A 129,887-nucleotide genomic window follows, 5' to 3' on the forward strand; every position below is an offset into this window, starting at 1 on the left:
TGTCGCCAGAAAAAATTGCATTATACGGTGATGTCAGTTGGAGATGCTCAATGCTAAAAGCTATTAAAAATGCAGTAAGTTTTCACATCTATTCCTTGGAACCACCTATACCAAAGGAATGTTTGTACATGTGCATTCATTAAGTGTGGTGTTCTTTAGAATTGGGCACTATGAACCTTAACTCCGACACTAACAATGAAACCTGTTCGGATGTTTGCAATTGATGCTGGTTATCATATCCTTGTTTGCTTTTGATGGACCGAAGCCATGTGCTTTCAGATTTTCCCTGCTTACTGATATGAATCGAAGCCAATGAAAACCTGCTCATAATTACAATCATGCATGTTATTATCTCTTAGAAATGGAACCGACTGCTTGTTTTGCTGTAGGGATCTAGTAGCTCAGTTGGTTGGCTACCTGAGCTTTCACCTTGTTGCTGAGTGTTCGAATCCCCACGTTGTAATCCCCTTCCCCTACCCCCTATCTAATAAAAGAACTTTAAAAAAAAACTGCTTGTTTTGCTATATTTAGTGATTTTATGTACAAATACTCAGTTGGAGTTAATTGTGCTTCTTTGCTCCTTACAGATGAAGCAGAAAATGCCCTCCTTGTGCATTGTTGTGGATGATAGCATATTTTTGGCTGTTGCTCTGGCCCATCTCGCAAAAGGGTCTCATGTGCTTTCACTGTTTCCAGGATTTCAAGAGAAAGGTGCGCAGTATTTGCAAGCTGTTGCAGCTTCAAATGGTTATTCGAAGGATCACATAGAAGTCCAAAAGATGAGTGAACTGTTGACCTCTCAAAATAGTAAGAAAAAGGTAGAAAATCCAAATGTACCACTTGTTCTCTTGAACCTCGACCTAGATCGCTTCTCGTTGTCTCTTCAAAGTTCAAACATATTTTGCCATGATATGTGACTTTGATGCTATACCATTTTCTTGCAAATGCTGATGATTTGTTGTTTCTCTGTAGATTGACTTGTTAGTTGGAGAACCTTTCTATTATGGAAACAGCAGTGTGCTTCCATGGCAAAATCTGCGATTTTGGTAAATATGATGTAATTTGATCCTCTGACTTTAGTATACTGAGTTGATATGTCTGAGTTGATTCTGTTCTGAGCTTGTATGGATAGATTATTCAGTATTGAATGTTGAATGCTTTAAACTTTTTGTCTGACAACAATCTTAGAATGCGGTCTCTTCAGGTCAATGATTGTGATGTTTTTCTTGCGTTTGCTTTTGTTAGTGATTTTCCAAGCTCTACTGTTTTGATAATCTCATCACTGCTGATCAGCAGTTATGTCTTATGTGAATACAGCTTAAGAGGACTGATATCATCAACACTAAGGATTTTTTATTCCAAGTTTTGTTTGTATATGTAATGAAAGTCTTAGCTAGTGCCTCAGCGAGCTCCAAATACCACCTGAATCTAATCAGAACGCGTAGGCACAACATGTCCTGCAAGCCACATGGGAATCACAATAGCACTAAAGCACCACCGAACCATATAGCTGTTTCTACTAGATGAGCATTAGTTTGTTTCTTGGAAGCTGTTGTGAGATAAACTCTGTACTTTTTACTTGATTTAAGCTGACAAGGGAGTGAAAGCTTAGTGTTAAAGAACCTTTACTTCCAACCATAAGGTTGGGGATACGAATCACCGAAAGAGTAAAGTGGGAAAAGGCCACTGTGGGCCTCTTGGTTACGGGTTTAGGGGAGTTGGTGAACTTAACCATATCAAGGAAATATGAAATATCAAGTCATACTGAGCTCTGCATTTATAGACCGGTTACCATTTGACCTCAAACAATCTCCAGATTTGGAGATACTGAAACTAGAAACAACCACTACTACATGCAACGGTGTGACCTGTTAACCGTTGCCATTTTCACTGGAGTAGCTACTTTTAGTCTTTTTTTTTTTTTTTTTTTTTTTTTTTTTTAACTTTTTCTTCTCTTGCTTTAATTCTTTTTCCAGTTGCTTCAATTCTATCTGCTGCTATTCTGGCTTGTTCTTCTTCTTTTTGTGGGGGTGGAGGTTATTAAAATACATGCGAGAAGTGTGAAACACTTTTCACGGGAATTTACTTATAACTATCTATTCTGATCTTGATGTCATTTGTAGGAAGGAAAGAAGCTTGTTGGATCCAATCCTATCAGAAGGCGCAGTAATTATGCCTCGCAAAGGATTGCTAAAGGCTTGTGCGATGTCTCTTCCTGTAAGCTCATAAATGCATTCTGTTCAATGCTTTAACCATGTAAAGACTTAAAATCATGTGATGGACATGTTAAACTGTTCTTGCAGGACCTTTGGAGAAGTCATCGATGCCTGCAAGATATTGAAGGTTTTGATCATTCAGTTGTCAATTCCACGTTAGGGGCATGTGGAGGTTTACCTCCTGGACAAGAGAATCCTACTCTGCCTTTTTCAGTCTGGCAATGTGGTGAGAGCAAGGTAGTTTACATCATTTCTGAGGCTGAACAATGCAACAAAGTTTAAATCTGTTGTTGATACAACTGAGATTGAAAATTGCAGAAAATGAGCGACATAGTTACCATCATGGAATTCAATTTCTTGAAACCGATAAGCCTATGTTCTGGAAAAGCTAAGGTACCAGGTCTTACATGGAAACTATCAAGATTCTGTTAACATTAAAGGCAGTTTGCCAACATTAGCTCACAAAACTAAGGGTTTTGCAGGTAGAATTTACTGCACGTGGAAAATGTCATGGATTTGTTCTTTGGATTGACTGGGTGATGGATACGGAAGAGTCCATTGTCTTGTCTGCAGGACCAGGTGTGTCTTTGAGAAGTCGCAGTCAAGACGATAATTGCTGACACATATTTTGTTTGGGCTGTCAAATGCTTGCTTCTTGTTTTCTTTTCAGAAAATTTTGCACTATCCCTTTATCCTTGACGTGAAGTTGCATTAACTTAATGATCTTCTGTCTGGTTCAGAACAAAGATACTGGAAGCAAGGCGTAAAGCTTCTGAAGGAGCCCGTGGCTGTCACAACTGATTGTCACTCAGCAGACATTAAAACATCTTTTGATCCATCAACTGGTGACCTCATTGTAGATTATGCTTTCTTATAACCAAGAGCGCATCAGTTGCCTTTCCCAATTTGACCTGATGTGAGTAATTTTCCGAATGTCATCCAGTCCAGAGCTTTGTAATTTTCCTCACTGTGTGGCATAAATACTTTTGCAATGAAGGTCTAGCCCTAATTCTAAGGCCACAGCTTCAAGGATGTTAGGGTTCTAGTGGTTTTCACTGTCGGCAGTACTTGCTTTGTTATATTGCAGAGTCTGCAACTCCTTGATTGCGAGTTACATTGTGATTTCATCCTTTTGCCACCAAGAAAGAAAGTTGTATCCAAATGTGGTCTTGCGTGCAGAAGTTCGTCTCTAGGTTTGTAATTTTGGTTGGATTGATCTAGCTTTCTAAAATTCATTGATTGACAATTTGATGTTCCTAAGCTTTTTACACATGTGGCCACTTTACAAGTCATCTTCATTACACTACTTGTAGTATGGTGAAAGAATTGCTGCACGCGGAGCTGCCAATATATGGGTGCCACCAGAAGCCAGAAGGTAAACATGAAGTAGTAGCCACTTCATATCGATAATTTACCGATACTCTTGAAGAGAGAGGTTTCTTTAAATTTCATGCTTCAGATATCCTAAATTTCAGGCATAATTACTCGCTCAAATCTATGTGGTTTGAGTATTACATGTCACTAGCCTATTTCATTGCAGAATACTCATCGAACGTGCATTAACATATCCATTTAAAGAAGGCGACAGCCTGATTTTAAACTTGGTGGTTTATTAACTCATAATCAAGTGAAAGAAACGTGAGTTTTAGGGAGGAAGATGAAGGCTCAACTTTCATGTTTCCATTTTCGTGCCAATGAAATGGTTAAGACTGTTGTCTACTTGATCGAGATGTAATCCATAAGGGGCCTACAGAACATAAACTGCAGGTTGAAGCACCAAATCAACCTAGAATTATTGATAAGAAGACATAGTGAATAAATAATTGTTAACGCTGTATTGCCGTCATTAGCGTCTCCCACACAGGACAAAATTCCCTAGGATATTTTAAAACTAGGCCCCAATATTTGTCCTAATCCAAGTCCTCGGCACATGACGTGAAATTTTTACTCAATAATTTCTGGGTATGGATTGAATCTTTTTTCCACTGTCAAAGCAGTTAGATGAGATATTTGTGGACTACAATTACCACTTATATTTCTAGTGGTACTGGATAATAACAGTTTAGTCAGATTGCCAACCTTTTTTTTTTTTTGCACGTCACTTCAATTTTCCTTCTTTTTTCTTCACCTTTTGGAGCATATGCTGCATATCATCATCACTAAGTTTCATTTTTCCTTTGGAAGTACGTATTCCTAAAAGATCGATTTTATAGCACGCTATAAAGAGCTAATATATAAACAAATTTATACGTAAACGTTAGAAACTGCAGACGTAGTCTAAAGTGGCTGTTGTTATCAAGTATTTATGTTTCTTAACATTTTAAATACGATATACAATTTCTATAATTTCATTCCTAGTGAGGTTTTTTCAAGACCATTCATAAGCGTACTAGAGGGTGTTTAACTGAATAGGTTTATAAAGTGGGCAAACTAACTTATAAATTTATCCTTTTAGCTTATTTATGTGTTAGGTAAAAATCATAAGATTCATAAGCACATTACTCAATAATCAAAACCAACAAGTCATAAGTTGGTTATCCCAAACTTGTGGCTTTTCAGTTTATAAACACTTTTGGTTCATCTTAGGTTTTATTATTTTATCTCTAATATATTTTGTTATTTTTGAAATAACCTTCCCAGAAGCAAACTTCTTAATTCTATCGACATTCTGTTTTCATCCTTCATACTTCTAAAAATTATTTTTTGGTAATTAAAAATTAGTAGTATTTTATCGAACACATTAACTACTCATCGCTTTTATTTAAGAAAGTAATTGTTTACTTATAAAATCAAATACAACACTTATATTTTTTGTAATATTTAATGTATATAAGTTATTTTTAATCAGTTAAGCCAAAGGGATTCTACGAGGAAAGACAAAAAGTTGGCTTGATGTTGCCTTCCCATCCACTAAATGTACACCGTGCGATATTGACTTATAAAATACTTGGTCTCCACCTACATTGGCAGTCTTGTTATAAAAGTGTATGAAATTTTTTATCATGTATGAGGTATGCCTCGTAATACTTGGGTGAGGGACTTATCGTCTGACAAGTGAACCGTGGGCCCTAGAATATCCAAACAATTTCATCCACCAATTAGAGAGATATTGTCAGGTGGGACCACCAACCAGGCCCTTTGTCAAAAAATAACACAGTCTTATGCAACTTGACAAAAGTTGTATGAGAAATGCATTATAATATTTCGTGCTATATTCTCTTCTCTTGATTAAAAAACTATTTTTCATCTTCAAAGCCACTCCATAAATCTTTCTTCAATTCTTCACACTTAACAATATTATCCATTAGACATAACTAACAGTTGATGGGTTTACATTTATTGATTGTTTTAAAGTTGAATTTGATTGCGTCTTCTAGGAGTTTAAATACTCCTTTAATTGTAAGCTTGTTATGCCCTTATCTGATAAGGTTAGCAGCTTGTAGTTTCAAACCTCTTCACCAAATTTACTCTAATTTGATCCACTCTGTGAGACTTTTTTTCTTCCAAATGAGCCAAATTACACTTAATTCTCAACCCCCTGCTCGTCGGAGCACTACGCGATGGGAAAGAGCGGTTCGGCTTGTGTACGAGAGATCGACACGTGTAAGGCACTCACAGTTCTGGGAGACAGATGAAGAAAGCTTGCGTGCTCTTTCCATGATTACTCTTTGAATTACTCGTAGGATTCTTCCTTTGTCTTTAATTGTTTCCATGTAGTAGGAGTTGGTATTACTTAAGTAATTATCACCATGATTATATATACTCTTTCTCAAACTATTTCTTTTCTTTACCATTCTTCTTCAATTCATGTTCCATTATTTCTGCTTCAAAACACTTGGGACACGGGCCCTAGTAGTTCGGATGTGAAGAAACAGATCCAAAATTTAAATTTGATGAATTCAGGTTCTTGTTGTTGAACTCATATATTTTTAAAATTATGAGTTTGGAATCTAGTTTTTATTTCGTTGATTACATATACATCTTCCACTGGGTGTAGGGATTTAGTAGCTCAGTTGGTTGGCTACCTGAACTTTCACCTTGTTGGTGAGGGTTCGAATCCCCACGTTGTAATCACCTTCCCCTACCTCCTATGTAATAAGTTTTTTTTTTAAAAAAAAAAAAAAATCTTCCACTGGGTTGTGGTACATTTCCCGGCTTCAACCGGGCAATTTGCACTTCTGATTGGTTCGAGTTACAACTATAGGAATTTGCTTTTTTCAAGTCATTCCAATAGTGGCACAGATTTGGTCATTCAAAGGATTATAAATAAAATTTATAATCCTAGAAATAAATCAGAGTACTTGTTGGCTTGTTGCAGACTTGCAGTAGATAAATGTGACCTAATAATACGCATTTTTTTATACTAACAGCATGTGTATAACTTAAACTCTTCTTTTTTAGTCATGTTCCATTTGTGCTTCAAAACTCAAGTCTTAGTAGTTGCGCTGTTTAGAGACAGATTCAAAAGTTACATATGATATAGGTTCAGGTATTTGTCTTTGAATTCATTGTAACTTTTAAGTTATGAAATCAAAATTAATTATTTTTTAAAATTTCAGTGACTTTTTTACCTACTCTTTCGGACTTTGCTTGACGATTTGTATTTCTGATTGGTTCTGAGTTACAGCCATTGGTAATTTGCGTTGTTCAATCATTTGAATAGTTGCACGGATCAACAAGTTGGTAGGTTCTTTTTGAGGGAAGTGTGAGTCTTTTTTCATAAAGTTGCTAAGCAGATTAGCTTAAAATATGGAGATTTCTTGTGTTAGTTTCTATGCATCTTTTAACTAATTTATTGACTTTTCTTTTAGTGCAATCGCCTAACTTCCAAAAATTCAAACAGTTTCATTGAGGAGTAATCCACATAATAAGTAAAAGCCAGCAAATAGTTAGGGCCTAGGAGTTGTGACAGTGTTGGATGAAGAGTACTTCAATATGGCCGCGGTTTAAAGCTGATAGCAAAATAGAGCTGCAGATTTTATGGCAAAAGAAGGGGCACGTCTAAAGCTTTTTGAAAGAATCAAATTTTGGTAATTCCTTCAGTGTTTTCTGCCGAAGTTGTTTGGACAGACATTTTAGGAATTACATTTCAAAGTAATACTTCGGCTTGTAATGTTATTAGAAACGACAACAACAGCCTTGGGCTGAATGGGACTTGTGCCCCAGATTGATTTGTTGTATTATGCTAAGTATTATATATAATATCTTGAATTACGCAAAAAAAAAAAAATGATAATTAAGCTAATAAAAGTGTTATTTTTTCAACAATTTAAACGTGACAATTTATATTTTTTTAACATTTGCTGCATTTTTAACTACATAGTTATGTGACACTTAGAAGAGGTAAACTTAGCTCATAAAAACATGACTCGTCCAATTCACTCAGATTTGTGACCCGCATATTTATTTGCTTAGACCATTCTAGCCCTCCTAAAAATTGGGTTGCTACGTAACCTAAATTGGTATGTAGGCCAAATTGAGCACCCCTGAAAACTTTGTCAAAATATTTTTAATTTTTTTTTTGTTTGATATGCTATATATAGCCATAATAAAGAAAAGAAATAGTTTATTAGGTACTTAAAAATTATAAAAGAACAAACAAAGAAATCGAAACTTAGTAAGAATTGGACGGGTTGGACTATGACCCACTTTTTAGTTCAATTTAGCTCAATTCATTTCAGCTTAAGTAACTTTTGGAAACATCATTTATTCATTCACCCATTTAATCCGCTCAAATCCGATCACTTAATTCATGCGACACCCTTGTTGCCATGAGTAGAAGGAACCTACGGAAGTAGCCTTACTTTAGAGGGCAGAAATTTTTGTTGTTATAAGTTATTACGATTACTCATTCGGCATTAAAGTTTTGATAAGACTAATAATCAGAAAACAAATTTTGCAAAAGCAAATAGACATTTTATTGAAGAAAACAGAAAACTACAAGTGAAATTAATTAGTTCGATGTAACATGACATGTTACGTAGCAAGTTGGAAAGCTTGAATTAATTTGTGGAACCACACGACAGGGATCTAGAGAGAACATCTGGGGAAGGTATAAATGGAGCATACACTTGTGGTCAAATTAAACTTGAACTTCTCGTATAAATTTTTGTTCCAGATTTAATTTTATCTTGTGAGGAAACTAAATCCTCTTTGTTTTTCATCCATTTAATAGATAGGTTTCTTTTTCCTCTTGTCCAAGATTATTATAACAGTCAATAAGAATTCTATGCTTGCACTTCTTGCGGTAACAAAGTGTGATTCAAAAAACAAAGAATAAGCTGATGCTTTTATGATCGTGTCGATATATCATTCATGTGGACAATACTTGAAATTAATATATTACCATTCTACTTCAGTTCACATAGCAAGATCAGGGTCATTTTTTCTTTATATGAGATTTTCTTTGACTCATCAACTAATCTCCTGAAATAATTACTACCAATTATCACAACCATGTATGTCTTTTTGAGGTTTTAGAAAATCATCAAATCATATTTGGAGCTAGCATTATGTAATGTTACTCTTTCCAATTTCAAAATCTGATTTTATAGCCTATTAACAACCATTATCATCACAATTTTACTTAGCTTACTAACGATCAATGATCAAAAGACATTGACTGTTTATCAATAACTAGTTTCCTTTCATAGATTGCATTATTGTCGTCTTGTGATATACGTATTCTGCATGTTTGAGTATATTCGAATGATAAGAAATTTGATAACTCATAATTTATACACGAGCTTAATTAACGGCTTTGTAAAGATGAAATTCTTATAAAAGGTTGTTATTAGCCTACAGACATTGCACATTTAAGAATCAGTTCGAAGTAACAAGAAGCAGATTCAAAGCTTAAAGGTAAAATGCTCTCTTTCAAAAGTTAAGAACATAATCCACCTATTACCCAAGATATATAATTTGGACGTACTTCTAGGAAACACTAGAATTACTCGATCAGTATGGAAAAAGCATAAGTCTGCTCGCAGGGATGGATATTGTGTTTCGATATCAAATTCATCCGAGTCCAGTATCTTTTGACACAGAATATAGCTTTTTATGTGAAAACCATAGTTTTTCATTTAAAAGTACATTAAATTCGGCTTTCAAAAATTTAAAGGTCAAATCTATCATGTTAAAATTTAAAATTTACCTATCTGCTTGGGGTAACAATCAATTCGGTAAAATGAATAGAAAAATAGAAGTGTATAGTCTGGGAGCATCAGAGTCCTGAAAAGGTAAAGTGGCTCATGTTAATTACTGACTAGATATCAGAAGTTAAGGGATACTGTCGAATGCAAGTAATTGGTAAGGGCATATACACAAGGGAAGAGCAATTTGGGAATCTTTTGTTGTGGACAGACTTGAAAAGGAGGACCGAAAATTAAGGCCGTGGCAGAAAATGGGCTTTGGAAGCTACTGCAATAGTGCAGTGTCACTCGCAAGCAAAAGGTAATGGAGAGGATATATTTAGGAGAAAGGGACATAAATAGTCATTCAACCCAAACTATTGACAACCAGATAGCACAAAAAGTTTAAAAGATAGTTTTTTAGCTTTTTTAAAATAATTATATTTCGTATTCTTTTTTCAACTAATTCCAAAGAATGTATAGAAACTGTATCATTATTGTATATAATATGTATAACTATTGTATATGTACGTATAGAAACTGGATCATTATTATATAGAATATGTATCTCTACAGTATGTGTATAGAGAATATATAATTGTTGTATAATTTGTGTATACTGAATGTATAATTAATATGCACTTACTAATTATACACATATTATACAATTATTTTACACATAGTATACATGTTATGTGATATTTCTTGAAGACTCAATTTCCTCCACCACCGCTTCTTCTTTCTGCTTCATTTCTCTCGTTTGTGAATCTCTTTTCGTCGCATATTTGTTTTCTTATTGTGGCAAGTTTAGTCGCCACAAAATGTGTAGTTCTTGGAGTTGTGACGACTCTCTAGAGTCATCACAAGAAATCTTTAGCAACAACAGTACATGCAACGACCTTTTGCGGCGACTTTGTGATCTTTTGCATCAATTTTGATCGCTACAAAAATGTCTGATCTCTTGTAGTGATTGGACCGGGCGGGCTATTTCGCGCCTACAGTTTGGGCCGAAAGTCTATTTCGCTGCATTAACATGAAACTTGGGTCATTTTCTAATGGCCACACAATATCCTTTTCCCTATATTTAGTACTCCCTCCATCCCATATTACTTGGATACCTTACTAAAAATGTATATCTCAAATTACTTGTTCATTTACAAAACCAAGATAAAATTAATTAAATCTTTCTTATCTTACCCTTAGTATTAAATATTCTTGAAAATAGTCACTATTGATTAGAATGTATTTATTGGAGATAGATAGGGGTAAGATAGTAAAATATATTTTTTATTTATAATTTTTTAAGTGGCTTGCAAAAGAAAAAGTAGCCAGTTAATATGGGACGGAGGGAGTACATGAATCATGATATAACTGACTCAAATTGAAACAGCTCGAGCAGCCCAATGAAGTGGATGACGTGAGAATCCAGCCCAACGAGGCATAAGCAGCCCACTAGATCACCTCCCAGTGGTCAATTGCATGCACCCCATATGTCAAAGACCAAGATCACCAGCTTCTACAATTTGTCAAAACATGTTAGCAATAACCGGACAAGTTTTTTGTAGGACATAAGTTTATATTTTCGCATCATAATATTTTATTTTTTCCGTTTCAATTTATGTGATATAGTTTAACTAGGTACGAAGTTAAAGAAAGAAAGGAAGACTTTTGAAACTTGTGGTTTAAAACAAATCATAAAAATTTGTGTGATTGTAAATTATTTCATTAAGGTAAAATGAGAAGTTTTAAGTTAAATTATTTCTAAATATAAAAAAGTATCATTCCTTTTGGGGAAGACAAAAAAAGGAAGTTTATCACATAAATTGAGACAGAAAGAATATAAGTTATGGCCCGCATGACTTTTAACCTTAAAGAACGCACGTCCGCTGAGTATAAATTCGATTGCTAAAGGGCTAAAATTAATGATCCACATTTGAAGGGAAAAACATGCAATTTCTTCCTCTGTAACATCAGCTATCAACCCATAAAAATTTCACATGCACACTATCGACTTCTCTCGATTTGAACCCCATCCCCCAAGCCACTTGTCGACAAATATTTTACTAGTAATTTTTTCCTAATTTTGAAGTTTTATTTATAGCTTATCGCCACCAGTGAAAATTATTACTTATAATTTTAAAATAGCTAACTCAACAACAACAACAACAACAACATACTCAGTGTAATTTCATAAGCGGTGCGGAGAGGTTGTTTTCAGTAGACCCTAGCAAAACAGTTAACTCAACTATTACTACTAAAATTTGGAAAGGATCAGTTTAATTGGTGGGCAGGGAATAGAGATATTTTAATCCTTCATTAAGATTTGATCATCTCAAAGGCGAACACGGTGTAGCTTAATACCCTTGACTTGAAATGTTCCTATTTTGTTTTTCTCCGTCTAAGGGCCTTTCCCTTAGGATTGTTTGAAGCTTGAAAGGGTCGATTTCAGCTAAATTCATAAGTGAAACCGTGTGTCTCTAACATTATTACGATGAAAAGAACAATTAATCATTTACTAGATTAAGCATTTACTAGTTTTAACTGCACTACGATAACGATGGTCGTGCATATATGCTGTCACACTTGCGTCCACTTTATCAATGAGTAGGATAATAGGAACTAGGAAGAGTTTATTAGTTCAACGGTAGTGGTTACTATTTCAAGATTTAGTTTTAACGAGTATGTGACAATCTGAATTTTAGTTCTTGTGAAAGCTTTTAAAAATTAATTACAATTTAAATGTTATCCTGAACTGGAATAAAATATTCTGGAATAGTATTTCTTCTTTCTTTATTCGGCTTCTTCTAATTTGTTTATTAAACTAATATTTTGAATTCGAAACAATTTTTTTTTTCTTTTGTATTTACTATGTTCACATGCTATTTCAAAAATCAGAACTCAATGAAGGAAAAGGAAACAAAAGGTACCTAATTAATGTAACATGTTCAAGCAACCACTATCGCAATACTTAATTCAAACAAACCAACAATGGTAAAACGTAATGGCCATCAATTACATAATATCATGTGACAATTTTTCAGCCAAAAAAATAAATTCCAGTAATGAAATGGCTAAATCCGAAGATTAATATTAAACCCAAACAAAATAAAAAATAAAGGACTTTATTATATATGTACATGTATGTATTTTTTTATTTATTGGCATTCATACACATGAAAAGATCAAAGATCGATACTCTATAATTAATAGTTCGATGATTTGTTCATAGTTTTGAGAACTAAAAAAAACTCCCATTCGTCATATTTGTTGAGGTAAAGAAGATGCCTTCTGAGTTCTGATCATTATCCTCATGCAAGCAATAATCGAATATCCTCATTAAACCATGATGTTAATATATATTCCTACGTACCTTAATTTATTCAGAATAATTACTTAACATCTTCAAGAAACTAAGGAGAAATAAGCATAATCTGTCTGGTAACGTGCAGCTTGCGCTACACAAGCTGAAGCTTTAGTGATTCGATGACAGCTACGAATTCAGACACCTTATTTTGTTTAATTTCGCTTTTATTTGCCTTAAAATTTTAACAAAAATTACTAGTTGAGGACAAAACTAAAACTTTTATAGATTACTCAAATACTCTTTTCATTACCGGTATAAAATCTTTCATATGTGTTGTGTCAATGAGTAGATAATGATAAAAATAAACAAGTTGCTACATCCTATAAAATTCACCTGTAACCTAATTTTGTCACGCGTAAACTTGAATGGAGAGACTAATTAAGAGAGAGATTTTTTTTAACTCTCGTCTCTTGTAAAAGAATATACACATCTAACACAAAATCTTACGATTGACTTGACTCAATATTAAGATCTTTGTAAACCTCTTTAGCTGTTTTTATGATTCAGGTAAGACAACTTCAACCCAAACAACCTCCTGTTTTTGGTAACTAATCACTAAATTGTCAATGTCGTGTACTTTCCAAATTTGTTACTATGGGCATACCTTTTTGGTAACTAATCACTGAATTGCCAATGTCCGTGTACTTTCCAAATTTGTTACTATGGGCATACCTGAATGTCTGGAGGCGGATCTATATATAGTGTAAGTTCTAGGTTTACATGAATTTAATAATTTCTTTCTGACTCAATATATTTGATTGCGATTTTAGTTACTATTGTATATCAACTCGAGATTGCTTTACGAATTCATAAATTTCATATTTTAAATCCGTCTTTATAATTATGCTTTGTAAAAACATTATGACGGATATTAACTCTTCTCACCTATTGAATAATATCCGAAAGGTATTCTTACGTTAAAATACAATAATTAAGTTTTAAATAAAATGATGTAATTACCCAAATGTCAAACAAGTAGTTTGGCCGAGTCAAACAACACACACAATTGCTGCGTCCATTTGCGTCTTCGCAATTTGTCTTTTCAGAAATATTCAAAAGTCCACTATCTATAAATAGTCAATTGGTCATTGGAGAAATGATCTTAGTTGAATCCACTTGCAATATTACTAATAGAACTTCCAATTCAAGATTATAAGAATCCTTATTAATTTATTAATTTGTACTACATATATTAAAGAATTGCAACTTGGCCATGATACTTTAAATTCGTGGATTCCAACATCTGTCTTCTTTTCTTAAAAAATAAATAATAAAACGGTTCATTATTGTCTATGATAATATATTAAATGCGTCTTACCATGAAGATTAAGGTTTAAAAACGTAGCAGGACTAAGTCAAAGTATTCAAGACAAAATCACAGAAAATTAATGGAATGGTTCAAAAATGAATCCTTTGAATGTCCTCTTTAATTTTTTTTTTCCCCTTGTTATAGTGACGAAAAATGAAAAGAATATTCTTTTTAAAGTAAAAAATAAAAATGAAATATGTGTCCTGAAAGCGTTTATTCCGTTACATGTCTGATGGCTCTGTTCTTCAAAAAGTAGAAACAATAGCGGGTCCATTTCCATTGCAGGAGAAGAAATCTTCTGGCGATAAACCATTTCTTAAAGTAAAGTATTTCCTTAATTATAATTACTTACTCCTTAATATTCACCCGGTTCAAAATAAGTGTCAACTAAGCCTTTAACACACTCTTTAAGAAAATAGTAGTTACTCCTAAAAAAATATGTATTTTGATTAAACCCTTTAATTAATAAGAAACTTGGTCATTTATTGTCTTGAGTAAATAAAGGTAAATCTGGAAAAGAAAAAAAAATCATTCTTAATAGGTAATTGAATCAAAATAAGTGAACACTTAGGACAAAAATATCTTTGCCACGTAGTATTAGCCATTACATTCACGCCATCTAGTCAACGTAGAGAAACCAGCCCATCTTTCAACATGCACAGCCTCACATATATCGCAAACACACGTCGATACAACAAATAAAAAGCTTAAAAAATTAATACTCCTACAACACACACAGTAGAAAATTTTAAATTCTATAAAAAGCCGTTTCATTTCCATATAGCACTTGAACCATTATCCACCAGCCCCTAGATCTTGTTCTTTTTTGTTGTTAATATTCACTAAAGATTGGTCATTAAGCAATTTGATCAAAGCTAAGGGACTGATATTGCAGCCATTTTTCACCGGAATCTGGGTTTTTATTTTCCGGTGGTAATTTAAACAGAAATGCCATATGAAAACCATCATTTTTTTTTCAAAGATTTGTTAATGTCTTGAGCTTGTTGAAGTTTCTATAGATTTGATTAAGGAATGATGGGGAGGGTAAGCTTATTGTTAGTATGGGGATTTTGGATATTAATGATAGCAACAACGGCGACTATTGGGACACAAACGACGTCGTTAAGAAGGGTACATAGAAATGCGTATGCTACAATGATGTATATGGGAACACCAAGGGATTATGAGTTCTACGTAGCGACACGTGTAATGCTCAGATCACTTTCACGGTTGGGAGTTGAAGCTGATCTTGTTGTCATTGCTTCACTTGATGTTCCTCTTCGTTGGGTTCGAACACTGTAAGTCTCTCTTTTTTTTCCATTGTTTTTTTTTTTTGTGTTGTTTCTGCTAAAATGCGCTGTCACCTTGGCGTGTATTAGTGTTTCTTCGGTTTTGATATTTTGGGTATTTTTTTTCGAGAAAAGGCCATAAATAGTCCCTGAACTATGGGAGTAGGTCTAAAATGGTCGCAGGCTTGTACACTTCTGGTTTTAGTCCTTAACTATTCAAAAACTTATCAAATTTGATGTAAAATGCATTTTTTTATACAAACATTGTCTATTTCATAAACCATCGTGAGATTAATCGTTAAACCATTCCTCAAACCATTCCTCGGACATATTTCTCTCTCTCTTTTCCCTTTTCCTCAAGTTTGTTCTCTAACCTCAACTTTTTTCCTCAAGATCTCTCGTTTCGTAGAAGACGGCTATTGTTGGTTAAAACGGACGGAAACCACCTAGTAGGTCGGTTTTGTTAAAAAAAAAAAAATTAAAAAATCGACGGTCTCATTTTAAAAAGCGAACGGTCTCATAAACTCACGAAGGTTTATGAGTTTGTTCATTTGTATAAAAAAATAGACGGAGGCAAATTTGATAAGTTTTTGAATAGTTAAAGGACTAAAACCGGTAAATGTATAGTTCAGGGACCATTTTAGACCTACTCCCATAGTTCAGGGACTATTTATGGCCTTTTCTCCCATTTTTTTTCCCGTGCTATAGTAGAGTCTGTAGTGGCTGTAGATAGATACTTAAGGACCCGTTTGACCATAGAAATTACTATTCACTTTATTTGACAATTGGTGTAATTTGGTCATGGAAATTAATCTCAAATTCAAACTTTGAAGTTAGGTGCCGTTTAGACATGGTTTGGAATCATGATTTGATTTGGATGTTTCATCCCATGGTTTGATAAGATGAAATCGCATATCCAAACGCTGATTTCATCTCATGATTTCAAATTGCATGTCCAAATGCCTACTTAGATTCTACATTTAAAAAAACATCTTGTTACCTGTTTTCTTACTTCATTTTCGTAATTTCAAATAAAATGTTCTCTTCTCTGATTGCAAAAAGTATAACCAAATACAATTCAATTTTTAGCTCCAACTTCAAAAATTTAAAATAAAATGAAAAATATTTGATTTTTATCGCCAAACGCTTGCTAAACATTAGTGCTAGAAAAATATAGTCCTCTTATTTTAATTGATATATTTTTTTTAAAAAAAAGTATGATGCTTTACATTTCTGATCATTAACACATCCTAAAGTTGGTGTGGCAATAAAAATTTTAAAACTTATAGTCATTACATTTGTGAATTATAATTTGTTTTGCTAAAAGTAAATTAGAAATAAAATTAATTATTTTCAAAATTAAAAATATATCAATTTTTTTGTGGGACTAACTAAAAATAAGAGTATATCACATAAATTAAAATGAACTAAGTGAGAGAAGAATAAGTTTTCACCGTGAAAAAGAAAAAACAAAAAACAAAATGGTGTCTACGTCATACTTGTTTGACAATATTTTTTTGTTTTATCGTTGCAAATGAATTGGTATTTGCATATATTTGTTGCGACTCTATAGATGTTGAGTCCCACATGGCTAAGGGATGGGGCTTGATCTCCTTTTACGGTTTCCGATAATTTTTCCATAAAATTAGCTTTTGGTATTGTGTTAAGTTTAAAGTCCACTTTTTAATTCATGATTTTTACTTTCTAAAAAACTCTTTATTATATTTACATTTTGGAAATCAGTAACATGCTTGTTGTGAACCTTCTTTGCTATTGTCTTCGTACTTTTTTTTTAAAACTCTTTATTATAATTTACATTTTGGAAATCAGTAACATGCTTGTTGTGAACCTTCATTACTATTGTCTTCGTCATTTTCTTAAAGTTGGCATACAGTCAAATAAACTAGAATTTGTCACCTTTATATTTTTTTCAACACTTCTTTCCGCTATTGGGTGTTGAATAAAATTAGCATTCTTGTTTGCCTCTTGGTTTTTGAGCTTGCGCTTGCGGGACTCACGCAAATAGACTTGATAAGGGATCAGACTTAGCTTTTGTTTGGTAATAATACTATAGTTTAATTGGGACGTGGAAGAATTAGATATTCTTTGAATTAGTTGGAATGGGACTATTCCTCTTTCCAGTTTATTTAATTTCCTAACTAAATATTTTTCATTAACTGATTAAATAATAAATTTGCATAATGGCTTTCATGCTCGTGAAAGGAGAGTAGTAAATTAGGGAACTACTTGGCAATTTAGCCATCTTGATCTTGCCAGCTAATACATACGTTGTCACGGCCAAGATATTTTTGTATAAACAAAAGTAGCTGTTGATTTACATGCTCTTACAATATTATCCATCATTTTCATAATGATGGTAGGAGGCGAAATGATTTTATTTTATGTGTTTCATGCTATGCGACGACAATCAAATTTAAAAGACAACTATGGTATGATTAGGATTAGGATATTGTTTCTTTTTTAGGAATACATTATTGACATGAAGGGATAAGACTAAGAAGAGAATTGTGAACCTTTTTTTCTTTCTTTCTGGATATGCCACATGAGCCACATCTTTTACTTACCAAAATATATTTGTCACGCAGAGAGCTGTAGTGATATTAATTACTCCATTTGTTTTAAAAAGAATTGCAGATCTCTACGGAAGTTAAGAAACTTGATAATTGGTGTAAAGTTGGATATTAGTTCTTTATTTTTGAAAATAAATTTATTAAGAAATTATATGAAAAAGTTATAGCATCATGATTCCTTTTTATAATTTAAGAATGTTTAGAAAATGTGTGATTACATTACCAAGGCTATTGGTTAAGTGTAAGAGTGTCACACGTGACGTGCAGTGGCGGAGCCAGAATTTTCACTAGGGGGTTTAAATATATGAAAAAATAAACACACGAAGAAGTCAAAAGAGGTTCAACGCCTACGATATACACATAAAAGTAAATTTAACTATGTGTAAATAGCGTAATTTTCTGCCGAAAAGGGTTCGGATGAACCCCCTTAGCCATTCCTCCCTCCGCCCCTGGTGACGTATGGGTTAGACACACATCACGAGTTTAAACCTTATCAAAAATACAAACTTGATACGTATTTAAGTAGAGAAGAATAAAGGGGCAGACTTATTATTCACCCTGTTTAATATAATATACATCACTTACTCTCCCGGATCTCCTGGTTGTAAAAGAAAAAAAGGTGATAACTTTGTAGTGAAAAAATTGGTTTACTTCAAAATTATAATGGTGCTATCTGACATGGGCAGAATAAAGATAAGCTTTTCTGGCACAAAGCCCAGTTTTGGTTGGATTGGTGTCTTCTAGGAAATGCACCTTGCCCTTTGTTCTTTCCACAGCTAATATAATATGGCCACTTCAATGCTTTTGGGAAGTCACTATTTCTAGGCATTGCTAGATTCATGTGCTTATAATCAGAGGCGGATCCAGGATTTGAAGTTTCCGGGTGCCATGCGCCATTCAATAAAATTTATATTCAACTCACAGTTATGAAGCACAGAAGCTGGAAGTAAATTTTCTCTGTAAACATGAAGGAATCACTTAAGTGCTAATTTTGTATTTCTATTTGCACACCTTAAGGAAAACTTACGCCTTATGGGGCATACTTTTAGTTATGTTTTATGGGACACACTTTTAGCTAAGGCATTACTAAAAGTTTCCCTTGAAAAGTTAAAAAAAATATATATATATCTTGATGAAAGTCTGCCCTCCGCGTACTTTTAGTTATGTTCAACTAAAAGTCCCCGAGGGGTACTTTTAGTTAAGTAAAAGTCATGAGGGCGACTTTTAGTTGTGTTTAAGTCCGCGCAAAAAAATGAATCCAAAATGGATAAAAAGTACTTTATGAACCTAAAACTCAAAGCAAGCCTTGATGGTTGATATCACTGATTCAATGTCACATTCAAATAAATGCATATTAGTTTCCTTCAAGTCCATTTGCACACAAATACCATTTTCACATTCTGCACCATAAATCTTCTTTTAATGTTTATTTCTTTCAAATTTCCAATAGACAAAAAACAAGTAAATAACTAAAAGAAACAAAGAAAGAGAGACAAACAGAGACATACAGCAATGGAATTTGGAGAAGGTACTGCAGTTATAATTGGGACTAGAGACATGATATTCTTCAAAGAGAAAAGAATATTTGATATTCCAGATATAAGTTTTATTTCTTGTTACATGATTAAGGGTAATCTACATGATATGCTAAACGTATAAGATTTAACTGAATTTGAATAAACGTACAAGTTCTAATGGTCTATGTCATGTGCTTTTTCTATACACTACGTTAATCTATTTTAGTGTATTTAATTTGTCGGATAGGGATGGAGTGTATTTGTTCAACAAAGGATATTCCTTTTTTATTCTTCTTTTAGGTACACTATTAGAAAGCAGAGCAGGCTACGTGTTACTCAAAAGTGCTACATCATTAGAATAGTTGTTTGCACTTTGTGTTTTACACAATGTTGCCTTTCGGTAATTTTTAAGTAAGCATATTTAGGTTCTCTATCATAGTGGGGACCTTAAGTGGTGTATTCTCAATTGAATTCCTTCTTTGCATGCTCCAATCTTCAAATAGAAGTGTTTTTTTAAAAAAAAATAAAATATATATATATATATATATCTTTGGTATATCTACACACAGTGTTTCCTAAATTTTGTTCACCTTAAGCCAAAGTAGTTGAGTAGTTGTTTGTTACGTTTCAGTTTAGCAAAGTTGCTTAATCAAAGATAATATTATTGCTCTTGGATTGAGACGGATATAAATGTTGCAATATGGACAATAAGGACTCATATAACGACTTAAAACTTACTTGAGATTGAGGCACATTAGTAATAGTAGTAGTTCTTGTTAGATGATGTACCAAAATTTTGCTTTAGAACCTATTATGTAGCACAAAAGGGGGGAAAATGTGTGATGGAAATGTCCATTTCATGCACAAAACAATGTGAACCTTGAAAACAAAGTAATCCTTCACGTTCTTGGTATGCAGAGAACAGGAAGATGGCGCAAAGGTGGTGAGAGTTAAAAATCTGAACAATCCATACTGTATCAACCCTAATTGGAGATTCAAGCTGACACTGAACAAACTTTACGCATGGAGCCTCGTAGATTATGACAGGGTTGTCATGCTTGATGCAGACAACCTTTTCCTCCAGAAAACTGATGAACTCTTCCAATGTGGCCAGTTCTGTGCTGTCTTCATTAATCCCTGCATCTTCCACACTGGTCTCTTTGTCCTGCAGGTAATCAGCTTATCCCATTTCAATAGTATCCTAGTCCTGATTAATTTGTTCGCTAACGTTGGCAATTCATCTGTATGTCTAGTAAATGGAATTCTACATTTTACTTACAAAAGCTGAATTGCAGCCATCGAAGAAGGTGTTCAATAACATGATTCATGAGATAGAGATCGGGAGGGAAAACCAAGACGGTGCAGACCAAGGTTTTATTGGAGGCCATTTCCCAGATTTACTTGATCAGCCAATGTTCTACCCTCCTTCTAATGGTACCAAGCTCCAGGGAAATTACAGGCTTCCTCTAGGTTACCAAATGGACGCGTCTTATTATTGTAAGTTTGACTCTTTAACTATGTTTACTGAACAAAGTTTGTCATAGTTCACAAGAAGTTATAACGATTGTCAACTTTTAATTCTTCAGATCTCAAGCTCCATTGGTCGGTACCTTGTGGACCTAATAGTGTCATTACATTCCCTGGTGCTCCATGGTTAAAACCATGGTACTGGTGGTCGTGGCCTGTTTTGCCTTTGGGCATCCAGTGGCATGAACAGCGACGTCTTACTCTTGGGTAAGACCTTTTTTGCTTTGTGTAACAGTAGAACTCTTTTTTGCTTTGTGTGACATAATACATTAACCTTTTTCCAAGATTGATCATCCTATTCCTCTGGAGATTGTTATCAATCAGTTTAAAAATCAGCTGAAAGAAAAACTCTTGTTTTCTTCGTCTCTCCTTGCTCAACATTTCTGTCTGCCTGAATTGCATGGTAACTGCAAGATTTATGCAACCCTGATGTTTTAGAAAAGAGCATAATATTGATTAATTCTTTCATCCCTGTTGGTGAACACTTTACCTTCTTCATGAAGTGCATGTATAACCCGAGATATTTGATGTTCATGACAATAACAATTAACCTGTTTGGTATTTGGTAGGTATGGTGCTGAGATGATAGCAGTGTTGATCCAAGCTATATTTTACCTAGGAATAATTGTAGTGACACGCCTAGCACGCCCAAATTTATCTAAGTTGTGCTATCGCCATGAGGATAGCAAGAGTATCTTCTTACTACGAACTGGCCTTAAATTGATTGCTATATGGTCCATTCTTGCTGCCTACACAGTTCCTTTCTTCGTCATTCCTCGTACAGTTCATCCACTAGTTGGCTGGAGTCTCTACTTACTCGGCGCTTTTGCACTATCCTGTATAACAGTGAATGCATTTCTTTTGCCAATGCTACCTGTTTTGGTGCCATGGGTTGGAATCCTTGGGGCCCTTTTGGTGATGGCGTACCCTTGGTACAACGACGGTGTTGTAAGAGCAATGTCTGTATTTGCATATGCCTTCTGTGCTTCCCCAGCATTATGGACGGCAATGGTTAAAATCAAGTCTTCTCTAAATGTTTCACTTGAGAGGGAAGGATTCTTGCCTAAGTTGAGCGAGTCTACAGCACCTGCGGGTTCTAACAAACTGTATTGAAATTCGGAAAGTTGAAGGAATCAACAGGAGATTAATACTTCAGAAACATCTCCAAATTCTTTGCTTAGGAGACTTGGAGTGTGCTTGTGCTATCCTAACTGCTTTAGTCTTTGGTCTTCGGTAGAAAGAATTCTGTGAGTGGGTACTGATGTGAATTACACAATTTAGGATTGGGGTGATGTATTGTTTTGTACATGGACTATCACAGGCCTATTATTCTCTTGAATGTTACTCCACGAGAAAAAGATTGTTTCCCACTTGATTATATCTTTTGCTAAGATGTTGGATAGGTTTTTTATTTATTCATGGATTTAAGTGATGTATGCTAACAATGTAAATATTTATTTGTCATTGTTTGAATTAATCTACTTAGATTTAGCTTAAGGACTGGTCAAGTTAACCTTTACTAAATGCAATGTTTCAAACAATTGGCACTGGTGGAGTATATGTTCTCTTTCCTTTTTTCCCCAGATGGGGTAGTTTTCTTTTTTATGTTTTCCAAATAGATCATAGTTCAACTCGATGTCTTTCCGTGTTTACCTGTCATCCTTAAAGAAGCGGCTCCTATTAATTTTTTGCAATCAGATAGCTGATATTATAAAAGAAAAGTAAGGAGTGAAAATTTTCTTTACTTTAATGTGGTTGGAGTAGGCTAGGCTTGGTGAAATAGTAGAACAAAGTCTCAGATTGTATGAAGCAACAATCTTAAGGATCATAAATTTTCTTCAATATGATCTGTTCGCACAATTTATTATTGTGACTCGTCTGCTGCATACCTTGAAATGATTGTAATCCATTAATATAGTTACTATTCATTTTCACCATCTCAAGAATTCCCAACTTCCAAGCATTTCATGTAAGCAAAGGTATGCCATATACGAAGACCAAAAAGAAAGAAAAGAATGCACGTCACGCCTGTTACCAGGGTGAGATAAGCAATAACCTCAAAATCAAATTCCATGCAAAAGATAACTTATATTCCATGCACATTGTTACAATGGTAAAAGAACAATTTAGGAGCAAGCTGGCCAGCAGGATAGTCGAACCAGTGTCTTCACATAATGCAGCAGTTCTGTTGGGACTCTAGCATATCCGGGGATCTGCAAAACCAGAAGTAAAATTGCTCAATCACAATCAAAAATACTGCTAAACATCAAAACAGTTAAGGGGTTCCATTTTCATGCTGATAGCAGTGATCTACATGAAACAAAAGCGTCTGCAAATAACTAAGGGGGCTCCTTTTCCAAGACACATGTGTGCGAGCGCTAAAGATTCAGATATCATCAGAACGATGGTGTACAGACTGGGAAAGTTTCCCCATCTAACATATGCCACACAAATTTTGCTCTTCCTTTCATATTATTAAGCATTTAATGCAGCACAAGGTTCTTTAGTTGACTGCTATCGCTTTTTAAGCTGGGACAGTTGTCACACAGGACATGATCCAGCAAACTTTTTGAGATTTATTAGTTCTCTAGGGGAAGAGAAAGGGTGGCGGAGGAAGAGTAAATGCTTGCCGTCCATAAGGTTAAAGAAAATCTGCAAAAATCCATACAAAACCGCAAGCTTTCATATCATTAACTTTTTACTGTTGAAGCTGAAAGTATTAACTAATACATCCTTTTAACATTCTAGTCATAAACTGCAACCATTGTCAAACTATCGAAATACTGTTTCTCCTGTCTGTATTGTTTCAATAACTTGCCTGAATGGGTTTTAACTGTAAATAGTAAGACTTAATATCTCCACCCCTAAGCATCAAGATTAACAGAAATCTTATGGCGATTTGATCTGAGAGTTGGTCACTGAAAGCGGTTTAACTTTTAACAGTATCACAGGTAAACAGGATATCTGGATCATACTGCAGTTGACTTTTGCAGGACCAGCTCCATTTAGTCACAAAGTTTGAAAGTGGAACTTTCAGGCCTTGATAGGATACTATCATAAGGGGACAAAGTCGATATAATCTACGTTTATATCCCGAATCTAGAATACAAAAGATAATTGCATACTTTTAGTCAATCATCCAAATGTAAGGCAAATATGCAAATGCCAAAAACCTTGAAGGAACTACAATCTCCAGGTAAAAAAGCCATGATTCCTGCCTTTACCTACTACCAATAAATCAACATACAGACAACTTAAATGAAATTCTGAAGATACTGGAGCACTTACAGTTGTCCAAGAGTTGATATATCAAAGTCTGGAGCAAGCTCTTGCACTATATCGTTTGGTGGTTGGCCACATTCTTGCATTTTCTGCATAAGCTCAACAATTTTGTTGAAGTTGCTTGGCTCAGTTTCGTAGACTTTGTTTAGATCTCTTATAAGTTCATACTGGTGTCTGTAACGTTCATATTCTTCACTGCTTAACTTGGCTTTATTGTCCTCCAACCACTTTGGATATCTTTCTCCGATTTCTCTCATGGGTTCATGAAGAATTTCCTTTGAAAGAAGCTGCTGCATCATGGTCTCTACAACAGACTCCATGTCCTAGCAATTAGTCAATCAAAATAGTTACAAATCCATTCCATAAAAGTGAGAAGAAGCTATATATAAGAAAAAGATATACACTAGAGAGTATGGCCTTCATGGACATTCTGGATGATTGCAGAAATGGAACAGAAAATAAAGGAATTGAAAATTTTAAGAGCTATTCACCGACTACATTTTGTTTGTACTTTCTGGTGCACAGAAGATATATCTTTATGTATTAGATAGTTCAACGGACTTTCTTAGAGGCTTAGTGCAGAGGCGCATCTAGGATTTCTATAACATGGGTGCACCACTAAGAAAAAGGAGAAAAAAGATTGTATTAAGTGGGAACTGATCCATGTTATTTTGGTAAATAACTCAGCACTCAACCAAGAGCACCATTTAGCCTTTTTGGAGCATGGGTGCCAACAGATAATATCAGATCAATTCTAGGAAATAGTTTGGCGGAAAGATCACAGGTTCACGTGCACCATAAACTAGACTATAAATTCGCCGTCTTAGTATAATAGTCATGTTGTGTAATTGAGGTACCATCGTGGTGCAATAGATAAAACAATTTTGACTTATTAAGAAAGAAAAGAGAATATAAAAAAGAGAATAAGGCGACCAGAATTGCTTTCAAACTATAGGTAACCAAAACTTCAAATGCAAATCCAAGTTGTGAACAACTTTCAGGGCTGATAAATATAGAAACCTATCTCGAGCCAATAGTGCAGATTTCTATCCATATAACACCTTAATCTACAATTGCACCACCTTAACCCTTTCTCGCCTCAATTCAATTAGAAAGTATCTATTGAGTTATTTTAATTTCTCATTCAACGCATTCAAATGTTTCATGTTCACTATAGTCGACCTCTATCTTTGAATGATTAATGTATTGGACATTTTGATGTTATCCCCAAATCCAGCCAATGGGAAATTTATCTCAGCACTTTGCTCTAAACAGTTCAATATTTTCCTTATTTGATCCATGACTGTATTTCATTCGCATTAACCAAGAAGATGAAACAGAGCTCAAACTGAATATTAATAGTCAAAACAGCTTCCTTATCAGGAAAAAATTTGTCAAAACAGTTAATGATTGAAATTAAGTAGTATTTAGATCAATGGTGAAATCCAAAATCCTAAGCAAAGAAATTCCAAAGTAGAGGAAAACAGGACCTAAGAATGTAACAGGCTTTGAAAGGGACACATATTGGATAGATTCCCCCAATTGTCTTTAGAAGGCTGACAGTTCTTTACTTTTGGAGGATTCAGTCAAGACCAAACAATTTAATGAAATTCAGTCCTTGGAACAAAAAGTTTCATTCAGCTTCCTTAGTCAATGGATCTACCATATGCCAAGTTGCTCGGACTCGGGTGCGGGTATCCGATAGGGGTACGGATTCGATTGTCGGATTCGGCAAAATATAAATTTTAAGATTCGGGGGTGCGGATCCGGGTATGGATACGGGTGCGGGGATTCGGCTAAGAAAATTCAAAATTATAAAAAGTCTGTTGAGAGATATTCTATGAAAAACTTACATGTATATTGTAGAATTCAATCTTTCATTCTCTGAAACATGAAGCAGCAAAAATGAGACTATAAGTACTATAATATTGAAGGCATGTCATTTCCCTTATATTAAATCTGTTTTATCTATAAGTTTGAGAAATCAAAATCTCAATATTCCCCCAAATTTATCGATGGACTCCGGTCGGAGTATTCAAACTTGGTTGATCGTATCCCAGACGTATCCCGCTCCCGACCCATGTCGAGGCTGGATCGGCACCAAAAACAGAGAGTCCGCGTAACTTATACCATATGCAATAAGCACAAATTTATACAGCATATACGTCGATCGAACTCAACAGGCCAACTTTAGACAAGACTACAACAGCTTTCACAATCTGCAGAACGTTTACAATCATTGGGAAATGTTGAGATCTCATATCAATTCATTACCAAAAGTTTTCCACGCATAAAAGCAACCATTTAGTCAGCTGAAAATGTTAATGATGTCTATAATGAAGCAAAATGCTTTCTCTTAACTACATCAATATATTAACACCTCTTTCCTCTCCATCCCCCTTCCCTTCCCAAATGTTAAGTATATAGGAGAACAAAATGTATCAATCATTTTGCAAATTTCCTGAAAAAGACTTCAAACTCAGCTATGAAGCCTCATAATATTTCACACTTTCAATATGTGCTGTTTGATAAAAATATACCTGAGAACCAGCAAGCTCTTCAAAGTGCTTCATCCAATCCTCCATCATTGGATCGCTTCCAAAATTCTCCACACCGGGTCTCGGCCCAGCAACTGATTCCAATCCCTTAACAGCTTCTCTAGTCTGCTCTCTAAGCTTATCAAGAGCTTCAGAGACATGTGAATCCTTTGCCTCCTTAGAAGCCGGTTGCTTACCCTTCTTCTTAGTTTTCAAATCGGGCAACGACATCCCAAGTCCTTGCACCTCACTAGGTGTACAAGAGCTACTCTCTTTTTTGTCCTCTCCATCCCCATTTCTACAATCAAAATCCACACTTTTAATCACAGCTCAAAACTCAAACCTCATTAGCTTAAAACGGAAGTAAAAATTAACATGTTACTCCCTTCGTCACTATACTAAAAATAGATATCCACTTTTACTTGTTCAGTTTGGAAAGCCAGGAAAAAAGTTATCACTTGGTTCCTAATTTACCTTCATTATTAACTATAATCATTTCCCAATGCAATTGCCCATAACAACAACAACAAGCCCAGTAAAATCCCACAATGTGGGGTCTGAGGAGGGTAGAGAGTACGCAGACCTAACCCCCACCTTGAAAGGTAGGGTGGCTGTTTCCGAAAGACCCTCAGCTCAAGAGAGGAAAACAAGACAAAAAGTCAGATAGGGACAAGCATATCAAAAGCGAGAAAGTCATGATAGAACAGTCCCGAAAGAAAGGAGCATTAGCTACCATAGATAAATAAGACAGTCAAATTACAAAGGGCCAACAAATATAAGTAGAAATCAAATGCAAAAAATCAAATGGCAATAAACGAATGAGCAAAACTACAACTACTAGGGTGAAAGGATAAGCAACCTATCCTTCTATCCTAATCTGAGTCCTCCACAACCTCCTATAACATTGAATTTATTATATTCAAAGGGTGACATAGTAAACTTATCATTTTATTAATTACTTCTTAAAGGGTGTGTCAAGTCAAACATTGACAAGTAAAAATGGACGGAGGGAGTACAAGTGAAAACAAAAAAGACCTTTGAGAAGCAGAAGTGAGATTGAGGCTCTGAAAATCATCCAAAGCACCTGAAAATTAACTCAAAAGGGTGAGTTTCCAATCCAATTCAATTTATTTCACTTACATCTTCTCCTTAAAATCTAACACGTCCCATAACCAATGCTTTCAGACCATGTATCTATTTTCTAAAGTATTCCTATTTAAGTGTCTTACTTTTCTATTTGGTATGTCCCAAGAGTGCCTCTTTCTATATTAGTAGGTTTTCCAATTCTAGCATTGTCCCTGACCGCACACATATTTAATTTAATTCAAGACCATAAAATTCAAAAATCTCCCTTTATTTCTCAAACTTCGTGCCCAGTTAAACCATAAGAAACTTAAATTGGGACGGAGGGAGTAAAATTATGGCTTGATATAATACACTGTGCTCATCCCAAATAAACTCACTCTATATGCAAGAAAACATAGAAATTGTATAAAGATGTGTTTACATGTAATGAATTATTGAAATGGGGCAAAAGGGGGGGTGGTGGCTACTTACTATCAAGAAGTTGGTCTAAATCATCAGAGTGCTCAGTAGCCATGGATACGTTATTTTTTTTAATTCCTGTTAGTCAATTGCCAATATATCTATAAAAATCCAATCTTTATGAATCAAAAAAAGTTTGGAAAAAATGAAGTGGTGACATTTATATATAGAGGGTATACGTAAGGTACAGTGACGGTTTTTTTTGGCGGAAAACCCGACAAAAGGGAGTAGGGTTTTGCTTAGCTGACGTTTGCTTCAGATTTTTGAAGAAAAAAAATCAACCGACCACGAAAGAGATCATTTTTTGGTGTCCGCATTAGAGTTCGACTTAATCTTAAATTTTGATTTTATTTCTGCAGGGAATTGAACCTGACATCTCAAGGTATTTAACCCACTTTATTGATTACTACACCACACTACGTGTATATTATTTTAAAATCATTATAAAAGTCATAAATTTTGAAGCCTGATTCAGCCTCTGCATAAATTACAATGGTGTCTCATAAATGTTTAAGAAAGCTTTCGGCATAAGAAATACCTCCAAGAAAGCTAATTTATTTCTCATGTTCATTTGATTGAGAATTGAGATTAATGTCACATGTAACATAATTCGGTCGACTAATGTCTAAGCACGTTTGGATGGGATTATGATTTTTGGCATATAAGCGAAAAGCCAAAAGTTAGGAATTCTAACTTATGATTTTTGACTTATTTTTGTCATTTTGACTTAAAAACAAGTGGTTAGAAGCATTTTTTTATTTTATCCAAACACTACAAAAGTACTTAAAAGCAATTTTGGCTTAAAAGCACCTAAAATAAGCCAATCCAAACAGGCTCAAAGTAATTTACGTTTTTCATCTATTCTTATTATCAAAGCGATAGTTGTTGTTCATCCGTGGGACGAACTAAGAACAAATATTTACTGAAATATTAAGCATAATACATGAACAGGCTCTTAAATTGGCAATTATGCTCTCCAATTTTGGGTGTGCACAAGTAGGCACATCAACTTATTTTTACTTTGTCAATTGAACACTCCAACTTACAAAATGAACGTCTAGACACCTCCAAATTTGATATGTCACGTTAATGCCACATCAACATTTATGTTTGCGTGTTCAACTATACAAGTTGAGATGCCTACTTGTGCAAACTCAAAGTTGGAGCACATACTTGCCAGCTGAAACCAAATTTAAGGTTCTGTTTATGTATTATGCCAAAATATTATTCAGCCCTGGATTGCACTTGAACTGAGAACTAAATGACTGCATAAACTTCTTTCTTGAGATTTTCACTTTTAAATTTTAGAATTGCCTTTTCGTTTTCTTTTTCGTCCGCTTTCTGAAAGTGCCCATACGTTCGACATAGAACTGTTCACTTATTTTCAAGAGGAGAAAGAGATTTTTCTTTTAGACGTCATATCTTAGGGAAATTCAACAGCTTGAAGTAATTATTACCTTAACTCATCAAAATAAGCAACACTTTCACTCCCAAGTCCAAAGGAGTCTAGCAATAACAGTAGGAGTAATTTTTATGTTCTCAGACATAGACGGAGGACAATTGGTTTAAAATTGTTTGCTGAAAATTGTTTTAGGCTTGTTTTCTGGATAAGTATCACCAACACGCTCAAACAGTTTAAGAAGCATTCCTTTTTTACAAATTATAAATTAAATCCAATTAACATCTACATTTGCTACTAACAGAATGAAAAGAAAAAGTTCAGGAAAAACATAAAAATTGATTCCATTCGAAAGAAAAAAACAAGGGGACTTCACAAGTTTGAACTTCTCTATTTTTCATCCCCAAATCATTTCATGTTTTTTTAATTATGGGGATGAAGACAGCAAAGAAATACAAAAAGAACAATTCCCCTTTACCTAGAAACCCAGAAATTAACTATTCAGCAAAAATAAGTTAAAGCTGGAATCCTTTGCGCCTTGACCTTGTCAACTTAGAAAAGCTAAGGGATAGGGGGATTACTCAGTTGCTCAGCAGTGAGCCATATATGTTCTCATATCAATTCAAACTGACTCCTGCAGAGATTTCAATAGATGCATTAGCAAGGTCAAAATTCAGGAACAGAATTTGGTACTCAAGGGTTGGAATTTTGCTAAGAGTCGGAAACCACACCTGTTGCAGAAGGCACAGCATTGCCATTCTGAGGAAGAACAGAAACACCAGCAATGGGATCTGAAACTTGTGCATCATTCGAAACTTGTTGAGCACCCTGTAAATTGCATAAGGAATTTGTGACGGGATTAGGAGGATAAAGTGCTTGAAGTCCTTGTTGTCCATATATAGGGTGGTGACCTTCAGTGCACTTGAGCTTTGACTTGTGATTTTTACCCAAAAGATGCAGTCTAAGAAGCTCCCGTGAACTACATTTCACATTGCATAGGTCACACGTTAAAGGAATTACGACCTTAGGATTGGAAGGTCCAATCGCCATCCTCTTTGCTTTAGAAGCTTTCTTTTTCTTCCCTCCACCAACCAGCATCTTGCGTTTCACACCACGCTTCTGATTTCCAGCTTGTTGTGCATTATTGATTTTCTGTTCAGTTTCTAATTTATTTTCGGAAGGTAGAGTGTCTAAGGGAATATTTTCTGGCAGCTTCTGCTTAGTCTCTTCTTCCCCAAGCAAGTTATCAGGCTTCAAGCTTGTTCCTGGTTCTAAATCACCAGAAGGTTTCAGTACATTCTGGGAATCGTTAACAGATCCGTTTTCATTTGCTTCCAATTTTGCCAAGTTCCTTTTGTGCCGCTTTCCAGTCTGGTGATGCTTAAGGATGCCTGCACTACCAGTATCAATATTGCACACTTCACATCTACCAATTCCAGCAGGCTTTCTTAATTTTTCCCTACCACCACCTTTGCGCTGACGACCACCCTTATCCAATGATCGACCAGCCTGCAGAAGTAACCTCGTGTGAACATTCAAGACTTCAACAGCCAGTTCCAACAAAATGGATTACTAAAAACAGAGGAGAAAATGGAAATGCAGAGAGATCTGGCAAAATTCAGCGATTATATCAAATCACACAAACCAGATTAACTTCACAGTTTCACCCCTGGCTTTCTCTGCATCGCTAAATAGTTACTCCCTCCCCACATTTAATCAAAATTTTGACAAGGTAAGACGAAATTAAGGGTTAGCATTATGGTCATGATGAGAAGAGTAAAGCAGATTCAAAATGCAAAAAAAGATTGGCCATTTGGTAGAATAGAGACCGGCTCAATGCATATGGATGGGTTAAAGTGAATGGAGAGCGTTGTTCTCATAATACTAAGCTTTAGCAGAATAGTATGATGAGAATAAAGTAGGATTCAAATGTGTGTAACAAAGATTTATTTCATTTCTATCCGAGCTAAGCCTGCCAAACATTTTTTACTTCCAGTAGTAAACTCTCTCCACATTCTTGGCCCTTCTTCTCCTTGCTCAATGTTAAATCTGAATTAACCTTTAACCGTACCCAGGCACAGCAAGAGCAGGCTACTCGAATAACAACTACTAGTTTTTATCTTCTTCTACCTCACAGGCACTCAAATTTTGCCATTTTGACAGGCATAATTTCAAAACAGCTTAATTCATAACATTGTTCAATTAGTGTATTTTCGAAGTATATAATTTCCACGGCCACTTCCACCTCCACAAGCACAGCCAACCATTATAGAAGATGTTGGGACATTGTCATATCACAACAAGTGATTAGGTGTTGCCACATCTATATGAATAGGGAAACGTTTTCTCCATTCTCAGACAAGGGATACCAAGTATCAGACCCATGAATCACAGGATATTCAATCATGAACCAAGGACGATGCCCAATCAAGTAGAAGGAAGCAAATCCAATAACACAACCAATAGCATTGGAGATGATGCAAGTATCAAGACGGCCGACTGGTCTACTTGAAACTTTAGTAAAAGAGATTTTGGGTTAAACTATTTCTTCCTGTGTGCCATAATCCCTTCAAATAATTCATTTAGCACCCTACTGTTTCATATCAACTAGAGCTCGACATGAAGTAACATATAAGAGATCACATGACTTTTGAACAAAAAGGCCACAAGTTCATGCTTGCGGACATGCCCACAGGGCTTAGTCCAAGTGGCAAAAGTTAAAGGACTTGTGAGTTAAGTCACGCATTCGGGCCCTGCCTTGAAGAGAACGGCAGCAAATAAAATCATTTTGCCTAATTGTAACTTTTCCAATTCTGATGTATACGTAATTATGATTTGGGTTTATAGTTATTTTTCTTGAACTAAATATATTCTTTTTATCTTTTTCTTCAATTGCACTTTTATTCGTCAAAGAGGTTTATAATAGCATTTTCCCTCTATCCCACCACAATCAACCTTGCACAATCACATCTAACAACTCCAGCAGAATTGCTAAATTTTGAATCGACTGGGCTTGGTTCTGGGTAGTTTTTAGTCATAAGCCTGTCTCTTTTGGTTTTACCCCTACCACCACCTCTGTGCTGACCACCCTTTCTACCACCGCCCCTATCCCATGATTGACCAGCCTGCAGAAGTAGCCTCATGTGAACATTCAAGACTTCAAAGGCCAGTTCCAACAAAATGGATTACTAAAAGTGGAGGAGAAAATTAAAAAAAGGTAATTTCTTCCCATCTGTCCTAGCCTTGGTGGATAGAGTTACATGGTACCTATCGCTGGTTGGAGGCCCGTGGAATTAGTCGAGGCGGGCCAGAGGCCTGGACACCACGGTTATCAAAAAAAAAAAAAAAAAAAAAGAGGAGAAGTGGGGGAGAAAATGGAAATGCAGAGAGATCTGCAAAAATTATAATGGCCGTGTAATTATACTTCAAATCACACAAACGAGATTAACTTTACAGCCTCACTGCTGGTTTTGTCTGCATCGCTTAATATTTTACTCCATCTCCACACAATTAATCAAAATTTTGACAAGACGAATTAATGATAGTATAATGGTCATGATGAGAAGAATAGAGCAGACTCAGAAATGGAAATAAGATTGGCTGTTTGGTAGAGTAGATAGCGGCTCAATATGGACTGGCACAGCTGAGTTCTCAAGGAGAGCATTGATAGCATGGGACAAGATGTGCTACCCTCAGGTAGCAGGGGGTCTTAATTTGGTTAGTGTGGAGCTGTGGAATAAAGCAGCTATCTGTAAGCGGCTATGCCATCTATGCATGGAGAAGGAACAACTCTGGGTGAGGTGGGTACACGCCTACCATACTAAAGGAGAAGTAGTCTGGGACACTTCTCCTAAATCAGCTTCTTGGGTTGTCCAGAAAATTCCCAAAGCCAAACAATACTTGGAGGAGGCAGGGTGTGATCTGGTTGAATTTCAACAAGTTGCAACTTTCTCAATCAGAAAAATTTATAAGAAGTTCCAGGGTGCTCTCCCTAAGGTGTTTTGGAGGAGGCTGGTCTGCAACAATCAAGGTTGTCCAAAATGCACTTTCATGTTGAGACTAGCTATTCTAGGGAGATTGGCAACTAAAGACAGGATAGCAAAAAGGGGGATGCCAACTGATCAGTGTGTGCTGTCTGTGTAACCAAGCTGAAGAGTCCTTACAACACCTGTTCTTTCATTGCAATGTATCTGGACAGGTTTGGAATAAACTTCTATATTGGCAAGGCATTCAGAGAAGGGCTATGGTATGAGAGGAGGATATCCAATAAGCTGCGAGGAGTTGCAAGGGTCACAGTAAAGGTTCAGGTGTTTATAGAATGGTTCAAGCTTCTACTGTCCATCATCTGTGGATGAAAGGAATACCAGAATTTTCCAGAACAAGACTAGAATTGTCCAAGTATTGACCAAACGTATCATCCAAGAGGTTCATTTGGGAGCTAGTTTAACTCCAAAGCTAGCAAGTTATATGCAGAGGCTGAACTTCTACCCTTAGAAGAAATGGACTGAACATTGAAAGATAGTTGTTTCTTGATAGTTTGGGCCTAGTCCGAGCACAACTGGGGTTTGTCCAGTTTGCTGCTCCTTTTTCCATTTTTCTTTGAGCTGTACATACTGCCCTTGTTAATAAATACAATGTTTATTTACCCCACCCCACCCCCACACCCACACCCCCCCCCCCCCCCCCAAAAAAAAAAGAGAGAGAGATAGCGGCTCAATGCATATGGATGGGGTTCTAGTCCCTTCTTCTACTAGCTCAAGGTTAAATCTGAACAAACCTTTTACCTTCCCAGCCACAGCAACAGTAGGCGGAGTAGGCTACTCGAATAAAAGTATTCTACCAGTTTTTATCTTCTTCTACCTCACAAACTGACAAATTTCACCATTTTGACAGGCATAATCTTAAAACAGCTAAATTCATGACATTGTTCAATAAGTGTACAAAGTATAAAGTTTCCATGGCGACTTCGACCTCCACAAGCACAGCCAACCATTATAACAGAGATTACAACATTGTCACATTTCAATAAATGATTAGGTGTTGCCATGTCTACATGAATAAGGAAAGATTTTCTCCGTTCTCATGTGGGATCACACTGGGTTGTTGTTGTTGTTGTTTCTCCGTTCTCAAACAAGGGTTAGCAGACCAATGAATCACAGAATATTCTATCACGAAACAAAGACGATGCCCAATCTTGTATAAGGGAGCAAATCCAATAGCATTGGAAATGCTGTAAGTATTGGAGTGGCCGACTGGTCTACTTGAAACTTTAGTTAAAGAGATTTTTGGCTAAACTAATCTCTAAAAGCAAATGGGCATGGTCTGCATGTAGCTTCTTCCTGTATACCATAATCCCCTCAAATGAATTGTCTTAGCACTCTATTCTTTTAGATCAACTAGAGCTCGACATGAAATAACATATAATAGATTGCCAACTAATAGAATGCTTCACATGACTTTTGAACAAAAAGGTCACAAGTTCATGATTGCAGAAATGCCCAAGGGCTTAGTTCAAGTGGCAAGGGTTGAGAGACTAGTGAGTTAGGTCACACGTTCGAGCCCTTCGCCATGCGAATTAGGCCTGGTATTTAAGTGGAGAAGGGGTAGAGGGGCGGACCCATTATCCCTGAGTTTCAAAAGATGCAGTTGGTCCTAATGGTTGACCCAAACGTATTTCTCGGTCACCAAAAAAGGAAATTCAAGATTGCAGACATAACAATATGTGTTAGAAAATTCAAACAACAGAAAGCAAAAACAACACATGATTATTCAACAGCTATACACCTGCTCACAAACACTTGACAGATACCCTCTCCTCCTTAAGAATATGGTCTGGCATATTATACTTGCAATAACATGGTTAGCTTTGGAATTGATGATCAAAACTCAAGTTCTCAATTATGAGTCATCATGAATTCAGAGAAATGAAATTTGACATATAACTCAGTATCGTCAAAGGCTCTCGCTCTCTTAAGCACGCTTAAGCCTCTGCCACCAAATAAAAAGATTTCACAAAATTGTAACTTTTTCAATTCTATTGTCTACATAATTATGGTTTCGGTTTATAGTTAGTTTTCTTGAACTACATATGTTCTATTTGTCTTTCCCTTCAATTGAGTCTTTATTCATTAAAGGCCACTCTTTATAGTAGCATTTTTTGCATAAAGCCCCAATAGATTCTAGCTTTGCAGTCTTGATCACACTGATATAAGTTACAACATACACCAAATCTTCAGAAAAAGGAAAAGCAAAACAAATACTTTTTACTTGACAGAAACAACTTACACGCGAACGCGATCTAGATTGCCTCGGGCCAAGTCTAGAAGATGCACCAGAACCCACACCCGGACCCTGACCCTGACCCGGACCCGTATAGGTACCCGGCCCTCCAATCACGGGTCGAAACCCTTGAGGCTGGGGATACCAATTTTGCCCTTGCAACTGTACCAACGGTGGCACAGCCACAACCCCATCTGTTCTTTGGGGCAACTGATGATAAGCATTCTGTGGTGGATGAATCAGGGGTTGTTGATGATGCCATTGTTGATGGGTTTGTGGGTGTTGTTGTTGTGGTGGTGGTGGATATGAATTTGGGTAATTAGGAGTGGTATAATATGATGAATATTGTTGTTGGGGTTGTTGATATTGTTGTTGAGGTTGTTGATATTGTTGTTGATGGTGTGGGTAATGTTGGTATTGATGATTGGAGTAGTAGGGTTGAAATTGAGGTGGGTTATAGGGTTGGGAAGGAGGAGGGTAATTAGGATATTGGTTTTGATGAGATGAATAATTCATTATAATTGTTGCTTAGAGGACAGGTGATTTCTTGAGGTTTAGGTTTCTCTACTCATATATCTGTATTCTGCATTCTACTCTCCACTGGAAAAGGCGATTTGGGTCTTCGCGATGTTGGAATTTTTTTGGTTTATTTGCTTCGGTTATTATAATAATCCTATGAAGCCAGAAAGGCAGTGTTTCTTTCATTTGGAAAAGGGCCAAATATACCCTAATTTTTAAGTTTTCTGTTCAAAAACACCCTTATTGTTAGTCAATTAGCTCAAAATACCCTGCAAGTAGCGAAAACACAAAATATCATTCTTATTGGACATTGCTCCAAAACAAGAAAAAATAGGTTACTTTTACCTTGAATTGTTCAAAAGGGGGATTTGCCCTTGATTTATTTATTTATTTGGAGGAGGAGGAGGGGGTATGGATGAGGGTTGAATGTGTGAGAAAATAAAATACATAACCACATAAGAAAGTAAGTGGTGTAGAGGCTCTCTTTTAACAAATATAAAATTATGAATACATATTAGATATGTGTTATTATTTCTGAACATAAAACCATATACCTTTCCTTTCTATTTGACAAATTATTTTTCTACAATAATATAATATACGGAAAAGGGCTAAATATACACTTGTATTATTAAAAGGGCCAAATATACCCTTCATTATACTTTAAGTTCAAATATACCCCTAAAGTTATATTATTGGCTCAAATATACCTCTCCACCATTAAGTTTGTCCAAGGTGGAACCCAATACCACATGTCACTCATATTTTAATGAGGTGGACACCATGTGGCATGCCATCTCACTAACCAAACCCAATTTTATCCCACCTCCCCCTCGTTCCATATCATCTTCCACCATTACCACCTCCCCCTCCACAATTGCCACACCCTTTTAAAATTAATTACGGATGGAAAAGTCTCAGTTAATTAAGAAAAAAGCTCAAATTTGAGAAAGAAAAATCCCAGTTAATTAAGATAGGACCTAATTGACTTTGCTTTCCAAAAAAGAAGAACTGGTTGTGAATTGGAAATTCCTAATTTTTCCGGTGACAATCAAATATCACCCTTTGAGTCTCTATTTATCACTTCCCTTCTTTACCAAAAATAAAACACAAAGACCCCACCACTTGTTCTTTATATTGTCCTTCATTCCTCATATGAAAAAGATGAACACCATACTCCCTCTCATTTGTCGTTTGATTTACTTTGATTTACACTTGAATTGGATTAGTCCAGTGCAAACTTCTAGTCTTTTTGCATAGTATAGTAGTATTCCCATTTTCCCACATAAATAACCAAAATGTCAAACAAATTCCCCATTGTTGAACCTCAACAATTCAGTGACTATGGCTTCGATCCTCAAATCTATTATTTTAAGGTATCTCAACACAACTCCTCTAAAATTAATCCTCAAATCTATTATTTTAAGGTATCTCAACGCAACTTCTCTAAAATTAATTTTAAAAGGGTGTTGCAATTGCAGAGGGAGAGGTGCTAATGGTGAAAGATGATATGGAAGGAGGGAGAGGTGAGGAAAAAGTGGTTTTGATTAGTGAGGTAGCATGCCACGTGGTGTCCACCTCATTAAAATATGAGTGACATGTGGTATTGGGCTTCACCTCGGACAAACTTAATAGTGGAGGGGTATATTTGAGCCAATAGTATAATGTTAGGAGTATATTTGGACTCAAAGTATAACAAAGGTTATATTTGGCCCTTTTACAATAATACAAGGGTATATTTAGCCCTTTTCCGTATATTATATTTATTTTACTTACTCTAAGAATGATATGATAAACAAAATTCAATTCAATTATACCTTGGTACGTTATATTACTCATGGACTTAGGGTAACTCTAAGTCATCACAGTCAATCGAGGGTATAAAAGTTTAGAAATGAATTGGTAGAATAAATGTTTAATTGAAAAGTGAATGTTGCTAGTTAAACTTTATATGAAAAAGGGCCTAAAATGCCCTCGAACTATAGGATTTGGTACAAAAATATCATCCGTTGACTTATTTATAAGGCACTATTACCCCCCTGAACTATACCCGAAGTTGCTACGATACACCTTACCTTTCCCTGTGTCCTATTACCCCCCTAAACTTATTTAAAACAGAATATTTACCCCTTTAAACGCTGATGCCCACTCTCATATGGGAGATGAAATACAGTCTCATTGCCACATGTGTATTTATTGCTTTTTGTTTCTTTTTTAATTTTTTCAGCTTACGTGTCAATTTTTTTTAAAAACTAAATTTTCTTTTAAAAAAATAATTTTTAAAACCCCTTTTAAAAAAAAAAAATTGAAAATTTGATTTTCTTAAAACCCATTTTATTAAAAGAAAAAACTGAAAACATGGATGAAAAAAAAATAAAAAACTGAATTTTCTTTAAAAAAAATAATTTTTAAAAACCCTTTTAAGAAAAAAAATTGAAAATTTGATTTTTTTTATTTTTATTTTTTTAAACAAAACTAAAAACACAATTTTTTTTAAAATATGGAAAAATGGATTTGTTAAAAATATGGAAAACTTGATTATTTTTTTAAGATGTTTTAAAAAATCTTGATTTTCATGATTTCATTTTCTTAGGACACTTTATTTTTCAAATAAAATCAGGAAAAAAAAATGTTTTTCTTGTCAAAATGTGAAAAAACTGAATTTTTATAAAATTTTGGAAAAATTAATTATTTTTTTAAAATGTGGAAAACTGGTTTTTTAAAACTAAATTTGGAAAACTAGATTTATTTTCATATATAGAAAAAAATAGGGATAAGGCACTGTTACCCCCCTATACTATACCGAAAATTGCTACGACACACATTACCTTTCCTAGGGTCCTATTACCCCCCTAAACTTATTTAAAACGGAATAATTACCCTCCTAAACGCTGATGCCTACTCTCATATGGGAGAGTGACATACACTCTCCTTGCCACATGTGTATTTATTTATTTTCTTCTTCTTTTTTTAATTTTTTCAGCTTACGTGTTAATTTTTTTAAAAATAAAAATAAAAGATTAAATTTTCATTAAAAAAAAATGAGTTTTAAACCCGTTTTTTTTTTTAATTTGAAAATTTAATTTTTTTTAAACCCATTTTAAAAAAAAAAAAAAACTAAAAACATGGATTAAAAAATTGAATTTTCTTTTTAAAAAATGATTTTTAAAACCCTTTTTTTTAAAAAAAATTGAAAATTTGTTTTTTTTTTAAAACCCGTTTTTGAAAAAGAAAAAAAAACTGAAAAATGATTATTTTTTTAAATATGGAAAAATGGATTTGTTAAAAATATGGAAAACTTGATTATTTTTTTAAAATGTCTTTAAAAATCTTGATTTTCATGATTTCATTTTCTTAGTACACTTGCATTTTTCAAATAAAATCCGGAAAAGTGTTTTTCTTGCCAAAATGTGAAAAAAACCGAATTTTTATAAAATTTTGAAAAAATTAATTATTTTCTTAACATGTGGAAAACCCGTTTTTTAAAACTAAATGTGGAAGACTAGATTTATTTTCAAATTTTAAGAAAATGCGCATTTTTAAGAAAAACAAAATTAAGTTTTCCCCTTTTTTATGTTTCTCACTCTCTCAAAGAGAGTGAAACACACTCTCCTTGCCACATCAGCGTTTAGGGGGGTAATTATTCCATTTTAAATAAGTTTAGGGGGGTAATAGGGCTCAAGAAAAGGTAAGGTATGTCGTAGCAATTTTTGGTATAGTACAAGGGGGTAACAGTGCCTTGTCCCAAAAAAATAATCAGTTTTCCACATTTAAAAAATGTCCAATTTTTTAATAAGAAGACTCAGTTTTCCAGATTTATTTTCTAAAAAATATTTTTCATATTTTTTAAAAAATAATTCAGTTTTTCATATTTTAAGAAAATACAGATTTTTAAGGAAAAAAATTAAGTTTTCCCGTTTTGTATGTTTCTCACTCTCCTTGCCACATCAACGCTTTGGGGGGTAAATATTCTATTTTAAATAAGTTTAGGGGGGTAAATATTCTGTTTTAAATAAGTTTAGGGGGGTAATAGGACCCAGGGAAAGGTAAGGTGTGTCGTAGCAACTTCGGGTATAGTTTAGGGGGATAATAGTGCCTTATCCCTTTCTCTAAAATACCCTCGACGTCAACCTACTGGCCATAGATTGCTCTTGTTTTTTAACGGCCCACTTAAAAAGTATAATTAAAAGTTTCATATATTACGTGACACATTCTAATTGGTTAATTTTATAATAAACCTAAGCAAATTAAATCTCAACTCATAACCCGAATCCACCTAATAATCCGTACCCCCAACTAAAATTCCCACCAAACCAAAGACAAAACCCCATTATGGGTCGGTTAGACAAAACCCCATTAATTAGAACTAGGGGTGTTCATGGGTCGGTTTTGGGTTAAAACCAAAACCAAATCAATCTAGTCGGTTTTTAAAATTATTAAAACCAAACCAAACCAAATACATATAATACATATCCATTGGTTTGTTGTAGTCGGTTTGGGTTGGTTTTTAGATTTTTAAGAAAATTAAGGGTATTTCTCTTTTTTCTACAATTAGGAGAGATTTTTCTACCATTTTCCAACTTATAATCCGTTATTACCCTTTTATTGAGGTAGCTATAGTTTCTTGCATTATGGAGAAAATGTCTTAGGATTTATGATTTTAATTAAGTGAATAAAGTTTATAAGAAATACAAAAACTAAATCTAGGTAAATCTCATATAGTTATTTCATTGAATGCATGAGCTTGAATTCATGGATTTCTTTTTTAAAATCGATTAAAGATATAAAATTCATTAGCTTATTAAAGATAAATACAATTTTGCTTAAAAAGTATATAATCATTTAAAAGTATTTTTAAAATAATATATTTTATGTATATATTTATGTATAAAATTTGTCGGTTCGATTCAGTTTTTTCTTCGGGTTGCTTTTAGTAAAACCAAGACAAAACCAAATATTATCGGTTTTTAAACCTTTGGAGTTTCGATGATGTCAGCCCAACAGTGTCCATAACCTAGTCATAACAATAAAGATTGAAAAAAATGGGCTATAACAAGCTTTAGTTAATCATGTTGTTAAATTGTTGCATATTTCGTTTTTCGATTTAGGAGAATGGGTTTTTGTAATCTTAATCAATTGTGTAAAACTATGTTTCTAGTTCATTACTCTATTTTATTTCCAATTCTAGTATTTTTTTTTTAAGCGTCCATGGGGTGGCCGGAGACGGAGCTGTTCGCCAGAGCAAGAAGAGGAAGAGGGATTCCGGCTTTAAACGGGGGTTTTCTCCTTGGTTGATTAGGCATTTAAGTCAGGCGCGGGTTAGGTGGATTGAGATTTAATTAGTTTAGGTTAATGATAAAACTAACCAATAAAAACGTGCCGCATAATAAGTGAAATTTTTAATCATATATTGAAAGGGTGTCGTTAAAAATAAGGGCAATTAAGGGCCAATAGGTTGACGACGGGAGATTTTAGAGTGAATAGGTAAACGGAGGGTAATTTTGTACCAAATCCGATAGCTCAGGGACATTTTAGGCCCTTTTCCGAACTTTATATTACATAAAATTGATGTTGTATAAAAATTATCATTTATAATAGTAAAAGTAATCTCATAATCTCTCATATAAATGTTTGCTCAAGTTTTTATAATTAAGAGCATTTATCCCGAACTTTAAATGGAAGGCGAAATTGTCCCATTTTAAATAGTTCTAAGGACAAAATTAACCTATTGTCCGTTATTTTGGAGTAACCGTTATTAAGAAGGATATTTTGAATTATTTAGCTAGTTGGAGGATATTTTTGAGCTAATTGACTAACGACAAAGGAATTTTTAAGCCGAAAAACATAACGGAGGACAAGTAGACTTATTTCGAAGAGTTTAGGATTTCAATATGCTGTTTTTTAATACTATCATGGATGTAATAATTAATTGTTATTTTACTTGAATTAATACAAACCATATGCATTTAGTTGCTGAAAGTGAAAACAACCAAATGACCTGTTTGGCCATAAGAATTATTCACTTTTTTCCTGATTTTTTTTTTTTCACTTTTTTCAAAAATTAGTGTTTGGCCATGAGAATTCCAAATACAACTTCAAGTTGTATTTGGAATTTGAAAAGCAAGAAAAACTTGTTTTTCACAACCAAAACAAGTACATTTCAACAAAAAATACTATTTGCAAAAACTATGGCTAAACAAAACTCCAACTCCAACTCCAAAATTTCACAAAAAGTGAAAAAGTTTTTGATTTCTATTGCCAAACGCCTACTAATTTATGCCATTTCAGATTTAGGAAATATAAATATGCATCAAAATTTCAAGAAGCATGTTTTGGAAAAGTTTTCAATTATAAAACATGACACTACGTACAGAACTAGGGTAGGGTGCCTAACTCAAGCATTAGATCATGCCAATTGCTAACCATAACAAAATATCTCTGGAATGCGGTGAGTGTGGTGGCTTCTAGGCATGTGCATCTTAGAAAACAGTTTTAACTTGTATTCAACAAGTTGTTACTCCACTAAGAGTGATTTAGGATGTAACTTGTATATTGTCGTTTAAGGGGAGAAGATAATATGAACGGAGCAGGAGAGTTTAAACTAAAATACTAATTTATTTGATGAAAAAACTTATTAAACTTTGTAATTACTGAGTAAATTGACTCATAACAGTCATCCTCGCTTGAGAACCAACAAACTCGTTGGTCACAGTTGGCACCATCTCTTGAATTCGGCGCTCTTAACACCTTATGGTTCAGTGCCACCCCCTTACACTGCTTCTAGTCGTTTACCATGCCACCACTCTAAATTGCAGCTTAAAGTATTGATCAATCTATACTGCTACCAACTGTTATAAACTGAATAAGAGAGTCCAATCCGAAAAACTAGCCTAGCTCTGACTATTAAGAGAGTTTATTCATCCTATAAACTTACTACTTTTCCTCTCTTTGCAAATCATAATTAATGAATTCGATTGACTCACAAGTCACGACAATGTTATTATAGACAGAACCGGAGAGTCCACTTAATAATGTTCTTTAACAAAATTTAGCTAGCGATCGATGAGTGTAGTTTACTGTCTAGTCATTCCTCGTAGTCATTGGGTAATGCAAGGAAAGGTGATGCCTATTCGTGAAAGGAACAATCTATACATTGAAAATTATTACTCCAAATTTGGTTATATATTGGAACAATTATATATAATATTATAAAGTTAGGCATAGACAAGGTAATTTGACACCTCTCTATGACCACCATTGTTATTTATCCTTTTTCTCATTTTTTTGCTATTTTCTCTTCTAAGTTTGCTAAAAAAAAACTCTAATAATCTTGGTTCTTTTCCTCTTTCCTATTTGAAGTCCATATTAATTTTATATATTAATTGTATGTCATTTGTGAAGAACCGATGGAAGTTTAAGGGTCAAGTTGTGACCCACGCTCTGTTGTCAATTTTTTTGACCTTTTATTCTTACATTTTTTCCTTAAATTATTTGCTAAGATTAAATTTATATAAGGGTATATTTCAAATATAGGGAGAAAAAAAAAGAGTGATGTGGCACCTCTCTTTGTCTAAAGATCCTATTTATCTTATTTTTCCTTTTTTGCCTTTTTCTTAATTTTTAAATTATTTTATTTTAAAAATTCATCTCCATAACTCACACCTCTTCATTTCCATAACTTCTACTCTTAATTAGTTAATTAATAATATTCATAATTCACATTAGTTTAACTTAATTATAAAAAAAGGTTACCTCCTTTCCTCTTCTTTGAGGCTATTAATCTGTACGGTTTAGACATTGAAAAGCAAGAAGCAAGGCAACGGCAACAACAAAGGGTCCGTGTGTTTTCTCTATTTTCTTGCCCGCCATGGAAAAACCAATGGTAATTCTCCACAATTGTCATTTCAAAACAGGCTTTTTGTTCTTGGTTTCATGCCCATTCCACAGTGAAGTTAAAAATAATTGACCAATTTCATGTCTCTCTTTCTTCTTTCCTTGCTCTTTTATGCTTTTATTTTCTTTTTGTCTTCATTTTCTTGTAGGATCTTTCTTAACTTGCATAACAAATTGCAGGATTGAGATGGATTCATTTTATTGAAGAAGCTCAAACAAATAGCTATCTCCGGGGCTTTTTTTTTTTTGGGTAAGTTCTATTTTTATTTGTTATTGGAGATTAAGATAATTTTTTGGACACACTATTGAGCATCTTTTTGTTGCATCATAATTCCATTATTTTGTACTTTAGCAATAGTTTGTACATTGTTGGAGGCCAAAGATATAAAGCGAGTCAATAACATGTGTTGAGGCTCGAAAGTCCTTCCTCCCTCATCAAAGTTTGCTTCTTTGCTAAGAAGTAATTCACTTTTTATAATTCATTTTCATAATAAATAATTTTGAAACTTGTAAGAGCACACAAACTTCATGCTGATCAAGATCGTTTTGATTTGTGTAGTCCGGTGATACCAATATTACATAGATATGATTATTTGATTCCAAAAATAAGATTACATATGCAACATTTAGCACTTTCAAGGAATTAAAGAAAACCTAAAGAAAAAGAATAAGAGAGAGTTTTGTGATATAATAAAATGTGTATGTTGACGTCAATAAGAATTGAAATTAACAATTAATTTGTTAACTGCGGATATAAACATGAAAAATAAAAACAAGGTGAAGAAGAGAGGAACGGCCAAAAGGTGCAGATATATTTATTTTGTAGTTCATTTTTCGTTTTTACCGGATACAGATGGTTAACAAAAAAAGATGCGAGCATATAATTACTTTATTTATTTATTTATCTTTTCTTATATTATGCTGCAGTTACACTACCTTTAGAGGAAGGATGATAATGAACTTGAAGAGCACATTTAACATGAAAGGAGGCCTTGATAAATCGCTACCATCCACTATTTTTTTTTAGCGTTTGACTCATCCCAGTACCTGCAACTTTTTTTCCTTTCTCCTACAAGACTGAATTCTAATATTATTGCAAGCCAGACTTTATATGAGCTTACATATTAAAATTTTATTGAACATAGACTTGGTTATTGATCTCTCTCTCTCTTTAAATATATTTATCTATATTATGGAGAGGCATGAAAACTAAAACAATTAGTAATATTCTTTATAGTTTATATTATTTAAAGAATGCTTAAAAGAACAATACTAGTAAGAATATGTTAGACTTTTTAAATACTAACAGTATATAAAATGAGCACTCACACTGCGCAGACAAATTCAGTAATTTCAAAGCTATACGCCACAAAAGTTTACCATCTTCGATCTTTTTAACAAGGATACCAAGCACTCTTCATTTGACAGCTCATCGCACCTATGCACCGATTTAATTATTCAAGAAGATACTAAAAATTGGATGAATAAATAAACTCGTCACGTGGATCATTGTCGAGCTACCATGAACAGTATCTTAAAATGCCAAGGTCATAAGTGATGACCAAGAAAAGCACTTTGAATACTTAATTAGGATCCAGAACGAAATGCAAATATTGCTTAAAAGTTTGGTCGAGCAAAAAGACTTCGCTAGCTTTATAGAATATATTGTAATTATTATTGACACGGTAAGCAAAAATTTACTGACTCAACTAATTTTAATTTAAATGAGAGAGCACACACTATTAAAAAATTTCTCCATTCATACCTAACGTAAGGCATATAGTTAAGGTGAATATATTACTTCCGTCGTACCAAACTCCCTGATATTGATTCTACTAGTCTAATCGTTAAGAAAGTGTTCGTCATAATCGATGTGGTTATAGTTCAATGAATTTATCCATGCTAATTGAACTACTCCTGGGCTTGTTTTACCATTGTTTTCACAATTTCCAACTTAAGAGGATGTGCCATAAATTTCGAGAACCTGTGAGACATTGAGTGGTTTGACGTGAATTAGTTGGGAGAAGGAAAAAATTGTTTTGTAGTCTCAATAATGTGGGTCTCATTGAACAGTTTTCATATTCTTTCAGTATTTGACGGCGCAATAACAAATAGATAATTTATTCAAGACAAGTGGGCATGTCTTAGAAAAAAGATAAGAAAATAACAAGAATTTAGGCTCACGCTATTGCCTTGGGGATTAGTGGTAAGCCAAAACGCAGAACTCTTTGAAACGCATACTAGTCTTTCAATAAAGTGCAAATCCACATTCCTATTATTGATAATGTTTTATTTTTATACGTAAGAGATTAAAAAAATAACACACAAGTAATTAGCATAATCATTTTCTTTTATTTAAATTGTAAAATGTTCATCCATTTCCTCTTCCGAAATATACTAAATTTAAATTTAAATTAGCTTAATAAAAAGAATTGAGTGATAATTTATGGATCTGTGATGCCGGTGGTTGGACATGAGCAAGTCAAATGTGAGATCGACATACGCGTGGCTTTGGCATGCAATTAAGCAAACATAATTTTGTCTATTTTGGCTTTTCGTGTTTTTCCTGTTTGCTTATTTTCCTTTTTTCTATCCTTGTCCTGTTGTGCTGCCTTTGAATAAATTACAGTAAAAAGTTTCTGTAAATTGAAGAAATTTCAACTAAACACTATTTGAGGAAGGTTCACTGCACATGCATTTTTTAACTTTTGAGAAAATTTTAGAAACTTCTTTCTAATAGAAGGATGCACGTAAATAAATTCCAAAGGTATTTCTCAAAAAAATAAAAAATCATATCATATAGTCCCGCTCGAGTTGCCAAGTCTGGGCGTCTGGATGCTAGAGTCTCATACCCATGTCAGATGGTGCAGTTGGACATTTTATATTTATGGTCCTGCACAATTATCACCTCATGAGCTAATTTTTGTGATTAAGTTAGCCACAACATTCATTTCTTTATCGTGATATTAGAATCGATCCATTCTGATTTTTAGTTTACTTGATGTTGAGACGCCCCATATTTTAGTTCACAGATCTGAGCGTGCAGGAGAGTGTTAGAAGCCCCATATCAGTGTAAGATAGTGCGCTTGAACTATTTATATAATCTTGAACAATACTCAAATCATGAGCCAATTTTAAGGTCAACTTAGACTCAATATTAATTTCTTGTCACAACTAATATCAGAAATTTGTTTGGCTGTACACAAACAAATAGTCTAAGACTTTACAAGTAAGATCTTTTTATAACTGCTATTATTAATTTCAATTTAATCTTGAAGGAGATGACAATTACTTGTATCATTATCATTCATTGTTGCTGGACCATTTCTTTCCTTTACTCCTATTCCTAACTCCTAACTCTGTATCTCCCAAAGAAAAAAAAAAAAAAAAAAAAAGGTCACAGAAAGTTAAAAGAAAAATCTTAAAGGATAGGACCATCAATTTCGCTTTTACCTTCATAAATCTCGTTTAGTTGATTTTCTTTTAGATTAAGCAATGTTTACTCCTGTAAGCTAGAAACCAGAAAAGTGAAGATAATTACTAATTAAACAGAGTTGACCAAGAAAATAAAAACAAAATTAAATGAAGTTGACCACCTTCAACGGAGCTTTAGCAATTACCGGTGGCTTTTCATGTGGTACAACAAATCAACGAGTAACAGTTTATTGACTAGCAGTCTTTATACAATGTTTTTTTATTCAAACAAAGTTCTTGAAAGTCGGATCCCATTATTTATAGGATAAACTCATGAATTGAATTGAAGTACCATTGAGGTAATCCTGTCCGTCCACTTTGTTTGACATGTTTAAGAGGCCAAAGTAATTTTAATGTAATTCTGAATAATAAATTACATATTTGGAAACGATATAGTAAAAAAGACTATTCTCTTTAAGTTAAAATAGTTAAAGATTTAATATAAAGATATTCTGAGATAAATATAAAATAGAAAAACTGACTCTTCAAATAGTAAAGGTACCAAAAGAGTTGTATTTTTTATTACTGTTATTATAAGAAGATGTCGTTAAACTCGAACCAAAAATAATTTTGAAAAGTTAGCGTACAAAAGGAGTGCTTAATGTACTTTTAGTTTGTTTAAGTAGGAAAAAATTCAAAGGAAAGATGCTGATGCAATGAAATTCTTAAAAGAGTTAACAACGATTTTCCTTTCCTTTTTCAAAACAGAGTTTGATTATGTATTGGATTGATTTTTTTAAAAAGTTTTTAAAATGAGTTTCAACTTTGAAAGTAATTTGCTTTGAAGTAATTTTTTTTACTCGCAAAATTTCAATTTTTTTTAATTAAAATGTATGCCAAAACACAATGTAAATTTTCAAATACATCTTTAAAACTTAACTTCAAATATTTTTTTCAAGTATCACCTTTTTATGTCCATTCACCTACTTAATCACTTGATTAAAACTTTTTCGAGGAAAAGGGTTGCCGCTTAATGATCGGCGACCTAATTAATAGTAGTACAGACTACAGTACAAACAGGCATAGGCCTGTAAAAAAACAATAAAAAGTAATTCTAGAATATTTCTTTATTACATTCTATTTAAAAATAAAGGGATCAAGCTGAGACGGCAAGAGTTGCATGTTCAGTTACTCCTCACGATCACGAGTAGTTGAATAGTATTTAATCTATTTTCGCCGTCCCATTCAAAATTAAATCATATTTTTAATACAATTTTTACAGCTATGTAAAAAATAGTTTAGTGAAAATTCTAAGCTCATGCCTCATAAAAGAGTTCAAATGTTATTCACTCAATGTAATATTTTTAGATTATTTACAAATTATTAATCAGAATGGGAGCCTTGGAATAATAATAAGTTGCATTCTTGTGACTTTACCTATATGTCACACGTTCAAAGTCGGGGAATCAATTATCGATGCTTGTGCTAGCATAAATTGTCCACATCACACCTCTTTTACGATGCAACCCTTTCCTGAACCATACACAAACGGTATGCTTCGTGCACATAGCTGCTCTTTTTAAAAAAAATGATTTTCCTTAAGTTTTGGGGGTGCAATTTTTTCTACAATTTTGAGGTAATCATATTACCTTTATTTACAATCATGTTAAGTAATTATGTAAATAACTTAAACACTCATATATACTACTCCCTCTATTAATTTGTCTTACTTTTCTATTTAATCCATTACAAAAAGAATGCCTATCTCATTTTATTTGACAACTCTTTAATTTTAAATTTTTCACATGACATATTTAAGAACACAAGATTCAAAAGTTTTCATTATTTTTTTAAATTTAGTGCTTAAAATCAGACAAACAATTGAAACGAAGGGAGTATAAATCTTTATTTGTAATTATGTTTCAAGTAACTTAATTATGTAGATATTTTTGGTATACTAAAATATACTTTAACTTATGGCTTGGTTAAGTAAAAAAAGAAAAGATTGTAAGTAGTAATAAATTAGCATTGAGAAAGCAAATCACATCACAAGTGTTTATGGTGGAAGAATGCTTGTTACCTACTTCTCCTCTTTAAAGCCCTTTTTATAAGTTCCCACTCCCACTCTGCTTCCTCAACTCTCTCCTTTCCATTCAACCTTCCTAGAGAGAGAGAGAGAGAAACAACCATCCATACATACACATCTACTTGTATCTATCTATATCTTGTTACTACTAACAGTGCTAAGCCTTAATCTTTGATCTGTTTTGTTTTGTTGAAAAAATCAATGAGTATGGAAAAGCATAAATGTAAGCTATGTTCAAGAAAATTCTCAAGTGGTAAAGCTATGGGTGGTCATATGAGGTCTCATTTAAGGTCTCTACCACTTCCACCAAAAACTCCACCACAAAATCAAGATTCTGGTGGTGGTCTTAGTGAATCAACTCTGTCACTCTATTCAGTTGAGGAAATTGAAGAAGAGAAACATTTGGGTAGTTATGTGTTAAGAGAAAATCCAAAAAAGAGTTCCAAGATTGTAGATCCTGAGTTTTTGGATGCTGGTTCAGTTGTACATGATAAAGATCAAAGTGAAACTGAGTCAACTAAGAAACCAACAAGGAGAAGATCTAAAAGAACTAGAAGAATGTTCATGTCTGAAGAAAAATCAGTTGATGATGTTAAAAAGGAGAAATCCTTAAGTTCATTTTCAGATACTTCACCTGAAGAAGATGTTGCTGTATGTTTAATGATGCTTTCTAAAGATGTATGGAGAAATTCACATGACCAAAAACAAGGCAAGTACTACCAATGTGAGATTTGTAACAAAGTGTTGAAATCTTCACAAGCTTTAGGAAGTCATAAAACAATTCACAAGAAAAACAACAGTTCTTGCATTGAAGAAGAGAACATTAAGGGGAAATCAAAAGAAAATTTGAGGCAATTGAGAGTGAAGAATGTGGATGATGAGAAAGTGCATGAATGTCCATTTTGTGGGAAAATATATGGGTCAGGTCAAGCACTTGGTGGACATAAAAGATCACATATATTGAGTTCATCAATAACTGGTTCTTCATCATCAAAAGTTGGTGATAGTTTAATGGATTCAAGTTCTGGTAAATTCCCATTTGGGTTTATAGATCTTAACATGCCAGCTCCAATGGAAGACGAAGATTTTAGTGTTTCTTGATTAATCAATCCATTAAAGCAGAGCCATTGGAGAGAAGAATATGGGAGGTCAAAATGGTCATTATCTCTCATTTTCTTTTCTTGTTGTGTTTTGTTTTTTCTTTCCATTATTCTTTAGTAATTTTGTTGAAATGGGTTCTGCTTTGTTATAGAAAAGTATTGAATTTTGTTCCAATTTTAGCTCCTCTATTTTAGCGTTAGTTGTAAGTCACATTTGCTTTGAAACCTTCACAAGCAATCTGAAAATCAGTTGAAGAAACAAACTACTGACAGAGATTGGCCTTTAGGGCCCTAGCCTCCCTGTGCTGGGTAGCATACGAGAAGACTTTCCGTACTTTTTAAATTTATTTTTATTTTATATAATTCGATTTTAGATGAGATTGAGCATGATTAGTGAGAATTCATATAATTAATCTCGATTTAAGATAGTAATCGTTATTGTAATGATGTTTGATCTAGGGGCAGAGTGGAAGCAAACAGTAGATTAATGTTAAGAAATTAATCAGTTATATACATATTAAATTTAGAACTCAGTGGTTAGCATGTAAAAACCGTTGTTTTAAATTTAGAATTCATAAAGCGAAAATTCTGATTTCCCCTCTGATTTGATCCAACTTACATGAAAATGAGGAAAAGTTATAGTAGTTGTTGTAATGTGATGTTGGGATTAATTTGCGCGTGTATTTGCTACATTTTAGGGATGTAGAAATACTCATTTGGATATGCAGTATAGCATATGAGTATTGCTTGTGATAACAGAACATTGAATCAGTTTTGGTCTGTGAACACAGCAAATATGCCTATGATAGTACTACTTTTGGTGCTAACAGCTGGGCCTTGTGCTCTTTGCGCTTTTTTGTTTGTTTTTGCTCTCTTTTAACAATAGTTTTTATTTTGTTATTGACCAAATATTGTGTATTTAAGAATTCGATTGGCTTTTTCCTCTCTCATCATTTTGCCTTTATGGATTAGTCAGTATTAGTAGTTCTTCTCCATCTGTGACAGATGTGACTGCCAGAAACTGCACGTAACTGACCACATCACGCCCTAGTATTTTTCTGTTTCTCTCTACTGTTTACTTTTTTTTTTTTTTTTTTTTTTGCATTTGTTTTTCTTAATTGTAACATCAATTGTTTAAAAAGCCTAGACAGTGTGTGTATATGGTGTAAAAAAGTTATATTATCAATAGTGTTTAACTAACTTTATAACACATCAGTTATCATGTATATTACGTTGTCAATTAATGCTTATGAGATAAACATTTACTTGTAATTATCGTATACAAGAATGATTATGTTAATATCTTTTACATAACAGTAACGAACTCGGATATTAGCCGTGGTGGATGGAGAGTGCTACTTGCGGATTCACGGAACTCAATAGCTTTTGTTTATACCCGGTGTATGTATCAAAATATTCGCTGAAAATTTCTAAATATTTGGCTATAATCCAATCATTATTACATATTAACTTGTGGTCGTTGTAGGAATTACAAACTTTAAATTTTGAGTCCGTATCTGAATATTAGTTATATGTACTAACAGTTTAAGAATATTATACACTTTAAAATGAAAATTCTAACGTGCAAATTAGATATTCTTTTTATTAAGTTATTAATTAATATTTATTACAGAGATCTATATATGGTTAACTTATCAAAAATTTGATTATGTAAATATGAAAAACTCCACAAACAAATTAACAAAATAGCAAAGCTAGTGGTAATGGCATGCAGTTGCTAAGGAATATGCCCGTCACATTTAATAAGAGATTAAGATTCATGAATTGAATGGCTGACTTTTTCTTTGATTTCCGTGATTGGCTTTGCCCTGTATATCTTGATGTGTTAGGCGATTGCAGATTACAAAAAATGAAGAGTACTTACTGTTCAGTCAGAAAAAGGATTCAAGTTTCTACTATCTTTATTGCATGTGATTGCTTGTTTAATACGGATATATATAAATGGCCCCTTAATTAGGGCCGAAAGATTCTATATTGAAATTTGAAACCCCCAAACCCCACAAGAAAAAAGGATTTCTTTTAATTTATATAGCTAAAGCTTAAACAGTGGTGTTTAAGTAATGTGAGGTCAAAATCTCTTTTTAACCTTTTTCCCAACTACACAAACTTTGTTCGGAAGGCAAAGTTTAAAATAACTCTTCGACATTATATGCACCTTGCGAATATGTGGTACGTCCACCATAAAAAGAGTGCGGCAAGATGATAAAGATCTCTTTCACTGTTTAAAGTCTTAATTCAAACCAAACGTTTTAGTTTTTAGTAAATTTATCCGACATAAATTTTGATTAGTCAAGCCTGTAAAATCAAATGTCTAAATCAAAATACAAGAAGATATAAAAAAAGATACTACCTCTAGTATTGAACATTCATGGCTTTCGACTTTGCTGTTCGATCACGTATTACTGCGCTTAGCAGGATTATTATCGAGGGAAAAAAAGGTTAAAAATATAATCCATTATAAATTTCGATAAATACTCCTCCCGTCATTAAAGTATTCAAATATACCTTTGTCTTAATGGAAATTCCCAAAATAACCCGATTTCATTTTTAAACCCGTTCCATTTAAACTCGACCCAATTAAATAGAAAATCCATATTTTGCAACAAATCAGTTTGAGCTCCCGTGCCTAGGTACCTGGCTCCAAATGTAGGACTAAATAATGTCAAAGTTTGTATTGAATATGAGTTTTTTATGTAGTTAGGTTTAAATGAAGAGAGTTTAAAAATGAAATCAGGTTATTTCAGGGGATTTGAGACTTTCCGTTAAGATAGGATATATTTGAAAATTTTAATGACATGAGGGATATTTTTTACCCAAATGTGTAACAAAGTATATTTTTAGCCCTTATCACCAAATGTTTATGTCTTGAAATTATTGGCTCTTAAGTTTTGATATATTCACACATATATAACATTTTTAAGCTATATTGTGAGCATTATTTTTTTTATACTAAAATACTATTAGAAGTATAAGTATTTCTATTCACTAAATTTTATACGAAAAAATCACCTAACTTTAATTTCTTGTGTCCCTGATAGTATTTGAACCCAAACTCTTATGATTCATTCCATTTTTATTGCCAACTAGGCAATATCCATGGATGTGATGGTAGAATATGTTTGGTCATGCTTCAAGGAACTACTATTCATTAAGTTTTGTCAAAATAGTTTTTTTTTTTTTTTTTAAAGTATTTTGGAGTCTATAGTTTTTTATAATTTGGCTAATTAATCGCGACTTCGAATATGCAATTAATTTTCAATTACAGGCTCTAAAATTGACTATTCGTTAACTTTATCCTTTTTTCATGAAAAAAGAAATGTTTTTAGCTTTCAACCATATGAAGCACGTGAATATCGGAAATTTGAAATTCATAATGTTGCTATTACTTTGTTTGAGGCATTATATTAATCACCCTCGCTTGTCATGTTTAGCAAGATTTCTTAAGCTCAAATTACACCCAAATAGAGACATTATATGAACCACTATTCTTTTAATAATAATATAAAATTGAAATTCTTGAGAATTTTTTTGACCCAAAATTTATCTTGGTCCTCCTAAAAGACGCACATCCGATGAAGATAATTTAGACTTAAAATCTCTGGCTGTAAACGTGTTGACCATTAATTAGCTCAACTCAATTTATACTAGTTCCTAAAGTTTGGCTTGAGATGAATTTTGGTCCACAAAGTGTCATTTACTACTAGTTGGTATCTAAGTGGTCCTCAAATCAACAGCTTTCAAAAATTTCGATCTCGTGCGAGAATCATATGATGAACCTGGAGGGTAAATGTGGAAGAAAATAACACCATAAGGAGAAAAAGAAAAAGTCAAAATAGCAAACAGAATTGTTGACCTGAAAAGATGATGGAGGGAGGGAAGAAGGAAAATATCATTTTAATACTGTCCAAACGCTGATTCAATATCCTCTATTAGTTAGTGTAGATTATGATTGCATTTATTTATTTTCGTGGCACAGAGTATAAATGTAATATAAAATATATTTCTAAAGAAAAATAGTAACATGAGAAAATATATAATTCGATATATAATTTTCAATTAACAACTGGCTCTGTAAAAAAATGATCTATTCGTTAACTTATATCCTTCACAACCTCACGTGAATATCTAACATAACAAAATCCCTCCTATTGAACTTCTCTTTAGTTCAAGTTATGAGTGTCAAATTGGATCTTGCTGCTGCACAAATTGGATTCCATGTAAGATATTTAACATGATCTAAAGTATGTCTAAAATATATACAGAGCAATATCACAACCAAAACAAAGATCAAACATTCTTCCGGCCGTTGTTATAGTGTCGTTATCGGAGTCAATTCTCAAATTAAATTAATCAATGTTAATTGGATCCATTGATATGTGTTTTTCTTTCTATCTGCTTAAACGATTGCTGTGAGTAAACTTATAGGAATAGTTAGATTTCACTTAGTTACTAGCAACAAAATAATAATGAAGAAATTATGGTAAAATTTAAGTACTCAAAAGCCTCTCTGTAGATGGTATGTAGTTCAAAATGAATAATTATGTACTCAAGAACCCTCGAACCAAATCAATACATGTATTATGTTTTCAGTTTTAGTAGTACGAGTAGCCAAATTTTAGGGTAGTGGGGTAAGTGATAAGTCCATGTCTTATGGTCCATTTCACCAAATGCTAACATCCGGAACTTGAGTTTAGGTCCTGGCCCTAATTAGTTATGATACATGATCACAAAATGAACTGACCCGCTGACCGTAGTGATATATTTAACTTGTCAATGGATCGAGTAGATGAAAAGATTTGTTTATTACAATAATTTGAACTCTCTGATTGTTATATATATCACATAGACTCGGACGCTCTTGTATATTATCCATAATAATTCCAATCGAGCTACCTGACGAGTGACGATTTCTCCTTGTCTTCTCTCCTCTTTAACTTCATACGGTTAAAAGAGGTGAAAATTTTGAATGAACAATAATGGCGTGAATCCTTCTAATTTTAATTAGACCTTTCAAGTGCAAATGTTGCTATGATTTTTTTAAAATTTTTTTTTTAGAGTGCTTGCCCTTTAATAGGTCTTGCTCGATGTGAATTCGGATAAATTAGCACACCAATGCCGAGATTGAACACCAGGTGAAAAAATGTGAAATTTCGGTAGAAAATCTATATATCTATATAATTGCAGAACATAGACCCGGTGAGGTGGCGCTCTCTAAGGCCAACATTAGCATTTATCTATTTTCTAAGAATTTTGTCTCTTTCTCTAATTTTTAAATTTAATTAATAATAATGAAAAGGTGTCTCGCCACATTAAATCAACATTACTTCCAACCGAAACGTCACTTCTTTTAGTTTCCTTACATACAGCTCCTTGCCTTCCTCTTTTTCATTCCCACGCCAAAGTCCATTCATTTTGTGCCCATAACAATCCCCAGGGGCTGCTCTCTCTCCTTTGTACTTTCTTCAACAAAATCATAGCATGATACCCTTAACCATTCTTTTTTCATTATTATGGTCCTCTCTCTTTCTCCTAATTTCTTCCCTTTCAATTTTTTCATATTTTCCCTTTTTCGCTTTATCAATGTGTTGTTTTTACTTTTATCCTTATTTTTTCATTTTTTCATTACTGTTGCTAATTTGTTTGTCATTTATCTTTTTCTTGAACAGTTACAACTTTTACTATAAGCAAAATAAAGAGATTACTTTTTAATTGTCCAACTCGAACCGGGAGAATAATTTTCACTCTACTAATAAACATTACGGGTATTTATATGAAATCATATTAATAACTTACCATGACTGTAATTTAATGAAATGAAAATACATTACTAAACCATAATCAAGTAAGAGTAATGGAACTTGAAATTAGAGTTAAACAAAAAAGAAAGTTACAAATATTGACATCCGAATAATTGTGTTTTGATTTTCTTTCCGAAGTAGTCTTACATTATATATTTGGTTTCACTTTTCGTATTATGATTTATTATTTAGCTCGACTAAGTTTATAAAAAGATCGAATTTGTCAGTTCAGATGTTGAAACTAGTTATATTAATGCCTCAAAAGGGTATTTATCAAATGTTTTGAAATATTGCCATTTAAACCATGAAGGTAATGTCATATTATACCCTTTTTCAGAATTTTAAAAAAGGGGTAATGTAATATTCGAAACCACGAAGGAACTGAATGTTATAAGGATAAACCTGAGGGGAGGTCTCTAAAATTATCCTTATTTAAATTATATACACGATATCAGTAATGGTATAATGTACTATATCATGTATGTTAGTGAATACATTTTAATTAAATGTATAATTTGATATGATACATTTTTATTTTTGAATATATAGTTTTTTTATTTCTGTTACTAAATCTGAATATATTAAGTATGATGATATATTAAAATCCTCTCATCCCTATAATCATTCCTGATCCAAATTTCACCAAAATCGTTCCTATTTTATTGCTCATTAAGAAGAATAATGATATTGTAATCATGAGAGAGAAACAGGATTGATAAGGATCAAAATTAATCCCCAATTATAAGGATAATTAATTACTTCTAAATGTATTTTCTATTACACACGAGCAATCTTGTGCTATAATAGTTAATTAAATATGTTATTTTTAAAATAAATCAAAAGTAATGTTATTTATTAAAATAATCCTTAATTGGTGACGTACAATGTAAAAATCTCAAATAAAGGAATTAAAATAGGTATAAAGTTTATGTACTTAAATTTACTTTATTCGCATATATGATATCAGTGATAAATAGGAGAGTAAAATATCATTTTTCCAGTTATATATGCAATTTCGGTAAAAAAAAGTATCAAAATGGCAAAATAATTTCTTTATAAATTTGAATTAAATTTGAGATATCATTATTTGTTTAATCCATGTAAAACATGTACCGGCACTCATTTTAGAGTATCAAAATAGGTTTGAAATTTATGTACTTGTTAGCTTATAAATGTGGAATGTACTTCCCTTTAAACGTCACTAGCTACCATTCACTTAATATAGCAAACCAAATAAAATCTCTTATGATGTTCGTAATTATCTACTAAGATTGTAAATAATGTCTAATGGTGTGTTTGGTATATATTTTCCAATTGTTCTGATGTTTGGTTAGTTAAGCTTTTTTTTTTTTTTTTTTTTTTTTACAAAATAATTTATCAAAAAAGAAGGGGAGCATCATGTGATCTATATATCACGGGTTCAAGCAAAAGGTGGAATGCTTTGTGCACCAAACTGCCATTTTTTTAATTTCTAAAAAAAACTTTTGATTTTTTGCAAAAACTCAACTTTTCAGTTTTTCTTTAATACTAATGATTTTGAAGCATTTTCATTAATCATAAAACTACTAGTCATAATGTTTCTTTATGTAGCTTTTTTTGTTTTTTGCGGAAAAAGAAAAATATAGGAACATCTGAGTAGAAAAGAGTATCATCCCTAACACTCTGTTTGGATGGTTGTTTCCCGTGGTTCATTAATGTACAGTATGGTGTTGTATTGTATTTTATTGTATTGTATTAATGAAGACAATGCTTGGATAGACTGTATGTTTGTTGTGGTTTAATAACATTTGTATTGTTTGGTTTGACTGTATGATACTGTATAATAACTTGTAAGTTTACTAAAATACTCTTAACTCTTAATTAGAAATTAGTTTATATATATTAACATAATTCAGGTAAAGGATAAAATAAAAACTTTAAAAAATAAGTAGGTGGTGAACGGGAGTGGTCATTGGACGTGAGGTGGGTGGTTGTGGGATGAGGGTGGGGGTAAGTGGTTATGGGGTGGGGTTAGGTGGTGGTGAAGGGTGGGTGGTGTGGGTGGGTAGTTGTGGGATGAAGGTGGGGGTAGTGAGTGGTAGGGTGGGGTTAGGTGGTGGTGAGGAGTGGTGGTGGGTGGTAGGATGGGGGTGGGAGGCAGATGGGTGGGGTAGTTGGGAGTGGGGGTAGGAGTAGGGGGTGTGTGATAGCGTGGGGTAGGGGTGAGTGGTAGAGCGGGGGTGGAGGGTGGAAGTATAATGAAGAAATGAAATATTAACCACATAAAAATCATCAAATCTGTTGTTACAAAAATTAAACATTTTTATGATTATATAACCACGCAATTACAACGGCTTACAACATATATCAATGAACCTCGGAAACAGCCATCCAAACAGGGGTAATAATTCCAACGTCCTCTGTTCCTTCCCGCATTCCTATTTCGATCCCAAGTAACAACACTGAAAGAAAGAGGCTATCCACACTCCACAATCTGCCAGATTTGTGAAACCCACTTTTCTACTTCTACTAGATAATCATTGGGCGGATTACATCAACAGAAGAGTAAAAGAGATTTTGGAGTTTTTTTTGTTGATCAGTCGACACCCAGATTTAAACTGGGGAAAAAAGGATTTCCAGAGAAGTGAAGACCCATTCAGTTATTTTAATAGCTCTCGAACGGGCAACATCATTTACATAGACATCCACAGTGATTGGCACTGCTTCTTTTTGTATGGGGTACTGATTTATTGTTATTCCCTGTTAATATGAGAATAAAAGGGTACCAGAAGATCAAAATCAAGTAGCTGTAAATATGGGTATGGCGAAATATAGTTGTGGGGTATTGGCTAATACTCAGAAACAGCATTTCTTGTTTAGCTGTTGGTCAAGGCGACCCATCTCATGTACCACACTTTGTGGGTTAATGTTGTTTGCCTTAGGATTGATATCTCTCTTTACCGGACACGTGGCGTCCAATCTTGAATTGTACTCTCACAGTTTCGGCAGAGGTGCTTGGTTCTACAAACAGGTAATCTATAATGTGGCCATAAATACAACAACTAACATACCTCATGTGGGGTCCTGGGATACTGTTTAAAAGTTAATTTCTGAATGCTGGCATAAATAAAATGGTTAATTAGCTTTGTTTTGACTATGTTTACAACAAAGTTTGACTTTTTATTCAACACCCTTCTTCAGTTTTCTTTCACATGTGGAAAATTTAATATTGATGTATTGCCTTTCTCTTCATGTTAACAATGTACTCCCTACATCCCATTTTATCTAATGGATTTTTAGTAGAAGAGGGTGTTTAAGATGTTAATTTGACTTACAAATTATATTAGTAGTTGTGGGAAAGATATTTAAGTGTAGAAAATGTTAAATTTGAAAGTATAGTTTTGATAGAGAAAACATCACATGGAGTTTAACTTTTGAATAGCTTGATGAATTTTAATTCTTGAAGATTGTGAATATAGAAATGGAATAGTGTCAAACATGTTGGGACATCCCTAAAATGAAAAAGTATAAGCACATAATATGGGATGGAGTAATATTTGGGCAGTTGGCGCGGTCGCACCCAAAGCTCTCGACTTGAACTCACAGTGAATGTTAAGCAGTATTGAAATACACCTCAAACATGTATAAATCTATTATAAGTTCTCACCTATCTTGTCAAAAGTAGTACTCAGTTACTGTTACAAAGTAGTAGTAGTTGTTGTTGTACATGCATTGCTTCTCTACACTCATCAGATTAAGATTATGCATTGCTATTTTGTGGGGTTCTATGGTCTCTTTCGCATATAGCTGTGTGAACTGAAGTTTTCATAGATACCTTTGTTGGATTTTGGCTACTATCAAGTTTATCTAGTATCTATTTTATCAGTTTAACAAGCAAGTCTTTTGGTTTTGGGATTTTTCTTTTTCTTGTGTGCCAAATTTGATGTTTAAGAATTTAAGTAAAGAGTGAAGTATATGTTACACTCCCTTGAACAGTTTATATTCACTTTCAACGCTTTTTTGCCTTTGGGAGTGGCTGGAATGCCAAAGGAAAGTTCAGAATATCATGTTATAAGTTTGCTGGTAGTGATGGAATGATTTTCTTCTGTTGGATGACACAGTAATAATGACTAATGGTTCCTTACAATCTGACAGAAGTTTATCGGAAAAGCTAAAGTTTCTGGCTGCAACAGTCGCAGCTATGAAGTTGAAAGATTAGTTTTTGTTTTGCCTATCCAGTTATTTTGAAGCATCACGTGTTCTGTTACTTGATATATTTTAGGATGGAGGTACGCCAATTGATATTTGGAAGTCAAGGTATTCAACTTCTTACTATGGATGCAGTGAGAGAGGCCCTCGTTTTGCTTGTACGTAAATGCTTTTGCATGGTTTCTTCAGATATTTTCTGTCCTAACTGTTTGTGATGTTGTCACTCTTATCATGTATTGTGTTTAGGCAATGTTATTTGGTTGGTCATAATCTGAAGGTGAGGGCCTAGAGATTTTCAATTTCGATGCTTTAGGTTTCTTGAGTGGGTTATGGAAATCAGTTACTTACATCTAACATTATGATCTCAGCTAAAATGTAATCATATGCTCTACAGACAACTAAAAGAAAGTAGAGTATGTCTGATTGAAACAATTGAGTGAGAAGAGGTAGTGGAGAAAATTGGCTCCTCCATGCCAAAAGTATATAGCCTTTGTTTTATTTGGAATGGAAGGAAGTGAAAGAGAGTTAGCTTGTCTGCATCCAACTTCTAAGGATTGATGGTTTTGTTTTTAAACATTTTCACTTTTGTTTCCCACGCTCTTTTATTCCCAAAAGGAACTTAGATAATCTTTTTTCGTCTTTGACCATCACTCATCTACCTTCCCCTTTAACTGCTGGCTAAAACATAAAGAGAAGTCCTGTTTCTTGAGTTGGTGAACTTGAACTGAAGGTTGCGTCTAATATTGGCTATTGAAGTGTAGATATAGAAGCCTGGTTAAGTTGGTGATCAAGATATCTAAACAAAACCATATGTAGAATGGAGTTAGCCTTAGCTAGTATTTTAGACAGTTTATGAGGGTCTAGGTGGTAGGTTTTGCTCTTTTGGCTACTACTTGTAATTACTACTGAAGTACACTTTTGGTGTATTTCTTTGTTTATAATAGATATGTTAACTGTTTCAAAAAAAAGAATAGAGCTAGGCCTTATTGTCATTTATAGCATCCTCATAGATATGTAGAAGTGAACAAATTATTGTTAAGGTCCGCCCTTGCATTGGATTCTGCTGTTTCTTGTTTGATATGTGACACAAATAGGAGTTAAATCATAGTTCTTCAGAAATTTGATGTGCACTTGCACTTGGTCATTTTGATAATTTCCAAAAGGCTTTCTCCTGCTTATTTAGCTTGAAAGTTCACTCTTATGCTTCTGCATCTCATAATTTCACTAGGCTTCAATTTTTACTGAGAATACCTTGGTCTATAACGTTTCCCAAATGAAATGTAGCTGCTGTGAGTGTGCGTTCTTCAAATGGATATCTACTTATTGCAACTAGCGGAGGACTCAACCAACAAAGGACTGGAGTAAGTATGCTGTTCTTGACTTGAATCATTCATCAACTAATCTTTGGTATCTCTCAAACAGTTTGTGTTTGCTCTTTTAATACTGTATCTTAATAGTCTAACATTTGGAACCTATCTCGTGCTTACCAGATAACCGATGCTGTAGTTGTTGCGCGAATTCTTAACGCCACTTTAGTTGTACCTGAGTTGGATCATAATTCATTTTGGAAGGATGATAGGTTGGTGGGCATCTTGTACTTATTTTGAGGAGCCTGTCTGTTGCATAAGCTTATAAAATGGATCGTAATAACAGAAGCAAATTTGACTCTCTCTCTCTCTCTTTTACTGAGATATCTTGTTAACCTGCAGTGATTTTGTCAACATCTTTGATGTTAAATGGTTCATCTCTTACCTTGCAAAGGATGTCACTGTTGTTAAAAGAGTTCCAGAGAAGGTCATGAGGTCAATGGGAAAACCTCCATATACCATGCGTGTTCCTAGAAAATCAGAACCTGAATATTACTTGGACCAAGTATTGCCAGTACTCTTAAGGAGGCGTGTAAGTAAAAGAAAATCAGAACAATTGATTCTGTTTTTTAATCATATTTGTGCAATCATTTACACACCTGTACTAGCTGCCTGCTATTTTCTATCTCAAACCTCATATTTCCCAGAAAACTATAAGTGAACTTTAAGGAAATGTAATCACTCTTCCTGATCTCTTCATTTAGCTGTTTAGACAGTCAACTTGCAGAAATCCTAAATTATGTTCTGTTTCAGGATGCACACATCTTCGTTTTTCTGGAATTTAACTTGAGCGTGGGACGTAGCTATTAACAATCTCAGAATGTAATATGGCACATATAAACCTGTATAAACAATTCATGGAACAACAATTAATCAATAATTCTCATGGAGTCTTTAAGTTAAAACTTGATAGTAAAAAGTGGATGGTTATGCTCAGTTTTTTTTTTTTTTTTGATGTTTGACCTCCATATTGTGTGCAGGTTCTTCAGTTGACAAAATTTGATTATCGGCTTGCTAATGACCTTGATGAAGAGCTACAAAAGTTACGTTGCCGTGTGAATTATCATGCTTTAAGATTCACTAAGCCCATAAGGAATTTTGGTCAGAAACTTGTAGTGCGTATGCGAAAGATGGCAAGACGTTTCATTGCAGTTCATTTGAGGTTTATTTGACTGACAGTGTTACGAAATTCAAATTTGGTTTATTTAACTCTGCATAGCAATTTTTCAAAAGTAAAGTCTGAATTTTGGAACTGAAAATTAATGCTGCAACTTTTAGGACAGGAAAGGGGGGCTGTATTGGCTAAATCTCCTTTTACCTAACCGAAAGAATGGACAAACCCATTCATTTACATTTGAAGCTTAGGAAAAAAAAAAAGAAATCTATTGGCTTTCCTATGGTTGCGGGTCTAATACTCCGAATAATCTTTCATAAGAAGAATTTCTAAATGCTATCCAGTTTCCTGCCATATATGATATGGATAATGTTTTCCTGGACCATGTAAGCGATCCTCCTATAGTTTTCTTCATAATATTAAGAAGTGCATATCAGCTTGAGGTAAAGTTTGTATGCTCTCGGGATCATAGACATTTAGGGATTAGGAGAAATCTTATTCACTGGTTTGGTAATGAGAACTTAGATAGATGCAGAATGAGCAGCAACATGCCAACATCCGTGTTTTCTTTTGTTAAAATGGAAAGATTGTATTTTGACCTTCATACTTCATAATAGTCAAATATCTGTATTACCTAAGTAAGCATTAGATGTGTGTCTAAATCACAATTTGTACCTTTTTTTTCCTTCGGAAACATAAAAGTTCTAATCTTTCTGATGTTATTTCTTATATATGTCCGTTACTCAGGATAACTCCTTTTACATTTATGCTTTTGTTGGCACTTAATGTTTGTCACTCTGATGTATATATATTTCAGGTTTGAACCTGATATGCTAGCATTTTCCGGGTGCTATTACGGCGGGGGTGATAAGGAAAGATACGAATTGGGTGAGATAAGAAAAAGATGGGCTACTTTACCTGTAGGATTTCTTTCCTTCAAGAATTATGACTTCGGTCTTTATTATTCGGCAATTTAGGCGACTTTATTAGTCGGAAACCTCTCCTTTCTCCCGCTTTTCCCTTATTAAAATGGACCTTGTATGATCTGTGTACCAAATCATAAAGATTTCCAAAGGTTTTGCTTTCTTTTTTTGATAACAAAGGCTATATTCACTTGTGGCTTCAGGAGCTGAGCCCCGATGAAGAGCGAACACGAGGAAGATGCCCCCTGACACCCCATGAAGTTGGGCTTATGCTGCGGGCACTTGGCTTCAAAAATGACACATACCTTTATGTTGCATCTGGTGAAGTATATGGTGGAGAAAAAACTCTGCAGCCTCTAAAAGAGCTGTTTCCAAACTTCTATACCAAAGAGATAGTTGCTGGTGATGAGCTGAAACCTTTTCTTCCCTACTCTTCTCGTCTTGCAGCAATTGACTACATTGTATGTGATGAAAGTGATGTCTTTGTCACCAACAATAATGGGAACATGGCTAAGATCCTTGCTGGTAGTAGGTGAGGATTTGCACATGTTTTTCTTCTTAGCACTTTTACACGTCTGATCTAATATTTGTTCATAGGGGACATGTTTTTCATGTTTAGCATGGTGCATGTGTCTACTTTATTGAACTACCACACTAAGTAAAAAAGAGAAGTGAATCAAGATCCTAGAGAGCATTGTACTATTGGTCCATGTTTAAAAAACTTGAGAAAATTGGATGGCCACTGTGTCAATGAAAGAATGAAATCATGTCAGTCTCTGGATGGTCAATGTGAAATCGGTTTATGATCAGTTGCTTCAAGATTTTATGGCGTAAACCAAAATGAGATGGATTGTTAATTGTGGAACTTGAAAGTTTTTCAGGCATTTAAATTTGGCAGCCTAAAGTTTGTTTGGGAGTTCTGTGACTTTTAAACTTAGGAACTAATATGGAGTTTAGTTAGCTGAGTCTTAGTGCCTTCAGATTAGGTGTGATTTAAACTCCGGCTTATTTCTTTGGAAATAGGTAAATAGTGGAACTGGAAGTGTTCAATTTCAGCGTCTGTTAGTATGCAATAATGGACTAGAAGTTAAGAGCTGGTCATTTCCCGATGATATATAGTGGTAACTCAGAAATTTGTACATTGAAATTTCATTACAAATAATTTTGATTCCTCTTCCTATCTTCTTTTTTTCACTATTGAGCTAATTTTTTTCCTGGTCATGTCAAAGGAGGTACATGGGGCACAAGAGGACCATCAGACCAAATGCCAAAAGACTCAGTGCTTTATTCATGGCTCGAAATAAGATGGACTGGGACACATTCTCTAGAAAGGTTAAATCATGCCAAAGTGGATTCATGGGAGAACCTGAGGAAATGAGACCGGGACGTGGAGAGTTTCATGAATTTCCATCCTCGTGTATCTGTAAGACACCATTCAATCATTCAAATTTCATAGACAAATAAAACAATCATACTTCCAGTGGGAATCCAACTCTCCCGGATTCAAGATATAGGTACATACACAATAGCAGTGACCTTGATGAGAAGAGCTTGCAAAAACTGTATTAGTAGAGGAAATTTGACAGGACATATGACTGTATTAGAAAGAGACCCCCTGGGCCCGGGGAATTGGTTCAGTGGTAAAGACGCAACACGTGATGTGTGGGTTAAATGCACGTCATGGACACGGACCATGCCATGCAAAAAACCTAGTATTTATATTGGGAGGAGGGTAGAGGGGAAGGGAGTATAAGACCTGTGCGCGAAGTGGAGTCAGGCCAGAATTTTTGTGTTAGAGAGACTGAGCATGATAATCCTTAATCTGACTATATGAGTTTCTCGGGGAAGTGTTGTACCATTGTCATATTGACATTGTATGCGGGTGCCTTCTTTTGGCAGAAGGGGCTGAAGCCCTGCACTTGACACTGTCAATTGTCAAGATATGTTTTCTGGTTCACCGCTGTTTTTTCTAGAAAGCGGATTCTGATGTGCTACAATTGTTAATATACTTTTCTGTAAGATATGTATACAGCAAAGAAGAGAAAGAAAAAGAAACTGTGATCTCCTCCATTTTAATAAATCTTATTCTCTGCAGTTACCACTGTTTTACCTTGTATTCAGGTTTTTTAAATCTCCTTCTCAGTACAGCATATGATCTTGACACTAATTTCGCAATTATTTAAAGGGTGTCTCAACATCTAATATACCCAATCAAGATAAGGACATTATTTTGTGCACTCCTGACCAGTGGCGGATTTATAACACGAGCGCGGATGATTTCGCCTTGGTAGGTTCAAAATATAAAAAAGTAAACGTACGAAAGAAAGCATATTAACAAAATAACGTTTCTTGGGATTCAACATCTATTATATATACATAAAAAATAATTTAATCTTGTAAAAACAGTATTTTTTTTCGCCGAGGGGGCTCGGATGAACACCCTCAGCTCTATGTAGCTCCGCCACTGCTCCTGACCTTCCCTTGATTGGATTGACAAATGCGTCTACATACATACGCCTGTATAAAACAACACATTAGTTGAATGGAAGGAGAAAAAACTTTAAGAAGTACAAACTTCAGTGACTGCTACACAAACTATTACTGCATTAGCTCAATAATAAAAATGGTAATACCCTTAGAGTGATTTATTTTAGGATTTGGATTTGCCTCTTATCTTGAAAAAGAAATTCTGAAGAAGTCATTTAACCTTAGTGAAAATGAAAAAGTTAATTTTTAAAATCTAAACTCTATCCCTATAAAGTATATAAAAAAGTGATCGGAAAAGAAAGATAATCTAGCCAGGAGCTTATCGGTAACTCTCACTTGCTTTCTCGGGACTAGCCTTGAATACTAGCCATTTTCTCATTGCATCAAGGGGGCTTTCAAAGAGGGCTACAACATTTTTTTTTTTTTCAAATGATTGCTTAAAAGAGTGAAAAAAATAAAAAGGTTGTTACATTTTGTGGCCATCTGGTTACTAAAACAAAATTGTGTGACTTTCGTGCAAAAAAAACATAGTAGTGTGACCATTTGTGAAATTTAGTTTGTGCAAAAAAAAAAAAAAAAAAACACTTATGGGGGTTTAATATAGTTTGTCTAAGGAAAAAAAAGTCCAAATAAATACCGAATTATAGCAGTACATGCTTGTACAACGAAATGTACAGGAGTACTATAAAACAAGGAGAAAAAAAGTACGTACGAAAAACCTCGTCATTGTGTTTTCCAAAATTAGTACTACCTTAATTCAAAAGTTATTTACTCTTTAACCCACCAAACGTTGCATCTATTAATATATCTTTTTAAAAATATATTATCTCAAATTATTAATTTTTACGGATCTTTTTAGATTTACCTTTTTCTCCTTTTCTTCATATTTAATTAGTTGAAGATTAAACATGCAACTTTTAGTATTAGGTATTAGCGGACAGTGGGAATGAAATACCAGGGTGATATTTTGGTGATAATTGTTAGTAAGAGTTGAAAGTAATTTTCTCCCGGTAAAAATTGGTAACATAAGAAAAAGTCATTTAATTCCATTGTTGTTGAATATTTTCCTTTAAGTATCATTTTCAACATTTTAAGATAATCAAACAGTAGGCAATAATTTAGTAAAGAGAATAATTGTTGGTTAAAGATTTGGCATTATTCCAAGATGCATACCCCTCGTTGTACTTTAATTAAATTATGATTATCATCAGCATAAACATTATCATGATTCTCTTGCGTCTTGGCACATCATTTTAGTTATTCTAAAGTGAACATAGTATTTTTTTTTTTTGCTCATGACAACATCTTAATACTTATACTATTCTGAAGTTTACCTTTTCTTCTCCTCTTTTTTTTCTTCTCTAAAAAAAGTGGAGCATCACTTTTTAAATTTTGTACTCCATTAGTTAAGCTTCTCTAAATAATATTTTGAATTCATTTCTTGAATACTATTACAATGTAATATATCATAATAGTCGTCTCCATGAAACCAGAAATATGTAGTATAAAACACCATTGGAAGTTCAGCTTGCAAGAATTTCTTGCACAAAATGTAATATTTTTTCCAACATTTTCACCCAACAACCTATATTTAACAAAATATGTGACTTATACTATTAGTGGTACTTTGGTAATAATTTTGAGTGGTTAAAGTCGAATATAATGTTTCCATGTACGTTAAAACTGGCAACAAGAAGCAAATCATTTTCTCTCAACCGACGTGAAATAATTTTTTCTGTAGAAAATATTTCCAACAATTTAAGACAATTAAAACGTAGAAAATAATTAAGTAAAAGAGAACAAATTATTAAATATTTTACGACCATACCAAACACAACATCATTATACATAAACTTAATTATCATTATCATCAACATTTTAATGATTCCTCTATGTGCTGGAACGTCATTTTAGTTATTCTAAACATGAAAGAAATTGCTCTTGACATCAGACATCTAGTATTATACGTTAGTGGAGCTTACTTTTTTTTTCCCTACTTAAGAAATTATCACTTTTTAAATGTTGTATTAGTTAAGCACTTAAGCTTATCTAAACAAACTTTTAAATTAATTTCTTGAAAGTCCATTACAATGAAATATAACTTATGATGTGTTTGGTATGAAATTTTCTCATATGTTTGGTTGGTCAAAAATTTTATATAACATTTTTTTTAGAAAACGAGGAAAATAACTTCTTTTGCGGAAATAGGAAAAGTAAATTTCCTGATTGGCATCCCACTCCTATCCATTCTCCAACACCCCCATCGCCCCACCTCTACCACCCTCACACGCCCACCCCTCATAGTATTTGCCTAAAGTGGCTGATCTAACACATATTATGCGTGTTCACGGAAATCAATAACCTTTGTATACGCCTTATATATATATATATATATATATATATATTTAAAAAGTCAACTAAATATCTATTACGATTTCATTATGAAATTACTATTGTATATTAACTTGAGATCGTTGTAAGAACTCATAAATTTCACATCATGAATCGACCGCTGTTCCCCCAAATTATATATGGATAATATTTTATGCTTATTTACCAAACACTAAAAAAAGTAAAAAAATTAGAAAATCATTTATTCTTCAAAAACATATTTTCTGTGAAGAACATTCTCCTCCGTGCCAAACACACCATTAGTCATCTCAACGAAACCATCAAACATGTGATTAATATAAATCAAAGAAAGGTATGGGCGGTGGGACGGCGCCAATCATTTGTCGAGTCTACTCAAATTAGGCCCCATGGTCGGCATAACCTAACCCAAAATGTCATTTTTGTGAGTCCACTATGGATATATAAAGGCAGTTTATGTGAGACTATGAGAACCATCAAATTTTAAGCAAAACCCAATTGGCAAGGGACTTAAATTGAGCTTCTTTAGGTACATTCTTTAGTGGGAGCCAAAAAAATGGTGAAGCTTGCCTTTGGTAGCATTGGTGACTCTTTTAGTGTTGGGTCATTAAAGGCCTACTTAGCTGAGTTTATTGCTACTTTGCTCTTTGTATTTGCTGGGGTTGGATCTGCTATTGCTTATAGTAAGTTACACTTCTCTAATTAAAACTTTCATACTGATCGCATAATCTTTTAAGGAATCTTTACCTAAATAGCCGCTCGGATTAGCATCCTAGCAGGTATACATAGATTATACGCAGCTATATACATATAATGTAGGGATCATACATTCCCCGATTATTTTTAGCTTAAACAATTGGGTGAACGGCTATTTAGCTGATTCTTCAAAAAAGTTAAATTGGGTCTAGCACTACACAACAAAAGTAGCAAATAATTCCGCTAAGCTCCTGTTATACGTGAGTTTTAGAAAAGGACCCCACCATGTTGAAGTTTGTGTTGTACATAATTCTATTTTGCATTTCTGTAAAAAGTTATTTTTACGAATTGAACATGTGACATACTGATCACATGGAGAAAATATTTGTCAAAATATATATAACGTAGATATTAATTTCTTTTTGCAGATAAGTTGACTTCAGATGCAGCTCTTGACCCAGCTGGTCTAGTAGCAGTGGCTGTGGCTCATGCATTTGCCTTGTTTGTTGGGGTATCCATTGCAGCCAATATCTCAGGTGGACATTTGAATCCAGCTGTTACTTTGGGATTGGCTGTTGGTGGAAACATCACCATCTTGACTGGATTTTTCTACTGGATTGCCCAATTGCTTGGCTCTACAGTTGCTTGCCTCCTCCTTAAATTCGTCACTAATGGTTTGGTATGTTGTTGACTATTAGCGTACTATTAAGCTAAATCCTATTGTTAACTTTAATTAGGTGTTGGACCTCACCTGGTGTTTTTGACTAAGTTTATAAATTGGTCAAACTAACTTTTAAACATTTTTTGGTTTATCTACGTGTTTGATAAATATCAAAAATGTTTATAAATCAAATGTTTATAAGCCAAAAACTGCCAAAAATCATTAGTTGATCACCTTTAACTTATTGTGTTATTGCTTATAAGTATTATTAATTTGACCAAGTCTTTTATGATATTATCTCTAATATCTTTTGTAATCTCCAAAATATAACAACATACCCAGTGAAATCTTCAATGTGGGGTCTAGGAAGGGTAAAGTGTATGCAGACCTTACCTACGTAACTTTTAATTTTCTATCTATTCTATTCTATTCCTGCCATCCATCCTTTTTATGTAAATATACTTTTGAATTTATATTATTCTATAATATAAATAACTTTAACGTCATTTCATGCATTAACAAAAAAAATGTTTATCAGCACCTTTTCACCGCACACAGTAATTGTTTATTATAAGTTTCATCATTTTTATCCAAATACATAACAACTTATTTATAAAATTAGTTTCAGCATCAAAAATACTTTTTAACATTAAATGTTTGTCAGCTATTTTAAAACGAGTAACCAGAACGGGTTCTGTGTTGGATTTTGGCAGGCTGTTCCAACTCATGGAGTTGCTGCTGGGCTCAGTGGAATTGAGGGAGTGGTAATGGAGATAATCATAACCTTTGCACTTGTCTACACTGTTTATGCCACTGCAGCAGACCCCAAAAAGGGCTCACTTGGAACCATTGCACCCATGGCAATTGGGTTCATTGTTGGGGCCAACATTTTGGCAGCTGGCCCATTCAGTGGTGGGTCAATGAACCCAGCTAGATCATTTGGGCCAGCTGTGGTTGCTGGTGACTTTTCACAGAACTGGATTTACTGGGTTGGCCCACTCATTGGTGGAGGATTGGCTGGGTTTATTTATGGAGATGTCTTTATTGGATCACACACCCCACTTCCAAACTCAGAAGACTATGCTTAAAAGAAGAAGTCTTCAACAATGTTTTCTTTGTGTGCTTTAAATGCAATGTCGATTTTAATTTAAGATTTGTATATTATGCTATGCAAGAAGTTTGTTTCCAATGAAATATCCTGTTTGGTTTATTTTGAGGACTGAGGGTACTTTAAAACCTATATGTGTGTTGTGCATTTATTTAGATAAAGCTAAATAACCCTAAAATCACAGTGATCACCTGAATATTTGTTCAGAAGAAGCCTATTTATGCAAGCGGAGAAACTAAATCAACACCTAAAGGATCATTTTATCCGGTTATACCAATCGTCATCTTACCATAGTTCAAAAAATTGAAGCATGAACCTAAATAGACGCCCACCAACTGCTTAAACTAAAAATAGAATGTCTAACATAGGTATAATATGTGTATAATCGGCATCTATGTATACTAGTTAGAAAAAGTAAACATTGAATTCAACTAGCTATTTGTGTAAAGATGTAAAAAGTTCTACACCAATTGAAGGCTTTGAAGCAAGTTTGATAATAAGATGAATCGGATGAAACCAGTTTTCTCTTTCCTCTTCTACAATTCATATTCTCATGTAGTATTGGTACAAACAACAAACCAGTCAACTCTTCAGTTTTTTGAATAGTGTGTGTACAAATTAGTCGTATACTAAAGTCACAACACTAATATACACATTTTCGTGTATGACAGACTAAACGCAGAGAGAATTATGCCCCTCAATTCCTCTTCGGTTATACTTAAAATACAACAGTCTTGTCTTTCTCATATGGTAAAACACGTAGCTCACAGTATGATTTAATTGCTTTTGTTAGACACTGTTTCTCAAGATCCTCAGACTTCTGAATAAAGCTTCGCAAATTATCCCTGTGGGAAACTCTTTCAACCTGAGAGAAGAAAGGTTACTTCTGTAAAATCCTGATGCTAAAACTCTACCATGATGGTAAACATCTAATATATGATGATGAAGTCGTTCTAATAAAATGATACGGTCAAGAGGATGCTAGTAAACGAAGTGCATTAAAAAAATTAAGAATATGAAGCAGCATTATGCAAATGAAAAACACCACAGTGACCAGTAAATAAAGAGAACGTGATAACAGGGAATAACTTTAATTACTACTTTACTAGAAGCAGCTATCACGTTACCAACCCAAGGCTTTAAGATTAAAAATGCAGGTCAAATCCTAAAACTAATTTGGAGTTCCAATGCACATAAGAATAATTACCATTTGCTCGATGATTGGGCCTGCATCGAGTACTTCACTAACAAAGTGACTTGTTGCACCAATCAACTTAACACCAGCCTCAAAAGCCTATCAAAAAGTTATTAAAGAAATAAATGATTTAAATTTGTAAAGCATCACATTAAAATTCCACAAAGAAGAGTGGAAAATGACATCTAAAGAAAGGGTCGGAAATAGAACCTGCTTAGATGGACTCCCACCCTTGAATGATGGCAAAAGCCCATGATGAATATTAATAATATCCTTCCCATAACTTTTTAAGAACTCTGCAGAGAATACCTGCAGAAACAAGTGCAACTTTAAATTACAAAAGCAACTAAAATAGTGAAGTGCAAGATTTATTAGGAGTTTTATAATGGTGAAGATCATAATGAATGATGTAAACGTAAAAGCCAGTTTAAATCATTTAATTTGAACCATCTAATACAAGCAAGAAAAAACAAGTTATTTATTTAACAAATAACTACCGTTGTGGACCAGCAAATAGTTGTTATAATCAAGAGAAAACACAAAAATTCGATGTCCCAAAATTTTGATTACCTGCATGTATCTTGCAAGTACCAAAAAATCAGTATCATGAACTAATTCCAAGATCTCGACTTCTCTATTCTTCCCTATAGTTGTTGGCAAACAATAGTATGGAATTCCATGCCTTTCAAGTAACCGAATCACATGAGCGTCTGGACCTCGATCATGGTTGCTGTTAAACATAGAAACACATTTTACATGATAACTAATTATTTTACATGATAACTAATTCTTTTAATAGAAAATAAATGGTATAATGAAGAAATTGCAAATGCTTAACCTTATTACAGAAGTTATCTCAACAGGAAGTCTACCATTCTGCCACCTGTGCAACAAATCTACAAGGCAGTGGTCCTGCACCAAATTGATGACAGTTTTTACATTAAAACATTAAGAAGGGTCTATATATTTCAGCACTATTCACACAATCAGCCGTTGACCAGTCTTGGAATCAGAACCTGCTTTGAAACAAGAACTGCGATCTTATATTTGGGATCTATTTCAGGAACCCGGACAACAGACTTCATTGCATTGAACATCTTTGATAGCTTAAAGAAGTCCTCATCCATTTCTCCTCGGGGCCATATAGCAGGGTCAAAAGTAAATTCACTGTAATTGAAGCAAGAATTACTTTGTATTCTCCATATGACTTGCCGAGAGAAGGCAAAAAACATAAAAAAAGCGCCTAAAGCATAGATGACTAATCACAGAATAAAAGATTGATATTCAAGATATCTGGAAAAATATTGCTGCTAATTCTGAATCGTATACCACATAGAATACCTTACAAAGGCACATAAGCACCATTGACTCATTACAACTTGCAAAATGAACATTTTGCCTCTTTAACCACACATAGGAAAAGGGCAAAAAAAAACAAAAAAACAAAAAAGAGCTCGTTTCAGTATGCTTCAAAAGATAGAAATTGACACTAATAGTTGGCAAGACATTAAGTTCTTCATATATAAGCAGATCAAATTCAAAAGGCAACTGCTCAATCTTCAGTATCTAGTGTCTTACTGATGATCTCTTGTGAGAAGGAGATACAGTTAATCTTAGACTGAATAGTGTAATTGCAATAGGTTAAGTTTTTTTGGCTCATGGAAGGTGTGCACATAGACCCACTGAGCTGAACAGGTTACTTCTGATCCCTTCCATTGATGAATCAATCACTACATATGGTGCTTAGATGTATCAACAGGAAAAAGGAAGCGGATTTATGCAGCTAGCTGAAGCAAGATTATCAAAATTAAGTAAGAATAGGGAACTCACAGAAGGTATATATTTTTTTAAGGAAGCACACGGATGGCTAATGGAACCATACGAGGTGCTAAAATATGTGCCTAACCTTACTGTTTGTGATGATCTAAGACTGTTGTCTCATACAAAAGGATTAATAGTCATAAAATGTAGAAGCTTTATACTTCTCAAATTTTTCATTAACCCAATTCATTTGAAAATTAAAGAGATCTGAAATTTGATATTGGTTGAGATAATGGTGACACTCCAAAACAAAGGAAAATGTTTCAAACTAACTTAAAGGTGAACCGAGGGGAGTGTACTCCCAATCATCTGAAAATTTTTGGTAAAAAAGTTATACTTTGTCTCCCTTAGGTACATGACACTATCACTTGGGGAACTTGGTAGAAGAAGCCAAGCACAGTACAGTTAGCATGTGGTTTTAAAGGTTTTTGTTGGAGGGTCGGAGTATGGAGAAGAATCGCCGGCTTTCTTTGACAGAAGCAAAGATATCCTGTAAGGTTAAGGAAGTAAGAGCACTGACAATTTCTTAAGGTTATTACTCAAACAGGTATGTCCTCTATATATGTCTTATACTCCAGTGCTCTATGTATTTCGACGCATGGTTATGAAATTTGTGCACGAACACGTGACATTAAATTTTCATCTAGTAGCACTTCTTTATACATGTTCACACAGCTTCTTCCAATGGTTTATAAGCTTTTAAGAAGATTGCAGGAGCAAGATATACGGTGATAGCTTAGTAATTAGAAGCTTTTAGTGCTGATGTCTGACTTCTGAGACTTACAGAAACTGCACAGAAGAACAAACACGTAAAGTAGTACATACATCTAAGATACCACTTTCCAGATTTCATATGCAAATCTGTTGGGATTAAAATAGTCCACAGATATAATATTCACGATAATAAAGGCGGAATAATAATGTAGCACCAAGATATTGAAATTAACAAAAGAACAATAATGACACCAAGATTTTTCTGTGGAAACCCTTCTGAATAAGGGAAAAAACCACAGGCCGAGAGGAGCAAAGAATCCACTATAGTAAAGAATTTTACATTGATAGTCCTGAGTACAGTACTCAAGCGACCACCACACACTCAAAAGAAAGAACCCTCTTTTGATTTTTCCACCTCACTGTAACACCACCCACACTATCTATTTTACCTCACAAACTAGATTGTCCATGAATATCTCTCTCTAACACTCAGATATGTTTCTTGGAGATTGGTGTGTAGAAATGAGAAGCGGAACATCTCCTGTTATATAGGAGTTTGAGACCTCCCTTCAACCAATCAAATTGGTTTCAACTTGCAAGGGATGCAAATTGCATTTGCCGCCCATAATGTGCAATTTGCAAGACTTTACATGGCCACCATTTCTTTTGGCCAATCAAAATTTTTGCCCACTTTTTTTTCTTGCTTATTCATTTATGTTGGGGATGGACCCCACAAATCTCCCTTTCCAGACCCAATTGCCTAAAGGAGGTAACACTGGGCTTCTGTTCAGAGTGCATGCCAACTAGTTCTTTGCACAACTCGAACTTGTCTCTTGGTATTACTTTGGTCAACACGTCTAATTGGGTCTGGAGGGGAGATTTCTGGGTTCCATCCCCAACATAAAAGTAAAAGAAAAAAAAAAAAAAGTGGGCAAAAGTTTTGATTGGCCAAAAGGAGTAGTAGCCATGTGAAGTCTTGCAACTTGCATCTGCAATTGCTGGCAGATGCAATTTGCATCACTTGCAAGTTGAGACAAACTTAATTGGTTGAAGGGGAGGCCTCTCACCCCTATAAAAGAAAATGTTCTGCTTCTCATTTGTACGCACCAATCTCAGAAAAACATCTCTGAGTGTTAGAAAGCAGTATGAGGTATTCACAGACATTGTAGTTTGTGCGGAAAAATAGAGAGTGTGAGCGGTGCTATAGTGAGGTGGAAAAATCATACGAGGGTTCTTTCTTTTGAGTGTGTAGTGGTCTCTTGAGTATGTACTCGGATTACCAGTGTAGGATTATTTGCTCTTCTTGGCCCATGGTATTTTTCCATATTCAGAAGGGGTTTCCACATAAAAATCTTGGTGACATTATTGTCCTTTTGTTGATTATCGTATCTCAATGCTATGTTATTATTCCGCCTTTATTACCATGATATTATTTTTGTGGACTATTTTTATTACCAACAACTGGTATCAGAGCCAGGTTGTGCTTTCACAGAAATATGTTTTGCGGTAGGTAGTAGTATACTCGGTGAAAAACAATGTCTTGAGTAAAGTACGAGGTAGCCAAATTCAATGTTGATAGCGGTTTCTCAACATGGCAAAAACGAATGAGGGGTCTGCTCATCCAACAAGGCACTAAGCGGCAAATCCAAGAAGCCCGAGTCCATAAGACTTGAAGATTAGGAAGAAATAGATGAAAAGGCAGCTAATGCAATCATGTTGCACTTATCAGATGATGTGGTCAATAACATCATTGATGAATGTGGCATTTGGACAAGGTTGAAAAATCTAACATGTACACAGATTAAAAAATTGTGCCTAAAGAAGCGATTATACGCCCTACATATGGGGAAGATATGAATTTTTGTCGTATTTAAATGTGCCTACTGGACTAATCATGTAGCTAGCCCACCTCGGAGTACAGATTGAGGAGGAAGATAAGCCATCGTGCTCCTGAACTCGTTGCCATCTTCCTACAACAATTTGACAACAATCATCTTGCATGGCGAGGACCCCGTTGAGCTGAAGGACGTCACATCAATTGTTCTACTCAATGAGAAGATGAGAAGAAGCTTGAAAGTCATGGGTAGGCTATCATTACGTAATGTAGAGGCAGGAGTCACCAAAGGAGTTCGAGTAACTATGGTAGATGCAGAGCTCAAGGGGAGTCTAAGAACCAATCCAAATCAAGAGCCAAAAATTGCTACAATTGCGATCAACTAGTCACTTTAAAAGAGATTGTCCAAATCTAAAAAGGGGCAAAGGTGAAAGCAGTGACAAGAAGAATGACGACAACAAAACTACCACAGTGCAAATCAATGATAATGTTGTTCTCTTGATAACGAGAAGAAGAATGCATGCACTTGCAGGTCCAGAGTCAGAATAAATGGTTGACACAACAGCATCTTACCATACCACACCGGTAAGGGATCTTTTCTGCAGATATGTCGCAGGGGAGTTTGGTACTGTGAGGATGGGTAGCATAAGTTATTCAAAGATTGCAGGGATTAGTGACATTTGTATCAAGACTAATGTCGGATGCACATTGGTTCTAAAAGACGTGCATCATGTACCTGATTTGCAAATGAACTTAATTTCGGCAATTGCTGTGGACCGAGCTGGATACGTGAACTATTTTGCAAATAAAAAATGGAGACTCTCCAAGAAATCATTGATGATTCCAAAGGGAGTTGCTCGTGGCACGTTGTACGAGACAAATGCAGAAATATGCCAAGGTGAATTGAACATGGCTCAAGATGAGATTTCTGCAGATTTGGGTTATAGAAGAATGAGTCATATGAGCAAGAAAGGACTACAGATTCTTGCCAAGAAATCACTCGTATCTTTTGCCAAAGGTACAACGGCAATACCTTGTGACTATTGTTTATTTGCTAAGCAGCATAGAGTCTCATTTCAGACATTGTCTGAAAGAAAATTAAATATACTTGATTTGGTATATTCTAATGTTTATGGTCCAATGGAGATAGCATCGATGGGTGGTAACAAATATGTTATTACTTTTATTGATGATGCTTCACAAAATAAACACTAGTCACATGTTTTTGCCATCATACCTTTGGCAAAAGATATGAGTGATTTCTTGGCAAGAATCTGCAAAATCTGCTTCAAAACTTCAAAAGTCCTTCCCTGAAGATGATATGCCTATTTTGGTTCAATTTTGCGCACCAGCCATCCAAAAAAGACTAAAAGGTGTCCCTACTCCCTAGAAGGGTCCATTATCGAAATCGTACAACATATAAATTTTTCGTTCATGCTAATACAGCATCTACTGGTACTCAAAAGTAAAAGCATAGTTGTAACTCAAAATGTTGCTCAAAATTAGTACTCATTTGACTACCTAGATAAATTGTATAAACTTGTGTTTCAATTGTTTGCCACTCTCCAAGAACTTGGAGTTACTTAATTCTCAAAATTACTCTCTACCGACAGAAACTTCTAGCTGCAAGATTACATAATGTGTCAATATAATGGTCCTTTAATATCCTTATCTGCTACAGCCTATAGGTACCTCTATTTTTTTACAAAAAAAAAAAACAGGTAACATATAAATAATCAATTATCTGCTATAGGTACGTACCTCTATTACTGCTTAGTGCTTATGTTACTACCAACTGACCAAATAATAATTTGTTTATCTGGTTTTAACTTGACGCGGAGTTTAAGAAAGTAAAGAACTCTTTTAAATCTTGTGGTCTTAAACTAAAGATAAGTAGAATGTACCAAATATTTTTTAATCTTGTGATCTTAAACATATCAGGTATAAAGTTAGAATTAAAGAGCTGCCAAAAAAGTAAACATACATTGTTTTGTAAACGACTAAAAAAGAAAGTAAAGCAAACAAATTGAAACAGAGGGAGTAACTGAAAATACCTTCTTGAGTAAAAGACATTGTTGTGTTCAGGAACAAAAACATCAGCACTAAGAATATTTCCACCTCTTGATGCTATGCAATCTGATAGCTTTGCAACGATTCCTACTTCATCCTATTCACAAAAACCAATTCAATTCTCATCTCAGTCTCCCCTATTTATATACTATTGACAAAAGACCAACATCGGATAGATCATTAATTACCCATGTTTATGTATATGCTGGTAGTGCTGTGCATACAACATATGAAGACTTACTGGGCAATGAAAGACATGAATGCCATGTAACAGGGAATTTGTGGACCCAAATGGGTATTTTACAGATTTCAGTGACCTTTTCGCAAAATTATAAACTTGAGGACCAAAGTTTGGGGATGCCAATCTCCAGAGGAGGTTCATGTCCTCTGAGATCCTACCCCTTTAAGTTCGCTTCTTTTAGACTTTACCAAAGTCTCACAAATACTTCCCATCTCTATTTATCAGTCAAATTATAGTCTTATCCATTTATTATTTTAAAGTATAGTCTACGCTGTTTCGGACATTTGTCCAACTTCCAACTTCTAAATGTGGGGTCCGACAACTCCACCAGGTCCACAATTTAACACGCACTTTAGTCACTATACTCCATCCATCCGTCCAACTTTTACTTAGTTCATTATATCTATTTTGTTCATATTATTAAATATTAATTATTTATCATTCAAAATTTTAAATACAAAAAAGTTATATTTGAAATTCGGAAAACAGCTAAATTTTTTTTTTCACTTTCAATATATTTAAACGACCAAATATTCTTTTGCAAAAACTATAACCAAACACATATATATGTCAACTCCAACTCCAAAATTTCAAATATATATATATATATATATATATATATATATATATATACAACTTTTACTTGTTCGCTGTGAAAAATTGAGAGATATTTTATCACTTTATACCTATTTTGTCCACATTATCAAATATTAATTATTTATTATTCCTTTTCCAACTAATGAGATGACTTATACTCCTAATTAGGAGTGATATAGTAAAATTATCAATTTATTTATTCTTCTTAAGGGATGTACCAAGCCATACATAAACAAGTAAATATGGACGGAGGGAGTACCAGATTATGAGCACATCTCAATTTGTTGATTACTAAAGTATTTGAAAGTTGAAGTTGTATTTATATATATCTAGCAATATTTGCCCGCGGATAATTCTATTCAAATTATTAAATTAAATTTACATGTTTAAGGTTTGTATTTTGAAAATGATTTTCTTTTAAAAATATTCTAATTATTCTTATATATAGCAACATATACAAAATGTATTTTATGTACTATCACTTTAGTTATAATTAGAAAATGGAGTTTAAAAATTAAAAACATATGATGGAATTAAGTTTTTGATTGGAAAGAGTTACTTTTTTCTCATTTGATCTAATAATGAAAGTTGTTCACGTTTATTAGAGTAAAAAAAAACTTAGTAAGAATATGAGGGAAAATTAATATTTTGATTATAAATTTTTTATATTTAAATTTTTAATATCAATAAATATCTGACATGATATCCATTTCAATTAAATATCTAGATTAGATCCAAACATAAGAACCATTGTTGTATATATTGGATTTTTTAAAAGCAAAACTAATAAAATATTTTTATTAAATTAATTAAAAAATATATTATAATTTTTTATATTAACAATTATAGATAAAAAAATTGTTACAAAGAAATCAAAATATTGAAAGATATATTTTATATATAAATCACCAAATTTTTTTTTTTGAAAATATAAAGTTTTACATTTTATAAATGTAAAAGAAACAAAATCTTTTTATGAGTTTGGAGTAAAATAAGTAAAAGTTTTTGAGTTTGGAAAACGGGGTAAAAGTCACTCCTTCCCCTTTTTTTAATATCCACGTTAACGTATCAAGAAAAGAAAAAAATTCTTCTTCTTTTTTTACTCTTCACATTAATTACTCATTTTCTCGATGCTTTATATAGAGACTATACACTATATATAAATATGGATGCTATGATAAAATATATACTTCATTTATTAATTGTTAAAGAACGTGAAAAGTCAAAATTGGACAAGTTATGTGTAGGAGAATTAAAATTGAAGTGCGTACGTATACATGAAAAAATTAATAAATTTTAAAAAAATGAAATGTCCAAAACACGATAAAATAACATAGTTGTTAAAGTGTATAATTTATATAACTTTTGGTACAAATTTGCATTGTATTGTTACGAATTCTCTTCACATTTAAAGTATTGACAGAGAAGAAAAATAGGGATAAAAGTCACTCCCTCCATTTACTTTTACTTGTCCACGTTAACATATCAAGAGAAAGAATTTTTCGTTCTTATTATTAATTTTACCCTTCACATTAATTACTCATTTTCAAATCATTTTCGAAGGCTATTGTGACTTACACCAATAAATATGAATATTATGATAAAATATATACTCTCTCCGTCCCATATTACTTGTCATTTTTCCTTTTACACGCCCCTTAAGAAATCATAAATAAAAGATATATTTTACTATTTTACCCCTATTTCTCCAATAAATACATTCTAATCAAAATTGACTATTTTCAAGAACATTTATTACTAAGGGTAAGATGAAAAAGATTTAATTAATTTTAACTTGATTTTGTAAATGAACAAGTAATTTGGACATATATTAAGTTTTTAAGTAATAATTATTTACCAAGTAATATGGGACATGGAGGATAAGATGGAAAGATTTAATTAATTTTATCTTGATTTTGTAAATGAACAATTAATTTGGACATATATTTTTAGTAATGTTGAGTACTTTTGTTTATGAACGAGTAAAAGTGCGCATTTGAGGAAATAAATATGTATCGAAAAATTAAAATTAAAGTGCATATGTGTATATGAGGAGAGAATAAATATTCGGTTGGTTTTACTATGGTCCACGTGGGATAAAAAAATAGTTTAGTATCTTGGTTACGAGTAATATGGGACGGAGGAGTACACTTTATTAATTCTTAAAAAAAAATCTTGGTTGAAAGTCGAAAAGTCCACACTTTTTTTTTTAGAAAATAAATGTGTCGAAAAATTAAATTTAAAATGCATACGTGTATACATGAGAAGAGATAAATATTCAGTAATATGACATATGTTCACGTGGGATAAAAAAGTAATTGATTAAAATGTATAATTTATATAGCTTGTGGTACAAATTTATATTGTTGTATTAGTCTTCTCTTCACACTTATATATATTGAAAATTTAATTTAATAGTGGTAAGAGCTTTAATGACTGAAGATGAAATCACTAGAAAACTGATCAAACCACTTTTTCAAACTTGATACTGATATTCATTTTTTATTTTCAAAAATCAATCCGATTGTAAACCAAACGCCATTTTGAATTTATGGCCTTGTTTTAGCTTCACCACACAACTAAGAACTAAAATTTTTATGGGCTCAGTTTGTGCACAATACTGTCTTCAGAAAATCCAGTGATTTTTTGTTGTTGCTTTATCCTCCGGTGTTTATCAAACCAATTCTATGATTTTGCATTTCTCGACAAATATCATTTGTTTCATTATTCTAAGCGGGTATTCAATTGTGGGTAAAGCCTAAATAAAGTGATTGAACTAAGAAATATACGACGAAGGAATGGATTTAAAAAAAGTGATTTTCTTTGTTCTTCCTATGGAGTGATAAATCTTCCCTCTTACAGGAACGCAGTTTTCCTTTGCATGAACTATTATGCCCCTTCCATTACAAACAAAATTTGGACAACTATTGGGAATTTTTATGATAGTATTCTGAAAAATCTTAAAGTGTAAAAAGAAAATGTATTCAAATACTAGTAATCCTTCGAAGATTTACAAGTATTTTGAGAGAATAACTTTATTTGAAAAAGAACCCTCAGACTGCTTAGGGAGACGGGTGTAAAAAGAAACTTTTTTCCAACACTTAGTTAAAAAATGTTAACCTCACCATTCACCAAGCTTATGTCTGCCTGCCATCATATCCGAAAGTTCAAATTTACTAGGTATAGTTTCTGAGCAAAAGAGAACCTGAGCTCCCATTTATATGACCCTTAAAATGGAGTTACCTACTACTACTGTAACAGAATGAAGACCTTTTCAGATCTGTACTCTTACCTAAAACAAAATTTTGTAACATGATTTTCCTGGGACTTGGGGAGGCTGTGGGAAAGCGTTTCCCTAGGCTTTTCTATAATACAAACTTACCACCCGTAATTCTGTAATTGAGATATTGTAACTAGGGATCATGCCACCTGCCCAGGGCCTCTCCCATGCGGACCCGGTCTCCCTTTTTAATACAAAAACTGAATTCTGCTGACGTGCTTTTATCTGCAGAAGGTTGTGAGATCGGAGCTTGGAAGACCATAACCACTGTCGAACCCATATTGAAAGCTGCTAGCTACAGAGTTCGAAGGTCAACGTTAGTATTTTATTGAATAGTGAATTAATTCTCATGAATGAAGAATAATTGCAAAATTTAGAATTTTGACAATAAGGGGCATATTATTATACACTAAATAATCTGTTTCCTCAGCATTAGACCTGAAAATTAATTATCTATCCCCTGTTATCATCACATTGGTCTATTGCTTGTCAATACTCATCGGATCAACAAATGAAAGGAAAGAATTGTAAGATGTTTACATACTAATTATTTTGACAATAAGCTATTAACATATTATTATGCACAGAATATCAAAATACTCTGATATTCCTGAATATCCACGTACAAATAGCAAACCTATGATGAGTGCTTCAAAATCAATTAAATTACTAAAAATTAACTCAGTGCCCCACAATGGCACTAGCTCCCAGCAAGACCCCCATACATTCCTCCAGAGAAGTTCAACTCCTCCTCATTTTCTAGTGAGTTAATTGTTCCTGTTTATATCACTTCCTGAAATTAACTACACACATACATGATATCTCAACCAAGAAAATGCTCGAAGAGAAAGTGGCAGTCAACTAGTCATGCATGATATATATAAATAATAAAACCTTATTAAAAAGGGGGAAAGAAAAGGTGAGGACATCATTAATCTATGATATAAAATAAAAGAAAAATTATACATACACATGGTGTCGATGTGGATAGGTAAGGGCTCCTACGTGGATCATTGACTAATTTTTTTGTGTTGTGGAGTTCAAGTCAAACTTCCATCCATATCCTTTATCATTACAAGGTGTGCTGATCCCAAACTTTGTACAAACTACAAACCATCATACTTGGAGGATAAATTTGATATAAAGAGAGAATAGCTTTTTGCTGTTCATTGCAAAAATGGGATATGTTTCTCGCACAAACACTGTCAAGTGGCCAAGTAATTTGATTTATCATTATGATATTTTGCATACTCAAAAGATACTGCAAAAACTGAAGTGTAGCATGCATTTTTCTGTTCCAAAATAACATCAAACTTAAGGATCATACCTCATCTCCTTTCTTCAGCAAAACACCAGCGCCTTTGGGTTCATATACCTGTTCTTCAGGAGGTTCTGGATGTAGCAGCTTTTTCCATGGCCTATTTGTTCGCAGAGTAGGTTCAATGAAAAGCTGAAACATCAGAAAACAGTTTGAGTCAACTAGAACCAAGTGAAGGCAGAAGGCTATGGTGGGATCTGCAAATGGGTATCTATGATGTATTTCATCCACACTGCTAGTGGATCCGCCTTCAATGACCTAATTGAGATCTCCTATGATTTGTCCACGCTCCTTATTATCTCTTGGTTGGTTAATTACATGTAACATGAAAGGCTTCACTAGTCGGGTTACTACCGGGGTTTCTAGAGGCAAGTTTGGTGACACTATATGACAAACAAAAGCTGATCCCTATTCTGTTGTCTTGGTCATCCAGCTCCATTTTTTTCTTTCTATTTCTACATTATATTAAGCTCAGGAAATTTTTGTCCTTGCTATTTTACATTTTAAAACTTCATAGCCATGATTCTTACAAAAAATCATATCCATGACAGTGCGCACTGTCACAGCTTGCTTAAATTCTTCAGGTCATTACTAGCCCGGAGGGAATTCTTATCTTGTGATTCATAATACAATATCATCACTATCTTTCTTTTCTTTTTTTTTTTTTTTTAATGAAACTACAAGGTAACATGTTCACTAAGGCACCTATCCAATTGTACCTACAGTGCAAAAGCCAAAAACACTGGTGACAAGTTTCTGCGCAAGTAATAAATGAAATAACCCCCCTTGCTAAGATTATCTTACCCAAATTGAGTAGCTTGATAATGAAAAAGCTCCAGTGGCCAGTCTTCCTAAGAACATAGTCTAGAGAGAAAAAATGCATACTTCTATTCAAACAGATAACTGACACTTCATTATACAAAATTAGTGTATTGCCAAGGGACAAGTATCTTAGCTAACCTCAATGGAGCCAATATTTGTTGCACCTACAGCTGCCATTGCCATAAAACCTTCTTGCCATTTACCTTCGAGCACAACCTGATAAAAGGTTCAAAAAACATTCCATGATATTATCGATTTATGCATAACTTGCTTCTGTTGCAAACAATAACAACAATAATAAGAACTACTACTACTACTTTGCAACCTCTTATAGAGAAGCCACCATCTCAAAAAGATCAAGACAAATCTGGGAATAGAACACAAATTTAGCATAAGGTGAGATCAGAATTTACCCTTTCATTCTCCACATATAGATTTCTTATTGTCCTTGTAGCTCGTTCATTCACGGGAAAGAGACGACCTATCAAACAAATGAATGGAATAAATAAACCGCAGGTAGGAAATTGAATAGGAAGACTTTACATGCATCAATTTTCTTTTGCAATGGGAGGAGATGGTGAATTTGGAAGTGCAGTGTTGCTTTGATACCAAGTTAAACTGAGCCCAAAGAGGTGTCTTGACAGATCTAAACAATTATTTGGCCAATTGGACATTCAGAATAACAAGTCACAAAATTCTGACATTACTTTTTGCAAATTGATAATATTTGAAACATTTTCCTAATCAAAGTATCACTGTATACAATCCACAATAAGTTTTGCAAATCGATAATATTTGATACATTTTGTCGGGAACAGGTATCTGACAGTATACAACCACAATGGTTATTATAGTAAAGTCCGCTATACTAGTTGAACTCCTCATGTGTTGAAGCCGCAAATTTTCATGTATCAACAATTTATAGTCCTCAAAAGAGCCTTTTTGAGTGTATCATTTCCGTATCTTTGAAATGTGACTTTTTTGGGCAGGGAGGGGTAGAGGGGGCAAGGTGAAGTGATTGGATATAGGAAAATAGAAATAAACACAAACAATGAAAGACTAATATTATGGATGAATTCTTTTTAACCAATGGATGCATATGTGATGACTTACCAGAGAAATGTCGACGACCAAGGACATTCCAATCAGCTGGTGAGTGAATGCGATGATAATCTCCAAGCCTCAAGTAAATCACACAGTAGAAGAGACCTTTCATTGGACTGCAATAAGTCAAATTTCAGTATTAGAATTTAAGTAGCATTCTCTCCTTTATCACCAAGCAATTACTTTCCAATCTGAACAAAAAGCAGAAAACCTAAAGAAGAGAAAAGATTAAAGGTTCAGCTGATGACCAACTACTACATGGTAGGCACCTGCTAACTAGACATAATTTGTCTAGTATAGATGCTCATTTTTTTTGTGGATAAATTCAAGTAGTATAGATGCTCATTTTCATTAAAATGTTTGATAAGTATGTCATCCAGATAGAGTAGATACAGTTTTCAAAGAGAACTAGGCATGGTTTTTTTTTTTTTTTTTTTTTTTGGGGGGGGGGGGGGAGGGGTGTGTGGAGGTGGGAGGGTGAAAATAAAGAGATGGAAGAAGGATCCTAGAGCAAATCAAGAAGTACCTTGGCAGTTAAAGATTCAAAATAGCCTATTCTGCCAACAAGCACTATGCATCAATGAGATGATTAATTATTAAGGAAACAGACATTTTGATAATTACGATGTTATAGTACATTTATAGATATCCCCACAGAACACAGTTAACATTCATGTGATTACCGTGCTGGTGCAGGATCTCGGACTTTAGGAGAAGCCAATGAAACTCTCCACCAGGATTTTTGATTCAAATCATCAGTAGAGCCTTCTGGCCAACCATCTTGATTTTTATTGTCATCAACCATGGTCATGGGAAGGAAGGAGCTGGCACCAAGAAGCGAAGAAACAGAATAAGAGAATCCTTTGACTTGCTCAATCATAGCCCCAGCTTCTTTCAACTCACCAAATTGTAGAACAGTACCGTCAACTGGACTAATCTACAACCATGAAGACCAACTCAGAAAGGTCAGAAAATTTGATAATCTGCAATATTTTGAAACATCAAAGAGAACCGACAGATAACTAGGAAGCTGGTTACCAGTTACCAGACAACAAGGATCGGAATCAATAGGTCTGATACCCTCTTTCAACCTTCTGACAAAGAACTCTCGTAAGGATGCATATTCTTCCAAAGGCAAAGCTACTTCTTCCAAGTCTGGATTCAAATACAAGTTCTCTAAATATTTCCATCATCAAAAGCTTATCTTTACATTTGCACTGTGCCATAGAAGAACTATAAATATCTAAAGCATCGTGATATAGAAGAATGCTCAGCGCATCGCGAAGTAGAAACTAGAAAAACTGCTTACTTGAATGAAATGCCCGAGCCCATCCTTTATACACATACGCACGCAGCCACATAGGAAGTTCCTGGTTGAACATAGCATGGACTTAGGTTGATCCAGGACTTTTGATGAATCTTCTGCTATTTAAAATTGATAAAGACTTACCACACTGGTCAAGGTACCCCAGAATCTAGAAATGGAGCGCAGTGGAAGCAATCCCATAAAAGTAGCCTAGAATTGAGAAGGCAAATTATTTCCATTAAGTTCAACATGAAAAAACACAAAGAATAATGTGGCAAGCTGAAAGACTAATAGCATAGGACATAGAAATGAATTCTTACCTTTACATCAGGCTGGAATTCTAAAGTTCCTTTCTCTCTCGCCTCTTCAACCTGCGACTCAAACAGGGTTAGGACGCTGCAGGGGAGAACAAATAATATCTCAATTCGACACCTGAGTTCGCACAAACAAAAAGAGAAACCCAACAGGCAATAGTTCACTAATTTCACTAGGTTTATGAGTTAGAACAAGACCTTCTGATCATCATAGAGACGTCGAGCGTGGAGAAGACCAAGCATAACTATAGTTGCGACCGTTGCACCAGGCAACAAGAGAGTGTTACCTGCAAACCAGTAGCCTCAAACTTCAGCTATTACGCCGCATGATAATAGTGGGGCAGATGAACATGCAATACTATTAAGCACTATTGAGTTATAACCTGACCGATGGAGCATTGAATATAGTTTTAAGAATGAAAGGCACCAAGAACCAGACTGAACTTTCAGCAGTTCACTATAACTGTTTAGGTAAATCTTTTATTTATTTTGTTATTTTGAGAAAGGTAACTAAAGTATTTTTGGCAGGTAAAATATTACCATGAAAAAGAACCATCAGACACAAGCTTTATGTAGGACTATCATCAATTCAAAAACTAAAAAGAAGAAAGAAAAATCAAGAGGACACCTCCAGTAGGCACAGCTGACTCCAGCTATCAACTCCGCCTTCACTAGATTTAGTATAGAAATTGCCACATAAGTCAATGCACTCTATTTTATTTGTCTTAATTCATGTGTCTATGGGAAGAAGCCACAGATAATATTTTATACTAGCTTTATTCCATTCCACTGAGTTTTCTTTAACACAACACTTCACATTGGTATTAATTACCTGCATCCAAATCGAATATTCAGTTGACTATTTTAGGATTCTTTACCTTCCACCAGAATCTAATTCCAACCTTTGAATGTTCACTTTGACCAAGAAGTGTACTCAAATGATAAATCATAAATCTACTAGTTGACACACAACAACTCTTAATACCATAAGCCTTATTCAAACAAAAAAAAAACTCTTAATACCATAAGTTCTGTTACCTGATAAAATGAAGAGCACAAATATGGAACAGTAAGATATCATCGTTTAGTCCGTCACACATGTTGCTCGTCCTTAAACAGGCACTTATTGTCCAAGTCATCTTTTATTCATATACATTGCAGTTCTAATATAAATAAATAACATGTATCCTCTATAACATTGTGGATCTAACAACCTCTCTATAAAATTTTGCACCTTTCACTTTGTTAGGCATCCTGATATGAGGTACAGTATCACATAGGCTCTCATAGTATTTCTCCATTTCAACCATCTTATTACCTATTCATCAATCACGCCATTCTCCTGAATAATATAACCTAGACATCTGAATTGTAGACAGCCTCCCTACCTTCCAAGGTAGGGGTAAGGTCTGCATACACTTTACCCTCCCCAGACCCCACATTGTGGGATTTCACTAGGTATGTTGTTGTAGCCATCTGAATTGTCTAAATTATTTTATTTTATTTATTTCCTTTTGTTGATATTTTTTTATAACGCGGTATCCAAGCAAGCTTGCATGCACCTCCACTATTCCGCTGGTACAACTTTGCTAACTTCCAGAGATAAATCAGAATCATAAATTCATCTATATAATTAGAATTTAGATATTCCGAATGAGAAGTAATAATAGTTGTAATATAAAAACTTAAGATTGAGGAGTATTTATAAGTTCTCACCATTACCAGTAGAAAAATAATTCTGAACTTTCACAATACATGACAGCTTGTTTCGATGATTGTTACCTATTGTATTATATTGTGAAGTTAGCTTAAATACAATGTTTGTTTTGCTTGTTACTTTAAATTTATTGTATCCTATCGTTAAATCCATCGTTACGTAATGACAAGAAGTCCCATTTTGTGTAACGACTGATTTGGTGTGATCGCGCTGTTACTTTATTACTTTTTCTCATTTTGTCTTTACTTATTATCTACTCCCTCCGTTCACTTTTACTTATCCACTTTGGACTTTTCACGCTGTTTAAGAAATAATAAATGAAGAGCATAATTTACCAATGTACCCATATTAATTGGTGCATATTTTTATTGGATTTGAAAAATGATTTGAAGTGAGTAATTAATAATATGGGTAAAACAGAAAAAAATAAATTGTCTTTCTTGATATGCTAAAAGTGACAAGTAAAAGTGAAAATTTATTTTTGAAATAGTGGACAAGTAAAAGTGAGCGGAGGGAGTAATAATCCTATTTTATCCTTTATCCGACCTTTTTATAGTAAGCTCTACCCCGTACCCTACTTTTTGGAGGTTTATCCTTCAAATTACCGACATTATATAACTACAGGAAACCATCTCTCCCAATTGAAAAAGATAATTACTGCATGAGATAGCACATAAGATAAAGGAAAGAATCTTTCTTTCTCTCTTTTCTTCTTTCTATATTATATAGATATGTACAACTTTTATGCCTATCGTCGTAGAAGCTGTTCCTAGGAAAGATTATGGGTCTCGGGTATCCAATCAATTAATCCCACAAAGCCCGAAGCTTAAGCGGAAATTGGGCTCTCGCTCGAATCGGAACCTTTATGCGTTGGTAGGCTTTCGACTCAATCTAATAGCCTACCTATCGGGCGCCAATAAAAGAGAAAGTTTTCGCATGGGCTCATCATCTGATGCAGAACCGAAGCTTGCTGCTGAAAAATGTTGCTAGGCTAGCGCGGCTCGCTTAGGTGGATCTATTGATCGGTCATGTCATATAGGCCCGAGTTGGACATCCAATTGCTTCGATTTGAATTATCCGGAGAATGCAATGCCTGATATATATCAAAAAGAAACGCTGGAGTAGATCCTAAAGAGATACCACTTCCTCATGAATTTATCTTGAATCGAGATCTTTTGGCTCAACTTTATCCCAGTTTTGCCGAGGGAGCAACCCTAAATATTTGTAATCAATCATTTATCACTTGGTGGAGGAATATATAGTATTTCATTGCTACAAGTATGGATTATTGAAAATAATAAGAAATGGATTTGGATATTTCCCTTTAATTATTCATGTCAACTAAACGGGGGATTGAAGGGAATTCTATGAAGAGAAAATGGATTATGGGAGTGTGTGACTTGAACTATTGATTGGTCTGTGTAGATATATGATTCCAGTTAGTAAGCGGGATCTTGAACTAAGAAATAGACCCTAGAAGCTAAAAAAGGCTATCCTGAGCAATTGCAATAATCGGGTTCATTGATATTGTTTGAATTTGTTCATTTGGAATCTGGGTTCTTCTACTTCATATTTATTTAATATGAATATTTTCCCTCTCTTTTTTTTATATCATTCCTTAAGTCCCATAGGTTTGATCCTGTAGAATTTGACCGATACAATCTATCCATTATTCATCAAAACAATACAATACATTATGAAACAATTTATAACAACCATCCAAACAGAGAAAATGCAACTCAAACTGAAGTTCCGTTCACAATTTTCAAACAGAGAGAGAGTTGTACCTTGAGAGCTACTGTTACTACTACTGCCGCCACTATTAAGCGAAGCTCGAGCTTCGGCGGCTTGTACATTACGAAAAAAGGTAGTGAAATGGAAACGCTGCGTATGTAGACGATTGAAGTGTCCATTGTAAGGAATTTTCTGATAAGCCCTAAATTTCATCTTCTTCTGTGGAACTGCGTCTTGATTTGGTCACAAGGATTACACTTATTAGGGTTGTTTTTTTGGCTAAGGGAATAGGATTTGACTGAGTTTGTCCCATTTTGACTGTCCTGCTCCTATAGGGTAAAAAATCTGGAAATCAAATTTTGATTAATTTTAATTTAAGAGAATCAATAACTAAAGCTAAACAAAAGTGATTTTTTTTTTTTATTTTTTTTTTTGTGTGTGTTTTTCTTTTCCGTCCCTAATAATCCTTTCTTGGGTGATTTGCACAAATAACATCATTTCGCGCTATTTAACTTTTGTTAATACTATTGTTTAAAAAAAATTATTTGAAAATAATGCCAGTGCTACATATTCGGAAGAATGGAAAGTTGTACTTGCACAACTCACGGCGGGCAAGTCATAGCTTTAAGGGGTCGTTTGGTAGGAGGATAAGTTATCCCACGTAGATGGGATTGGGTATGGATAATCATGGATTACTAATCCCCTTTTATGTGGGATTACTAATCCCACCTTATCCCACCTTTTATCCCATCCACATGGGATTGGGTGGGGTATCAAAAAAAATATCCTACTAACCAAACATAGGATTAATTCTAATCCTATTGGATTAATAATCCAGCTCATCCTATCCCTCCTACCAAACGACCCCTAAATACAATCTTTATTCTACTTATTTTAAAATTATTTACATATTATGTCGATTAGTCGAACTTGCCTTGTTCTCAAATCATGTCGGGCATGACATAAATTTAACTACAGTCTTTATTCTACTCATCTATAAATTGTTCATATGTCATGTCGGGCTAACAAGACTAGTCTGTGTTGTTTAATTGTTCACAAGTTTTAAGTGATTGACAAATTTGGTATTGTTTTCATTCTACCTATCTTGACAAATTATTCACAAATTTTGCATATCTTGTTAAGGGATTATTATTTAAAGAATGGAAGTGTAGTGTTAGAGGATCTCTGTGGCACTGAAGTAAGGGATGGAAGTGTAGTGTTAGAGATCAATAGCTAGAACGACCCCATCCCTTACTTAGCTGCCACGTAGACTGGCAGAGCAACAAAAATACTGGAGAGAAAATATAGCTCGACTAAGGCTATATGGTTAAGGGCTTCATTTGGACAACCGTCTTCATTTGAATTAGGTTCTTTCTCTTTACTATAGCGTGCACCGATATATGGCAGCTTTACTACTCGGATGAGCTATCCAAGAATGTTTGAGACTTATCGGTGTCGGCTAGAATTTGAAGAACCGGTTATGGTGTATGAATATGTTGAAGGTATATCTCTTAGTGATCTACTTTTCGATGGTAGTCATGATCAAACTAGAAAATCGTTATCTTGGGGAGATCAATTACAAATTCTTTGCAGGTCGCTACGCAAATATTTTTCTCTAGATAGAATTTACTACGCCCATCATCCACAGAGATATAAAGCCTCACAAAGTGATAATAGATCAGAATAGCGGTGTTGCCAAAATAGTGGACTTCTCATTTTCCATATCATTGCCTCCAGGGGAATTGGAGGTACAAGATGCGGTGTGCGGAACATTGTGGTATCTTAATCCAGAATATTCCTCTCTGGGTATTGTTACTCAAAAACTGACGTCTACAGCTTCGGGGTTCTTCTCTTTTAGCTACTAACTGGAAAGAAATGCTCAATAGTATGCAATCCAATATTGAAAAAGGTAATGTTATGGATAGAGTGGATTTTGCAACTTCGGTAGAGACAATATATTTTGAAGAAGATATCGAATCCAATATTGAAGAGGGTAATGCTCTGGATGGAGTGGATTCTGCCATTCCGGTAGAGACAATAGATTTTGAAGAAGACATCGAATCCAATATTGAAGAGGGTAATGTTATGGTCTTATCTCTTATGGATAGAGTAGATTTTGCAACTTCAGAAGAGACAATAGATTTTGAATAAGACCTCATGTATTTTCAAGGAAACGCGGAATCCAATACTGAAGAGGGTAATGTTATGGATAGAGTGGATTCTGTGACTTCAGAAGAGGCAATAGATTTTGAAAATCTTCGACTCAGCACCGCCCATCACTTTATTGGAAAGAGTGATGGAATGGATATAGCAGATCCTGCCCTTTTAGAAGAACATGCCATTGATATTCAACAACAATTGAAAGACTACGTGTATCTTGTTAAGAAATGCACTTCTTATAAGGGAAAAGATAAACCATACAAGATTGAAGTTGCAAAGGAATTACGTTGAATTCACAAGTGCTTTCGTGCCTTCACTCTTGGCCAGAACTAGTTACATAAGAATTAAGATGGCAAAAAAAAATTCAAGTGCACAAGAAATAAGCTTGGCTTTATTTGTAGTAGTTTCAATTTTGAAAGGAAATTCAGTTTGTTTGTGCGGTCATATTATGTTGGATAATAAAAAGAGATTCACAGATAATGAAATTGTCTGTTAGCGCAGAAATGATAAAAACACAGTAATTAACGTGGTTCTGATCGATGTGATCCGAGTCCACAGAGAACGGCCGGCACTTGTATTAATATCAAGGGAGAAAGTAAGTTACAAGATTGAATACTCTTAGATTCTATGTTCTGTCATACTTAATAAATCCTAACTAGCATGTATTTATACTACTAGGTCTAATCCTTTCTTAGAAAGGATCTAAATCCCAATCACACTCGAAAACCAAAAAAGAAAAAAGTTTCCTTTTATTTCTTTCCTTTTGAGTTGGAATTGGCTTGAATATCTTCTCAACTTCACAATCTCCACCTCGAGATGAATTTCGAGCTTCCATATGAACTTCATTCAGTCCAATGTCTCTAAGCCTACGTGAGCTAACTCCGTGTAGGAAACAAGAGACACTAACCGAAACCTTGTACATACTAGTAGCTCTACCTTGCCCTGTCGTTCTCCATCCTGATGCATCAGTTGATGCGTAACTCCTGCCAAATTCATACAATGACTGAACTTGACAAGAGGAACCACCTTGGCCAACATATCCGCTGTGTTGTCCTTTGTGTCAACCTTCAAGACCTTAACTGTGCCTTGTTAAAAAATATCACGAATAAAATGGAATCTGATATCAATGTGCTTGGTGCGATCATGAAATCTCTGATTTTTTATCAAGTGAATAGCACTCTGGCTATCACATTTTAGAGTTGGTTCATGTTGAACCCTACTCAATTCGGACACCAAACATTTCAACCATATAGCCTCGCTTTCTTCCCTTCGCCGCCATATATTCAAGGCTATGTTGTGGAATAGCAACTATAGATCGGAGAGGCCTTCCAACTTATGTAACTCGCAGAGTAAAGATATAGCCGTTGTTGATCTCCTTCGTCAAGATCACCCGCAAAATCGAATCCACGTGATCGTTGCGGTGATCTTGACAGTAAGAGATCAACAACGGGCTATATCTTTTACTCTTGCATGCCATAAGTTGGAAGGCAACTCTCCAGTCTATAGTTGCTTTGTCCACAACAGAAGCTGAATATATGGCAGCAGCAGAAGCAAGCCATTTATATATGCAAAATGTGTCCAACTCTCCACTTGGACACATATCAAGGACACTTGGAAGCAAGCCATTTATATATATTACACATAAATGATGTGGTGGCTAAGGTGATAAGTATCAAAAGGAGGTGGGACAAATGAATGCCACGTGTAAAATGGCAAAGTACAAATATATATCTGTTGGTCACTTCTTTGAGAATCCAATTGATGAAACATGAGCAACAACTCACGTTTTGCACTGTATGGGGACTACATATATATCCCCTCTAATTTTAGTATACCACAACCTATATAGCAGCCCTTTTGTGACGGCTATACACATATATTCTTTCTAATACATGTATGTGACGAAGACTATACATCAACTTTTAATTGTGGGAAGGCCATGCATGTACTTGTAATCATCTTAGTTGGAGAAATTCCATACAATGAAATTGGCAGTAACGTTGAGGAAGAAAAACAAAAATATCTTACGCTGAAGCAAAAAAAGGCGAAGAACGACATAAAGGTTAAACCCGCGTCGATTTTCTCCGGGTGATAGCAAATCAGAAATTTCTTCAAAGTGAAGTAAGAAGGACGAAGAGAAGTTCTAGGCAAATAAGGCAATAATTCTCCTCCACTGGATGAATTTGAGTTAATCTAGATCACATGAGAAAATACGAAAATTATACCGTAAATCGTATTGATGTTGGTATTGTGTGGGCTGATTTGAGGTATATTTTTGGGTTGCGTTGTGGCTAGAAATTGTTGGAGTAAATTAAGTATATTGTTGTTGTTGTCATTGATATGTATTTTGAAGGAAAGATAAATTAGAGAAGTGTGTTTGATAATCATATCCGGGCTTGTCGCTCGTCGTGAAATGGTTATGACTTGTTGTTGCTACATGGTATCTTGTTATTGATGTGTATACTTGCTGGATTGTTTTGGTTGTTGTTGTTGATATTCTAATTTTGGGAAAATAAGAAGAACGGGGGAGATGCTGCCCGTTTTGTTTTAGAATAAGTTAAATTTTCGTTATACGATTAAGAGAATCGTTTGTATAATTAACGATAGTATGGTTGTTGTTGATATAGATCGCGGAGCGTATACGGAGTCGAGTTCGAGTCGTTGAGCTAAGACCCCGGCATGTTAAGGCTATCCTTTCTTTCATTTTGGCATGATCCTTATGATATGAACGAACGAACGTATGAAAGACTTCCATATTACTCTACTCTGTAATATTATCAGAGTCACTTCCCATCTTTGATGTTCCCGTACTCCTTTATGATTATTCCTTCGTTCACTGGTCTTGAGAGTACGTATGTTGACGATGTTAGCTCAAAGATATTTATCGGAGAGATAGCACGACTTTCCGTCACCCGAGAGTTCTAGTTATTCATCTTATTTATGCATTGTATTTATTTATACCTACTGCACATCGACCCATGACCGTGGCGGGCGTTATATACGCGTATATTGTATGTATATGGGGTATGGGGGAAAGGGATAGGCGTTATATACGCATTACTACCGATGTTCGGTACACGACGGATTATGATGATATATGGATCGGGCCGTACGTTCTCGGCACTATTATATGACATATGGATCGGGCCGTACATTCCCAAGACTAACATATGGGATATGGATCGGGGCACATGCGTTCCGGAGCACCGATGATTCTATTATGACCTATGCGTATCGTAGCACCGGAGGCACCTCGCTTATACGGAGTTATGCAAGACATTTACGGATGTTAGTCACGGATGCGTTAGTATATTGATTGTTTCGTATTTGAGATGTCTCTCATATTTCTTATGTACTTAATGTTCTTATGTAATATACTCGGTACATTATTCTTCTTGACTCCCTATTGCCTCGGAGGGCTGCGTGCTTTCATGCCCGCGGTGTCTCCAGATACGGTGCTGGTGATCCATCTAGTAGGATGTCGACTCGGTTAGGGTATGTTAAACCCATTTGTTTTAGATGCCGGTGATGATTATATATGCGTGTGGTATGGGCGGGCCTTGTCTCGGCCATGTTACGTTATGTTTTCCATGAAGAGAGGCTTTGTAGACGCTTATGTACAGCCGATAATGTTACCATATGTTGTTTCATATATCATTACGTACGATCATGATGTGACATTGTTTGCTCATATAGTATGTTTAGCATATCCATATACGAGTCTTTCAGACTATTTAATACAAAATACGTTTTCCTTACGAGTCTATCGAGTATCATATGATGGCCCCACTGGCCCACCTCCATGTTTATGTTGATGTCCACCACGTATGTCGACGGTGCTTGACTAGTACGGTCAGGTGCCCGTTATGGCCCTCCAGTTTGGGTCGTGACATGAAATGTTATGCTAATGGTAAAGTAACGGGTTTACATTTATCCATGCCAAACCTCTGAACTACCTTCTCAATATACTTCTTCTGTAAGAGATATACCTCATCGTTCTTCCTGTGAATCTTCATTCCAAGGATTTTCTTAGCTTCACCTAAATCTTTCATGTCAACCTCCTTACTTAGCGCTTTTAACTTCAAATCATTTATCTCCGTCATATCGTTAGCAACAATAAGCATATCCTCAAAATATAACAAGTAAATAAATATTTGAATTACAAGATACCATTATGTGATACACACAGCTATCAAACGCACTTCGAGAAACCTTAGTAATCATGAATGCATCAAATCTTCTTGTAAGCCGTGGTGGACTGTTTCAAACCATGTAAAGATTTCTTCAATTGACAAAACCGGTCTTCTTTTCCTTCAATAAGGAAACCCTGGGCCGATTCATGAAAGATCATCTCTTCAAGTTCACCATGTATAAGAATGCGGGCCTTCGACATCAAGTCCGACGAAGCTTCAAGTCATAATGGCAACCAAAGCTAGTAACAAACTACTTGACCTATGCTTCACGACTTGTGAGAAAATCTCATCAGTAGTCGATTCCCTCCTTCTGACAATAGCCCTTAGCAACCAATCTCGCTTTGTATCTAGTATCTTCTACACCCGTAATGCCATCATTTTTTCTCCGAAGACCCATTTGCAAAACTGGGCTTCTCTTTCTTTCAGGTAGACTCACCAAATCCCATGTCCGGTTCTCGTGCGCAGACTCCATCTCTCTGGCCATGGCTAAATGCCATTGATCGAGGAACCTTCACCATACATAGTAGCTTCGTATAGCTTCGAGGCTTCCATATCCTTTATTTCCTCCTGCAGCTAATGCATAGCCACAAGATTAGCTTGCGAAGGCCGAGGATAAATTTTGATTAGGCTTCGTAATCGTTTGTCCTTCCAAGAGCTATACCGTACGGTTCACCTTCAAGTACTACCGTGTGAACTTTTTCATTATCCCGACTCCACCCGAGTCAATCGATCCTCCCGGCCGGTGAGTTTCACATTTTCCTCCACCGTTTTCGTTGTAAAAACTTTCTGTCTTGCAAACTTAATAGAAGTCTTTTCCGGATCAAGCATAGAGGCCTCATCAAAAGTAACATCTCTCCTGATTACAACCAAGAGGATTTAAACTCCATATTCTATATCCTTTTACCCTCAAGATATCCCATAAATAAACCTTTTGAGCTCTAGGTTCTAGTTTTCCATCACATACATTTATACGGGACATCCAAAGATTCTTAAGTACGAGTAATTAGACGGTTTACGACTATACCTCATTTAGAGTTTTGAAGTCAATAAAGGAGAACGATTAACAACATAACGAGCAACATTTATCGCTTTCGCCCAAAACTCCTTAGGCACCTTGACATTAGAAAAGCATACATCGTGCTTTCTCAAGAAGAATGCGATTCATTCTTTCACTACTCGATCTGGTTGTGGTATATGGCATACTGCTTCTATGTCTCAATACACACCGTTTAATCTTGCGTGAAATTGTCAAACTCTTCATCGCAAAACTCCAAGCCATTATATGTTCGAAGACACTTAATCTTTACTCTTCGCCACATCGATTTTCAATTAATGTCTTCCTTTTTGAAATTCTCAAAGACATCATTTTTAGCCTTTAAGAAGTATACCCAAATCTACGAGAAAATCATCAATAAAAGTAAGAAAATACCTCTTTCCACCTCGATGGAACCCTAGATGGACCACTGTATAAATCAATGAATTAGTGAAGTACCCCTTCTGCTTTTGTGTTCAATAGTAAGCGATTCGTTTCGTTTTCCAAGGACACAATGTTTGGCACAAAAATCAAGTTGTACGACTCCCTACCTTTTCAAAAGGTTTCAGCTTGCTCAAAATTGCCAACCCCCCTTTCGCTCACGTGACCTAATTCATATCAGATGCCACATCTTAGCCTTGTCATCATTTGGATAACCGCGAGGTTGCGCATTAACAAGTACCTAGAATGGTGTCGCCATAAGTACATAAACATCAATTCCTCCGCCTTGGCCTTTAACATGACCCGCAGAACCCTTGGTCACCTCTGCGATTCCACCTTCACCCGCATGCTTATATCCGAGCTTATCAAGAGTACCAAGAGAGATCGGATTCTTTTTCAGCGTAGGAACATGTCGAACATTAGACAATGTTTCTGATGCCGTCATGACACCATATACGGGCCGAACCAATGCCTCGTTATTTCATATATCGCACGTTACCCATAAGTATAGTCCCACTCGTCTACTCGTAGCTAGTAAACCAATCTTTTCTAAAGCATGCTTTCGAAAAGGTACAAGGCGAATCCCAAATCCACTTGTGTGTACGAACGTCATCTATCAGCGCGCTAGCACATAATCTTCTCCGTATGTTCGAGCTACTTGAACCGTAGATGCACCGTCGTTGTTTTATCAATCTTCTTATTCGAGCAATCCCTCTCAAAGTGACCCTTTTGATGATAACTCCAACATTCAACATCCTTCCTACTCACCCTTTTCCTAGACTTTGACCTAGCTACTAATTTGCCTCTCCCTCTTTGGCTCGAGCGATCTCTAACCGTCAAATAGTCACCAGATCCTCTCTCACCATTATTGATATGGTTTCTTAATTCATCCAAATTCAATGCATGTCTTACCATCTGTAACGTGACCACCTCCTTGCTGTACATCATTGAATTAACTACGTCTTTGTACGCCATGATAATGAAAACAAGAGAGTGCATGCTAGTTCTTCATCTCCCCGCTTTAATATCGGCGTGAGTAAGATCTATCGTCAATTTATTAAAAGCATCAAGACGATCCCGTAAAGTTGTACCTATCTTCATCTTCGGGGCGCGTGTAAATGCTGCCTTAACAACATTCTAGTTGTTACCGATTTATTACGCAGAGATTCTTCAAGTTTCTTCCACAAACTCACAGCTGTTTTCTCGGTACTGACTTCATATGGCACTATGTCTGATAAGGATAATTGAATTGCACTAAACGCATCCATCTCAATCTTCTACTTCTCGGCCTCTTTCGTATTTTCGGGATACGAGTCGTCCAAAGAATAGACTGTTCCTTCTCTCCGTAACAACGCCATGATCTTGATCTTCCAGATGTTGAAGTTACGTCGCCATCAAAATTCGCTACCTCAAACTTCTATAAATGCCATAGTCTCTCCTACCTCCGATCTCACGACCCGTAGGCTCTAATACCAATCGTTTAGCACGAAATGATAAAAACACGAGAATAACGTGGTTCGATCGATGTGATCTAGTCCACGGGAACAACCGACACTTGTATTAATATCGAGAAAGTAAGTTACCGACGAATACTCTTTAGGTTCTTATGTTTCCGTCCTACGTAATAAATCTAGCTAGCATGTATATATATACTACTAGGTCTAACCTTTTCTAGAAAGGATCTAAATCTCAATTACACTTGAAAACCAACAAAGAAAAAAGTTTCCTTTTATTTCTTTTTTCCGTTTTGAGTAGGAATCGCTCGACTATCTTCTCAACTTCACATTGTCAATTGTGCATTTTTAACTTGGGAAAAGGCATTACTACTAAATGCTAGTTACATGAATCATTTCAGTGTTTAAATTAGAAGCCAAGTATCCAAATGACTATCATTTTTAAATTGCATTGTTTTTAGCGGGAGACAAGCCAATTATCTCTTTTTCTTTTTTTCTTTAAAGTGATGTAATTTACTGTATGTTCATCCAGATGAGGATCAAGTCTAAAGAGAGGACGGTATACTTATAGGTTCAAGAAAGTTGCTTTCACTAAGAAGCATGAAGAGGATTATTAGTAGTCCATCCAAAAGTATTACTTATAGTTTAAATTTTAAAAAAAATCAAACTTTTTATAAGGGAGGAACTTTCACTATTATATTGTTCTACAAGGGTATTCAGTCGAAACCAATTCTATTATATGCAGACCAAAATTCTTTAAGACAATCTTCAGCTTCACTATCCAGTTTTTCAATTCTTTCAAATTTTAGATTTTTCATCCAACTCAATTTTTTTCTTCCAATAATGGAAATAGAGAAAGAATTGAAGAGAATGATGATAAAACCAGGATTGATTATTCATAAAAAATTTCAGCTCAATTCCATACAACCACCACTCTTTCGTTCCCTGAAAACCAACACCCTCCGTTTTCTAAGGGATTCCACCATCTTTCCCTTCTGGAATACTCATGCTCATAGCCTCTAATTATCTACATGAACTAGGCACATTCTTATTTTCATTTGCCATAGCTAAATCATTCACATAAAATTATCAAATTCAAACCTAAATATTGATCACAAAAATCAACCCGAAATTCACTGCACGAAAAAAGAAAAAGAGGCCTAGAACTAATTAAATCTGCTAACCAAAACCCCCAAACATTCTCCAAAATTAAACCCTTGACATAAAAAAAATAAATTAAAATCATGTCATAAAAATGATAGGTGAACACTTACTGTAGATTTTTTTAAAAAAGCATTCAATAAAATAGACAAACAGGATTGGAAGAGTAGTGAAAAAAGAAATTAATGGTAGATGAATGGAATAAGGAAATAGATAACGGAGGAGGGAAAGTATGGCAGAGAATAAAGGATGATTGATCTTTAATTGCTTGGAAAGTGGACCTACATTAATCCATTTGTCAATAAAAATGTCTCACACGTACTAAAAACTGGTGAAATAGCCCGCGAAAAGATATCTATAAGAATTTGCAAAGTCATAGTTTGAAAATTTTATTGAAAAAGAAGAAACATAAATTTTATTCATAACCAAAAGTAGATCTTTGCAAAAACTAAAGATAATTGTTAGTTTTTTCTCACGTAATCTAAATATAGTAACTTATAACTTCAATCCATAGATATTTTTCAACAATAAATTAAATTATTAAAAACCAAATCCAAATTATGTTTCTTCAATCTTTTTATGTTTATGCTTCATCATTAGGCACAAATTGCCAAAAGACTATTCATATCTTTATCATTTCTTTTTTGGCTCCATCAGTTTGCATTATCTCCGATTGCATCTCTCTTGTTAAATTGAAACCTGCTATTTCCATAGCATCAATCACATTGCTAATAGAAATAGTAAAACTGAATTATCTAGAAGAATAGGTTTACTTGGAGTCTCACCTAAAAACATACAATAACATACATGACATGACTTACTTGAAGGGCAAAACCTAACGACACCGGAAGAGAAAATGATAAAGATCAAATGTCGTGTCTCCCTCTGTATATCTGCCTATGCCACCATCACCTGCCACGTTCATGGCCGCATGCTGTCTTTTTCCCCGTTAAAATTACTGTTATTTTGTCGTGTTGAGTTCTCCCCTCTTTTATATCCTGCACATCTAAACGACTACTCATTAGTCTGCCGAATTTAAAAAATGAAAGAAAATTTCAAAAACACAGACAAAAATAGAGGAACCAAAAAATCCCTGTAAGTGTCTGTAACAATTTTTTAACATTAGCCTCACCACAGCAAGGGACTGTCCCTATTTCTGTATTTCTCATCCTTTTATAGTTGTTTTTCTTAATTTATTGTATCATTTAATGCACAATTAAAAACTGAAATTAAGAATTATAACGATTGGATGAATAAAAACGTGGATTGAATTCTAAGAGTCATTTAGGAAAAAATAGAAAGAAGAAAGGGAATTTTAGGAATTAAATTCTTTATTGCAAGATGAATTCATCCAACATACTTTATTACGTATCATTTTGGGTCTTTATTGCTTTCAAGGCTCTTCATTTTGTAAGTAACGTCCATGCTACTACTCTTCATTATTTTCATTTATTATTTGATATAATTTATATTGTTTTTATATTGGCTTTTAAATATAGTCAATGAGAAGAATGATGAAAGAAATGTCAAAAAACAGAGAAAAAAGATTATTATTAATGGTGGTGATAGAGAGGTGTCACATCACTTTGTCTATGCCTAACTTTATATTATATATAAATTTTCAATCAAATGCCATTTGCTGTCATTTTGTGTGGAATTCAATGCACGCGCAAAAGTAAAAAGACCAGCAGAAGCCAAGAAGATCACAAATTCCTTTTTCATTCCACTAGTGATGATGTGAAGCATCGAGACTAGTGGACATGAGCGATCAAGTATTAGTGAGAAAAGAGACTTCAAGATTAGCACAAGCTATTGGGAAGAGAAAATGCAGTTCTTTGGGGGACTCACAAGGAGGAAACTATTATCCTCTGCCTCGGCAGAAAGGCGAAAGAAAGAGCAGGATTATTATTTAAAGAATGGAAGTGCAGTGCTAGAGGAGCTTCTTGCTTTATGCGACGGAAATTGCCGAATTCCCATCCGTTACTTCAATGCCACTGAGTCACTGAGATAGAAAGGGCAACAGAACACTCTGAAATCAAATTGGATATCCCCGATGGGTATATGGTTACGGGGTCACTGGCAGGGGCGGAATTATAGTGGTGCAAGGGGTGTCAATCGAACCCCCTTCGTCGGAAAATTGCACTATATATATGGCCACTTTTTTTTGTTTCACGTATAAATATTAATGTTGCATCCACTTAATATATTGAGCTACAGCCCAAATGGGCCGAGTGCCTATTATTGGAGCCCATGTTTATTAAGGTTTGATTAACAGAACAACACTTTTAACCTTTTTCATCCAAATTTTTTCTTGAACCCCTTATCAAATGTTAGCTCCGCCCTCATTACTAGACAAACGCCTTGTTTTCATTAGGTTTTTCCCTGAATATTTTAGAAATCACTTTAATGTTTTTCGAGATATAGCAATTACTGCTCAGATGAGCCATCTAAAGAATGTGCTGAGACTCGTTGGTTGCTGTCTCGAATTCGAAAAACCAGTTATGGTGTATGATTATGTTGAGGCTATAACTCTTGGTGAGTTACTCTTCAACAAGGGTAATATTCAGGGGCTGCTCAATGGAATTTGTGGCCTAAAGCTAAATCTTAATAAGAGGTCTCAAGTGTATTCAATAAAACTAGTTTCTGCGTGCGTCACACGTGCATTTCGTGCATCGCACGTGCATCCTGTGCGCCTCACGTGCATCCTGTGCGCCGCACTTGCATCCCGATGCACTGTAACATCCCGTAAATTCGAATTAGGTATGAATGTATGAATCTAGTATAAAGGTGATATTTTAGCTATACGAATCTATTTGGGATGAACTCGGGTGATAAACAGTCGTTTTGAAGTCAAACCAAAAAGTGAAGTTCTTAAGGCCTTCTAAATTCGTCTAAGTCTAGGATAGTACGTACTTATGGCCCTGTTTAGGCATTTGCGTTAGGAATTTGGGAAAACTTCCTTCTTGAAAGCGTATCTCTTGAAATACCTTTCCAACGGTATATGGGGGTCGAAGGGACATACGTACAAAGAGTTATGGCCATTTTACTGAAGATTATAGTGCAGTCCGTTCACCGATCATGTTATACGAACTCCGTTATACGCCCATATAATTTTATACGGACCGTATAACTAGTCCGTACTTCAGATGCTCCAAATCGACGTTCGTTTCGAAGATAAATAGGGTCATATTATACGGACCGTATAACTATACGAAGAAGCCGTATAATACGTCCATATAACTTCCGCCTCACTTTTGTATAAATTCAAGCCCTCGAGTTCTTTTATTTCATTATTCACAATTCCAAGCCTAGCAACAATCCAAAACATCAAGGTAAGTCAATCCAAACCCTCCAACTCAATTCTAACATATATTCTAATAATCTAAGCAAGAAATCATTGTTCCCAAACTAGGTTTTCAAGAAAACCAATCTCAAGGTTCAAGAAATCAAGATTTAGGAAATCTCTCTCCAAAAATTCAAGTCTTTAATCCAAGATTTTGGAGCAATTAAGGTATGTAGAACTTCTCCACACATGCGGGAATCTCTACGTTCTTCCCCATGCTCCGTTTCTTGATATCCATGAAGTTCAAAACCCAGGGCATTAAACCCAAATATATTGGTAGCCCATAGTTATGTATTTATGTACATGAATTCGTATCTATATTCGTTATTGTATTCCTAATCTTCCATTACGGTTATTAGGAACCCTAGCTTAATCCATGAATCATGAATTCTTCCTCGTGTGTTCTCATTATGTTTATATGAAATTTTATGATTTTATGTAGCAAGTTACAAGCATGTTTTCAAGTCAATTATATATATATATTATGAACTATTGTTATTACTCATGAATCAAGAACATGTTTGCAAGACTACGACAAATTATCTCATGAAACCCTATTACAAGATATTTCATGAAACCATGTTACAAGTTATTTCGTGAAATCATGATTACAAGTTATTTACAAGTTATTTCACGAAAATCATGGGCTTCTTAATACAACTATATCATGTTCATATTTTGGGATTGCTTAGTTAACCGAGAAGGCTCGGATAGCCTCGAAACTACGTAGCCACCGTAGGATAGGGTTGTCGGCAAGAAGGAGGCAACACCTTCATTACGCAATGGATCCTTACATGCTTATTATTACTTAAATCTCATATCCCCGGCAAGGTGTGAGTGTTCCGTCGGTAGGGCAAGTACGAGATCATGTTGTCGGTTATACTATAGCATTCCCCACGTTACAAGCGGTTTATATACATGTATTTCCATTGATTTACTATTTTCGGACTTTACTCCCTGCGTTTCGTACTCATGTTCAAGTTACATTCGGTTCGGTTCATGTCCCATACCCATGTTGTGCCATGTTCTTCATTTCAACAGTTTTACATACTAGTACTATTCACCATGTACTAACGTCCCTTTTGCCGGGGCACACGCACGCGGTGCGGATACCAATTTTCGAGCATACGCACAACGCAGAGATCACCCTCAGCTTATCGGCTTTTGGTGAGCCCCGCTCCTCTCGGGGTTCAACACGGAGTCTGTATTAGTATTCGGTTTACGGTAGTCCGGGCCATGTCCCGGTAGTTAGTATTCGGTACATGTTTTAGAGGTTTCATGATGATATTAGTTCGCAGTCGCTTATGCTTTCATGTTTGCGGACTATTACATTTTCATTAATTTTCATGCTATGACATAATTTCAAGACTTTATTCCGCAAATTACATTTTCATGATTCATTTAAATCGCATCATATAGATTATATTGTTTGATGCCCATGTTGACAAGCAAGCCACGAGGTTCGCTGGACACACGCAAGCAAGGCCCGAGTGCCGTGTTACGCCCGAGCCATGGTTCGGGGCGTGACACGCACGTATGACCAGCCACTAATTCAGTACCTTAATTAAGACTAGAAATTACTCAGTTGGAATTATAATGCTAGACCTGGCCTGCCCACATCTTCTTGGATCAGTACTTGCTATGCATGAAATAAACTTCTTCAGCGCAGTATCCAAACAAGTAGTCACGCAGATTATTGTTTTTGTTTGTTGCAACCATCTTGTCATTTACCGATACCACTGTGTCGAAGTAAGCACTATGTGGGAGAGCCGCACTCGAACAAAGTCCATATTTCCTCCACTCATTATTCCAGAATTCTCGGTCGTCTTTGTTAGCTTTCAAGTTAAGCCATCTAACTTTCGCATCTATTTCAAACTTTTTTGTCATTCAACTATGCAAAACAAATATATAAAAGTAACAATCATAATCATAAAGGAGAGAGAGAGAGAGAAATACTCCACATTATATAAAAAAAGTTATACTTTTTACTTTAAAATATTTAAGTTTTTCAAAAATTAATTTATAAACCTATAGTAGTGAAAAATGGGGCCCCAAAAATTTGGAGGCCTAAGGCCTTTGCTTTATTAGCTTCACCCTAAAGCGAGCACCGGTAATATTAATGATCATGCTAGAAAATCATTATTATCTTGGGGAAGTAGACTACGGATTGCCAACGAGGTCGCTTACTGTACGTTTTCCCATACCGAATTTACTACGCCCATCATCCATAGAGATTTGAAGCCATCGAATGTGATTATAGATCAGAATAATGGGGTTGCCAAACTATTAAACTTCTCATTATCTGTGTCATTGCCTCCAGGAGAATTGGAAGTAGTAAAAGATGTTATGTGCGGAACATACGGGTATTTAGCTTTAGAATATGCGGTCTCGGGTATTGTTACTCAAAAAATAGATGTCTATAGCTTCGGAGTTGTTCTCCTTCAGCTATTAACTGGACGGAATATGAGTACTCTAAATAAAGGATGGCGATATGGACTACATTGTGGATCCTGCAGTTTCAGATTTTAAGATGATAAACATTGAAGAGAGTCATGTAATGGACATAGCGGATTCGGCCATTTTGGAAAAGCATGGGATTGAGATTCAACAACAATTGGAAGACTACTGGGGTCTTGCTAAGAAATGCACAAAGTCAAAGGGAGAAGATAGACCATACATGATTGAAGTTCTTTTTTGGTAGAATTACGCCGAATTCACAAGTGCTTCCCTGCCCTCACTCTTGGCCAGAATTAGTTGTTAAAATTTACTTTCCTTTCGCTCTATAATTTAATTAGTGATATAAATATTTACTTCCTTTTTTGCTAGGAATATTCTAGAACAAATAGTCTTCTTCTAAGTCTAGTTACTACATTAATTATAGAATATTTAGTTTCCTTTTAGTTAAGTATCTATAAGGAAAATAATATATTTTCTTTTATTTTATTCTCCCTATAGTCTTTTATTTTTCAATGCAAGAAACAATTCAAAAATCAATACAAAGTGTTTTCATTATTTCTCTCTAGTTTTTTTATTCCATAACAGTGGTATCAGAGCCAGGTGAATGGATACGATTTCATTGAAAAAGAAAAACTACTTTCAATCACTTTTAACCCCATACCTATTTTCAACCCAATTTTAACCCTTGCTTTTATTTTTAACACAAGGCTACTTTAAACTGATTTCAACCCTTGCTTTTATTTTTAACGCAGGGCTACTTCAAAACAGTTTTAACCAATTGCTTAACCCATACTATTATTAACCGTATTTCAACTCATGGCAAGCAATAATCTCTCTTTCAGTGCCCCACATACCTTCACTGGTGAAAACTATCAAATTGAAGATAAACCCATAGAATCACTCCCTGTAAATTCTACTCCTGCCCAAATTCAAAGCTCACTCAAAGGAGAAAACCAAAAAGTACAAAGCCAAAATTGTGATTCAAAATTCTGTTGCTGATTCAATTTTTTCTAAAATTATTGCATGTGAAACAACAAAAGAAGATTGGGAAAAACTTGAAAAGGAATATCAAGGAAGTGAACGAGGAAGATAAAATCAGATTTTGAATTTGAAAAGAGATTTTGAATCTCTTAGAAAGCAAGAGGGTGAGACAATCACTCAATATTAAATGCAATTTCTTTGATTGTCAACGAGTTAGGTTTTGGCGAGAATTTCAAAGATAACGAGAATAGTTGAAAAAATCCTTGTGACTATTCCTAAGAGATTTGAGTCTAAAATAATGTTCTAGAAGAGTCTAAAGATCTCTCTGCTATCTCTCTTGTAGCATTAATAAGTGCACTTCAAGCACAAGAGCAAAGAAGAGCTTTCAGACAAGATAAAGTTGTTGAAGGTATTTTCTATGCAAAACACCAAAAAGGAAAAGTCAACTATCCTCCTTGCAAATTTTGCAAAAAGAAAACACACTTAAATTTTTTTTTATTGGTGGAGATCAGATGCAATATGTGGAAATTGCAAACAAGCAGGTCATGTTACAAAAGTGTGCAAGTTCAAAGACACTCGAGACAATTCACAAGCATTACTTGGTAGAAATAGAAGATGAAGAGGATTAACTCTTTGTAGATTGCTGCAACAAAAGGAAGGAAGAGTCCGTTTTTTCTAGAACAATCAAGTCTTCAAACTCAAATTGGATACACCAACTTGAGTTTGACAAGGAATGTTAAAATTTACTTTCCTTCCGCTCTATGATTTAATTAGTGGTAAAAATATTTACTTCCTTTTTGGCTAGGAATATTCTAGAACATTTAGTTTCCTTCTAAGTCTAGTTACTACATTAATTATAGAATATTTAGTTTCTTTTTAATTTAGTACCTATAAGGAAAATAATATATTTTATTTTATTTTATTCTCCCTATTTCTCTATAAATAGAGATGTAGTCTTTTTTTTCAATACAAGAAACAATTTAAAAATCAATACAAAGAGTTTTCATTATTTCTCTCTTCGATTTTCTCTCTAATTTTTTCATTCCATAACATTAGTTACATAAGATGGGGGAAAAAAATCAAGTACACAAGACATAAGCTTGGGTTTTTATTTGTAGTAGTTTGAATTTTCAAAGGAAATTCAGTTTGTTTGTACAGTCTATTCCATTTTTTACCTGACCCTTATATCAAAAAATAGATTTTCTTTTTACATGTCCATTTAAGAAAATCAAGAGAGATTTATTATTTTCGTCCAATATTATCCTTATCGTATTGATGAGTTATGATATGTCGTAGTTTTGATGAATTGACAAACACACCAAGGACTGTGTCCTCATCGTCCTCTCGGGCACTATAGGAAACATGGCGATACTGGAAAAGTTGTGTACACTCGCTTCCGATCGAAGAAGCTAAGTAACACGGTGTTCCACATCGCCGGAGGTCAAACTTGTAGCCAATGTGAAAAGGTGAAAGGTCCCTATCCATGGTCACACGCTTCTCACATGTTCCTCACTTGGCCCCCTATATATATACAACATGTTGGCATTGTTTAACCTAAAACTTGCAAATTTGAAAATTATATTTCTCTCAAGTGTAGCCGCCACCCCTCTTAAGGTGCTCTCAAGAACAAAGCCTCAACAAGCCAAAGGACTAGATCCCTGAACTGAAGATGCTTTAAGTCCTTAGGTTGTTGAGTCTTTGTTCCTTCGTCCTATAAATTGTAAACCTACTCTTCTTTTAAGAAGGTGTTTTTAGGTGCTTAAATTCTCAAGTGCTGCTTGCTAAGAAGTTTATCTTAACAAGTTGTTGAGTGGCACACTAGGCTAGAGCTAGTCTAAGTGCATTGATTTGAATTCTCAGAAGTTGTTTGTGGGTTTTTCACCTACTTAACCTTTGAGTGGTACACTTGTCTAGGGATAGGCAAGGTGCTTGGCTAGAGATAGTTGAGAGTTGCTTACAATAGGGACATTGTAAGGGAGAGGAATTAAGAGTCTAATTCCTAGGTTGCATTATGTTGTAATTTGAACATTGCTCGCTTTAGTGAAGTTGGAAATCCTACCTGGAATAGGTCGTAGTTTTTAATCCTTCGAGCAAGAGTTTTCCACGTAAATATCTTGTCTTATTTACTTTCCATCATTATCTGTGAAAACAGTTTAGGGACCAGGTCCCCTGACTGTTTTGGCAAACTTTTCAGATTGTGAACTAGTAAACTGTTAACCCATAGGTTCTAACACATATACTTCCTCCGTCCCGAAAAGATTATCTTAGTTTGATTTGGCACGGAGTATAACAAATAAAGTAAGAATTTTGAAATGTGTGGTCCAAAACAAGTCTTAGATATTTGTGTGGCCGTCAAGAATCTCATAAAATTAAATTGTTTTTAAATAAATTGTGTCAATCTTTTTTAAACAAACTAATAAGGAAGGTAAAACAATATTTTTGGGACAAAGGGAATAGTAACTACGTATATAAAGTAATACTCGTAGTAATCAAATATATATTTCCGAGGTAATTCTGAATGTCAAGTGAATAATGACCAAGTAAAAGTAATGTCATAATTAAACGATCTATATAGTGGCAACGAATGTGGACAGAAATTGAAAATAGACACACTAAACCAAAAGCAATGGAAGTGCACAGTAATTTCAGAGAAGAGAGTCCAACCAATATATAGCCATCTACGTCAACTTGTGTGGAATTTAATGCACACGCTAGTGTACACAAACACCAGGAAGCTTCCAACTTCCTTATAGACGAGCCCACTAGCTAGTGGATTGATGCATTATTGGATTTAAGACCAGTGGACACGCTAGACGAAGAGAAAAAAAAAAAGACTTGTATATTTATAGATTACTTTGGCAAACAGAAGTCTTGGCAAGAACAAAATGCATCATTGGATGAAGGGACTACTCACAAGAATAAAACTAGTTTCCTCTGCCTCTGCAAAAAGGCGGGCGAAAGAGCAGGACTATTATTTAGAGAATGGAGGTCTAGTGCTGGAGGAGCTTCTTGGTTTATGTGATGGAAATTGCCGAATTCCCATCCGTTACTTCAGTGCCATGGAGATCGAGAGGGCAATAAAACACTCTGAAAGCAAAATGGATCCATCCGGTGTGAATTTGATTACAGGCTCGCTGAACAACCGGCTCGTTTTAGTAAGGTTGTCTGGCAGTAATATCTACCGAGATATAGCAATTACTGCTCAGATGAGCTATCTCAAGAATGTGCTGAGACTTGTCGGTTGCTGCCAAGAATTTGAATCACCAGTTATGGTGTATGAATATGTTGAAGGTATATCTCTTAAAGATCTACTTATCAAAAAGGGTAATCATGATCAAACTAGAAAAGCATTGTCTTGGGGAAATAGATTACGGATTTCCAATGCGGTCGCTTCAGCAGTCGTTTTTCTCAACACCGAATTTACTACGCCAATCATCCACAGAAATATAAAGCCAGGGAATGTGATAATAGATCAGAATAGCGGCGTTGCCAAAATAGTAGACTTCTCATTGTCCATATCATTGCCTCCAGGTAAATTGGAGGTAGAAGATACTCCGTGCGGAACATACGGGTACGCAGATCCAGAATATGTCTCCCTGGGTATTGTTACTCATAAAACTGACGTCTACAGCTTCGGGGTTCTTCTCTTTGTGCTATTAACTGGAAAGCAATTGTCGAATACTATAACTTCCAATAGGGAAGAGGGTAATGCTATGGATCCACTCGACATTTTAAGCCCCTATGTTAGAGAGGCTAATGTAATGGATGTAACGGATCCTGCCATTTTGGAAGAGCATGGAATTGAGATTCATCAACAATTGGAAGACTACTGGGATCTTGTTAAAAAATGCACAACTTACAAGGGGGAAGATAGACCATACATGATTCATGTTGCAAGGGAATTACGCCGAATTGACAAGTGTTACTGTGCCCTCACTCTTGGTCAGAAATAAATGTCTGTTTTGCTCCCGTCATGTTTTTTTTTCCCGAATTTTACCGTTATAATATTTATGTTGAACAAAAATGAGAACTATAGACAATGCAATTGCCAATTTGATGTTTCTTTTGCTCTATTTGGATTGATTTCTCTTTAATTTTTTTGGTTTACAAGAAAAAAAAAAAAAGTGAGACCATGTTAGTTTTGTGTTTGTCATCTAATCAATTTTACATTAAATTCATATTATGCCACTGCTTATAATTTATCCTTAGTTTTTACCTTTTTCCATCTTAACCAGCATGAGTCATTTCAGTGCTTAATTAAGAATCCAGGTACCCAAATACTTTAAACACAAAGATAAAATATTACTATATATAATAAGGGCCGATCTAACTTTTTGGTTGTCCTTAGTTAGATTGGGTTGCCTTCTAAAGGTTTTCTTTTCCAAATTTACCCCTATATTTGTCTTTTATTGTTTCCTCTACTATGGGGTGTTTTAGAAACGGAAAAGGGCCAAAATTACCCTCGAACTAATCGAAATAGATCACATATACCCTCCGTTTGCATTTGGTATCAAATATACCCTCGCCGTCACACCAAGGGACCTCATATACCCCTCTCATTAACGGACTGCCACAAATGCTTTGGCGTCCGAATGGAAAAAAAGCCCACATGGCAATCCATGTGGCTAAAACCCCCCTTCTCCTTTAATCAATGTTTTTTTCTCTAAATTAGAACCCTAATTTCAGGGGGGGAAAAAGAACTTTCTTTCCCACTATCATTGGAAATCTCAAACAATGTTGTAGAAATTTTTACAAGTTTTATCTCGAACAACCACAAGGCAATGGATTGGAAATCTTAGTAATAATACTTCTCAAAATAGTAAGAAGCAACTGCAAATAGTATTATTATAAGTGAGTTTTCAATCTGCAATTTTCAAATTTGTAATTTAAGAATTTTTCATAGTTTCTATGTATTTGGGTTTTCGAAGGAGTGGATGAAAATTTTGGGAAAGAAGATGATGGTGCTCATATCATCAACATATCACGTGTAGTACATCAATATTTTCTTAATCTTTTTCAAATTTACTCAAAAGTAATTTTTTGGTTTTTTTATTTAATTCATTTCATCTTTCTTTTAACATAAGAATTTCTTTTTCTTTCTTTTAAGTCCAACATTGTAGCATCGTTCATGTGGGTATTATAAATATCCCAATTTTCAAGTTTTAGTCAAATTATTAAACCTACTTGGAAATTTAGTGGGGAAGAAAGCTTTTTTCTGAAATTAGGGTTCTAATTTAGAGAAAAAACATTGATTTAAAGGGGAAGAGGGGTTTTAGCCAAGTGGACTGCCATGTGGGCCTTTTTTTTCCACGTCGGACTGCCCAGTCAGCCCTGGCAGTCCGTTAACAAAAGGGGTGTTGAACCCCATTTCAACCAGGGTCAAAATAATTTATAGCATTCCGGTAATTCCGGAATTAATTAAAATAAAGGAATCGCCACCGAATTATTAATGGTGAATTAGGACACCTAAAGTTTATTAAAGTAATTGTCTAAAGTTAACTCCATTTTAAAGTCTACGAAACCAAAAGATTCTAGGTAATAGTTCAATTAATCTAAAAGAAAGGTGTTAAGCAACCTTTAAAATCCATAAAAATGGTTAACCGTCCAGACCTAGAAGTTAACTAAAAAGGCTAAGTGGGTAGCTTAGTTAATTTTGAAAAAAAGAACTAATTTGCACTCCTTGGATTGATTGAGGTAACGAACACTTTAACAAAATGACTCCTGATTAAGAGTTGAAAAATGGAAAAAAGCTTCAGATTTTCAAGTGCATTTTTTGTATAAGAAAGTAGTTAAGATTAAAAGTGGACCAAGGCCAAGCCGTTGTTTTAGATTAAAGAAGGGTCCTACTATCATCTTTGTTATACTGAAAGAAATGTTATTCGTGAGTTTGAAGCCAAAATTGGTAGAGTGAAACTGCCGGTTTTCTAAATGAAAAAAAAAAAATGACTAAAAGCCAAAAAGCAGTTAGCTTAATTCATTTAACACCAATGACGTTTTTGGGTAGGAAAAGCAATTAAAACTTGAGGAAAAATCACATTTTTGACTAAAGGCAACACATAAGTGATCAAATAAGTATTTTAGTGTTAACTAAAAGAAAGACTGTGCATAATTAAGCAAAGTAAAGCTATTAACAACTAATTACCAAACACAAATAAAATGACAATCACACCAGAAAATAAGCAACATTAGGGAATAAAAATGATAGAGTAAGGCCATATTTTGGTTCCTGTAGAAGAGCAAAGTTTTCAGGGGTTCGCCGTTTGGCTCGACCCTCTCTTCGGATGTATTTCAAGGGAATGAGAGACACAAGATGAAGGAAAATGAAGAGGAAATGCTGGTCTCCAATCTAGTGGCAATGCCGAGTCTCAACCTGAGACTCTTCGGCTCCGGTGTTCATGCAAACAAAGAAAAAAAAGGCATATTAGAAAGTAATGTATTTCTTGATGTAAATAAAAACATAAAGAGAAGATAAATATTCACAGAAAGATTAACAAACAGACATGCTAAACATCACCAAATCGAGGGTTGTTTCTATTGCTAATATCTTAAACATGGTTCGTTTAATACACTTAGTATTAATTTGATTAAGAAAAAAAAATAGCTTTTGAAACATGCTATGCGGAAACATGATTTGATTTTCAAGTATCACTATAATATTTCTTTAGTGAAGATTCATTCCTCCAAATAAAAGAAAGCAAACATTTGAACACACGAAAATGTGTATTAACATAGTTTCTGAAGAGAAAAATTCTAAGCCATGATGTCCAAGCAAATGAGAGCCTAAATCAGAATAACTAGTACTTAAAATTACAGTAGTTATATTTCACATGGATTCATACTTAATATTTACCGAAATATACTTAAATATAATTTCAAACAAATTTACATGTGGCATGTAACCGAAAACATATCAACTTAACCAAAGCAGAATCGTAGTCATGCTTTTAAATGTCCATTATCAAAACACACAAAATAAAATCCTCAACATGGATCTTCTAAATCAGCAAAGACACTTGACACGGAGCAAATAAATGAACGAAAATAGAATCGGATTCACCTCTTGTGGGTGCAGTGAACAGGGACTTTGAGGTCCTCTTCAGGTCTACTCTCTCTTTATGAACAGATCCAAACGAATGAAAAAGTTTAAAAGATCCCAAGGTTTAGAGTAGTAGTCAAAAGATAAAGTGTTGTGTATGGTAAGATTTTCAGATTGTTCAAGGTGTTAAAAAAAATGTCGTTTCGGCTAAGGAGTTAGAGAGGTATTTAAAGGTGAAGTTTAAACTCTAGGGTTTCATTTGGAGTACAGATTCACGAGCGGGAATTTGATTTCCGAAATGTATCCGTTGAACAAAAGTTGTTTTTATCTCTGAAAATCGATTTCTCAGACTTAGGGAATCAAAAATCAAAAAGTTTCTTGGCCTCTTGCATTGACTGAATCGCTGAGGACGACTGAGAGAGAGAGAGAGAGAAGTTGCACGAAAATAGCTCGGATAAGGTCTGTTTATGGCTGTAACTTGGTGTATTCTTGTGTAAAAATGGAAAAAGAGTGAGGGATGTGTAGCGGCTGATGGGGATAGAAATTAGGTTTAGGAAAAAGAATAGAAGATATTATGGGCTGGGTCTCAACATTAGTGATTAATTAGCTAAGTGGGCTGCGAATACACGAATTGGGCTTGTAAGAATGGGTTTCAAATAGCTGAAATTGTTGGGGCAATTTGCAGGATTGCCCTTCGCTGGAGGTGGTCTTTAATTTTTACCCCTCAAAATGGTGGTCTTTAAAATTTGCCCTTCAGGCAGAAATTCTGCCTATCCAAATTCTGTCTAAAGGTTAGGCAGAATTTGCATGGGCAGATTTGCAAAAATTCTGGGCGAAGGGCAATACTTAAAGACCACCAATTTGAAGGGCAAAAATTAAAGACCACCCCAAATGAAGGGCAATCCGCGCAAAAAAAGAAATTGTTGGGTATTTTCCTCTTCTAATTCTAATTAATTTCTCTTGGGCTCCTAACTTAATAACTAGTATAATATATTATTATGTGGTGACAATCGACGATTAATATGTAGAAAATAAAGTACTAATATTACAACCTTACCATGTATGTAGTAATTAAAGAAGTATTGATTTATAATTAATATAACAAGTCGAATCTTGACATAAAATAAACACAATCCCTTAAAAATGGCGATAAAATAATACTAGTGTTGTTGATAATAAAATAGTCAAGATGACAATAAAAAGGATAATAATATTAATAGTAGTAGCATTAAAAATAGTGAAAATAAAGTATTTAGTTTGTTAATAACATAGAAGCTCAAGGAAATGAATTAAAAGGAGGGTCAAAATTGAGTGTCAACAAGGGGTATATGAGGTCCCTTGGTGTGACGGCGAGGGCATATTTGGTACCAAATACAAATGGAGGGTATATGTGATCTATTTCGAATAGTTCGAGGGTATTTTTGGCCCTTTTCCATTTTAGAAATATCAAAGCACTTTCAAGTCTTTTTTGATAATACAAAACCTCTTAGACTAACTTTTTTGAAGGTGATGTGAAATATGTCTTACTTATACTCCTACTTTTTTTCTTTATTATTTAAGGTGTCACACTCAATTTTGGTAAATTTAAAAAATTTTAAGGTCCTCTTAAAACGCTTAAGAAATTGTGAATTGTGATGATGTTAATTGAAAAAACACATCACTATGCATAATTTGAATGAGAGAATACACCACATTTGCAATTACCTTAATTAAAACATGTATTACGCATAAAATTAAAATTTCTCTAATTAACAGCTCTTTAATTGTTCTGTGTGAAACTTTGAAAATTTAATAGATAAAATTGGTCTTCATTTGGATTGAATATTGTTACCTAAAATATTTATATTTATCTAATCATTTGTTAACAATATTGAAATTTGAATCTTTTCATTGGCATGTTTTGTTGGTTTGAATGTTGATTAGCCATATCGTTCATGTTTTAAAAAATAACTTTCTTTTTTGGATATTATTTGGTCTATCATAAATTTTATTTTTTAAATTTGATGCTAATATTTTCAATGCATAACGAACAATGTAAGTTGTTTATACTCTTTTTTTGGTTAAATAAGTTGTTTCTAATCCAGTCATCTAAAATAAATAATGCAAGGCGTCCTATGCAGTCAATCACTTCAATTTTTTGTATGAATTCATAAATATTTTCATGGAGTAGTTTAAATGTTGAGAACATCTTTGAAAAATATGTAGTTAGTGAAACAATTTTTTAATTTTTCAGGCAGTAGTAATGTCAACAACTTGTGACAAAAGGGAGTAAACTTTTTATGTTTTTTGAGTATCATTTTTTTTTTTGGGCTGGTAAAAAATATGTTAGGCAATGTTTGTTAGCATAGGGAAACATGATTAAATGAACCATGAAGCATTGAATCTTCATTTATGTTTGAGAAAATAATTAAAATATACATTTTATAAAATAATGTTTCATTTAAACTAAGAAAAGGAAAAAAATGTCATTTTCTCATCACGTAAATTTGTAGCAAGTAAGAGGAAAGTCTAATTGTATTAAGAAAAGTTTTTTTTTTTTTTTTTTGATTACATGGGAACCCGCAGCCGCTACACTTCGGGTGCGCACAGGGTAATAGCTCGCAAACCACACAGGAGAGGTAATCCGCACTAGGCAAGCCCAGTGCGACGAGCTCGACTCAGAAGGCAAATCCCCTGCTGTCATAGTTAAGAAAAGTAATTAGTTTCTTCATCTTTTCAATGTACTTTGTATAATTTAATTGAAATTAACATCTACAAACATTTGTAAAGTATAAAATTTTATTTTTATTTATTTGAAAGTTATCTTTGTTTATAAGTAACCTCATTAAAATCTTAACAAAAGAATAAATATTGCATATCTAATTGATGTCTCTAGAACCAAACTATTTTTCTTCTTTTGGAAGAAAACGTTATAGTTCTTATTGAATGTTGTTAAAAAATTTAAGAGACTTCATGTCATGTATTTATTTGAAGGTAAAAAAAGGGTCTAAAGTAAGGACAAAAAAAGAATTTTTGTTGAATTTTTAAATATTCTTATGCAATTTAAATTTATGGGAAATCTTTAGTTTTTAAGAGTTTGCAGAAAATATCGAAGTAATCTCTCAATAATTTAATGTCACAAAGAGCGGTTAAAAATAAAAAATAATTACAAATTTAACCTTTAATCTTGGTTTTCGGCCCGTGCTAGAGTTTGCAGAAAATATCGAACAAATATTTCAATAACTTAATGTCACAAACGCGAAAAAAAATAAAAATAATTACAAATTTAACTTTTAATCTTAGCTTTAGGCCCGGGTTTAGCACGGACCAAAAGCCACTAGTAAATGAATGGGAAAAGGACACAAATGGCTGGTGGGGTGAAACTAGTCCCACCCTTTAACCCAATTTTTCCCTAACCCAAATTATACCCACTAAACTAATCCCATCCATTAGCCAAAATTTAAATAAGACAATTTTCAATTGAAGTCCAGTACAAGCAGGCACTCTCCTTCGCTCCATTTTACTTTGATTAGCTTGTTTTCGATTCGCAATTAGGTTAATTCTCGTAGATTTGTTACAAAATAATTGTTGCTACTTTTTTATTTTAAGCTAGGCAATTAGGATAAATAGCAGTATTTTGGCTATCCAATACAAGCAGACACTATTCTTCGCTCGATTTTGACTTTGCTTAGCTTTTTTTTTTTTTTAATTTTTTTTTATTCGCAATTAGGCTAATTCCTATAGATTGTTACAAAATTATTGTAGGCATTTTTTATTTTTTAATCAAGGAGTGTTTAATTGTCAGAAAATAGTTGTTGGCAGTTATTTTCGATATCTCTGGTGTTTTTTATATATAATATGTGTCATTTGTGTATAAAATATGTATCGATACTTATACAGTAATGTATAGAAACGTATAAAATATGAATTTCTAAGTTATGTATCATTTTTTTATATATAATATGTATCATTTGTGTATATAATATGTATCGACAAATAAGTCGCCCTAACGTATAGAATAGAAAATTGTATCATTTTTGTATATAATATGTATCATTTGTTGTATATAAAGTGTATACATAATTCCAGCATGTGTATATAAACTGTATCAGTATTGTATAGAAAGTGTACCATACGTATAAAAAATGTATAATAGAAACCGTATCAATGTGGTATATAATATGTATCACTATTGTATATGTAAAAAAAAAATCATATCTTTATTGTATAATATGTGTATAATAAATGTATAATTAACGTATAATTTATGTAAAATAAATGTATGATTAATTCCGAAAGATATGTATATAAAAACCGTATAATTCTTGTATATAAAGTGTATATATAATTCCAACATATGTATATATATCTTTATGTGGAAATTTCGTAGACCTTTTGTGGCGACTTAGTCGCCACAAAAAGTCTTTTTTTTTTTTTTTTCGCGCACAATTTTGTCGGGTCGGTTAGCCTTGGCATTATTTTGGGCCGAACGGACACCTAGTGGAATTAAGCCCAAATAGTGGTTAAATGTGGGATTAATTTGGCTGAGTGGACACACAATGTCCTTTTCCCTAAATGAATATGGGTTGCAGGATTGTCCTTCGCTGGAGGTGGTCTTTAATTTTTACCCCTCAAAATGGTGGTCTTTAAATTCTGCCTGTGCCCATGCAAATTCTGCCTTAAGGCCCAAATAGGCAGAATTTGAAAGGCAGATTTGCAAAATTCTGCCTTGCGATTTTACTGAGCTGGGGTTCGAACCCAGAACCTCAGGTGTTAGGCGAGGGACAATACTTAAAGACCATCAATTTGAAGGGCAAGAATTAAAGACCACCCCAAATGAAGGGCAATCCGGGCAAAAAAAGGAATGAATATCCAGGATAAACGTTCCTTGTCCCGCCCATTAAAACAATCTTAATGGGATTGTAATTTTCAGCTCATGTTAAATTAACAAATTTCCCCCCGGCTAGGAAACAGAGAAATTCTCAAATTTTAACATAGTGATAGGCCAGGTCCACATAGTTATAATTGTGAATTTGTAATTTAGTACTTGTAAGCCACAACTTTAATCCCAGCTTTTATGCAGCTGTAAGTGTGGAGACACACATATAATCATATAGCATCTGTTAGGCATCACAAAAATAAAACAAAAGCGCGTGAAGTTCTCTTGTGAAAAATAAAAATATTTGTTGAAATGGGTATTAAAACACGTCATCTATATCAAGTCATCCAAGTTTAACACAGAATAATCAAGTTAAATTCAGTGCAAGAATAATAGTACTAGAGCAGATAAACAGGTGCAGAGAAATTCAAGTGAGACACTAAGCAATGACAATGAAACTGCCCAATAATTCAGGAGAGAGTCCAGTCAATAGCCATCTTACCCACTTTGCTTGGAATTCAATGCACACGCTATAGTACAAGAACCATCAGGAAGCTTCCCTGTAAATTCCACATGTGATGATGTTATTGAATTTAAGGCCACTGCATTAAGACTAGTTAGCTACTACTACTATTCATTACTTTAGCAAGAAGTCTAGGCAAAAAGAAATGCATCACTTCAAGGGACTCGCAAGGAAGAACCTAGTTTCCTCTGCCTCTGCAGAAAGGCGGAAGAAAGAGCAGCATTATTATTTAAAGAATGGAAGTTCAGTGCTGGAGGAGATTCTTGCTTTATGCGACGGAAATTGCCGAATTCCCATCCGTTATTTCAGTGCCATAGAGATCCAGAGGGCAACAGAGCACTCTGCAAAGAAAATAAAGCTCTCAGCTCTGGATTTGGTTACGGGCTCTCTGAACAACCGCCTTGTTTTAGTTCGGTTCAATGAACTGAACTTCGATAATATTCACCGAGATATAGCAATTACTGCTCAGATGAGCCATCTCAAGAATGTGCTCAGACTTGTCGGTTGCTGTCTAGAATTTGAATCACCAGTTATGGTGTATGAATATGTTGAAGGTATATCTCTTAGAGATCTACTTTTCAAAAAAGGTAATCATGATGATCAAACTAGAAGATCATTATTATCTTGGGGAAATAGATTACGGATTGCCAATCAGGTTGCTTCTGCAGTCGTTTTTCTCCATACAGAATTTACTACGCCCATCATCCACAGAGATATAAAGCCTCACAAAGTGATAATAGATCAGAATAGCGGTGTTGCCAAAATGGTGGACTTCTCATTTTCCATATCATTGCCTCCTGGGAAATTGGAGGTACAAGCTGGATTTCTAGGAACAGCCGGGTATATAGCTCCTGAATATGGCCGTCATGACATTGTTACTCAAAAAATTGACGTCTATAGCTTCGGGGTTCTTCTCTTTGAGCTATTAATTGGAGAAAGTGTGCACGATATTATCATGAATAGAATGGCAATTCCAAAAGAGGGGACAAATTTTGAAAATCTCACACCCAACATCGTCGATAGCTATTTTACAGAGGGTAATGTAATAGATATAGCGGATCCTGCCATTTTAGAAGAGCGTGGAATTGAGATTCGACAACAATTGGAAGACTACTTGGATCTTGTTAAGAAATGCACAGCTTACAAGGGAGAAAATAGACCATACATGATTCATGTTGCAAGGGAATTACGCCGAATTGAGAAGTGTTACCGTGCCCTCACTCTTGGTCAGAAATAAATGTCTGTTTTGATCCCATCATATTTTTTTTCCTGAATGTACCGTCATATTTATGTTGAACAAAAATGAGATCTATAGACAATGAAATTGCCAATTTGATCTTTCCATGCTCTATTTGGATTGATTTCTCCTTAATTTTTTTGGTTTACAGGAACAAAAAAAAGTGAGATCATTTTAGTTTTGTATTTGTCATCTGTTGGGTTGAATAGATCGGTTGAATGGGAAATGGAGGGAAAAAGAAGTGGAGGGAAAATGAGTTGTTCCCTCTTGCTTTATGAAATAAGCATTTGTTTCTCATAGGTGGTGGAAAGAAAAGTTTTCCTACTTAAAAGTAGAAACACTCCTTCTTGTTGCTAAAAGGGTCAAGAAGAGGGTCTCCCCTCGCGCCGTCGTCGTCGTTCGGCTCGGCTTCGGATTTGATTCATAATCTTTTTGGACCAAATTTCCTTTAATTTTAATTTTAATTAATTATTATTTATTTAATTAATTAATTAGTTTCCAGATCCTGACCCGTTAGTGCCCCGGATCCGCGTGTCTGAGCGACCCGTTTCTTTCCCGGATTAATTTAAATTTCCCTCCGTTTTATTTTTAAAACGAATTTTTCTGAAAGGGTGCAAACCTTTTACGAAAAGTTGCAAACCTTTTCCCAACCAACGCATTAATGGCTATAAATTCCTGTTAATATTCAGATTATTACTTACGAATTTTCTGATATTTCTCTATTCTTCTACTCTCTTAAAAGTTTACTTCTGTGTGATATATTGTCGTTAAGTGGTTCGCCTGACATCGAAGTTTTTGGTACCAATACACCGGTGAGTGACATCCTTCTATCCTGGGAGGAAATATTCCACATTCAACCTCGGGTACTTGAGGGGAATAATTTCCTTAAGGACACACTGTGCATTCAGTGGGCTGGATTTTTGTTCCTTAAAAATATTTTCGTATACTCTTTCTGATTATTTTTTCAGATTCTATTTCACATTGGTTTATACTTTCTGATTTTGAAAGTTACTGATTTCTGAAAATTTTGCTAAGTTACTGTTTCGTAATACAGATTAATAACATCATCTAATAAATTTTACATTAAATTCAGATTATGCCACTGCTTGTAATTTATCCTTAGTTTTTACCTTTTTCCATCTTAACCAACATGAGTCATTTCAGTGCTTAATTAAGAATCCATGTACCCAAATACTTTAAACACAAGATAAAATATTTACTTTATTTTTATATAATAAGGGTCAATCTAACTTTTTGGTGGTCCTTAGTTAGATTCCTTAGTTACATTACAACTAAGGGTTGCCTTCTAAGGGTTTTCTTTTCCAAATTTATTTCTATATTTGTCTTTTATTGTTACCTTTGCTATGGGGTGTTTTAGAAATATCAAAGCACTTTCAAGTCTTTTTTGATAATACAAAACCTCGTAGACTAACTTTTTTGAAGGTGATGTGAAATATGCCTTATTTGTACTCCTACTTTATGTCTTTACTAGTGAATTTGTCCACGTTTCGCGCGGTAACAAAAAATGATTTTTTAAAAAATATACAATGGACAAAGACACTAAGCAATGACAATGAAACTGCCCAATAATTCAGAAGAGAGTCCAGTCAATAGCCATCTTACGCAATTTGCTTGGAATTCAATGCACACGCTATAGTACAAGGACCATCAGAAAGTTTCCCTGCAAATTACACATGTGATGATGTTATTGAATCTAAGGCCACTGCATTAAGACTAGTTAGCTACTACTACTATTCATTACTTTATCAAGGGGTCTAGGCAAAAAGAAATGCATCACTTCAGGGGACTCACAAGGAAGAAACTAGTTTCCTCTGCCTCTGCAGAAAGGTGGAAGAAAGAGCAGCATTATTATTTAAAGAATGGAAGTTCAGTGCTGGAGGAGCTTCTTGCTTTATGCGACGGAAACTGCCGAATTCCCATCCGTTATTTCAGTGCCATAGAGATCCAGAGGGCAACAGAACACCCTGCAAAGAAAATATAGCTCTCAGCTCTGGATTTGGTTACGGGCTCTCTGAACAACCGTCTTGTTTTAGTTTGGTTCAATGAACTGAACTTCGATAATATCCACCGAGTTATAGCAATTACTGCTCAGATGAGCCATCTCAAGAATTTGCTCAGACTTGTCGGTTGCTGTCTAGAATTTGAATCACCAGTTATGGTGTATGAATATGTTGAAGGTATATCTCTTAGAGATGTACTTTTCAAAAAAGGTAATCACGATGATCAAACTAGAAACTCATTATTATCTTGGGGAATAGATTGCGGATTGCCAATGAGGTTGCTTCTGCAATCGTTTTTCTCCATACTGAATTTACTACTCCCATCATCCACAAAAATATAAAGCCAGGGAATGTGATGATAGATCAGAATAGCGGCGTTGCCAAAATGGCGGACTTCTCATTTTCCATATCATTGCCTCCTGGAGAATTGGAGGCATAATTAGGTCGTGCTTGCGGAACATTCAGGTGTTTAGATCCAGACTATGCCCACCGGGGTATTGTTACTCAAAAACTTGATGTCCACAGCTTTGGGGTTCTTCTCTTTGAGCTATTAATTGGAAAGGAAGTGCTCGCTAGTATGCAATCCGATATTGAAGAGGGTAATGCTATGGATAGAGTGGATTCTGCAATTTCAGAAGAGACAATAGCTTTTGTAGAAGACGCCGTATCCAATATTGAAGAGTGCAATGCTATGGGTAGAGTGGATTTTGCAATTCCAGAAGAGCCGATAGATTTTGAATATCTTCCATTCAACGCCGTCCATCACTATACTAAAGAGGATAATGTAATGGATATAGCGGATCCTACCATTTTAGAAGAGCACGGAATTGAGATTCGACAACAATTGGAAGACTACTTGGATCTTGTTAAGAAATGCACAGCTTACAAGGGAGAGGATAGACCATACATGAATCAAGTTACAAGGGAATTACGCCGAATTGAGAAGTGCTTCCGCGCCGTCACTCTTGGTCAGAATTAAATGTTAATATGGAATTTTTACTGGTTGTAACTTCTTTTAAGACCTAATTATTAATAATAACTATCCTTTTATTTAATTATCACTAGTAGCTAATTCAATTTTCTAAATTACAATTGGTAGCTATATAAAAAAACATACACAAATACATGTATCTTTCTCTATTCCCACTCATTACCCATTTCATATTTTTCATTCTCAAAACCCTAAAAAACTCTCTCTCCCCTTCTCTCATCTGCGCCGCCATAACCACCACCACGGCGTGCGCCGCCGCTACCCCTGCCCCACCTGATAGGCTACGAAAACCCTCAGATCTTGAGGTTAAGGGATTTATGAACAAACAGATCTTCGCCACCATTATCATCAGATGATTCCAACTGTGGTAGACGTTATCGACCATACTAGAACGATCAAATAGTGTAGTTGATTGTACTTGTTTCTTGAATTGAACGCCAGACCAGTAACCCAGGACATATGTTTCCTACTTCCTCTTTATTTACAAAAAAGAAAAAATGTTAGACCAATCTCAACAACTTAATGTGCATTGTAACTAAACAAGGATGTTTGAGATGCATTGGGCGTTCCATAATCTTTTGTCTGCTGGACTTTTAGTTCATAAATTGCTTCTCTAGTGTTAGGGTGAATGTTCATGAATGTTTGAACAGTGTTCTCAAATACATGAAAATTTGAATGTATTTGGCTTTATATGTAGTTTGAATGTACACAATGCATTTGAAATTTTGTTGAAATCCATTCAAATAAGTGAACATATGAACAGTGCTCTCAAATACACGAAAATTTGAATGCATTTGGCTTCATAAGTAGTTTGAAAGTACACAATGTGTTTTATTGTTACTGATTAGATATGTATTTGAAGCCCTTCAAATACACGCGTCCAAATACATAAAATCATTGTTACTGATTAGTCATGTATTTGAAGGCCTTCAAATACACGCGAAAAAATACAGAATTTTAGCAAAGCATAGCTACAAATGGTAATATTTAAAAGGATAGCTACAAATGGTAGGAAGCTACAATAAGGTAGTCATTTGAGTAATTTTACCAATGTTAATAAAGTAAGTGAAAGAAAAAAAAAATCAAGTGCACCTCGCTAACTTTGAAAATTGTTTACAAAAAAAAAAATGTAGAAGACGACGACAATTTCACCTTTATTTCTATTAGGTTCCAATTTCAAGGAAATTCAATCTGTTTGTACCGTCATATTTATATTGAAGAAAAATGAGATCTGCAGACAATGAAATTGCCAATTTGATCTTTCTTTAGCTTTATTTGGACTGGTTTCTCCTTAATTTTTTCGGTTTACGGGAAAAAAAGTGAGACCATGTTAGTTTTGTAGTAATTGTCATCTAATAAATTTACTGCCTGTTCATCCAGGTGAGAATCAAGTGTAAAGAAAGGAAGGTATACTTACAGGTTTAAGCAACTTGCTTTCATTTATAAGCATGAAGAATATTACTATTAGTCCGTCCCAAAGTATTACTATTTCAAATTAAAAAAATTTACACTTCTTGTAAGGGATCCGATGTTGTTATTCCCATTACGAACTTTCACTATTATATTGTTCTGCCAGACAATGCAGTCTCCATACATAATCTTTAAATAAATAATCTAAATGATTCATTTTCTCAACTCGGTTTTCAAAATAGTGTAACATTTATAACTTTAAGTGAAATCAATGAAGCAAAAACAGAATAATGTTTATAAAGAATGAGAGTTCGAGAGAAAGAAAGATCTCCATTAATTCCAAGAGAAAAATGAAATGACTCGAGTCTCTACTGTACAAAGTCTAGCTATTAAACTATTAACTACTTGGGTTAACTAACCAAAGTACTTAACCACCTCAGTTAAGTTAAAAACTATTGCAACTAACTGCCATATCTTAGCTACAATTAAAAACAAGAGTTAGTGACTTAGAGGTGGAAAAATGGGTAAAAAAAATACGGTTATCCGCCCAACCCAACCCATTTTAAATGGGTTGGATATCCAACCCATTTAAAATGGGTCCAATATGAGTCAACTCATATTATCCACTTAAAATATGGGTAACTTAATGGGTAAAATGGATAAAACTCACAACATATAGGGTGTGTGGTATGATGGAAAATGTTTTCCTAGAAAATGATTTCTTGGAAAACAAGTGATATTCCTACTTATTTTCTTGTGTTTGGTTGGATGCGGAAAACATTTCCGGAAAAATATTTTCTAGTGTTTGGTTTGACGGAAATACCAATTTGACCCCTAACCACACAAACCTTCATCCCCAACTCACTACCTCTCGCCTCCTACACCCCCACTCCAATTCCCACCCTGCATTTGAAAAAGATGCTACTTCCACAAAGTGACTATTTTTATAAGATAACCATATATGTGCATACCTTTTTCTAGGACCACACACAAAAAAAAAAAAAAAAAAAAAAAAAAAAAAGACAAAATACTTCCACTTTGAAGACAACCCAAAAAAGTGACTATGTTTGTAAACTAGCCAATTTTTAAAAGTGACACAAAATGGCTATTTTTGTAAATTGACCATTTTTGAAAAGTGACATAAAGATGGCTATTTTTGCAAAAAACATATTTTTTGCAAAATGTCCGAAAATATGCAAATTTGCAAAATAGCAACTTTTTGGTCATTTTTCAAAAAATGGCCACATTACAAAAGTAGCCATTTTTCTGTCACTTTTTAAAAAAATGGCTACCTTGCAAAAAAGTGTTGCTATCTTAGAAAGGACACATGGAAAAAATGGTTATTTTAATACTTTCACAAAGTGGCTATTTTTATAAGATAACCAAATATGTGTCTACCTCTGCAACTGGTCTTTTTCTAAAACAACCAAAAAAATGACTACTTTGCACTTTGACGACAACCCAAAAAAGTGACTATGTTTGTAAACTAGCCATTTTTTAAAAGTGGCACAAAAAATGGCTATTTTTGTAAATTGATCATTTTTAAAGGTGACATCAAATGACTATTTTGCAAAAATATATTCTTGCAAAACAACCGAAAATGCAAATTTGCAAAAATAGCAACTTTTTTGGTCATTTTTCAAAAAAAAAGGCCAGAGAAAATGGAGACTACAAAAGTATCCATTTTTGTCACTTTTAGAAAAATAGCTACTTTACATAAGTGGCCACTATCTCGAATAGGTTACGTTGCAAAAATGATTATTTTAATACCCCCCTACCCCTCTCGAGTTTTCTACTTCATATATTTTATTTTCTTTTATAAAATTTTTGTAAAAATCCAAAAGGGTTGATATATCTTGAAAATCTTCACCCAACATCGTCGATCGCTATTTTAAAGAGGGTAATGTAATATATATATAGCGGATCCCGCCATTTTAGAAGAGCGTGGAATTGAGATTCAACAACAATTGGAAGATCATTTTGGATCTTGTTAAGAAATGCACAGCTTCAAGGGGAGAAAATGGACTCATACGTGATTCACATGCTGTTTAATTACGCCGACCGAGAATCGCTTCCGTGCCTCACTATTGGTCAAAATTGAATGTTTTAATACATGAGGGTGAAAGAAAAGTTTGTTTGTACCGGGAAATCTTATAGCCTTAATCGTACGGCCATCAACTTTATCTGCCAAGGTTCGATTCCTCATCTGTATCCTCCCCATTTTCCTTTCCTACCCCATTTTGGAAAGGAAAAAAAAGTTTGTAACAATACATTATGTTGACACAATAAATGAGATCTCATAGACAATGAATTAAAATAGTTTTCTCAAATTTTTTGTCGTTTTAGAAATTCAAGACAAAATTAATTATTTTTTCCTATTCACCTTAGTAATAATTGTTCTTGGATACCAAACACTTAAATTACGGGGAGATAACACACATAAATAGAGTAAATATTCAATGAAGAGAGACTACATCTTAAAACATAAATACAGAAAAGCAATTTTTTTTTAAAAAAACTAAGGACATTTTCTAAAGAAGATGTGTAAGCTAAACACCACAGAGTAATTTGGAGACGGAGGAGACAGAGATCTTATTAACATTTAGTAGTTTCAGACTAGGCCACTGCTTATAACCACGCACAGAGTGTGCTTAAGAAGCCAAGTAACCAAATGCTTCAACATGTGATAAAGAATTTGAATAATCAAGAGAAATCGAATTTTAACATAATTGATAGGTTTGTAGTAAAGGGAGAATTTAACATGAGCTAGGCGAGGTCCACGTAAATATAA

At 34.4% G+C, this 129,887-nt stretch overlaps 11 protein-coding genes and 2 pseudogenes across 19 annotated transcripts in view; 9 read left to right on the forward strand and 4 right to left on the reverse strand.

Annotated features, from left to right (window-relative positions):
- The window catches only part of LOC132051907 (protein arginine N-methyltransferase 1.6), a 10,020-nt gene extending 6,283 nt beyond the window's left edge, over positions 1-3,737 (forward strand). For 2 of the 5 annotated variants that reach the window (XM_059443164.1, XM_059443167.1), the window contains 8 exons: positions 1-74; positions 588-818; positions 973-1,046; positions 2,124-2,217; positions 2,304-2,453; positions 2,535-2,609; positions 2,699-2,795; positions 2,957-3,462. The exon at positions 1-74 is cut by the window's left edge and continues 192 nt beyond it. In XM_059443164.1, the coding sequence (XP_059299147.1) occupies positions 1-74; positions 588-818; positions 973-1,046; positions 2,124-2,217; positions 2,304-2,453; positions 2,535-2,609; positions 2,699-2,795; positions 2,957-3,093 (932 nt within the window). In that variant the 3' untranslated portion in view covers positions 3,094-3,462. Of the gene's footprint in view, positions 75-587; positions 819-972; positions 1,047-2,123; positions 2,218-2,303; positions 2,454-2,534; positions 2,610-2,698; positions 2,796-2,956; positions 3,463-3,529 lie in introns of those variants that run through there. The other 3 variants (XR_009413913.1, XM_059443165.1, XM_059443166.1) reach the window with 3 other exon arrangements.
- A 10,990-nt stretch (positions 3,738-14,727) lies between these two features.
- On the forward strand, positions 14,728-22,440 carry LOC132051908 (putative glucuronosyltransferase PGSIP8). Its single transcript, XM_059443168.1, has 5 exons — positions 14,728-15,317; positions 20,335-20,587; positions 20,712-20,913; positions 21,003-21,150; positions 21,513-22,440. Exons 1-5 carry the CDS (start codon positions 15,052-15,054, stop codon positions 22,054-22,056), a joined length of 1,413 nt encoding a protein of 470 aa, XP_059299151.1. The 5' UTR covers positions 14,728-15,051; the 3' UTR covers positions 22,057-22,440.
- A 387-nt stretch (positions 22,441-22,827) lies between these two features.
- LOC132051909 (peroxisome biogenesis protein 19-2-like) lies at positions 22,828-28,482 on the reverse strand. The gene is made up of 5 exons (XM_059443169.1): positions 28,320-28,482; positions 27,798-27,846; positions 26,766-27,060; positions 24,232-24,548; positions 22,828-23,156 (listed from the first exon to the last, which is right to left on the reverse strand). Exons 1-5 carry the CDS (start codon positions 28,360-28,362, stop codon positions 23,111-23,113), a joined length of 750 nt encoding a protein of 249 aa, XP_059299152.1. The 5' UTR covers positions 28,363-28,482; the 3' UTR covers positions 22,828-23,110.
- A 1,530-nt stretch (positions 28,483-30,012) lies between these two features.
- Positions 30,013-36,605, reverse strand: LOC132051911 (uncharacterized). Its single transcript, XM_059443170.1, has 3 exons — positions 35,992-36,605; positions 30,438-31,215; positions 30,013-30,340 (listed from the first exon to the last, which is right to left on the reverse strand). The coding sequence occupies exons 1-3, from the start codon at positions 36,499-36,501 to the stop codon at positions 30,324-30,326; spliced, it is 1,305 nt and encodes a 434-aa protein (XP_059299153.1). The 5' UTR covers positions 36,502-36,605; the 3' UTR covers positions 30,013-30,323.
- A 13,275-nt stretch (positions 36,606-49,880) lies between these two features.
- On the forward strand, positions 49,881-51,172 carry LOC132054485 (zinc finger protein ZAT1-like). Its single transcript, XM_059446484.1, has one exon. The coding sequence runs from the start codon at positions 50,099-50,101 to the stop codon at positions 50,996-50,998; it is 900 nt and encodes a 299-aa protein (XP_059302467.1). The 5' UTR covers positions 49,881-50,098; the 3' UTR covers positions 50,999-51,172.
- An 8,003-nt stretch (positions 51,173-59,175) lies between these two features.
- LOC132051912 (O-fucosyltransferase 29) lies at positions 59,176-66,515 on the forward strand. Of its 3 annotated transcripts, none has more exons than XM_059443171.1 (9): positions 59,176-59,826; positions 61,078-61,162; positions 62,289-62,365; positions 62,495-62,583; positions 62,714-62,903; positions 63,352-63,533; positions 64,303-64,405; positions 64,612-64,940; positions 65,638-66,515. In XM_059443171.1, the coding sequence occupies exons 1-9, from the start codon at positions 59,611-59,613 to the stop codon at positions 65,870-65,872; spliced, it is 1,506 nt and encodes a 501-aa protein (XP_059299154.1). In that variant the 5' UTR covers positions 59,176-59,610; the 3' UTR covers positions 65,873-66,515. The 3 variants fall into 3 exon arrangements, with proteins under 3 accessions (XP_059299154.1, XP_059299155.1, XP_059299156.1); XM_059443172.1 differs by having other exon boundaries at positions 63,352-63,413; XM_059443173.1 differs by lacking the exons at positions 62,495-62,583; positions 62,714-62,903.
- Positions 66,516-69,734: 3,219 nt separating this feature from the next.
- Positions 69,735-71,832, forward strand: LOC132051914 (probable aquaporin TIP-type RB7-5A). The gene is made up of 3 exons (XM_059443177.1): positions 69,735-69,948; positions 70,390-70,640; positions 71,336-71,832. Exons 1-3 carry the CDS (start codon positions 69,822-69,824, stop codon positions 71,708-71,710), a joined length of 753 nt encoding a protein of 250 aa, XP_059299160.1. The 5' UTR covers positions 69,735-69,821; the 3' UTR covers positions 71,711-71,832.
- Positions 71,833-72,200: 368 nt separating this feature from the next.
- Positions 72,201-79,807, reverse strand: LOC132051913 (formyltetrahydrofolate deformylase 1, mitochondrial-like). The gene is made up of 8 exons (XM_059443176.1): positions 79,606-79,807; positions 79,349-79,461; positions 73,942-74,092; positions 73,764-73,837; positions 73,496-73,655; positions 73,136-73,234; positions 72,938-73,024; positions 72,201-72,595 (listed from the first exon to the last, which is right to left on the reverse strand). The coding sequence occupies exons 1-8, from the start codon at positions 79,744-79,746 to the stop codon at positions 72,449-72,451; spliced, it is 972 nt and encodes a 323-aa protein (XP_059299159.1). The 5' UTR covers positions 79,747-79,807; the 3' UTR covers positions 72,201-72,448.
- A 3,474-nt stretch (positions 79,808-83,281) lies between these two features.
- LOC132051915 (phosphatidylserine decarboxylase proenzyme 1, mitochondrial) lies at positions 83,282-92,064 on the reverse strand. Of its 3 annotated transcripts, none has more exons than XM_059443178.1 (12): positions 91,851-92,064; positions 88,545-88,633; positions 88,353-88,403; positions 88,177-88,242; positions 88,036-88,096; positions 87,772-87,881; positions 87,410-87,663; positions 86,736-86,842; positions 86,036-86,103; positions 85,761-85,838; positions 84,810-84,932; positions 83,282-83,770 (listed from the first exon to the last, which is right to left on the reverse strand). In XM_059443178.1, exons 1-12 carry the CDS (start codon positions 92,008-92,010, stop codon positions 83,558-83,560), a joined length of 1,380 nt encoding a protein of 459 aa, XP_059299161.1. In that variant the 5' UTR covers positions 92,011-92,064; the 3' UTR covers positions 83,282-83,557. The 3 variants fall into 3 exon arrangements, with proteins under 3 accessions (XP_059299161.1, XP_059299162.1, XP_059299163.1); XM_059443179.1 differs by having other exon boundaries at positions 83,282-83,777; XM_059443180.1 differs by lacking the exon at positions 88,545-88,633.
- An 11,943-nt stretch (positions 92,065-104,007) lies between these two features.
- Positions 104,008-108,336, forward strand: LOC132054486 (non-functional pseudokinase ZED1-like; annotated as a pseudogene).
- A 3,467-nt stretch (positions 108,337-111,803) lies between these two features.
- Positions 111,804-113,093, forward strand: LOC132051918 (non-functional pseudokinase ZED1-like). The gene has a single exon (XM_059443183.1). The coding sequence runs from the start codon at positions 111,906-111,908 to the stop codon at positions 112,971-112,973; it is 1,068 nt and encodes a 355-aa protein (XP_059299166.1). The 5' UTR covers positions 111,804-111,905; the 3' UTR covers positions 112,974-113,093.
- An 8,153-nt stretch (positions 113,094-121,246) lies between these two features.
- On the forward strand, positions 121,247-122,775 carry LOC132051917 (serine/threonine-protein kinase ZRK1-like). The gene has a single exon (XM_059443181.1). It carries the CDS (start codon positions 121,583-121,585, stop codon positions 122,672-122,674), a length of 1,092 nt encoding a protein of 363 aa, XP_059299164.1. The 5' UTR covers positions 121,247-121,582; the 3' UTR covers positions 122,675-122,775.
- Positions 122,776-124,247: 1,472 nt separating this feature from the next.
- Positions 124,248-126,987, forward strand: LOC132051916 (non-functional pseudokinase ZED1-like; annotated as a pseudogene).
- The last annotated feature ends 2,900 nt before the right edge of the window (positions 126,988-129,887 follow it).

The sequence above is a fragment of the Lycium ferocissimum genome, chromosome 4 (genome assembly GCF_029784015.1).
Source record: "Lycium ferocissimum isolate CSIRO_LF1 chromosome 4, AGI_CSIRO_Lferr_CH_V1, whole genome shotgun sequence".
Lineage (NCBI taxonomy): Eukaryota > Viridiplantae > Streptophyta > Magnoliopsida > Solanales > Solanaceae > Lycium > Lycium ferocissimum.

What these genes read in the sequence shown, in the direction of transcription:
- LOC132051913 (XM_059443176.1), bottom strand. Translation starts at nt 79,746, where the DNA reads ATGAACCTCCTCTGGAGATTGGCATCCCCAAACTTTGGTCCTCAAGTT. An exon ending in AATGTCTTTTACTCAAGAAG is followed by an intron (nt 74,093 to 79,348) that starts GTATTTTCAGTT and finishes CTTCAATTACAG; the next exon opens with TGAATTTACTTTTGACCCTG. An exon ending in TACTTGCAAGATACATGCAG is followed by an intron (nt 73,235 to 73,495) that starts GTAATCAAAATT and finishes TTGTTTCTGCAG; the next exon opens with GTATTCTCTGCAGAGTTCTT.
- LOC132051912 (XM_059443171.1), top strand. Translation starts at nt 59,611, where the DNA reads ATGGGTATGGCGAAATATAGTTGTGGGGTATTGGCTAATACTCAGAAA. An exon ending in GTGCTTGGTTCTACAAACAG is followed by an intron (nt 59,827 to 61,077) that starts GTAATCTATAAT and finishes GATATATTTTAG; the next exon opens with GATGGAGGTACGCCAATTGA. An exon ending in GAGAGGCCCTCGTTTTGCTT is followed by an intron (nt 61,163 to 62,288) that starts GTACGTAAATGC and finishes AATGAAATGTAG; the next exon opens with CTGCTGTGAGTGTGCGTTCT.
- LOC132051918 (XM_059443183.1), top strand. Translation starts at nt 111,906, where the DNA reads ATGCATCATTGGATGAAGGGACTACTCACAAGAATAAAACTAGTTTCC.
- LOC132054485 (XM_059446484.1), top strand. Translation starts at nt 50,099, where the DNA reads ATGAGTATGGAAAAGCATAAATGTAAGCTATGTTCAAGAAAATTCTCA.
- LOC132051911 (XM_059443170.1), bottom strand. Translation starts at nt 36,501, where the DNA reads ATGAATTATTCATCTCATCAAAACCAATATCCTAATTACCCTCCTCCT. An exon ending in AATCTAGATCGCGTTCGCGT is followed by an intron (nt 31,216 to 35,991) that starts GTAAGTTGTTTC and finishes TTACTTCTGCAG; the next exon opens with GCTGGTCGATCATTGGATAA.
- LOC132051914 (XM_059443177.1), top strand. Translation starts at nt 69,822, where the DNA reads ATGGTGAAGCTTGCCTTTGGTAGCATTGGTGACTCTTTTAGTGTTGGG. An exon ending in TGGATCTGCTATTGCTTATA is followed by an intron (nt 69,949 to 70,389) that starts GTAAGTTACACT and finishes TTCTTTTTGCAG; the next exon opens with ATAAGTTGACTTCAGATGCA. An exon ending in AATTCGTCACTAATGGTTTG is followed by an intron (nt 70,641 to 71,335) that starts GTATGTTGTTGA and finishes GGATTTTGGCAG; the next exon opens with GCTGTTCCAACTCATGGAGT.
- LOC132051915 (XM_059443178.1), bottom strand. Translation starts at nt 92,010, where the DNA reads ATGAAATTTAGGGCTTATCAGAAAATTCCTTACAATGGACACTTCAAT. An exon ending in GGCTCGGGCATTTCATTCAA is followed by an intron (nt 87,882 to 88,035) that starts GTAAGCAGTTTT and finishes ATTTGAATCCAG; the next exon opens with ACTTGGAAGAAGTAGCTTTG. An exon ending in TGCTGAAGAAAGGAGATGAG is followed by an intron (nt 83,771 to 84,809) that starts GTATGATCCTTA and finishes TGTAGCTAGCAG; the next exon opens with CTTTCAATATGGGTTCGACA.
- LOC132051917 (XM_059443181.1), top strand. Translation starts at nt 121,583, where the DNA reads ATGCATCACTTCAAGGGACTCGCAAGGAAGAACCTAGTTTCCTCTGCC.
- LOC132051909 (XM_059443169.1), bottom strand. Translation starts at nt 28,362, where the DNA reads ATGGCTACTGAGCACTCTGATGATTTAGACCAACTTCTTGATA. An exon ending in TTTAGACCAACTTCTTGATA is followed by an intron (nt 27,847 to 28,319) that starts GTAAGTAGCCAC and finishes GTTAATTTTCAG; the next exon opens with GTGCTTTGGATGATTTTCAG. An exon ending in CTCACTTCTGCTTCTCAAAG is followed by an intron (nt 27,061 to 27,797) that starts GTCTTTTTTGTT and finishes TTTTGATTGTAG; the next exon opens with AAATGGGGATGGAGAGGACA.
- LOC132051908 (XM_059443168.1), top strand. Translation starts at nt 15,052, where the DNA reads ATGATGGGGAGGGTAAGCTTATTGTTAGTATGGGGATTTTGGATATTA. An exon ending in CTTCGTTGGGTTCGAACACT is followed by an intron (nt 15,318 to 20,334) that starts GTAAGTCTCTCT and finishes CTTGGTATGCAG; the next exon opens with AGAACAGGAAGATGGCGCAA. An exon ending in AATGGACGCGTCTTATTATT is followed by an intron (nt 20,914 to 21,002) that starts GTAAGTTTGACT and finishes TTAATTCTTCAG; the next exon opens with ATCTCAAGCTCCATTGGTCG.